This window comes from Phaseolus vulgaris, chromosome 8, assembly GCF_000499845.2.
Source record: "Phaseolus vulgaris cultivar G19833 chromosome 8, P. vulgaris v2.0, whole genome shotgun sequence".
Classification (NCBI taxonomy): Eukaryota; Viridiplantae; Streptophyta; class Magnoliopsida; order Fabales; family Fabaceae; genus Phaseolus; species Phaseolus vulgaris.
In genome coordinates, this window is record NC_023752.2 from 3,621,434 (window position 1) to 3,739,564 (window position 118,131).

At 31.0% G+C, this 118,131-nt stretch overlaps 18 protein-coding genes and 1 non-coding gene across 19 annotated transcripts in view; 11 read left to right on the plus strand and 8 right to left on the minus strand.

Moving 5' to 3' along the window:
• LOC137827032 (wax ester synthase/diacylglycerol acyltransferase 4-like) overlaps positions 1–550 on the plus strand; it is a 2,885-nt gene extending 2,335 nt beyond the window's left edge. The window contains exon 5 of the mRNA XM_068633227.1: positions 166–550. Within this exon, the coding sequence (XP_068489328.1) occupies positions 166–312 (147 nt within the window). The 3' untranslated portion in view covers positions 313–550. The remainder of the gene's footprint in view (positions 1–165) is intronic.
• A 1,167-nt stretch (positions 551–1,717) lies between these two features.
• LOC137826978 (phenolic glucoside malonyltransferase 1-like) lies at positions 1,718–3,498 on the plus strand. Its single transcript, XM_068633148.1, has one exon. The coding sequence runs from the start codon at positions 1,824–1,826 to the stop codon at positions 3,246–3,248; it is 1,425 nt and encodes a 474-aa protein (XP_068489249.1). The 5' UTR covers positions 1,718–1,823; the 3' UTR covers positions 3,249–3,498.
• Positions 3,499–9,647: 6,149 nt separating this feature from the next.
• Positions 9,648–11,463, plus strand: LOC137826797 (phenolic glucoside malonyltransferase 1-like). The gene has a single exon (XM_068632933.1). It carries the CDS (start codon positions 9,875–9,877, stop codon positions 11,294–11,296), a length of 1,422 nt encoding a protein of 473 aa, XP_068489034.1. The 5' UTR covers positions 9,648–9,874; the 3' UTR covers positions 11,297–11,463.
• Positions 11,464–15,373: 3,910 nt separating this feature from the next.
• LOC137827021 (wax ester synthase/diacylglycerol acyltransferase 4-like) lies at positions 15,374–18,151 on the plus strand. The gene is made up of 5 exons (XM_068633209.1): positions 15,374–15,587; positions 15,831–16,403; positions 16,838–17,191; positions 17,346–17,483; positions 17,673–18,151. The coding sequence occupies exons 1-5, from the start codon at positions 15,402–15,404 to the stop codon at positions 17,832–17,834; spliced, it is 1,413 nt and encodes a 470-aa protein (XP_068489310.1). The 5' UTR covers positions 15,374–15,401; the 3' UTR covers positions 17,835–18,151.
• Positions 18,152–19,236: 1,085 nt separating this feature from the next.
• LOC137824393 (uncharacterized) lies at positions 19,237–22,576 on the minus strand. Its single transcript, XM_068630027.1, has 5 exons — positions 22,259–22,576; positions 22,132–22,181; positions 20,505–20,628; positions 20,287–20,394; positions 19,237–20,014 (listed from the first exon to the last, which is right to left on the minus strand). Exons 1-5 carry the CDS (start codon positions 22,434–22,436, stop codon positions 19,380–19,382), a joined length of 1,095 nt encoding a protein of 364 aa, XP_068486128.1. The 5' UTR covers positions 22,437–22,576; the 3' UTR covers positions 19,237–19,379.
• A 2,094-nt stretch (positions 22,577–24,670) lies between these two features.
• Positions 24,671–28,803, minus strand: LOC137824394 (uncharacterized). The gene is made up of 4 exons (XM_068630028.1): positions 28,615–28,803; positions 28,042–28,526; positions 25,388–25,988; positions 24,671–25,301 (listed from the first exon to the last, which is right to left on the minus strand). Exons 1-4 carry the CDS (start codon positions 28,699–28,701, stop codon positions 24,846–24,848), a joined length of 1,629 nt encoding a protein of 542 aa, XP_068486129.1. The 5' UTR covers positions 28,702–28,803; the 3' UTR covers positions 24,671–24,845.
• On the plus strand, positions 26,610–26,683 carry TRNAV-AAC (transfer RNA valine (anticodon AAC)). Its single transcript has one exon. It is a non-coding gene; the product is annotated as a tRNA-Val (tRNA).
• A 6,978-nt stretch (positions 28,804–35,781) lies between the features above and the next one.
• On the plus strand, positions 35,782–38,445 carry LOC137826697 (uncharacterized). The gene is made up of 4 exons (XM_068632785.1): positions 35,782–35,926; positions 36,057–36,532; positions 36,693–37,302; positions 37,827–38,445. The coding sequence occupies exons 1-4, from the start codon at positions 35,837–35,839 to the stop codon at positions 38,277–38,279; spliced, it is 1,629 nt and encodes a 542-aa protein (XP_068488886.1). The 5' UTR covers positions 35,782–35,836; the 3' UTR covers positions 38,280–38,445.
• Positions 38,446–38,759: 314 nt separating this feature from the next.
• LOC137826696 (uncharacterized) lies at positions 38,760–42,351 on the minus strand. The gene is made up of 4 exons (XM_068632783.1): positions 42,193–42,351; positions 41,588–42,060; positions 39,543–40,146; positions 38,760–39,320 (listed from the first exon to the last, which is right to left on the minus strand). The coding sequence occupies exons 1-4, from the start codon at positions 42,292–42,294 to the stop codon at positions 38,868–38,870; spliced, it is 1,632 nt and encodes a 543-aa protein (XP_068488884.1). The 5' UTR covers positions 42,295–42,351; the 3' UTR covers positions 38,760–38,867.
• Positions 42,352–44,308: 1,957 nt separating this feature from the next.
• LOC137826607 (WRKY transcription factor 72A-like) lies at positions 44,309–47,330 on the minus strand. Its single transcript, XM_068632629.1, has 4 exons — positions 47,089–47,330; positions 46,138–46,656; positions 45,737–45,850; positions 44,309–45,506 (listed from the first exon to the last, which is right to left on the minus strand). Exons 1-4 carry the CDS (start codon positions 47,134–47,136, stop codon positions 44,568–44,570), a joined length of 1,620 nt encoding a protein of 539 aa, XP_068488730.1. The 5' UTR covers positions 47,137–47,330; the 3' UTR covers positions 44,309–44,567.
• Positions 47,331–52,398: 5,068 nt separating this feature from the next.
• On the minus strand, positions 52,399–56,592 carry LOC137826751 (plant cysteine oxidase 2-like). Its single transcript, XM_068632889.1, has 5 exons — positions 55,984–56,592; positions 54,078–54,190; positions 53,689–53,851; positions 53,022–53,243; positions 52,399–52,708 (listed from the first exon to the last, which is right to left on the minus strand). Exons 1-5 carry the CDS (start codon positions 56,198–56,200, stop codon positions 52,584–52,586), a joined length of 840 nt encoding a protein of 279 aa, XP_068488990.1. The 5' UTR covers positions 56,201–56,592; the 3' UTR covers positions 52,399–52,583.
• A 6,099-nt stretch (positions 56,593–62,691) lies between these two features.
• Positions 62,692–66,314, minus strand: LOC137826623 (uncharacterized). The gene is made up of 9 exons (XM_068632664.1): positions 66,032–66,314; positions 65,218–65,272; positions 64,930–64,965; positions 64,805–64,849; positions 63,946–64,029; positions 63,655–63,726; positions 63,490–63,528; positions 63,258–63,357; positions 62,692–62,918 (listed from the first exon to the last, which is right to left on the minus strand). Exons 1-9 carry the CDS (start codon positions 66,211–66,213, stop codon positions 62,764–62,766), a joined length of 768 nt encoding a protein of 255 aa, XP_068488765.1. The 5' UTR covers positions 66,214–66,314; the 3' UTR covers positions 62,692–62,763.
• Positions 66,315–67,495: 1,181 nt separating this feature from the next.
• LOC137826622 (V-type proton ATPase subunit d2) lies at positions 67,496–72,503 on the plus strand. Its single transcript, XM_068632663.1, has 10 exons — positions 67,496–67,928; positions 68,763–68,883; positions 69,219–69,326; positions 69,414–69,516; positions 69,945–70,025; positions 70,128–70,213; positions 70,303–70,362; positions 70,505–70,553; positions 71,189–71,323; positions 72,086–72,503. Exons 1-10 carry the CDS (start codon positions 67,748–67,750, stop codon positions 72,215–72,217), a joined length of 1,056 nt encoding a protein of 351 aa, XP_068488764.1. The 5' UTR covers positions 67,496–67,747; the 3' UTR covers positions 72,218–72,503.
• A 617-nt stretch (positions 72,504–73,120) lies between these two features.
• On the plus strand, positions 73,121–76,221 carry LOC137826621 (receptor-like protein Cf-9). The gene has a single exon (XM_068632662.1). It carries the CDS (start codon positions 73,243–73,245, stop codon positions 76,069–76,071), a length of 2,829 nt encoding a protein of 942 aa, XP_068488763.1. The 5' UTR covers positions 73,121–73,242; the 3' UTR covers positions 76,072–76,221.
• A 2,117-nt stretch (positions 76,222–78,338) lies between these two features.
• Positions 78,339–80,822, minus strand: LOC137825470 (AP2-like ethylene-responsive transcription factor At1g16060). Its single transcript, XM_068631137.1, has 7 exons — positions 80,442–80,822; positions 80,255–80,337; positions 79,908–79,996; positions 79,742–79,815; positions 79,471–79,521; positions 79,309–79,385; positions 78,339–79,205 (listed from the first exon to the last, which is right to left on the minus strand). The coding sequence occupies exons 1-7, from the start codon at positions 80,675–80,677 to the stop codon at positions 78,643–78,645; spliced, it is 1,173 nt and encodes a 390-aa protein (XP_068487238.1). The 5' UTR covers positions 80,678–80,822; the 3' UTR covers positions 78,339–78,642.
• Positions 80,823–86,954: 6,132 nt separating this feature from the next.
• Positions 86,955–88,923, minus strand: LOC137826894 (pectate lyase-like). The gene is made up of 3 exons (XM_068633050.1): positions 88,486–88,923; positions 87,727–88,396; positions 86,955–87,663 (listed from the first exon to the last, which is right to left on the minus strand). The coding sequence occupies exons 1-3, from the start codon at positions 88,680–88,682 to the stop codon at positions 87,196–87,198; spliced, it is 1,335 nt and encodes a 444-aa protein (XP_068489151.1). The 5' UTR covers positions 88,683–88,923; the 3' UTR covers positions 86,955–87,195.
• A 3,579-nt stretch (positions 88,924–92,502) lies between these two features.
• On the plus strand, positions 92,503–93,689 carry LOC137823546 (uncharacterized). Its single transcript, XM_068628737.1, has 3 exons — positions 92,503–92,952; positions 92,997–93,548; positions 93,645–93,689. The coding sequence occupies exons 1-3, from the start codon at positions 92,503–92,505 to the stop codon at positions 93,687–93,689; spliced, it is 1,047 nt and encodes a 348-aa protein (XP_068484838.1).
• A 6,596-nt stretch (positions 93,690–100,285) lies between these two features.
• On the plus strand, positions 100,286–103,854 carry LOC137825505 (probable auxin efflux carrier component 8). Its single transcript, XM_068631185.1, has 6 exons — positions 100,286–100,887; positions 101,370–101,544; positions 101,638–101,723; positions 101,851–102,008; positions 102,104–102,180; positions 103,617–103,854. Exons 1-6 carry the CDS (start codon positions 100,371–100,373, stop codon positions 103,681–103,683), a joined length of 1,080 nt encoding a protein of 359 aa, XP_068487286.1. The 5' UTR covers positions 100,286–100,370; the 3' UTR covers positions 103,684–103,854.
• A 7,339-nt stretch (positions 103,855–111,193) lies between these two features.
• On the plus strand, positions 111,194–114,891 carry LOC137826625 (outer plastidial membrane protein porin). Its single transcript, XM_068632670.1, has 6 exons — positions 111,194–111,433; positions 111,572–111,639; positions 113,105–113,215; positions 113,675–113,761; positions 113,846–114,054; positions 114,284–114,891. Exons 1-6 carry the CDS (start codon positions 111,385–111,387, stop codon positions 114,588–114,590), a joined length of 831 nt encoding a protein of 276 aa, XP_068488771.1. The 5' UTR covers positions 111,194–111,384; the 3' UTR covers positions 114,591–114,891.
• Positions 114,892–118,131: the final 3,240 nt, after the last annotated feature.

Sequence of the window (118,131 nt, forward strand, 5' to 3'; positions counted from 1 at the left end):
AGTTTTACATAAACTTAATTTCTTTAATTAAAAATGATAAAAAAAATTGAAAACGAAAGACATTTTTATTTGCTTTCAGGCAATTTTTACCCAGAAGATTAGATGTAGTGAAAAAATATGCATGATGAGCTCTATTTAAACATCATTTAACTATGTGCATTGCAGAGTCTTGCCATTTCGATTATGAGCTATGTGGGAGTGCTTAGAATCACCCTAAAGACAGAAAAGGACTTTATAGATGAAGAGAAATTGAAGTCATGCATACAAAATGCATTTCATACGATACTCAAAGCAGCTACAGAAAATTCCTGACAGAGCAAAATATTAGTGTGCTTGCTCCACACCATAGAAGTCAAAATTCTTATATTTATTTTGGAGAATTGGAATTGGTTGTTTTAATTTTTTGTAAAAGTATCATGTGTCATTACTTCATAGGTTTGATTAACGCCTTAATTCATTAATCAATATGTTGTCAGTATGCTATGAAACTTCATAAATGTTCAGAAAAAAATGAGAACTTCTCTTTGATTTATCGTGCAAAAATTTAAAATCAGTCATTAAATTAATTATTATTTCAATTGCAATGTATCAGTGACCGATCGGTCACTAAATTGATTACTATTTTATTTAGTTATTTAATAATTAATTTTTTTGTTTTAAGGATTTTCTTATAGTTGGTGCTGCTCACGTCAAGCAATATATTCCATCCCTCGACCACCAACAAAGCACCTTTCATTTTATAAATAAATAAAGGAAGAAGAAACACAGAATTCTCTGTTATAAGTTTGAAGAAGCAGAAGTAATGGAGAGTGCGATGAGTTTTAACTCATAGAATAATCCACGTTTGGGTTCTTTATTTCTTATGAGAATGCAGAAAATATATTAGTAATAAATAAGACACAACAAAATAAATAATAAATTAGAATGGATAAAATTAGATGCTGAAAAAGAAAATTGGATATAGAATGGTAAGAAATTGTGAGTGAGCTACACGTAAAGGGATATTTTATTTCTTCACATGCAAAACAAGTTTTGTAGTTATAAAATAAAAAGTTTCAAAACTTATATACGCGTGGAATGCATTAGTTAATCTTATAACATTCATTACATAGCAAGAGATGGCGTCAAAATCCCACACAATCTGCTCACACTAAATTTATTCTATTAGCTATTGCTTTCCGTTCCCTCTGATTAATTAGTTGTAATAAATTAAATTCGAGATTTTTTTATCCTATAAAATGAAATAATAATTTTTGTTTCACATTCTATATTAAAAAATAACTACTTTACTACCATTTTTTAAAACAAAATATTATATTATAATAAAATAATTTTTTAAAATATTAAGTGAAACTTATGGAAAGTATCATTGTCGTAAATTTTTTTTTAAAAAAAATTTACAAATAAATAAAAGGAAAATATTACTACAACTATACAGGAAAACACACAAATTTAAAAATTATCAGGTAAGACAATACAACTTCAAGATTTTTCTATTTAAGTAAAATATTATCTCTCTATCTAATTGTAATCTGTAGAAGATTATCAACCAATCCTCACTTACATAAAATAAACATAATGTATCAGCAATCCATCTTAATATTTAGTTTTTTTATAATAAAAAATAAAATAAATTAAAATGAAACATTTAAAGGAATATTCCAATCCTTATAAATCTTATATATAAGAAGAGTATCTATAGTTACAGAATACTCCCATACCAATATAACTAGTTCCTTCTCCTAATCACGCTTGATATAAATTTTTTATCTCTGTTTATTCCTTTCTTCTTTATCTGTATTCATTCAAACGCTTCCGACAACATGAAAATCCACGAGCAATGCACTGTTGCCCCTCCTCCATCAGCAACCAAAACATCCCTCACTCTCACTTTCTTTGATTTATTTTGGCTCAGGATCCACCCCCTGGAGCTCACATTCTTCTATTCCCTTGCTTCTCAACAATCAAACCCTTCTTTTTTCTTTGCCAATGTGGTTCCAAAACTCAAAACATCTCTCTCTCACACCCTCCAACACTTCCTCCCTCTTGCTGGCAACGTCGTTTGGCCTTCCGATTCCCCAAAGCCCTTTGTCCAATTCACACCTGGCGATGCTGTTTCCGTGGTGGTTGCTGAGTCCGATGCTGAATTCGATCAGGAGATAGATTACTCACCCCGTGAAACAGCACCGACTCGTCCTTTCATTCCTCACTTGCACTCATCGGAATCTCTTGCTTCTGTGATGTCTATTCAGATCACTCTCTTTCCTAACAAAGGATTTAGCATAGGCATGAACATTCACCATGCCGTCCTCGATGGAAAATCTGCAGCCATGTTCATCAAGGCTTGGGCTTTTCTATGCCAAACCCAAACCAACGATGAAACACAAATACCATCTTTGGTGCCAGAGTTGTTGCCTTCCTTTGACAGAACCCTCGTCAAAGAACCAGCACATTTGCGACCTTTCTTCACAGAAAATTTGACGGGTTTTTTATCCAATACGTACCCTCAAGATAACAGCGACGGACGATGCTTGAAGATTCTAGATTTTCCACCCAAAGATGCGGTTCGGGCCACGTTCGTTCTCACAGGAGGGGATTTGGAGAAGATAAAGAGAAGGGTCTTGTCCAAGTGGGAAGTAGTGGAAGAATCAAATTCAACCGTTTCCTCAAAGCCACCTAATTTATCTTCCTTTGTTGTCATCTGTGCTTACGTGGCAGTCTGCATTGCAAAAGCCGTTCACGGAGTTGAAAGGGAGAAAGATAAGTTTGCATTTTTGTTGGCGGCAGATTGGAGGTTCAGGTCAGAACCTCGAATCCCTGATAACTATTTCGGGAACTGTGTGTGGAACAATGTGGTGGATTCAGACCCGTTGGACTTTATAAAGGAAGAAGGGGTGGTGCTTGTTGCTAAGCGAATTCATAGAAAAGTAAAGATGTTAGGCGAGGAAGCAGTTTTAGAAGGGTTTTCTCAATTGGTGGATTTGATGAAGCAAGGGGCACAAATAATTGGAGTATCAATGTCTAACCGATTTGGAGTTTATGATACTAATTTTGGTTTTGGAAAGCCCTCTAAGGTGGAGATAACATCCTTGGATAGAAATTCATCATCTCAAACCTTTGGTTTGGTAGAGAGCAAGGATGGGAGTGGTGGGGTTGAAGTTGAGATTGTTATGAATAAACAAGCAATGGATCTATTTGCTACTCTCTTTCGTGAAGGATTGTGTGATGATGAATCATCATCATCATGAATCTATGGCGAATCAGAGATGAAGTTTGAAATGCATTGGATAACAGTATATTGCATGTATATATTGGATTGTGTGATGATGAATTAGAGAAGAAGTTTGGAATGTATTGGATAACAGTGTATTGCATGTAAGTTTTTTCAGCATAATAAGGACCATTCCTTGTTTCAATGTTCTCTGTATCCTTGTATCAGTTATGTCAATACTCGTACTTGGCACATTATCAATATATACTTATGTATTTGTATTATATGTGATGTAAGTCTTGGGAAGTTAATGCCATTTTTCAGTTCTTATTTCACTTTTATGATCTATTTTTTTATCCAAATGATTTTCTCTTCCTCCTTCTGAATCCAAAATTAATATACCGATTATATGAATCACACAAATAGATTGGTTGAAATTTTATTTAAAAATTTAAATTATTATTTTATTTACATATACTTTGTAGTTTATCTATACAATAACGTAAAATTTTAGAAATAAATAAATAAATTAATGAAATTTGAAGAAAAATTTATAATGGAATTATTCAAGTTTTTTTTTTGTTAAGCAAAGGGGATGATTTTTGGTAGTTGTCTAGTATTTACATTTAATACACAAATATTTCAAATAAACTTCTTCATAAAAAATTTAATTGTTGTACACGGCTTAGACACCTTTTATATCTGATTACTGTATAATTTTTTTTATTGTTAACAAAAAATATTAAAGAATCATTAAAATCGGAGTTTAAACTGTTGTTAAAACTCATGTTATGATTTTTAACAGGTACATTATCCCTATTTATTTATGATACAAAATTATAATTACTTATTTAACAATTCACTTACCTAATCATCGGTAAAAAAAAATTGAGTCACGAGATGTGTTTTGGATTGGAATGGGAAGGTATTAGAATTTGAGAAAGTAAATATACGAGGATTTGAGAGAAAATAATAAAAATAATGAGGTTATTTGGATCTATGTATGTTAAAATAGATGTGTGAAAAAAAAATGTTGAAATTTGTGAATGATATCATGGAAGAATTTTTAATTTTTTTAAATATTAAAAACGCAAGTTTATAAATTTATTTTTATTTTTAAATATGATTAAAATAAAATAAAGAATATTTTTATCTAAATTTTAGTTAATTATATATTTTTATAAACTTACAAAATAAATTTCATATCCTAACAGTTACTTATTTTTTTATCTCGTTTCATTTTAAAATACATGTATTAATATAGTGTCTAAAAAATAAGTTTATGAGAAACAAGTAGAAAAAAATTAGATTATTTCAATAATTAACTATATGGGTAATTGATTATATATATACTTGTTATAATTTATTATAAGTGGGGTTAAATGTTCTTATAAAATTTTTATTGAAAATAATTTTAAGATAATTAATTTTATTTGGATGTTTACATATGAGAAAAAAACATGCATGATGTTGATAGAATAAAAATTATTAAAAAATTACAATTTTTTTATTTAAAAAATGATATTTTAAAAAATGATTAAATTTAAGTTGAAGTTCATCTAACTTATTTTATTAAAAATAATGTCAAGAAAATAAGTTTTTCTAAACATTAATAAAGTACATATATATGTATTATATTAACAGCATAATGTATTGATGTTATATATTAAAATAAGTATTTATCAAATTAATCTATCATGATAAACTTAGCACTATAATTTTATTGAAAATAAATAATATTAAATATATAAACTTATAATCATAAATTTGAAAAATTATTTTAATATAAATAAATGAATAAATTTTATGTTAATAAAAAAAGTTATGGTGTCAAATTAATACATGTTCACCCACACAAAATACATAACAAACAAGGATAGTGTACAAAAAAAAGTAAAGAGAATTAGGTAAAATCCACTTATCTATGTGGCTTTCATCTTCTTTCTTTGCATGTGAGAGAGGAAGTCATTCAAGAAGGTCATCTCTCTTCCACACTTTCACTCTTCCTCAAACACCCTAATCCAAATAGCTTCCACACATCCTAAATATTATCTAAGGATATAAAAATGTTCCGTTATATTTATTTATATATTTTGAAAGCTTTTTCTATTTATTGAATTAAATTGTATGTAGATACATAAACATGTATATATTTTAGAGGACATTTTATAATGAAAAATGTATTGTACAACAAATTTATTTATAAAAGAGAAAAAAATATACAGAACAAAGTATGAAATATCATACAATATAATAGAAAAATAATAGAAATAAAATGTAGTATTATATATATTATTGCATGAATCACACATATGTATTTTATAATAATCATTCTTTTAAGTTGTTGTTAATCCCAACCTAACATATTATTATATTAGTTATTAATAATTAATACAAATTTTTTATCCTTCTAATTACTTAGAACATTTTCTTCTCAAACATCAAATGGTCACCACTCCCTCTCATCCAACGACTCAAAATCACCAAGACCCAAATTTAGTCCCTAAACTTGTTTCTTGTAGAGCAAAAAATAAGGGCAAAATACGAAAACATCATCATCCTATATGATTTCTCTCTCTAATTTTTGCATGTGAGGGAGAGAGAAGTTATTGTTCACGCAGATCCACTCACCCTCTTATCTTGCACATCCCTTAATTCAGATCATGAATATCCTCTCACATCTTTTCTCTTATGTACTGTTTGTTTTAGGACTGAGAAATGCAAAGATTTACTATATACACAGCAAACGTGAAAATCAAGAGAATAAAAAATGAAAAACAACAAAACGAGAAGCATTTTGACTTTCAGACTTTCTTTGCTTCTTAGGAGAGATTTAGGAAGAAAGTAGTAAATATATATATATATATATATATATATATAATAAATTAATTGTAGTTTACCATTTTACCCTTATTTTATTTTAAACTCAAATAATTACTAATTTTATTTAAAATAAAATTACATAATTAAATATAATATATTAAAAATATATAATATGATAAAATAAAATTTAAAAATTAAAACATTCAATGTTAAATAAACTTATGTTAGACAAATACATAATAATTATTAATTATAATAATTATTATAAAATTATAATTAAAAATAATATTAAATAATAAATTTATATAATAATTATATTAATTATAAAAAAAATTAAAGATAAAAATAATAGTGTTATTTAGTATAAAAATTAGTTTTTTTTTATCAAATATTTAAAAAAATTTATCAAATTTTATATATGTTGTATTTTTTTAAAGTTAATATTTCACTAGAAATAATATTTTAATTAAAAATAATTATAATTTATAGATAAATCAACTAAACTAATTCTTTAACAATTTTTAAATATAAGGGTCATTTTGTAAACTTACTTTTTTATTAATTAAAAAAATAATTTTAATTATATCCATCACATCATTCACAAACTTTTACAAATTTTCTCTACACTTTTTACTCTATTTATCTTAATCCAAAGAACCCCGTTTTCTTCACACTTTCTCCACAAATAATCTCAAATCCACTCCCTAATCCAAACAAAATAAAGAGTGAAGTCCTTACATCTTTAAGTTAACTTTTACAATATTCATTATTTGAATGTTCATTACTTATGAGTAGTAATATTCAAACTTCAATTCAATGTGAAAGAGTTGGGAGCATGACATTTAGGATGAAAATTTCGACTTTAAAAAAAATCTTTAATACAAGAATGAGTATGAGAAATATTTTATTTTCAAATTGAGTATGAGAATTTTCAAATTGATAATGAGAATATGGATGGATATGTTCTCATTACTTTTAAATTACTAAACTACTCATAATTTATAATGACTAAACTACTCATAATTTACTCAAAAATAGAACTCCTCTTTGGTTTAGATACAAAATGAGTAATTGCGGAATTAATAAACACAGAAATGAAAATAGAGAAAAATAAAATATTGAATCAAAAAATTTTAACATGAGAAAAAATCTATGGAATCTAATTCATAAATGTCTTCATTGTGAGAGTAGGATTACAATATTTATTTATCTCACTTTGAGAGTAACACTTAATCTCACCTAACGAGATGAAATACAATATCTCTCTAACATTTCACTAGAATTTCTAATTTTACACGATTTTGTAGATATTTATTCTCTATGTTGCTTTTCTCCTTTTTTGTTAGGATTTTTCTTTCTTAGAAGTTTCCTTTATATAGAGGAGGAGAGAAAGACTTTCTCATAAAAAGATAATGAATAAGTAATGCTTGCTATTTCCAAGATACATTGAAAAAATGATCTTCAACTTTCTAAGTTGAATTTAATAAACTTTGAGAGAGATATAATTCCAAAACTTTGAAATGACCATCATTCAATATATTCAAATGATCAATTATCAAGATTAACTGATTAGATCACCTATTAAATTAACAACAACAAGAGAATCCCAATCATAAATAAGGTCCACTCATCCATACGGAGAATGTTTTTTCTGCTATTAGCCATGCCTCGTAGAATGAATGCAAATTTCTCATTAGTGGCAAAATCGGTGTTTGTGATATTTATTAATTAATTTGCAGGAATTCAATAAGAAGCGTAATGGTGGTTTAGTGGAAATAATGTCCACTGCATTAAAATAGTGTCGTTTAAAAAATTTGGCAAACTTCAAATTCCAATCAGAATTTTTCAACTTCATATTATTTTAAATTAATTATAAATATTTGATTTTAAATTTAAATTTAAATTTTTTTAAAACTTATTAAGTTTTAAATAGCTTTCTACTAAAAAAAAAGTTGTTCTATTAAATATTTAAAAATATTTTGAGCATTCAATAAATTTTTAGTAGAGACTCAATTGAAAATATCTAAATTTATAAGGTACTTAAAACTCAATTATTACTTTTTAAATCTATATATCTGAATTTTAAATTCAATTAAGTTAATGACATGTACACATGTCTATGTATGCTTTAGTTGGGCTAGGTCTAGTTCAAGTTGAGTTGGTTCGACCCCACCTCAAATTGAGTCGAGTTGGATTGATGCAGGTCAAGTCATGATGGCTCAAGTTAACTTCGATTAAGTTCGAGTCCATGTTAAGTTAGTTGAGTATGGCTCACATAAAAATGATCTGGTCAAGCCCACATTGGCCACCAAACTAGTTATAAAATTGGTCCTAGAAAATCAATCACAAAATTAATAATTATATTAAGTTTTTATTCTCCAACAATTTATTCTTCCAATTTTCACGTTGAGCTCAACTCCCCCTTCCCCCAACAAAATTAATTTTATTATTAACATTAATTATATCAATAAATATTATAATAATAATATTAACATTAATAATTAAGATAATATTAATTATAATAATAACATTATCAATGATATTATTATTAATATTATAAACAATAATATTAAGAATAATAATAATCATAAGTCGTTAATCTAATGATTATAAACTATTATATTTGGTGGATATACAATAAAACATTAATTATAACTTTAATAGTTTTAATAATATTATATTATCAATATAATAGTAGAAAAATAAAGTTATTAATAATAAATATTTTTTTAAATTATTAATAATAATAAAATTAGTTTTTTTTATCGTGCAAATTTTTTAAATCAGTCATTAGATTAATTATTATTTCAATTGCAATGTATCAGTGACCGATCGGTCACTAAATTGATTACTATTTTATTTAGTTATTTAATAATTAATTTTTTTGTTTTAAGGATTTTCTTATAGTTGGTGCTGCTCACGTCAAGCAATATATTCCATCCCTCGACCACCAACAAAGCACCTTTCATTTTATAAATAAATAAAGGAAGAAGAAACACAGAATTCTCTGTTATAAGTTTGAAGAAGCAGAAGTAATGGAGAGTGCGATGAGTTTGAACTCATAGAATAATCCACGTTTGGGTTCTTTATTTCTTATGAGAATGCAGAAAATATATTAGTAATAAAGAAGACACAACAAAATAAATAATAAATTAGAATGGATAAAATAAGATGCTGAAAAAGAAAATTGGATATAGAATGGTAAGAAATTGTGAGTGAGCTACACGTAAAGGGATATTTTATTTCTTCACATGCAAAACAAGTTTTGTTATAAAATAAAAAGTTTCAAAACTTATATACACGTCGAATGCATTAATTAATCTTATAACATTCATTACATAGCAAGAGATGGCGTCAAAATCCCACACAATCTGCTCACACTAAATTTATTCTATTAGTTACTGCTTTCCGTTCCCTCTGATTAATTAGTTGTGATAAATTAAATTCGAGATTTTTTTATCCTATAAAATGAAATAATAATTTTTGTTTCACATTCTATATTAAAAAATAACTACTTTACTACCATTTTTTAAAACAAAATATTATATTATAATAAAATAATTTTTTAAAATATTAAGTGAAACTAATGGAAAGTATCATTGTCGTAAAATTTTGTATCAGCAGTGCATCTGTGTATTTAGTTTTTTTTTATAATAAAGAATAAAATAAATTAAAATGAAGCATTTAGATGTTACAACCTTATATAAGAGTACCAATAGTTACAGAGTACTCATACCATTCTATATCTAGTTCCTTCTCCTAATCACGCTTCATATAAATTTGTTATCTGTGTTTATTGCTTTCTTCTTTATCTGTATTCATTCAAACGCTTCCGACAACATGAAAATCCACGAGCAATGCATGGTTGCCCCTCCTCCATCAGCACCCAAAACATCCCTTACTCTCACTTTCTTTGATTTGTTTTGGCTCAGGATCCATCCCCTGGAGCTCGCATTCTTCTATTCCCTTCCTTCTCAACAATCAAACCCTTCTTTTTTCTTTGCCAATGTGGTTCCAAAACTCAAAACATCTCTCTCTCACACCCTCCAACACTTCCTCCCTCTCGCTGGCAACGTCGTTTGGCCTTCCGATTCCCCAAAGCCCTTTGTCCAATTCACACCTGGCGATGCTGTTTCCGTGGTGGTTACTGAGTCCGATGCTGAATTCGACCAGGAGATAGATTACTCACCCCGTGAAACAGCACCGACTCGTCCTTTCATTCCTCACTTGCACTCATCGGAATCTCTTGCTTCTGTTATGTCTATTCAGATCACTCTCTTTCCTAACAAAGGATTCAGCATAGGCACGAGCACCCACCATGCCGTCCTCGATGGAAAATCTGCAGCCATGTTCATCAAGGCTTGGGCTTCTCTATGCCGAACCCAAACCAACGATGAAACACAAATACCATCTTTGGTGCCAGAGTTGTTGCCTTCCTTTGACAGAACCCTCGTCAAAGAACCAGCACATTTGCGACCTTTCTTCACAGAAAATTTGACGGGCTTTTTATCCAATATATACCCTCAAGATAACAGCGACGGACGATGCTTGAAGATTCTAGCTTTCCCACCCAAAGATGCGGTTCGGGCCACGTTCGTTCTCACAGGAGAGGATTTGGAGAAGATAAAGAGAAGGGTCTTGTCCAAGTGGGAAGTAGTGGAAGAATCAAATTCAACCGTTTCCTCAAAGCTACCGAATTTATCTTCCTTTGTTGTCACCTGTGCTTACGTGGCAGTCTGCATTGCAAAAGCCATTCACGGAGTTGAAAGAGAGAAAGATAAGTTTGCTTTTGGGTTTGCGGCGGATTGGAGGTTCAGGTCAGAACCTCGAATCCCTGATAACTATTTCGGGAACTGTGTGTGGAACAATTTGGTGGATGCAGACCCGTTGGACTTTTTAGAGGAAGAAGGAGTGGTGCTTGTTGCTAAGCGAATTCATAGAAAAGTAAAGATGTTAGGCCAGGAAACAGTTCTTTTAGAAGGGTTTTCTCAATTCGTGGATTTGATGAAGCAAGGGGTACAAATAATTGGAGTAACAATGTCTAACCGATTTGGAGTTTATGATACTAATTTTGGTTTTGGAAAGCCCTCTAAGGTGGAGATAACATCCTTGGATAGAAATTCATCTCAAACCTTTGGTTTGGTAGAGAGCAAGGATGGTGGGGTTGAAGTTGGGATGGTTATGAATAAACATGCCATGGATCTATTTGCTACTCTCTTTCGTCAAGGATTGTGCCATGATGATCATGAATCATCATCATGAATCTATGGCGAATCAGAGATGAATTGAAATGTATTGGATAATAGTATATTGCATGAATTGGATTGTGTGATTATGATAATGAATCATCATGAATCTATGGCCAATGAAGTTTGAAATGTATTGGATAACAGTTGTTTCGGCATAATAAGGACCATTCCTTGTTTCAATGTTCTCTGTATACTTATGTCACTTATTTCAATACTCGTTATAAAAAAGGAAAAATGTTTTCAAACTCTATCCTATATCCTAATATTTTAATTATTTATAATTTTTTAATTTTAAAAATTATTTTAACTTTATATTTTTATTAAAAAGACTTTTTTTTTCTATTTTTTTATTATAAATATTATTAATATTTTGTTATAAGTGGAAGGTGGAAATTTTTTAAAAGTTAATGTCATTTTTCAGTTTTATTTCATATTTATGTTCTATTTTTCTATCCAAATGATGTTGTCAATCCAAAATTAATATATGTATCACACAAAATAAATTAGTTGAATTTTATTTAAAAATTAAAATTATTATTTTATTTACATATACTTTGTAGTTTATCTATACAGTAACGTAAAATTTTAGAAATAAATTAATTAAATTTGAAGAAAAAATTATAATGGAATTATTCAAGTTTTTGTTAAGCAAAGGGGATGACTTTTGGTAGTTGTCTCATATTTACATTTAATACACAAATATATCAAATCCACTTTTTCTTACCAATTTTAATGGTTGTACACGGATTAGACACCTTTTATTACAATATTATTATAGATTCGACATATTTTTCGTTTCTGTATTAATTATAACACAAAATTAATTTTCTTTTAATTTTATATTTGTATTATGAAAATAATTGGAATGAATATTTTATGTAATTGATTCAATTTGAGGTTTCACTTATTGGAAAAATAGAATGATTCTGCGATTAAAACAATAATAATTTTTTTTAAAAAAATTATTAATCTTTGAAAGAAAACTAACCATCATTTTCAAATACATAAAAATTTATTTCAATTATTTTCACATTAGAAGTGTCAGAATAAGAATAGTATAAAGTTAGGAGAAAAATGAAAATCAATTTCGTATAATAGTGAAGGAAAAAAAACCATATTTAACTTTTTTTATTGTTAATAAAAATATTATAAAGAATCATTAAAGTAGGAGTTTCAACCGATGTTAAAACTATGTTATGATTTTTTAAGCTGCTTTTTTCTCCACCCCCCATATGTATATGTATAACCTCCACAATAAATACCAAAATACGTTTTTGTCCTTAAATAAACTGAAATCCTAAACTCCCAAACAATTTTTTCACCTTCTTCCTCCTTTCTATCTTTCTCAGTGCGCAGCCACATGCATCCCAATACCCAAAGGCACTCTGACACCCTTTTGAGTTCATTGAAGGTTTTTTTAGGTGATTCTTTATGCATTTTGGAAGGATTTCATAGTTCCTTTTGTGATTCTGTAGTGAAAAAATTATTTTTTGAGTTGTATTTTACTATTCTCATCCACTGGTTTCTCATTGTCTCTTTCACTTTTGCTTATATATCCCGAAAGTTATTTCCTAATCTGAAATTATTTCTCGAAAATTTGGATAATTTAGAAGTAATTTTTCAAAAAAATATATTATGGATTACATAAATCGAAAACCACTTTAGGATATGATATTAGCTTCTGATTTATGTAATATGAAATATATTTTGTTGAAAATTTCCTTAATTTCTAATTTGAAATATATTTTCATGTAATCTAAAATATACTTTTGTCTTACAAATTGTCTAATCCAAAAAATTCTTTTAAATTCGATTATGAGTTTTAGATGATTCAATCCATAAGGTCCAACACCCTTTCAATTAATTTTGGATTATATAATTTGTAGATTTAGGGATTAGGGATTTAGATTTATATATTACACAATTTGAAATACACACAAATTCACACCTCCATCAAATATTTACCTCATTTATAGAAGGATATTTTTGGAATTATAAAAGTTATGGGGTGATATGAAGGTGCAGAAAGAAACAGCCTGATTTTTAACAGGTCCATCATTTCTATTTATAATACAAAATTATAATTATGGCAATTGCTTCCTGCACCATATCACTGCACCCGATCTCAGCGGAAAAGACGAAACTGTCCTTAAATTTTTTTTCCAAAATATGTGTTCTGGATTTTTTTTTTTCAGAACGAAATTTTATATTATGAATTTTTTTATCCATAATTTTTCATTTTTGTTTCTGGATTTTCATTTCCGAAACACAATAATTTCTTTTCCGGATTTTTTTTCCAGAATGTATTATTTTTCAACTCTGGATTTTTCTGTCCGAAATAGAATTTTAATTTTTGTTTCCGGATTTTTATTTTCGGAACTCAATAATCACTTCCAGATTTATTTTTCCGGTATATATTATTTTCAATTCTGAATTTTTATTTCTGGAATTAAGGGCATTTTTGGAAATTAAAAAATATGTTGGGTGCAGTTAAAAATGATTGGGTGTAGGAAGCATTTGCCTATAATTATTTGTTTAACAATTGACTTACCGAATTATCGGCCCAAATAAATTGAGTCGACAAACCCATAACACACTTGAGGTATGAAACTAACAAGAGCCTTTAAGTTGACTTTTTCAGTGTTAATGAGTAATGATGTTCAAACTTCAAATTTAATGTAAAAGTATTGGGAGCATGACATTTAGGATGGAAATTTCGACTTTGACAAAAAAAATCTTTAATATGAGTACCAGGAATATTTTAGTTTTAAATTGAATATGAAGATGTGAATGGATATGTGCACATGTATACTCTGTAATCTCTTCCATACTATTTTTTTTATACTTTTAAACTACCAAACTACTCTGTAACTTTTTTCTTATCAATAATTAATAAATTAAATTAAACAAATAAACTTGATGAATCTGTTTTAGTCACAAGCATACTTAACCATATTCTCATCATATGTAACTAAGTTGGTCTCTTAAATCATTCGAAAAATTGTGTGCAACAAGGTGTTCTAGTAAGTAAATTAAGTGAAAAAAAACGTAAGAGTTATCATAAACTTCTTATATAGCTGTGCCTATTAAAACAAATACATGTTCTCGTGCAATATCCTCTTTGAAATAACATAAGTTTAATTAATTTTGAATTTTGCTAAGACATGAAAGTATATAAAAATCTACGGTATGAAATGATTGAATCTATAATAATCTTTGTCGTATTCCACAATAAATGCTAAGGTCAGCTTATTTATTTAATTTTCGGTGATATGCAGTTACCAGTTAGCCAGCAATATTCGGTGCCGTTTGGTGAACCTAATTGAATGTGTAAATGTTTGGACAAACACAGTTCTTAAAAGAATTTTTTTTAATACTTTTAAAATTAGATTTAAGAGAATTTTCATATATAGAAGAAATTGCAAGTGCAAACCCTACTACGTGCATGGATATTCTGAAAATATATATGAAATGACACAAGCTGCTTTTTCGGCATGTATGAAAACAAAGAGCTATATTTTGACTTAATTTGAAAGTGCCGCTGGATATGTTTAATTATTGTTTAAAAAGAAAAAAAAAACATCACAATGGTCAAACAAACAAAAATAAACTTAATTTTTAATTTATATTTAAGAAAATATTTTTTGTACGGTTTCTTTTAAAGGAAAAGAAAAACAATGTAGGAAAAATATTATTACTACTTTTATTATAATAAAAAGTAATGCGCCTAGTGTAATATAAAACATAATTGAAAACCATCTTCACAATACAAATATACAAAGTATTTGAACAGGCTTTAAACGTATTCAATAAACTATCTAATTATGTAAAAAAGGGAATGCTGCACCATTTAAATGGATTATTTTTTGTCATTAACATTAAATGTTTGGAATATGATACTTGTTTACATAATAATAATTTGTTGGGTCTTGTGTCATTCTCTATGCCTTTTGTTCTTATCAAAGTAAAACTTACTCAATTTTAATGGTAACTTACAACAATCTAAGGTCACTCTGGCACGCTTTATCGCTTGCTTTTCGTCCTCACCTTCGTTCTGTGTACTATATATATGGTTTCATTTCCCCATTGAAGTTGTCAAATTTCATAAAAAATATACTATGGAACACCAAAAGGAGGAGCTAGCAGAACCAGTTAGTCCTGTGGGACAATACTTCAACAGCTCTGTGCTATGCATATACATTATTGGAGTTTTAGAATTCGATGTTCCAATAGATGACTTGCAAACATATGCTCTTCTCCGAGATGTTTTCCTTCCCATCAATCCACGCTTCTCCTCCATCATGGTTCTCTCTTTTGCTTCCTTATTATACTGTTTCACTTATTTTCATATGCGTGTGATGTTTAAGAACATTAGAATATATATACAGTTTTGTATATTATCATTTTGCTTTCTATATCATGTGGCATATTTGGCTAGTTAATGTCATGATCTCGTTATTAAGTGCATATCATCAAGTCTGAAATTTGCATTGATCATATGGTTTATCTTGACTCTCATTAATTGTTCAAATATGCCATGAAACCAGGTCCAAGATAAAGAGGGAGAAAAACAATGGAAGCAAGTTGATGTGAACTTGAAAGACCACGTTAACATCCCCATATTCCCCGAAGGCAAAACAGTGGAAGTGCATGACAAATATTTCCATGACTATTTATCGAGCATATCAATGGAGCAATTACCACAAAGCAGACCTTTATGGGAAATTCACATGATCAACTACCCTACAAGTGCTGCATGTAGCACTATAATATTTAAGCTTCACCATGCACTTGGTGATGGCTATTCTCTCATGGGTGCACTTCTTTCTTGTCTACACCGAGCTGATAACCCTCTTCTTCCATTGTCCTTTCCTTCTCTCAAACAATCTAATCCAGAACCTTCCACGAAAAGTTTGTCCAGAAAATTCTCTTGGATGTTGTCCTCTGCGTTCAATACTGTCTCAGATTTTGGATGGAGTGTATTGAAGAGTAGCATCATCAGTGATGATAAAACACCAATAAGGTTTGGAGATGACGGAGCCGATTTTCAACCAATTTCCATATCAAGCATGACATTCTCCATTGACCATATCAAGGACATCAAATCCAGACTTGGAGTGGTATGAAAACAATTTCTGGTTGTTGAATTTTATCTTTGACTTTAGCCATTCATGTCGTCTTTATCAGATCGCCTACTTGTCAGAGTAGACAGATATATCCAATGTTACGCAATATTCAACTTGTGGCGGTAGAACTTTTGGATCTTATAATTTGTCTTTTGCCATGTGTGTGTCAATCAAAATGTTACACCTTTATACAACTAAATTTACTTCTTAGTTTTGCTATTTTAAAAATATGATCAGCTCGTAGCTTTTGACTTCTGTTCTTTTTCCCTAAAAGTTTACATTCTATAATGTTTCCATCAATGCAATGAAACAACTTTACCATGTAACCACTATGGATTTGGTCCATCATTATCTTCAAATCATTGACATTGTATCATTATTTGCTTTTTTTAAGAAAATTGCATTACCATGATTCTATCTAATTGCAGACTATAAACGATGTTATCACTGGAATTGTCTTCTATGGGACTCGATTATATATGCAAGATATGGATTCCAAATCAAAGAGCTCACACTCCACGGCATTGGTATTACTGAATACGAGAAACATTGAAGGTTATCAGTCTATCAATGATATGCTCAATACTAAAGCCAAGGGTCCATGGGGGAACAAAATTACCTTCTTGCATGTTCCAATACCAAAATTAAACGAGACCAGAATTTCTACCCCTCTTGAATTCATTCGGGATTCACATAATATTATAAAGAGGAAGAAACAATCTTTTGGTGTTGTTCTCACCGGGACACTTTTGGACATGGAGGGCAAATTGAGAGGACAAGAGGTAGGTAGAATATTGGTTACTGATAACTTGAATTTGATCATGATGTTGTTAATTACATTTTTCCTACCAATAATTTGTGACTGCTTCTTATGTAACGAATATAAGCACTTCAACAAGAATGCTACAATTGTTAAGTTAGTTCCTGTTGTTGCAGGCAGTAGCCAAACGCATTCGTGGCACATTGACAAAATCAAGTGCAGTGATTTCAAACTTGGTTGGACCAGTACAGCAGATGGCTTTAGTTAACCATCCTGTGAAAGGCTTGTACTTCACATTGGCTGGTGGACCTGAGGTATCCTCAATCTCTTTCATTTTTCAACTAATAATCGAATCAGTATGTGAGAATCTATAGCAAAACTAAATTTTCTAATGTTTTCTCATTAATTTTTCGCTTAAGAAGGAAAGTTGTTATCACTTTGTTCCTTCACTTGATTCCAGTGATACAAAAGCACTGTTTAAACACCATTTAATGGTATTGCAGAGTCTAGTCATTTCAATCATGAGCTATATGGGAGTGATAAGAGTAACCCTCAAAACGGAAAAAGATTTCATAGACGAACAGAAATTAATGGCATGCATACAAAGTGCATTTGAGATGATTCTCCGAGCAGCTATGGAAATTCCAATCGAAACCAAACGTTAGTGTGCTCCCTCACCAACGCTGAAGGTCAAAATTCTATTAATTGGTTTGGATCGTTGTAAACAACTTGGAACTACTTGATACGAAATCAGAGAGAAAGAAATTTACATATTATTTCTCAGGAACTTTCAATTGCTTTTCTAGAATATTTGTCAGTGTGTATGTTATGGAAATTAATCCACGAAGCCCACATTTGAATCTGTATATTTTCTTGTTGTATCTGTCAGCAGTGATTGTTAAAACTACCATTCCATGGTAGTTTAGCTGAACAAAAAAAAAATCTCACCTACGTAATCGTAAACTCTTCTTATAATTTTTTTTATATAATTAATATGTAATCACTATTATCATCGTCTACAACATGAATTAATTACAAAGCTTTTGACTGTTTTTTACATGTCTATACATGGATAGAAATATAAATTGTCATACATCTTCCATAACTTTTTTTTTATGCTTTAGATAAAACTTTTTCTGAAAAATATTCATTTATCATATATATAAAAGAAATTAAATTATACTATATATAACGTTCATAGTTCATTGAATCTTGATCAATAGTATAGAATGTTAGCATTTATTTTTCTATAAAATTGTATATTCAATTTCAAATATTTAATTCTCTATTGATAAATATGAAAATAGATGTAATGTATATATTAGTGTGAGAAATATTGTGATAGGTTGCATGGATAACAAGTCACAATTATAATCAATTCTTCAATTCTCCTGTGAAATAATATATGTTGATACATATGTGTATTTGATGTTGATACATATGTGTATTTGATGTTGATACATCCATTATAACTATACTATAAAGCAATAAAAATCATAATTAAATATGATTTTTTAAAATAATTATAGTAAAATTAATAATTTCATAAATCTTAAAATTTATACTTTATAACGCATCAAATCCTTCCGGATATTTTATTATTTTAAATGAATTTGAGAGTTAATTTTAAGAGAGAGAAAAACTTGATCCAATAATTGTGTTCCTCTAAGGACTAAATCCTCGTAAGATGGTGTGTTTCGCCACCAACTTTGACTGTCATCGGAACAGCTGTTTCATTATTCATTACAGCGACAAATATCACGAAAATAATTTTTTTTAAGAAATTAGAAACAAAAAGTCATTGGTATTGGATTGGGGTCTTCTTCCACATTCTAAAGAAAAGGAAAATAAGAGTAATTCATAGGAAAAAAAATTCCCTTAATTTATCAAGATATTTATTTATTTTTGTATAAAACTCTTACAAGATGTCAAGTATTAAAATATTACTTTGGACTCCCACTACTTTTTAAAGCTAAAAAGTATATCTTTTCATTCTATAAGATGTTTTTATCTTTTTTATTTCTAGTTAAAGGCGAGATGTTAGATTCTCATAGACCACCATTCCAATTATGAGAGACAAGAAAGGTACTGTAAATTATTCATTGTGATGGCCCCAAGTTTGGATGAAATCCAGATTTATAAGTGCTACATTGATTTATGGTGATAATAGAAAATTGGGAGAAACCTCACTCCTGTTGTGTCTCTGCAGACTAATATTGAGTTTTGGTGGAAAACTTGTAAAGCATATAGTGCTTGTAAGGCTTTTCTGGGGTGACAATTGTTGAAGGGAAATTAGGACGATTCACTGAATCAGGGAAGGCTTGAGTCTCCAAACATAGTCCTGCATGAGCATTGTATACATACCCACCTTTCCCCTTCACATGCTTGACATAGTTACCAGTGTAAAACTGCAGACCGGGAGCATTCGTGTACAGCTCCATCACTCTTCCAGATTTCTTATCCTGCACTATAGCCGCTAGCTTCCTCTTTTTCCCCTTCTCAACATCCAGCACATAGTTGATGTCATAACCTTTGGTTTCAGCCAGCTGATTGATCCTGCTTCCAATAGTGTGTGGCTTAAGGAAATCATAAGCTGTTCCTTTTACATAACCAAATTTTCCAGTAGGAATGAGTTTGCTGTCAACAACTGTGATTTTGGAACCGAAGATCTGTACAACCTCATTCAGAATGTTGCCACTGTTTTGGCCTCCTAGGTTCCAGTAAGCATGGTTTGCCAAGTTCACTGGAGTTGGCTTGTTCAGAGCTTTTCCTTTCATAAGTATAACCAATTGGTTTTTCCCAGTTAAAATGTAGCTCACAGTCACAATCAAATCACCAGGGAATCCTGAAACACAAATATCAGTACTCCCATCTCTTTGTCAGAAATTATTTAGCTATCAAAGTGTACCGATTTGACTCAATCACCAAAAATAAGCTCATTCAAGTTGTTGATGAGAAATTCAACTGCTGTTATTCCAACAAAGCAATGATCTATTGTACGTGTACAAGTAATTTCAATCGTAAATTTTCTCATCAACCAAGAATAAATGGTTCACTTTACTGATCTTTTATTTTAATCATTTAGAAGCAATGAAAATAATGGTAGCTATGAAGTACCTTCTTCACCATCAACGCTGTGGTAACTGAAAGTAATACTAGGACTCGGACCTTCCTTTTGATACCTCTCCACTTTCCAAAGAACATCACTAAATCCTCTGGATCCACCTGATACATAGGACAGGCAAAGCACTCTGAGGTGTAGTGCTGAATGGAGTATACAACAACTATGGTATAAATTCTTTGCTAAGGTCTTTTTTCACTTATGTTAAACATACCATGAAGTGTATTGTTTCCTTCATTAGCAACCAATTTGTAATGTGTTCCATTTAGAGTAAACTGAGCTCCTCCAATTCTGTTAGCAACCCGGCCAACAGTAGCACCAAAATATGTTGAATCACTCTGCAAACAGTTTGGCATGCAATAACTTGGTCACAATTTATCCACTATATATGAGAGATCTTAGGAGGAAACAAAAAGAACAAACTTTGTTCTATATCAATCATGTGTTTGGTAGGGTTAAGAGGAAAGCAAAATGAAAATTGAATTGAAAAGAAAGTACAAATGTTTGTAGTTCTTCACAACTCTAACTTCAACCAAGTAACTTCTATAGATTTAGTACCCTGAGCCTCAAATGGCGTGAGATGTTTAAGGCCACACGTGCATCACGTGACTTGTGGCCATGTTTTTCCCAACTCTATAGATAAGGGCCACTTCACCCACTACCCGTGTAGTGCGTCCTTTTTCTACGTTATCAGAAGAATAATTACTTTTGGAAACTTCCAACGTGCTTCACTGCCTTTCTATTTACCCTTTGATGATTTTCTATGAAATTGTTTGTAACCAATACTAATATGTATTCAAATATATTCTCCGTCTTAAATTATTATAATTTTACTCAATAATAATATTAAACATAACTGCAATCATTATATTATTTAACCAAAAGAACAAGGTAGTATTATTTTAGTTATGTTTGGCCATTAGTGCAACCAATGATTATACGTGAACATCATTGCAACACAATATTTCAGGGGATCGCACAAGGCCTTCATCATTTCGTGAGTTCCAACCTACACCTCTTCAATGCAACACTCAACACACCTTTCTAAACTTGTCATTACTTGTATGCTACTTTTCTTCAGCACATGCAGGAGAAGCTTCACTTCTAGAATTTTAATTTTTAATATTAAAATTTTATCTACAATCTTAAAACAACAAATAATTTAAAAGGAATAAAAAATTAAATAATATAAGCTAAAACTTTTTAGGTGCAGCGGATCAAGGTAAATATTATGTATATATAGATATATATAAGTATGTATGTAGAAATGTCAAAGTAGAAACAAGTAGAAAAGGGTCATTGAAAATTATAAAACGCAACCCTTTTCTTTATTCAAGAATTGACTTACACGTGGACCCTTAATTCAATGAGCTGACACACACTTCAAAGCTATCTTGATATTAGAAATTTCTTAATAGGTCTTCAAACCAAAATAATAATATTATTCTTTAAATTATTTAAAAAAGAAAAATATTTTCTGATAGTTTTAAATTATCTTAATTTAATATCAGGAATTTTTTATTAAAGTGGTCCAATAAAAAAAATTAATTGTTGCTTTAAATATTTTAAAATAGTTCAATATATTACTAAAAAGTTAAACCTAAAAATAACAGGTTAATATTTGGTGAATAATGGAGTGGAGACAGCGACAGAGTATACTCCAAATCTTAGCCAGCCAAGCATTTTTGTGAAACCTAAATATTCATAGCTATCACATGTTTTGAATAAATCCAAGTTGTTGAACACGAGAATATTGTAGCTTTGCAGAAGAAAAGAAACCACATGAGGTAAGAAAGTCTGAAATCACAATAATCAACAAACACAGCAGAGAGGAGACTCACAGTGTAATCCTTAACAGAATCGTATCCAAGAACAACATCACCCAACTTTCCTGAACACAGAGACAGACAAATAAGGAAATTGAAGAAGGAAAAACCATGATTTGAAGTTTTGAGCAGTGAATTATACCATTCCTATCAGGAAGCAGGAGGGACACAATTGATGCACCCCAGTTGGTGACCTTCAAAGAAAGTTCACCTTTCTTGAGCTGAAAGATTCTTATGTTTTCCTTCTCAACAACAGAGCAATTGGCAAAGCCAGAAGCTGCTAAGATGAGACACAGCAGCAAGACAAAGATCTTGGTCATTTTTCTTGCACAGGAATTTGGTATGAAGCAAGGATGAGAAGAAGAGATTATAATGTGTTAAGAAGAAGAGAAAGGAAGAACGAAGGAGTGAATAGGAGAAATGAAAGACAGTGGGTGAGAGTGTCACAAACCACTTTACTGTTTTCAGCTTAAGAGCAGAGTTTATGTGATACTCTGACTAGGCTTGTTGTTGGGCCCAGTGGACCCGTAGCTATTAATTTCTCCTCGCCCCAAGTCAATGAATTTATATCTTTCTCTTTTAAGGTTATCTTTTCAACATCTAAACATTATTTAATTAAACTTTGGATTAAATTAAAATTATATTATCTTAAATATAAAATCATAAAAATGGAAAACCCAAAATAAAGAATTACAAATTAAAATAGGATTTCAATTTAATCCTTTTTACATGATAACACAATTTAAAAGAATACAATGATATCCTACACTATCACAAGAAAAAATAAATTCATAGAAGATGTCTAGAAAAAAAATTCATAATCAGAGTACATAGAGTTAAAACTCAACATTTTTCCAAAAAAAAAAACTAGTTAACAGATGAATTTATATTTACATTTTGTCGCAAAAAGAATAAAATAAATTAAAAACAATACTTCAAAAATTATTTTAACCCGTATACAAAACTTATATTTATAGATTTGGGGTTTTGTTAAGTTTAACTTTGAATGCAAACAAAACTTGAATCAAATGAACTTTAATGTTGTATATAATTAAATTAAATATATTTTATAAATATTATTCTGTTTTTATAGGTAGGAATGGAACATATATTAAAAATATTAGAACAACGTGTCTTGCTTAATTAATCGAGTTAGATTCCTTGTTTTTATCAAGGTTTGAAAACTTTTGGTTTTTACTTCAATAATTAATTGTCTATAAAGCTAAATAAGAATGTTTTTTGGGTCCATGCTAAATTTGAACAGGCCTAAAACTTTTGACCAAGGAAGAAAAGAGAAGAAAAAGAAAGGGCTAAAACCTGCTTCCAAATTTAGAATATGATTGTTTCTGGACTGTTTCTTCCTGCACCTCCATACCTTCTTCTCTTACCTCCATAAATTTTTGAATTTTTAAAAATACCCCTTTATAATATTCTAAATTACATAATTTAGAAATTATTTTTCAAATTTATAATTAGCTTCTGGATTATATAATCTGAAAGTTTTTTTTCATATGCATGATTACTTTCTGAATTACATAATCCAGAAGTTTTATTTAGCTTTCAGATTATGGAATCTGGAAGTCTTTTTTCAAATGAGTTTCCGGATTACATAATCCAGAAACTACTCTATGGGAGTGACACAAGAAGTATAAAAATGTATTTTCATATTTTGTTTGGAGGTGGCAGAAGAAGATATGGAGGTGCAGGAAGAAAGAGTCTTGTTTCTGGTATGAAACCTTTGAGCTGCTACGCCCACTGTTTTAAAAAATGTATCAGAATTTCCGAATGACTATTTTTCCCTGCACCCACATAATTTCTTGGCGCACCCCCATAATTTTCAAAATAACCATTTTACCTTTTTTTTTCAGAATGTGTTATTGTGAATGAGTTTTCCAGAATAAATTTTCTGGAATAATATTTTTCCACAACCATTTTTTATCTTCTTCTCCTCTGTAGTGTTTTTCCTTTTTTGCAATGGTGATGGTGCAGCAACGGCGGCATCCGTGGAGTGCAGGTTGAAAAAGGGTGTTACAGGAAGCAAAATCCTTTATAAGTTAGACTTCGGTCCAAATGTCAAATATTGGGCTACACACAAACATCTACATGTTGATGTAGGGCTGCTTCTTCCTGCACCTCCATACCTTCTTCTCTCACCTCCATATATTTTCGTAATTCCAAAAATGCCCCTCTGTAATATTCCGGATTACATAATCCGAAAATCATTTTTCAAATTTGTAATTAGCTTCCGGATTATATAATCCGGAAGTCTTTTTTCATATGCATGATTACTTTCCGGATTACATAATCTGGAAGTCTTTTTTAACTTCCGGATTATGTAATCCGGAAGTCTTTTTTCAAATGCGTTTTCAGATTACATAATCCGGAAGCTATTCTATGGGGGTGGCACAAGAAGGATAAAATTGTATTTTCATGTTGGGTATGGAGGTACCAGAAGAAGATATGGAGGAAGAAACAGTCTTGATGTAGATATCAAAATCTATATATATTTACACAGTTACAAAAACCTATTCACACACTATTGCGAATTTAAAGATAAGCAATAATGGTAGCATATAATAGGTGTGATTTAACATCCAAATTAACATAAGGGCATTTCAATATAAGATTGAGAAAATAGCATTACAAAGTATAGTTTCTTGTTGTTGTGCCCATCTTATTCACAGATAAACACCATAAAACATGATATCAAATGGCCACAGAATTTTTACTTAGACACAAAAGGCAAGAAGCGAAGTTCCAGCAGTAAAATTTCCAAGATTCAATCCAATGCCTACCTTGTATCCATTTCCAACATATATGCACCCATCACTCACAGACATGCCACCATACACTGTTGATCCAGTCTCATATGACCATACAATATTGCCACTCTCAGCGTTCATTGCATAAATAGCTCCTTTTGAATCTACGGATCCTGCAAACACAATGCCATTAGCTACAGTAACAGGACCATAAGCATTCGCATTACTAGGGTTTTCTGTGGACCACAAGATCTTCCCACTCTTTCCCTCCATTGCAACCCACCCTCCTGTTCTCGTAGTCTTGTTCGATGGTCTAAGAGTGAAGTTCTTGCCATCCGAATTAACAATGTTAGTATATACTCTTTCTTCATCAGTGGCTGCTCCCCATGTTCCACCTCCTGCAACTCCTCCGGGTCCAGCTTCCTACACAGATCAATGTTTTCAATGTTATAATCATGCATAAATAAATACTAAGGTTTTGAATATTCTTAATGGTTTAAGATCCTAACCGTAGACCAAATCAGCTTGCCGTCATGACGGTGCAAAGCCCAAGTAAAACCACTCTTTTGAACAGCAACAACAACATCTTGTTTTGTTTTGTTGACATGAATTGTGAGCATCATTGGTGCCTCTCCAAAATCAGCATCTGGGTTAGGACCAGGTGGACAATTAGGTGTTGACAAATTGCGGCATGAAAGGAGCCACACATCATACCCTCCCAATTGGTGGTACCATTTGATTTTTCCATCATCCAAGTCAAGTGCAAGGAAGGAATCAGAGTGATTGTCTGGCTCAACACACTGATCAGGATGAGTGGGTTGTGTTGCATTGTTTTCTCTTTCTTGACATTCAAGTATGTTCAAAGGGGCAGAATACAAGTTTCCAGTGGCAATATATATATGGTTCCTTGATGCATCAATGGAAGGGCTACTTCCCCATATAGCTGCTCCAGCATATTCTCCTTTTTTTCCATTATTATCAGGTAGCATGAAGGTTTGCCACAAAATCACACCAGATTTAATATCTAGCTTTGAGAAGCTTCCTCGAAAGGTGCAACATTCTTCAGATGTGATAATTTCTTCTAGTGAAGATGTCCCGACATAGTAAGCCCTGTATAGATGAACAACTTCACTGCAATCACTACTTGTACATTGAATTTTTTTAAGGTGGTTTTATGTGTCTGTTTGTCATCATTTTCTTTATATAAATGACACTTCAAAGTTACTTGTCTGTATCCTTTCATTATTCCTGGAAGTAAATCTAGCTCTTTTCCAACAAAATTCATATATAGGATAGGCATTTTTTTTCCATTCAGGATTACCCTAAATATCTTATTAAGAATTATGAAATGAAGTATAATAATAATTATTGATTGAAAACAATATAACAATTGAAATTATAATTAATTTTAATTCAGTCTTCACGTATATATCTTTAATTTATCATGACTTTTATTTATTGACTGAGTATTTTTTTTCTATTAAATTTTTATACTCGCCTTTCATATATAAATGCAAAACATTTTTACTAGTATTGTTTCATGTAGAGTATTTTTGCTTGGATTAAGATGCCATCTTCTTTCTCTAATCTACTAAATATTTTAAAAATCTTGATGTACAATTATAATCATGTACATCACACTTTTAATTATTGCATATTATTTTTAATTTTAAAATCTAAAATATATACTTAAATAAGTATTTAATATTATAAAATGTTTTGATAAATAAAGGTATCGTGGTGTAGTTGGTTATCACGTCAGTCTAACACACTGAAGGTCTCCGGTTCGAGTCCGGGCGACGCCAATTTTGTTTTCTTTTAGACATATAAAAAATAATAATTGAAAATGAGATTTTTTTTAAAAATGTTTTGATAAGTAATTCAAGCAAAATTTTAAAATTATAAAAAAAAATTGTGTATGTCAAACAAAAATTTAAATTACTTCCAAATTAAAATTTTTAAAATAGAGATCCAGAATTTCATGTGACATATGGAATAGTAAACCAAAATTGGAAATATTCGCTTTATGAATTGGATTTATTCAGAGAAAAGCTATAAGTTAATTGATTCAATCTCAGAAATGTTATTATTTTAGAAATCACTCAATCAATTTGAAATTTAAATGAAGATTCTATTCTAACATATATTAAATAGTTTAATAATTCACTCTAAAACATATTAAATAGTTTAATAATTAGTTGCAACAATATTTAATATCTCTATATATATAAGAAAAACATTTTTTCCTCACGTGAAAAGGACTTTAATCTACTTACTTTTCACTTACAAATTAAGCCTGGTTTAATATGCAAAGTTAAACTCTAAAACGGTAAAACCTTGCTTAATATGATTACAATGGTTGTAAAATGTCAACCTATGAAATAAGATAGTGGACTTTGATATATTTTTTGGAAAGACAATAATAGACTCAAATTATATCAAGGTCGACGACTTGTAAATACTTTACATATAAATCAATTTAATAATACTACAGTTACTATTACTATTATTGTTATAATAATAATAGTTATATTATAAATTATTTTATTATTATTATTTTATTATAGATTGATAAACTAAATCTTAAATATTCCTCAAATTTCCTTAAAGTCAACATTTCTAACTAAATAGGTTTTGAAAATGAGTTGACTTCACTTATTCATATAATATGATTGATATATGCTGAAGTCATACAAGCTTTGAGCAGGTCTATGTATTATTTTTATATGCTAAGATGAAAAGGCTAAGGCTGAAAAGAAGAGAATTGTTATGGTATTCACATAAATTTAACGGTTTTGGTATTTTAGGTAAATGTAGAAATGAAGATAAAAGAAATTTGGAGATCCACGTCGACTAGAGATTAAGACATTTCATTGTATATAAGTGGATGCAATGGGGTTGAGTTAGGCTTAAAGTCCATTTTGTAATATGTAATATGGTATCAGAGCCATTTCGAAGCCATTTTGAGTCTATCCTAGCGAGTGTTTGTTAGACTTATCAGACCACCCGCTATCGGACCGTTATAGGACGGTGCAAACCTCAACCCATGAACCCAATTTTATGGGGTTGAGTTAGGCTTAAAGTTCAGTTTGTAATAAGTTAATTTGTGAAACAAAACCACTTGAATTAGGTTATAGAATTTGGGTGAAAAGAAAGAACTGACCCTTTGTAGTAGGTTCCAGACATGGTGATAATACTTGAGTTATGGCTGTCCAAACGTGTCTTCCAAACTAATTCTCCTGTTGATCTTTTCACAGCAATAACAACTGCAGGACCATATATTCCAACCACCAGAAGATCATCTTCTGCTATAGTTGGTGTTGCTCTTGCCACTGTCCAGTTAACACCTGCCACAAACCCTGTTGCACTTAGCTTCGTTAGATTCTGCAAGTTCTGCCTCCACACCAGAGATCCATCTTGTGTTCTCACCGCAAAAATGTCTCCATTCCACGATGGAAAGTAGAGTATGCCATCAAAAATAGCTGGAGTTGCAGTTATGTCTTTGCCTGCGTTGAACTTCCACTTCAAACTTAAGTTGGAAACAGTTTCAACGCTGATCTTGTGCTCCATGCTGGCATATCTTCTGTTGAATATATCCCCACCATGGTTTAACCAGTTTTCTGTGTTTTCTGTTGAGCTGAATATGTCCTAAAACCAATCAACAATAGCCTAAGTAGTTAGTGATTAAAATCAATATAGCAGGAAACAAAATTAAAGTTAGTATGGCAGCTCTTACATCAGAACCTTCGGATAATGAACATGTTAGCAGACATATTAGAAGCATGGAAATTATAAAACAGGTGATTTGCTCGAATTGTGCCATGATGTTATGAAGTTGGAGATGCACTGTATAAGTGTGTAATTGTAACCTTCAGGACTTTCCAACAGCATTTGGATATATGAATGTATGAATGAATGTGTAGTTATTATTTTATTATGATATGACAGGGAGAATAATTTAGTTTTGTTTTACCTTGTCAATGGGGCGGCTTTTATTTGAGTTTAAGGAAATGTTTTTAAGTTTAAGAAAATGTTACTTTATAATAAAATACACCTCTCATCTCTAATCAGGGGACATGTTGGTGCTGTAGGAGAGGTTCCTAGGGAGAGCTCCTTGTTGGCACTCATGCTAGACTGTGACAAAGAGGTGCCTATGCAGAAGGAAGTTTTGTAGCAGTTATAACAGCTCACAAAGTGCTACAGCGGTGGGGTAGAATCACGCCATTATATGAAGATGTATCAGTGCTGTGTAGAGGCTTGAGATGGGGAGAAATATGGCAGAGTTTAATTAGGGAAAAGTGCTGTTCTGTTTTTATCTGCTGCAAAATGAATCTGCAAGGAAATTGTTAATGTTGGTCCTGCTCTAAGGACTTCATGTTTAATCTGCATTGGGAACAACTTTATCTATGTAAAGGTTGAACATCAATGAAATGTTTCCTTAATTTTATTTATTTTTTCTGATAAAAAAAACAACTCTCATCTTTTTATTATGACTCTACATTCCAGCAACCAAACAATAATAATTTTTTCAGTTATAATCTGATATTTGTCAACTGATCAACTCTTTATGTTATAGGAGGCCTTTTGGTGCATATTGCTCTGGTTTATTCACTTATCCTCAATAAAAACCAGGTAAAATATCCTTATAAAAGTGACTAATACAATTCTCCTAATCCCTTTAAGATAAATACTTTGTAGATATTGATTCTTTAAAGTCATTTATTTAAAATAACCATCCATTTAAACACTTTTTTAAAAGACTACATGGATTAGAGAAACAACAAGGTTTGAGTTCTGAAGTAGTATGATAGTTATTATTTTGATATTTTAGACGAGTAATTCTTATATAATCATCTATTTATAATTTTGATTTGTATATGAATTAGAACATTATTGATAGTGTTTCTTATTTATATATAGTTAATATTATTATAAGAAAAAAATTGTTTGAATCGGTAGGATAATTAAGAAAAACAAAATACTTTTTCTATTTAAAATTGCTTCAAATATATTAATTAAGGACCTAAATTCTAAATTAAGATAGAATATTTGTCTGAGTCAATCTAGATATTTATTGGTCTCTGACTCATTCATTGTTTTTTCCGAAAATAAAGGATTAATACGTTATTAGTGCTTAATTTTATATGCATTGCTTTGTCTTTTCACGCTAAAACACAAACTTCTATGAAGTCAGGGCTTACTCTATATGGTGATGTTTGCGGTGAAGTCACCTTAAGATCATGCTATTTTGTATAAAATTCAGAGTTTGTTGAACTAAACAAAGAAAGTTTAAACATCTTTTAAAACTATCATATTCAACTTTTAACCTGTGTGATGGTAATGCAGAATAGTCTATGCAGTTTTGATGTTGAAAAGTGCTGCTCTGGGGGCAGCAGAACTAGTTTGGTGTGAAGGTGTTGAATCTTTAGATTTTACTAGCCAAGGTTTCCAGCAGATAAAAAAGAGGGAGTTTTTGAAGGGGTCCAAACAAGGGAGAAGGTAGCAGAGGTTGCTAGCAGAATGAAGGTAATGTTGTAGGCATTGTAGAAAGGACTTTGGTGCATAGATGGTCTTGAGCTGCAACTTTGTTCTTTCCCTGGGAAGGTTGCAAAGGAAGATCAGGCAGAAGCAATCGTATCTATTTGGAGCAGGAGTATAAGGAAGTTGTAATCTATGCTTATGAGAAGGATTGCAGTAAGAATTTCCTGGGAGAAAACTTGTTTTAGTAATATGGAAAGTGGAAGCTGTTAATCACGGTTTATGCAAGATAAGTTTAATAATGGTGGTGAGCAGAAAGTGGCAGCTGTTACTCACGGTCATAATCTTGATGACTGACTTTTTACTATAAGTGCACCACTTTTGTCAGAAATAATAATTGTTTTTAAGGACGGATCCAAGGAACAATAAATTATCAAGTACAATATTCACTAAATATAACAACATACCAATAAAAAGAGTTTAGAAGCAATTGTTTTAGCACTGATCAATAAGAAAACAAACAAAGAATTAGTTGCTTCAATTGAAAAAATAGGGATTAGGTTTCATCTCTCTCACTCTCACGTATTTATTTTGATTAGCATGTTAATATTGAGTTCTTTGATTGAAATTGATGCCCGTATAAAAATCATCTATATCGATTCCTCGCATATAAAATCCTTAAGAATGTCCCCTAACTATCAATCCCTCGCATAATTATAAGAACAACTTAGAACGAAAAACTTAGACCTTTAATGGCAATTAACATTTCAAGTTTATTCTTAGCACTCAATATGTTAAGTATTATTGTTTAGTTCCGAACCCTAAAAATACCTCTCGGTGAGATTTAAGATTATCAATTTGTCACGGAAAATTAAAAGTAAAACAACAATACCAATAATCAATCAAGAACTGAATATTAATATATAAAATATCATCTCAATACATAAGAGTTTGAGCAGATTACTCCCAATCTCAAAGGGTAGAATTAGCCACGCATACTTCTATCACCTTTCATTCTTCCAATTGGGTTACAATTCACACTCTATGGTGTTTTCCTCTCAATCTGGCACACTAGGGTTGAGCCTCTAACCCTCTATTTATCCTAGTTTTCTAGGGTTAGGTTGCTTCCTGTGTCGCGCTAATGGACTAAATGATAAAACATAAAAAAAGCTCAATCTTTCTTTGCATATTTTTCCATTCTGGGACCTTCCAGCTTTATCTTTTTAGCTCATTATTCTCCTTTATCCCAAATATTCAATCTTCCATAGAAATCTGCAATTAACACCCAATTTGGGAATAAAATGCTTTTATTCAAACAAAACTCATAAAAATGTAAAAAGGTATAAATTCATAAATTATGGATTATTTTATATATAAATTAACAATAAATCCTCATAAATGTCTAGATTTTAATATGAAATATTACTGAAATTAACACTTATATCAGTTTTATAAGAGAAAAGAGAATCTGAAGTGGTGTTAAAGTAGTAGGGACTAAGGAGGAATCATGATCTATGAGCAGTGTCAATGCTAATCTGCAATTGGTCTCACAACCACAGCAGTTCCAATGAATGATGATGTGATGGAAGTGTTCTTATGCAGATATGCAGTGCTGCATAATTATGTGTGTTTATGCTTTTGGCTGCTGCAAAAGCAACTTTTTTTGGAGCTGGAGTAGAAGGAAGAGGAAAAGCTAATGTGAAGGATTACAGTGATTTTCATGGGAGAAATTTGGTGCAGTGATGATGAATGAGGTAGCTGTTTTTCACGGTCAATGCAAAACCTTGGTATGATTACCTGTAGCCAAATTCTCAGATAAATGCTTAGTCACTTCAGCCGCACCTTCTTTTCTGCCACCCCACCAATTTATGAATGAAGGTGTTGATTTTGATATGGTTGAAGGAGCTAAGACTGCTAATAATCCAGCTAAGGGTGCTTTGAGTAAAGTAATATAACACACTGATGAGAACAAAGAAATCCGCCAATGCTGCTTTCAAAAAATTCACCACCATTCATTTGGCAAAAAAAACAAAGTATCATCTTAATATTGAAGCATATTTACTATAACCTTCTTACGTCCAATCTTCAAACTATCAATCATACCAAGTTCGTCAGCGTTCTTAGAGACTTCTGCTAGACCTTCCGCCACAATAAGAAACAAGAAAGGAGCGAGATGATCTCCTTGTCTCAATCCCTTCATTGGAGAAAATTTCTTGGTCGGGGCTCCCATTAATAAGAACAGATACCAAAACTTATTCCATACAAGAGTTAATCCAAAGGACCCACTTATCGCAGAATCCAAGTCTTCCAAGCATATAGTAGATAAAATCTCACTTCACTGAATCGTATGTCTTCTCGTAATCAACCTTGAAGAAAACACAACTCTTCTTCATCCTCTTAGCCTCCTCAAGAACTTTATTAGCGACTAGAACACTGTCCATTAAACCCCTTCCTTCAAGAAAAGTCAATTGTCTAGAATAAATGACCTTTCGTAACACCCTTTTCAACCTTATGGAAAGAAGCTTAGATATAATCTTGTACATGCATCCAACCAGAGAGATGCGTCTGAATTCACTAAGCGTTTGGAGATTCTCTGACTTAGGAACCAAGCAAATAAAGGAAGTGTTTGACCCCCTAGGCCAAGAACCAGATAAAGCAAAGTCCTATACCGCCAGAAAAATATCTTGGTTAACCAAATCCCAATTTTGTTTAATGAAATTGAAATTAAAATCATCCGGACCTGGACTCTTCGAACTATCTCAACTCCAAACTGCATTCTTAATTTCCTCTTCAGAAAAAGAGTCAACCAACATCTCGTTATCTGATTCAGATATAGATTTAAAAAATACATTGTCCAACCAAACATGTGGCCCATGAGCTTCATAGAATCTAATCTTGAAAAATTCTTTGACTTTATCCTTGACCACAATCTTTATCCTCACACCAACGATCATTAATGAACATACCATTAAAACTATTTCTTACTCTTCTACACACAACAACTGAATGAAAAAATTTAGTATTTAAATCACTTGAAGTATATGATTGTCGTGGATTCTATCACATTAATTATCACAATTTTTTTTTTCAATATTTTGTGATGTATATTTTGTTGACCTTACAAATATTTATTTCTAATTCACTTTTGTGACAAAGTTTTAAAAATAACATGTTTTTGTTATAAAGTTTGTAACAAATATATCATTTTCAACTTTTTATCACTAAATATATCAATATTTATAAGGAACTAATTATAGTCACAAATAGTAGTAAATAATTGATTTTCTTTAATGTCATTTTTAACACTTTTCATAACTCAGATGTGAAAACTTATAGTAAATTTCTTTCCCATGGAACCATGTAGACCACAAGTGCAAATCCAAGGAAGCTGCCAAACACACATTAATTTTAGTATTGACATTCATCAATTTAGGCATGCATATTGAGTAAATCAATTTTGGGTACTCACATCAATTTTAGCACATATCATCAACTGGCACATTATTGAGTTAGGCATGGATTGACTCAAGATGTTTCACGTTAATTTTAGTATCATGGAAATTGATAATAAATTAATAGCTTTTTTTGTAAGATATCTTATCATTTTTATGAAATGTTAAATATTTGTTATTTTTCCTTAATAAATATTATGAATATGTGTTTTTTTATTATTAAATAATGATTTATATAAAATAATTAACAATAAAAGTAAATTTGGTACTTTCTCAGTTTTAAATAATTAATAACCACGAGTTGCATAAATAAACAAAGATGCATAAATTAGTGTACGTTATATGGGTAGTATTTACCTTTGTTTCAACATAAAAGTATAATAAAATGAGGAAGCAAATGAAAAATTGAAGATCGATTTAGGCTTCGGTTGTATACAAAATTAGAAGAGCTTTTTGTATAATAAGTTGTAATTTTTATGAAAAGAGGTTCATGCGTGAAGTCGTGCTTAATTACAAGTTTGATATGGCCTTGCTTCTATGGCTGACACCGTCACCCACCTTTTAACTAACCATCATACTAAATTGGCTAAATTTATACCTTAGGTTTTTTTATTTTTTTTATCTTTTGGTTTAAATTTAATTTACACTAAAAAAATATATTAAATAACAATTAAATTAGATAAAAATAATTAGTCATTATATTAATTAAAATAATACTATTTTAGAAATTAAAATATTATTTGTATCTAGAGTGTTTCCTATTTTTAATAACTTTTTATAAAATAATATTTAAATCGTTTAGTTATTAATATTTTATGTAATAAATAGTAAGTATGGTAGTTAATGGATAGATAACAATTTAAAAACTATTTTATAAATTTTTATTAACAATAGAAACTTCTCTGGATACCAATATTTCTTTAATTTATAAAATGATCTCTAATGTAGTGAAATAGTACTAATTATTTTTTTTAGTGTTAGTTGTTTTGAAAATTTATTAGGGGTAGATTAAAATAAGTTATTAATTTATTATGATATAAAAGATACAATTTATTCACTATCCATTTAACAAAATTCACAAAATGTCATCTGTTAACTTTTTTTTTAAGAATCGATATTCAATCCATCCAAGTTTTTTCTTAAAAAGTTAAATATTTTTCGCCATCAGTCAAATACATTTTCTCCATTTAAACGTGGTTTTTTAAATTTTTTTTTTTTTCGTTTAACTCAATCTAAGGATTTTATGCTTTTATTCAAGTTATAATGAATAGATTAAAATAATTTATTAATTTTTTTATGATCTATTAAAAACCATCACGGCGTCCATTTAATAAAATTCACACAAATCACCTGTTAACCTTTTCTTATAAATTGACATTCACTCCATCCATAATTTTTTTAATAAAATAAATAATTTTCACCATATTCAAATATTTTCTCCTCATATTTCCGTAATTTTTAAAAATTAACTATTTTGTTTAATTCACATTAAGGAAATGATTATTTGATATATTGACTTTTTAAATATATTTAAAAAATATATATATATTTTAAAAAGATTATATACTCTTTTTGTGTATGTCATAAATTGTAGAACTTTTTAAGAAATTAAAAAAATATGAACAATCCATTTTAATAATATATATTAGAATTTTAAATTAAAAAATAAAGTAAATATTGTTAGAATATTATTATTCAGAGATTTCAGTATTCAGAGATTTCAAGTAAGTGTTTTTTATTTGGTGAATATTAAAGTTTCGTCACCCTATAAATTGAAATAGACTTTCCGTGGATAGATTAGATAGATCATGGAAAAAATTGCATGCTTTCATTAATCTATTAATATACCAAGTCAATTTTTCTATATACTAGCAATTATTTAGATAACATTAATATGAAAGAGTTTATTTTCACAGTAAAAATAAATAAATAAAAACGCATCAATGGCACACCATCTGAAAAGATATCTTGGAAACAAGTTTCTGAAAGATATATCTTGGAAATTGACACACCATCTGCAGGTTCATCATGGCACAACCTAAAGACAGCATGCACTTGAATCTTTGTTTAATGTTATTATATGTCCATGCAGTAGTGGTCTTTGCAGCAAACTCTGATGTATGATATACAGTAACTCTCATTCTATAGCTCGTGTATATATATAGTTTTAAGGATTACTCTCATGAATTCAAATTTATCCAAATATTGGTTCCTATATATATTTCATTTTGCTTTCCTTTGCTTTTAGGGAGCAAGGCACCAATCACAAGACTGGTTAAACCATGGTGGAGATTTGTTCAACAGAAGATATGCTTACAAGGAGCGTAAGATCAGCACCAAAACTGCACCAGACCTACGCTTGAAGTGGAAATTCTATGCTGGCAGAGACATTACTGCAACACCAGCCATATATGATGGCACCCTTTATTTTCCAAGCTGGAATGGTAACATCTATGCGGTTAAAGAAGCTGATGGATCGCTGGTTTGGAAGCAGAACCTGGAGAAAATGACAGGTCTGAAAGCAACTGATGGCCTTGTTGAGAATGTAAATTGGACAGTGTCACGGTCAACTCCCACAGTGGCTGGGGATTTACTTATGATTGGAGTCTATAGTCCTGCTGCTGTTGTTGCTGTCAAAAGAACAACAGGTAAACTTGTGTGGAAGACCACTTTGGATTACCATCCTGAAGCACTCATCACCATGTCTGGAACATACTACAACAGGTCACTATTTGCACATCTATTAGCCTTATTTTCTTAAGAATTAATGGAAAAATTCATGTTACAAAATTTGTTTATATTATCCTTATAGAATATTGTTAAATACATATATATGCATATGTTTTTTTTTATCTTTCTGCCTCCCCTATGCTGAACTTCACAGAGGTTACTATGTTGGAACATCTTCCCTGGAGTCACTTGTTGACCTTGAGAAGTGCTGCACGTTTCGTGGAAGTTTTGTAAAACTTAATGCTCAATCCGGTGGCATCTTGTGGAGGACCTATATGATACCAGATAACAATAACAAAAAAGGAGAATATGCAGGAGCTGCCATTTGGGGAAGCAGTCCTTCCATTGATGAGAAAAGAAAGCATGTCTATATTGGCACAGGGAACCTCTATTCTGCCCCATCACACATAAGCCTGTGTCGAGAGAGACAAATTAATAGAACTCAGCATACTCAACCAGACGAATGTGTTGAACCAGACAACCACTCCAACTCAATCTTAGCCCTTGATTTGGATTCTGGGAAGATCAGATGGTACCGCCAGTTTGGCGGCTACGATGTATCTGTCATAGTATGTACCGGTTCTCCCACACCTAGTCCTAATTGTCCTCCTCAAGCAGACAAACCAGATGTTGATTTTGGGGAGGCACCAATGATGTTGACCGTATATATAAATCGAATCAAGAAAGATATTGTTGTTGCAGTCCAGAAAAGTGGTATTGCATGGGCTTTGGATCGCAATAATGGTCACCTTGTTTGGTATACGGTAAAATACATAATTTATAGTATGATAGTTTTCTATTTTTTCCCACCCCTTTTCAATGAACAATTGGTGGATATCTCTATCAGAATGATGTCTTTCATTTACCCTTGACAAACTTAGCTGATTTATACTGATAATGCAAAGGAGAAGAGAAACAGGCAAGAGGAAAAGCTGTAATTGATTCTTGCTCAAAAGTACAAAAGCAAAGAGGAATATATACATATATACACACACACAAAAGAAACTGATATACAGAAAAAACTGTCATATCAGTTTTTCTTTTCCCACTTTTTCTTCTATCCTGCAGAAAAAAGCTAATTAGGTACTCTAGAGTATTGATTTGGATCAAAAGATGATATGACACAATAAGTTGAGTTAATTTATGAGTGATGATATATCATATTAATTAACATCTGCACAAAACACTCATCAATATCTATTTTTGTACCTATCTTTCTCTTATAATTGAGAAGTTGAAAATTTATTCATTTTCTATGCTCATTTTCTTCTATATTTTTCTTCTGTAGGAAGCTGGGCCATACGGGCTGGCAGGAGGTGGATCATGGGGTGCAGCAACTGATGAAAAGAGGGTTTACACGAACATTGTGAATTCTGATGCCAACAATTTCACTCTCGCACCCTCAAATGAGATCACAACTGCTGGTGGGTGGGTGGCAATGGATGCTCACAATGGTAGAGTTCTATGGTCAACAGCAAACCCTAGTAACAGCACTGCATATGGTCCTGTTAGTGTTGCAAATGATGTTGTCTTTGCTGGATCCGCTGATAGAATGGGATACATATATGCAATTGATGGCAAGAGTGGAAAAATTTTATGGTCCTACAAAACTGGAGCCAGTGTCTATGGAGGCATGTCAATCTCCAGAGGATGCATATACGTGGGCCATGGATACAATGTTGCTTATGGACATACCTTGAACTTAACAGATGGAACCTTTCTCTTTGCCTTCTGTGTCTAAGAATTTCCGTGTTTGTATTACTTTTATTTTGAACAAATAATTCATTTCGTTGATTAGCTTTTGTAAAAAAGCTATTAAACGTTATTTCTTTTAGGGTTTTTCAAAGTTATGTCATAATCAAACACGGACAAATATAAATGGATTAATAAAACAGAAACTAGTATATCTTTTCCTCTCTTAATTAATTTCTCTCTATATTTAGCATGATTTTAAACATTTATTTATAAATAGTTAATTTTGTTTTCTTACTCAAAATTGAATGTTTTTTTGGTTGAATTCCAAGTTAAAGTCTGGCATATAGTAAATTATAACGAGTATGAATATAACATTAAATGAAGGTTCATTTACTCATTATTTTCTCAAAATTTATGTATAGTTTCTCGAGACTTATATTGTGTTGAGATAATTCCACGTTAATTTGTCTATTTGCTCAATGATTAATATAATAATTTAAAATTATAATAGCTCTATCATCAGTCATTAAAAAATAGGATTGACAATCCTAATTTTTTATATAGTATTATTATTTTTTTGGGTACAGATATAGTTTATTCATCCATTACAATACTGACCGTAAAATTAATCATTTCAGACACAGAACGCAAAGAGTGAAGTTCCACCTGTCAAGTTTACGGAAAACCCTAGATTTACATTATATCCATGACCAACATATATGCAACCGTTGCTAATTGACATGCCTCCATAGACACTTCCTCCTGTTTTGTAGGACCACAAAATCTTCCCACTCTTTGCATTAATTGCATAAATGAATCCCATTCTATCAGTTGATCCAGCAAACACAACTTCATTTGCAACACTAACAGGACCATTAGCAGTGCTATTACTAGGGTTTGCTGTGGACCATAGAATGTGGCCTTTGTTTGAATCCATTGCCACCCACCCACCAGTGGTTGTGCTTATATTTAATGGTGCAAGAGTAAAATTTTTGGCCCCAGAATTTGCAATGTTGGTGTAAACTCTCCTTTCATCAGTTGCTGCACCCCATGTTCCACCTCCTGCAAACCCACCGGGTCCAGCTTCCTAAATAGTATGAGTTTTTTCCTTATATCAGCTAAAGAGATATAACAAAACTTTATAAATTTTGTTACGAATTCCATATCTTGTTGTAAACTTATGTGTCAAATTTGTTTTGATTGAAGATTTTACTACTACTTTAGAGTATATGAAAGAATTTAAGAAATTAATATGAAATAACTTTTATATTAATGGAGATTATTTGATCAGAAATTATCTACTGTGTACCGTAAACCAAATGAGACTGCCATTGTTGCGATCTAAAGCCCAAGCAAAGCCACTTTTCTGGACCGCAACAACCATATCCTTTTTGTTGCCATTTACATATGTTGTCAGCATCATTGGTGCCTCTCCAAAATCAGCATCTGGGGTAGGACCTGAAGGAGGACAATTAAGAGTTGAAGCATTGGTGCATGCAAAAAACCACACATCATAGCCTCCTAATTGGCGGTACCATGTAATGTTCCCAGAGTTCAAATCAAGGGCCAAGATTGAATTGGAGTGATTTTCTGGTTCAACACACTCATCTGGTTGAGCAGGCTTAGTTTGATTATCTTGTTTTTCTTGACATTGAAGTATTTCTAATGGGGCAGAATAGAGGTTTCCAGTAGCAATATAGACATGGTTTCTATGAACATCAATGGAGGGGCTGCTTCCCCAAATGGCAGCGCCTGCATATTTTCCTCTTGTGTTATTGTTATCTGGTAACACAAAGGTCTTCCACAAGATGGCGCCAGATTGAGCATCAAGTTTTGTGAAACTTCCACGAAATATACAGCATTGTTCAATGGTTGCGCCTTCTTCAAGTGAAGATGTTCCAACATAGAAACTTCTGTGGAGAGTTCAGAACAGGTGCACAATACACAGAGCGTGAAGGTCAAAACAAGTAATTCAGAGGACTACTGAAAAATTCACTATAATAGGTGTGGATTTGAGTAATATGCATGGAGGTGAGGATTTGAGTAATATGCCTGAGTTTTATGTTCGAAACTCTTTGATGTTATTTTATGATCGAGTAGTTTTGTTGATCAAATAGATGAGCACATATTGTACAAACAAATACTCAGAAAAGAGAAATATAAGATTTAATAAAGAGAAAATATAAGATTGAGCAGTGCGGAAGACTGGGGAATGGGTTGAGTAAACTCCCCTATTCATAACGTGGAAACAGAAAAAGATATGAAAAATAAATCTATGTTAAGAAAAAAATAATTTTAAATTTTATTTATCTTGAACTATCATAAAAAGTTTCTATAATAAACCCAATGAAACCCAAATGTATCAGGATAAACCCTTAGCACTGCCATATTTTCCTAGTTTAGAAATATTATAAAGCCGTAAGAGTACTACAATAAGGATAAACACAATAGACTATATTTATTTATTCTCCACTTGTATAAACTCAATGTAGCTTTGCTGACTTTGCTTTTATTCACAAGAAGTGGTGGATAAACTCAATATATCTTTGTTTCAGATTTAGTCTTGTTGTTTGATGTTTGGTGTATGATGTATGATGTTGACTTAGTAACAGCTGTGTTGGGTGTTTTTGTGTGTCTTGGGTCTGGGTGCTTTGAGGTCGTATTGCAATTTATGTTTGTTGGGAGTGAAGTGTATGTTTTCTTACGGTGGTAGTCGGTTCCTGTTTTTCTCGTCTCTGATGTTGTTCTGGTTTGGAAGCGGCAGTAGATCGTTGTTTCCAGTTGAGTTGAGGTATGGGGAACTAGTCGGGGCTTGTTGGGTGTCTCTCTTATTGAGTGTGCTTTGCTCTGCAACTGGTCGCACCTTGTGGCCTTATCTTGTTTATGGTCCTATTCGTGTTGTGGCAATTTCTGTGTTTTAATGTCTTTGATAGGAACTAATTCTGCTATGTTTGAGCCTTATTCACTTGTTAAGTTGCTATCATTTTAATGTGTTTAGGAGCTTCTATCTCTCACTGTATCTTGAGTTCTGGTATGATTAATTATTATGTTGTGTATTCTTTGTTATGGAGATTAATTGCAGTATCATATGTAATAGGCTGTTCAAGGATGGAACAGGGTTGTATATTTGGTTTAAGCATGAAGCAGGAGTTAAATTGTATAGATTTTGTACCAACAGTTAATCCAAGTGTATTATCCCTGAATAAGATTTTTGAATTAGAGTATTGTAAGTGACCAGAAAAGTGGAGAGTCAAACACTCCTTAATCAAGCTTGTCATGATATTGAATAGAATAAGTGAGAGTTTGAACAGAGAAATATTAGTAAAGCTTCTAAGGAAAGAAGGCTAGACTGACCCGTTGTAAAATGTCCCTGACATGGTGATGAGTGCTGCAGGATGGTGATCCAAAGTGGTCTTCCACACAAGTTCACCACTTGTTCTTTTGAGACCAATAACAACGGCAGGGCCATAGATTCCAACAATCAATAAATCCCCAGCAACAGTGGGAGTTGACCTTGACACTGTCCAATTTACATTCTGAACAAAGCCCGTTGCTTTCAGACCTGTCAGAATCTGCAAGTTCTGCTTCCAAACAAGAGATCCATCGGCTTCTTTAACTGCATAGATGTTACCGTTCCAGCTTGGAAAATAAAGGGTACCATCGTATATAGCTGGTGTTGCAGTAATATCTTTGCCTGCATAGAATTTCCACTTCAAACGTAGGTTCGGTGCTGTTTCGGGGCTGATCTTACGCTCTTTGTAAGCATATCTCCTGTTGAACAAATCTCCACCATGGTTTAACCACTCCTGTGATTCTTGTCCTTGCCACTGAAAACAAAAACCCAATAATAAGAACTATATATGTCTTGTGATCAATTTTAATTCATGAGTAATCCTTAAACCTATATATGCAACTGCTATATATTATAGAGATAACGATAGTGGTAAAGTGTATTATACATCTGAGCTTGCTGCAAACACTGCTACTGCATAAGCACAAACCAACGATAAACAAAGAACTGAGTGCATGCTGCAATTAGCAAAATATGTTGGGAAAACCATAGAAAGAGACTGAATTATATGGAAAAGAAAAATGGCCCAACTGTGACAGTCTGATCTAATAATCGTTGACTATCAATTTAATGCATGTTAAAATAATGATAACATTTATCTTACCATATATAAAACTCTATTTCATAACTATTTCCATTATTAAAACAGAGACAAGAAGAAAACGAGAAATATTATCAGTACTTGTATCTTTATCTCTTGAGTTGAGAATTACACCGACAATGTTTCCTTTTGCTTCACGTAAAGCTTTATGATGATGACATGCTCATGTCAACCCAAAGATAAATAAAAAAAATGAGAAAGACCGAAGTTTCAAGAGAACACATCACCATTGTTATGTTCTTTAATATCTTGCCGTATAAGAATGTAACATCTCTACCTTTATAAGCCTAAAATTGCAGACTGTATTAAGAAAACAATTTGCATATTTAGCCTTAAGTAATTCGGTTACTAATAGATTAAATCGTAAAACTAACGTAAATCACTTGTGCCAAAAGATTGAAATAGAATTTTAAAGGGGGTCAAAGAAACACTACAAGAAACCTGCCAAACTTTGCATTGGTCATGACACTGTTGCAGATTTGAGGGGCTTCATTTCAGAATTTCTGCTTCATTTAGGATCATTTCTGCTTCGTTTAGGACGTCATCGGGCCACGCAGCTATGTATATTGGCGTATCACTTTAAATCCTCCTGACAGAAGTTCCACAAGTTAACATCATTTAGCATCTGAAGATGGCATCTGATTGGTGGATCAGACATACAGCAGAAACATATTGCAGGAATCTCTCTGCAGCATTTGAACATTGATCAACTTTGTTTTATTGAAGGTGTACATATTTTGTGCCAAATTGTATAGTACCATACGTATATCCTCAATCATGGTTTTATTTGCTGAATTACAGATTATACAAGGTCTAGGAGTTGCTAAGAAAGGAAGATTTTTTTTATATTCTGATTGTCAACTGAGAACATTATGTATCCTATTTAACATCCTTATACTCCACTTAATTTATTTATCCTTCACTTATAAAAATATATAACTTATCGGTCTAGCATAGTTAATTATACATCACTAAAAAAAATTCTATTAAAATTCAAACGATAGTTGGAAATTGTTCAAAATAAAAATTTAATTTTCTTTTTATGAAAGCAACTACCAAGTCATCCCTTACTTTTCTTTATCTTGGGTGTCAAAGCACATAATATTTCTGCTTTATCCCCGCTTATTCATTTTAAATTCATGAAATTTACACACTAATATATAAATGCCAGCACTTTCTTTCTTGTTCTTTCTCTTCCTTTCATTTCGCAGATGAACATTGACAGGGCAAAAATAAGGACATTTTGCAAGTATGGTCTTTATCTTTCTTGCTTTTCTCTTTCTCTCTTTCTCTTCTGCCGGTAACTCTCATTCTTCTGTATTCTGTCTTCTTTTATGGAGGTGACAGAGGTTCAATGACAATTCATTGGCATTGGCTGCAGGTGGCATGCTTGGATTTTGTTGGATTTATTCTGATTTTCCTTTTGGGCTCAACCTTCATCCATAGTCCCTGTCATATCATATAAAGGATGATATGTAGAAAAATAAAAGACAAAGAATCCATGCATTCGAAGTATTTTCAAAGTATAGAGATTTTCACTTTTCTTATTATCACATCATTTATTATTCAGATAGTCTCAAAAATTTTGTCTGCGGTTTTTACAGCAAAGTAAAATTTATTTATTAAAAAGGGCACAAAGATGTGTTGTAACCTTATACACAAGAATACCATACACAAATATACCAGAATTAACTATTTCTCAAGTTAATCAGGCTGTCCTATTACAAAAAAGTTAGTCAGTTCATATTAAAAAAGTCAAATTTACTTATGGACCACTGATACCGATTATTAAAATAGTTAAATCATTTACTATATTAAAAGATAAAAATTAAAAGTAAGCATCGCCAACACGAACACAATGTGGGTGCTTACAAGATATGGTGTAGTAATTTCTGTACTAGGCTTTTGTAGTAATTTCTGCAGTAGGTTGCTTATAGATTATGAGCAGTTGCTCGAGTATTACAAAAATAGCACCAAATTTGTTTGTGATAAGACAAATATATATTGATGAAATGACATCGAATAACTAGATTGTAGGGAGACAACATTCATTTCTACCCGTTCTTTTTGTTCTAATAAACTTAATCCCTTGTTAGTGGGGTCCTATTTTGACGTGAAATAATAGGATCTTGAACCTTGGCCACGTCAAAGAGGAAACAAAGCTAGTGATGCGTGTTCATTTCTGGAACATAGCGATTGATCTGATTTGTGACACTCTTGGAGAAAGAAAACGGCAATGGTGGTTGGAGAAGAAGGACGTTTCCAGACTCAGAACTCTTGGAGGATAAACTTTTGAAGTAGCCTGTTAAGCATCCTTTCCCGTTCTGGTTCAAGGGGTTTGGTGAAGCCGATTGATGATGCTCCCCAAGTTTCAAGTTCAACCCTGAACCAAGAATATCCTCTGATACCTCTTGTTTACCACTGTTTGATCCATGTTCCACTATTGATGAAACTGCAGCAGCTATTACTGAACGAAAACTCGGGTCTGTGCTGATTGCTTTGGTTATTGTTTCTGCCAAAGCTTCTCTGGAGGGAGTTTGGCTTGTTATGCGTTGTTGGTAGAAATGTTGTAGGAAATTATTTGGCTGCATAATTGGCCTTGTGGGGACTCTGTCAACTGGTGTTGTGGTTGTGCCATTGTCATGGAACCCCTTACCCCAAATGGATGGTATGAAGTTATGCTCCGGTGAACAAAAGCTGAGACTAGCTGAGGATCTTGGGTTTGAAATTGAAGCCATGGTTGAAGGTAAGCCATGGTGGAACTGAGTTGATGAGGAGGAAGGAGCTGAAGAAGTCAGGTCTAGAGTGATTGTTGAGAACGTATGTGATGAGGCATGGTTTGGTGGTGAGAAGATTTGTTTGGCTCTTGATTCATGAAACTGGTCACTGAAACTTAGACCATTTAGTAGTGTGGTAGGAGCATTTCCAAAAGATGCAGAAATGTGGCTTGGAAGGTGTGATGTTGAAGAACCTGACAATAGCATGGAAGCAGCAGCAGAAGTAGTTGAAGCCATGGCTGTGGCTGAGACTGGAAGTTTGTGGTTGTGGGTCCCTTCATAGGTTGTGATTAAGATGGACAGGTCCTCGGAACACCTTTGCACCTGAAGTCATTTATGCATTAAATTTGGATCTGAGACAAATTCAATTATTATACAACAATACTAATGCACATGTATACATGAGCTTGTATATTTTTACAAAGATATTCGATAAGGATGCACTATTTTCGTATTATCTTTTTCATTAATGTATGACCATGGACTGAATTCTTAACTGATGTTTATATAAAAATATTTTAAATTTACAATGCATTCACGTTTAAACTATATACCTGCTTCCTAACTGGGCATGTTGGTGCAACTGTGCAACGATAGTATGCCCTCGGACATGGATTTCCCTTTGCTATCTTCTGTCCATATTTCCTCCATTGACACCCATCATTCATCTGTTTGAATACCAAAAGTACAAGGATAGCTATTAGACAAGAAGAATAACAAAAGTATACCATTAAAAGCAATTAGTTTACAAGAATGAAAATAAAAGTGCAGGCATGTTTGATTGTTTTCACAAATACTAAGAAAAAGATCACTTTTCATTTTTCTTTCTCACTGTTCTAAAAAAAACTATTGTTTTTAACGTTTCTTACACAAGATTTTGAAAACAATTAAAAACAAAGCAATATTTTTATGATTATTAATAAAAGATGTGCCATTATTCTTCTCTGACACTAACCGTGGGAGTATCACATCTAGCTCTCACAGATACCCTTGCTCTCTTGGCTGGCATTTGATCTGAAATGTCAGTATTTACATTTATCACTTTTGCTGATTGATTTGTTGACAATGTTCCCTCTGTTTGCGTTTCCTTTGGTTCTTCTGAGCTGTTCATTGGACTTAAATCAGACACAACTTCCATCTCCAACAGGTGTTTGGAGTCTAATCCAAGAGTAAGGTTGGGTCCAACCTCTTTTTCTGTTGGTTTGTTGGAGTTTCCAATTATTGCCTCCTTCTTAGGCTCCGTTGGAGTCCTTCCAAGGCAAAGTGAGACAAACTCGGGCTCTTCACTTTGATCTTCATGGGAAGTAGATGAATCAACCACACCCTTCTTTGAAACATCTTTGTGAAGGATGTCAAAGAAACGGAGTTGAAGGGAGTGGTAATCCTTTTCTACTCTTTCCAGCGTCTTCTTCAATCTCTCATTTTCTTCCTTCACCTCACCCATCTCAGTTTTAGCAGATTTGACTTTATCTTCCTAGATTTCAAAACACCACAGTAATTACAATAATCAGCTATTTGATTCCTCAATTTATCACCAGCACAGACTCAATAGCACAAGACAAAATTATGTTTCAAAGCCAATAAATTTAAAATTAGATCAAGATAGGATTTTGATTTATTTTCATCATCAAACTACTGGGTGGTATTTTCATACAATGGTATAATTGCTTGCTCTATTTAAGGTCTACATTAAAAGAACAGAAATCTTTCTAAAGTTTCATATAATTCTGTGTTAAGAGTTAATTTATTGATTCACAAGATGTATAGAAACATCCTGAGACTGAAAAGTATATACAATTAAAGTTAAAAGGATATTCATGAGTACAAGATACAGAAAAATTGTTCAGAAATAGTACAGTTTTCACAAGAAGAAAGAATTGGGAAGGAAAAGGAGTAGCACATGTACCTTTGTAATTATCTTCTCTTCTATCTTTGGACTACCAGGGCTAGACATTTTTTGCTTCAATATTACTATTTCTCTAAGTAGAACACCCTCAATCTCACACACATATAAATCCCATAAATATACAACAATACCCTATTACAAACCAATCGACTATAAGGTAGACACGGTATAAATATAATTAAACAATAGAAATCCCAGAGCTCTACACCATTACGAAGCCACCCCCTTCAAATGTCAACACCGAATTGCTAAGATAATTTGTGGGAGTTTTATATTACTTATTGAAAGGTTAAATTAATTAATTAGTCTCCAAATCTGAGTCATAAATAATGTTGGCACACAAATTGTGCATTGATTAATATTATGGTTGAAGCTTGGTACTGATGAGAGGACGTCACATGGGTGTGTGGTCAAAGTTGTAACATGTAACCAGTTATTAGCCATGGCGGCGAGTGAGACCTCTGAATATTTGTCAATGGTGTAGCCTTATTACGCGGTCCATACGCTGCATGGTTCTAAACTATTCCTCCACTGTCCACTGCCATTGACTGGCTTTCCATCAATGCATTGTCTCAACACAATGAACAATTCCAATACAGTAATATGCTTTTTTAAATCATTTATGTTCAAGTTGATTAAACTATTAATCTATGAGGTTCGGATACGTCTATTAAATAGTGTGTCTGTGTCGGATATACATATCGAATACCGACACTCGCTGAACACGTATCGTATCGGTGAAATATACAATTTAAAAAATATTTACACTATGAGAAAATTATCAAATAAAAACCAATTTTTAAAGACCAAAATAATTAGTTGCAATAGTAACTAAATTAGGGACCATTTTAGAAACTAAACAAAAAAAAAATAGTTTCTAAATTAGTTTTTATTATTGTTCAATAGTTTCCAAATTGGTATTTAATTAGCTACCAAGGTTTTAACTATCAATTATTTAGTTTCTAAATTTGGTAGCAAAAACTTTGATTGTTAATTAGATACCAATTTAGAAACCATTTAACAATAATAGAAACTAGTTTAGAAAACAAAAATTTATTTAATCCTTAAAATGGTTTCTAATTTAGTCAATAACAACTAATTATTTTTTGTCTCTAAAATTGATTTCTATTTCATGATTTTCTTGCAGTGTTATTAGATTTTTGACAATTCTAACACAGTTTTAATATAATTTTAAAAAATATGAAATACATTAATTTTCAGTATTTCAAGTTATATTACTTTCATATAAAACCAAAAATTTACTGAAAATTTGTAATTTATTGAACATAAAATCAGATGTTCATATGAAGAAATAACTGAAGCAGGTTTTCAAAGGTTGGAAACAAGGGTCACAGTAGAATTGCAAAAGAACAATTTAGTTTTCGGTCGTTGATTACTGTCACTGTTACATATGTTCAAGTTGTTCTTCCCAATCAAACATTGTATGTCTATCGGTGCATTACAAAGAAGCTACTTATTTACATTATTTTTTAAATAACGTCAATGTTTGGTTAACTACATGCTTTTAAAATTGCGAGTAACCCCAAAATGTATGTCTCGGGATCTGATCAACTTTCAATTGTTTTAGATACAGTCAACGTCAAAAAAAATGATAGATGTGTATTTTATACAAAAAGAAATATTATAGGTCATGTAATATAATAACAGAAGAAAAATAAACAAAAGAAAAATGGGGTGAAGGAAAGATAAAGTTGTGGTGTGTGTATATGAATATCAATATTAGAAGTGTCGTTTGAAACATATTAAAAAATAATTTGGATATGTTATAAAAACTCATAATGGTGTCAACGTGATAATTAATAAGTTTATAGTGTGAATGCATACAAGTATATGCATGAGTTAACCGTTAAGTAACTCCATGCGTTTTTAAGGCTTAATTATATTAAATAACTATGAAAGAGTCACATTTTAACCCTTAAATAAATATTTCAAGCATATGGGCATAGGATATTAATAAAGATATATGCCTCTTCAAAATATTCCATTTTTATGTACCAACTGTTTTACCCTTTCCATTATGCAGTTTTAATTTATTTGATTGGTTCAAACCCAATGGTGAACCAGTATTAGTTGTCAAGGGTTAACGTGTCCTATTTCACCTTTTTCACTGGTCTAAGTTATTACTAATTATTATCTTCATTACCCTGCCCCTCTTTTCCAGGACTTATTCCATGTTTGAATATTGTCCCAGAATTATTTGGTCTTTCAATTCCAAAATACAAAACCTTTTAAGGTTCATCTAACACGCTAACGTCTTAGTGTCATTGCATGCATGGGAAAAGACACCACACGTAATGAGTCCATTAGTATTTTTTAATGAGAGATTGTGATGTCATAAATTAATATGCATAGTCATTTTCCAATAAACAAATTAGAAACACTCAATCACAAACTATAAACCTTAAAACTCCTAGAGAAAATGTCGAAGAGGAATTTGCACAATCGTTAATGTTTTTACATGAACAGAACTTTCTTATTTGCCGGTAATTGTTCTTTAGTTTTGTTTTGGTTGTCTTGGTCTAATGTTTTTTAGTATTATGGAAGGAATCCTGACGCTGAAGTCAATTATGGATCAAAGAGAAATGATATTTTGGGTACGATATTTATTACTTTAGACATGATGGGGGCTTGTCTATCTGTAGTCAAAGGTTTGGGTCTCAAGTTGTATAAACGTGTATGGATATGGTCCAATGATGCTCAATCATTTCTTGATCGTGATTTTCGCATAATTATCACGTAATGGTTACTAAAGGATGTCACTAGTTGTTTTGGAATGCACGATGTGGAATAGGCTGAGAGGCCGAATGGCCACATGTTTACATGTACATATCAAAGGATAATCTCATTTCTTTATAAATAGGTTAGATGCTCGTAGCACACTTCGTGCTTTTTTTATTCTAACAAATTTATATACTTCTAATTTTCCCTACTTTATACTCAATTTGTTAATGTACCTAAGTGAGTGAAATTGTTGGTTAAATGTAATTATAATAATATTAAGAAACATAAATGGAAATATGAGTTATGTTGTCCAAAGTTGTATGACCGAAATGTTTAACATGAAAGTTTCCTCGATAATTTTTAATATGTGTGGTAGGAAAATGTATAGATGAACAAAAAAAGTATTCATTCCAAAAACGTTGATGCCTTGGAATAGTTACAAGGATTTCCTCTTCAACTTTGGTAATATAGTCAAAAGTTGAATTATAGGATCATCTACAACTTTTGTCATCTTGTTGTCATCATCATCGTCATCATCGTCATCAATATCAAGTTGTTTGCTAACTTGTTCACCGTCATCAATATCAAGTTGTTTGCTAACTTGTTCATTGTCATACAACATATTTTCTCATGCATAATAAGGAAGCACATTGTAAATGACCAACAAAATTGTCATGAATTATGTTTACTACATAATTTCCCATAAGAATTTATCAATTCTTTTCCATTTTATAGAATCAACTAAATGTTGAAGAAGACCATCACATTTCCTATTATTTGCACATATTGTTAGGCTTTTTTCATTCTTTCGTATGACAAACAATCTTTTAAATCTAGATATTATTGGCAAATACCATAACAACTTAGCAAGGGAGACCCTATATTTCTTCCTTAGCACTCTGTCAATTTTTTTTAATCATTATAACCCACATATTGAACACACATTCAATGTTGCAAACATTTTTTTATATAATACACAATCATTAAGGCATGTGTGTATCTTCCTATATTCATACTCATCAAACATGATATCATCTTAGTTTCATAGTTACAATTAGATAATAACACATCTCCTTGTGGAAATATCTACTTCAACAACTCCGACAATGATGTGAAACTTATATTTGTCCATTCATTTCTTACTATTAGACTAAATAATCTTGAAATCATTGACAATCTCGTAAAAGTAGTGTAACTTGAATACAATGGTTGCTCCCAATGAGACTTTAAAGAATCATACATTGCAAAATGTTCTTCTTCGACATCATGTATCATCTCCTTTGAACAATCGTTCATCTTTTCATCAAAAATTTTTGTTTGAAACACAATTGACATGTCTAATACTTCTCCATGTCCTGTCTATATTGTGTAACTTTTAACAATATCAAATATAAATAATTGGTCACATCTCTCTCCAAGTTTCTGATCAATTGATTCAAACAATAAAAACATAAACAGTAACATGTTCCTTTAATAGGTCTTTCATTTTGCCAAACAAATTGTAAAAAATCATCAATTACGTTTTCATATTCTCGATTAATGCAACATGCATTCATCCATGTGTAATTCAAGACCATTTTACCAAATAAATTGTAAAAGTTCATCAACTTCGTTCTTATATTCTTAGTTAAAGTCATACTCACTCTTAGTTAATGTCATATACTCATCCATATGTAATTCATAATTATACTATCAAACGTTTATTATCATTCTTCCTAATGTGATTTGATTTTTGTTTTTGTAATTTTTTTTAATTGAGTATAAGATTCTAGGTATTTGGAAAAAAAATCATAATTTATTAATATGTATAAATTATTTGTCAATTTTCACAAGCACCTCATTGCGAGATAAATTATTTATCAATGCGAACCTTAATTTGTCAAATTTATAAAATTTATTTATGGATAATATATATAAATATTTGAACCCAATTCATACTTCACTATAAAAATAGAAGAACTGAAATATGGTGTACATTTCTTGTCTCAGTTAAGGAAACAAGTTTACTGAATCTAATAAATATATAAGATTAGTAATGAACAAGTAATTTATAAGATAACTAATTTACTCAAATTTATGCGCACTAAGATTAAAAATAATTAAGATATACAAGATAAATATAAAAAATATTTAGAATATAGTTTCTTTATGTAATATTAAACTACAAAAGAATATAAATTAAAATATAAAAAAAAACAAATATTAGATCAAAAGTAATAAAGTTTAAATGTTTATTTTATTATTATTTAATTGAAAAATCATTATAGAGAAAAAATGATAGATTTAAAAGTATAAATAAATATAAATTATTCTTAATATTAACATTGAACTTCTTTTTATTCTTAATCTCATCCCAAATTGGAATATAAGATTCTCTTCTTTTCTTTATCCCGTAGTTTTCATTATATGTTAAAAAAGTTTATTGATAATTGTGTTGACTTTCATACCCTTTTTCTGAGCTTTGGTATTGCTACGGCCTTCTTAGTGATACTATTTCCCAATCTAAGCATCCCATTCTGTCCTTTCCTGATTTTTTTCTATGTACATGACCATAATTAAATGAACAAATGAACCAAAAACAAAATCTAGGGTCTCGTATTGCATAAAGAACAAAAAAATACTAAAAATGTAGTAACAAGATAGAGAGAGTTTGACTAGAGGACAAAAGGGTGACATAAATAGATAGAATAAGACAAATGATCTACAGCAACATTTGCCACTACAACAGGAAAATGTTGGGTGACAAGACAACATTAGTTCTCCACAATCTTTGGGCCGCTGTACATCTTTACAACTACTTTAAGATTTTCAGGTTTCTCTTTCTCTTGAAGCCATTCATATGTTTTTCTTTCCTCCTCTGGTATGGATATTCCATCCACTGAAACCATTGAAAAAATTCAAATCATTCTATGCAAATGAAAGTACACTTATAATAAAGTAAAGTATAATGTCAATAAAGGACTATATACAGTAGAGGAAAATATCATCAACATCAGTTCTATAAATTTCAAACCACCTTTGTGTACAATTCAAAAACAGTTCTAATCCAAAATTATCTGACGGCTATTGATAACTCATTGATGCAACATGTAAAGCTATAACAGGACACCCATAATTTGTAACAGCCTATAAAATTCTAGAACCTTTAAATTACAGTATTTACAGTATTTGCAGAAAGAATATGAAGATACCTGAATAGTTGGAGAAGGGGAAATTCTGGTAATACGTGCAGTCTCTGCCATCAGGATCAGAGTATGGCGGACCAAGAACATCTAGAACCGCGCATGCTGTAACTGCTGTGAACCAATGCATGTTGCCTCCATCGTTAGGATAAAGAACAGAAGGGTCACAAGGAGCATCAAATTCCGCATCAACCTTAACTTTGGCCAACCTCATATCTGAAGTCTGGGATGCTGCAATCACAATATGCAAATTATTATACATTTATTAACCAAACAACTAGAAATTATGTATATCAAAAGAGGAGATAAGAACATTAATTATTTGCATCTGCATTCAAACAATGACTGTGATTCATTCATTCTTGTTTCACAGTGCAATCATTGTTTAACTGTTTAAAATGGAAAAAAGAGGGAAGGAGACAAGGAGAAAGAACAATTATATAGTGTAGATGTGTAATATATTATTATTTTAATCCAATCATATATAAAATATTGTATTCATATATACTATATATGGGTATTTTTTTTCCTTAAATAGCAAACCTCGTAAAGGAAACACTGTGGAATGAGGTTGTGTGTTCTGTTCAATTGTGAAAGAATTTGTACAAATCTTCTATAATATATATGTGTATATATAGTGTTGTAAAACATAGATATAAAACAATAAAACACTCACTTTCTGATGGTTTGACCATGGTAGACATGTGAGGAGGCAAGTCAGTTACCCAATCATAAGATTTGATATGCATGGTTCCAAAAAGAAGCTTGCTGAAAACAGTCATTCCAGGGTGATTGTGGAGAGGGATAACTCCAGAAGGTGGTAAGCAGAATATTCCCATCTGAAGTAATGAGAAATTAAAAATAAATAGATAACCTAACACACCAACAAAATAGCACTGTGACAAAACAATTCTCCAATAAACACTTGCAAGAAAAGAAAAGATAAAAGAGACAAAATGATATCATTTCAATGATAAAATGTTCTGTTAAACAAAACAATAACTTAGTTCTTTTTTTGTATCAATATTCAAAGAAGTTTTTCTGAATGATGAATAGCTAAATTACCGAGAATTGTTCACATTCATAAATGTGCAGGTATGTAATTTTTGGGGTCCTTTTGTTGGTATTGAAACATGGCATGTCAGGTCTCAAGCCAACGTCTTCATGACTTATTCCATCTGCACCCACAACACAGTCAGTAACTAAGTATGCTTATCTTAATGTATAAAGTTAATTAAGAAAAATGAAAAAAGAAATGGAATTAAATATTGGTAGAATTATTTGAATGATTAAATATTTGAATGTATAAAAGAGTATTTGATTATGCTTTGGTGTTTTAGTTATTTTAGTTTTTTAAAATTAATCATAAAAACTATTTTTTAAAGATAAATACGAGACAATAAATAAATAAATAAATTGAAACTAGAGAGATATATTAAAAGATTACATAATTTTTCAATTGAAATGTTAATTAATATTTTTTTATAGCTTAATTTAGGTATTTGCCCAAAGATAAAGGTGACGGCTATTTATATAACATATTATATATATATATATATATATAAATTATTTTTTTATTATTTTCTTTATAGAAGGGTAACTTTCTAGTAGGAAGTATGATTGATTATTCTCTGGGTATATAGTCACTAAATTAATCTCGCAATGACAACTCACAACAAGAAGAGAGAAACTGACATCTATACCATTAAAGAGAAATATCATTTTTATCATTTCACATTTTAAATAACCATTTTTTAAATTAAAACTACACATAATAAAAAAATGTGCAAAATAAATAAAATTCACCTAAAATAAAATTATAAAAATTATTTATGATTATTTTTATGAAATTTTTTTAATTTAATAATATTTTTATTTTAATAATTGTCTATATTATTATATAAAAATACAATATTTGTGTCATCATTAATGGAACAATTTTATCTTCTAATAAATAAAAAATTATTTAATTATTTAATAAAATAAATAATTTAATATTTTTTATTCTAAAATATTTTAAAAAATAATGCATTATATATATTATATTATATTATTTTTAATTAATTATTCATAAAATAATAGAATTATATATTTTAATATAATAAATTCATACCATATGTATGTTTAGTCATAATTAAAAAAAATACCTTAATGACAATGATTGAATTTATAATACTATGTTTATGGTCTTCTTAGTCCTTGAAATTGGACTTATAATTTAAAAAACTTCACACCATAAAATCTTGATAGACAAAACTAACTAAAACAATGACCCTTTTTTCTTATATTTAGAGAGATAAATTGTCTTCTTTTTTTTTAAGTAGCTTTTAAATCCTAATGTGAAAAGGTACTACCATGTGGAATGATACTCAATTAAGATGGTATAAAATATCTTAACAAAGTAAAAAAAACATAAATAAATAAACCCCAATTAAATGTTTTAATTAATAAGATGAATACTTCATTGTTCTACTTCATAAAAAAAAAATATATATATATATATATATATCTAAAAGTATTGTTATTGCCATGTGATATAATTAAAGGTAAAAAAAAAAAATTATAGTAAGAGAAATCTAAGAAAAATATTATAAAAAAAAGTTAAATTTGTTTATATTTAAAAGTTTTCTTTTTTATATACAAATGAGATGAGGAGGAAAAAAAGAATGGTTAAATAATGATAAAAAATGCAAAATTCAATCAAATTGAGACAAAAATCACCAAAATGATTCTTCTTTTTTCTGATTCCTTGTTAAAAATGCTAAATGTGTTTTTCCTATAATTTTATGAAAGTTTTGAATTGTGATCACATTGAATGTATCAGCAATTACAATCAAACCAAAAAAAAAATTGTTAGAATTGAAATTTTATGTTTAACCCAGACACAAACTTTCATCATGGCAATTACCAAAATGAAATCCCAATGAAAAGAATGCAGAATTTGCAGATATAGTGGGAACACTCCACATACCTAAAACAGAGAGAAGCATTTCAATGTGTTGAGGAGAAGGAACAATCCCAGGACTGGTCGAAGCAAACACTTGATTACAAGTCTGAAACAATCTCTGCCCGATGGACATCTTCCTCAGCCGTTGTCTCCTGTTCTTCCTCGATTTGTTGGTGTTGTTATTCGTTTCTTCACGCAACTCCCTCCCCTTTCTCTCAGACAAATTCCTCCCAATCCCCATTTTTATTGAATGCAGAGCATACACCTTAAAAATAAAAACTTTGGCTCGGGATCAAGTCTGATCTCAGAACTATTGATATAATCGGGAATGAAATAGAATTATGGAAAATGGGTACGAGAAAAGAGTGAGAGAGTTTGCAGAAAAGGGCACCATGAAGAAGAAAAACATGGAAAAGAAAACAGAGAAAAAACAGAGAAAAAATGGAAAGTGTACTGTGAGTTAAGTCAGTGACTTCTTTATGGAAGGTTTAAGAAGTTGAATGAAAAAGAGCATTAGGGAGAAGAAGAAGAGAGAGTGGGAAGAATGACACACATTTGAATGATGAAACAATGTTGCATGTTTGATATAAAGGAGCAGGGGAATGAATGGATAAGACAGAGGAAGGTGAGATTGAGAGAGAGAGAAAGAGAGTGGTTTGGAAAGTAAAACTGAAAACCAGGGGCTATGTTCAGATTTTCAGTGGGCTACAGAAACAGTGGATTCTAATCAATACATATCTAAATATCTATTACTATGGAATTCACTTCTTTTACATTCTCACACCTCTTTTACTTTATTTGTTGCTCATGCTGCACTTTTACACTCTTGCTTTTTTCAATTTTCTTTTTGTAAAATTAGTGAAAGAATAAATGAATTCACCCTATATAGATATTAGTTTTGTTATTTGAGAAAGTTTTTTTGATTGTTATTGTAATGGAAAAGGCATTTCAGATGTGTTTTTTAAAATATTTCTTATAAGAATGAATGATTTTTTTTATACATTGACTATTTATTTACTGTTTATATTTATTTTATAATTATACTTTTTTTTTAAGTTGACTATTTATCTATGATTGAATAATATAACATCAAGAAAACATTTATAGTAGTAATTGCTTGTAATTAAATTATGTAACTTATCCCACAGTTTTATTATTAAATAAATGTGCATTCAATGCAGATTAAGTTTGGTTTGGAAGGTGCAATTTACCTTTAATTTTAACTTCTTTTTGCAACTAAAAAAGTGTTTTCTTTCATAAAATCATTAATATCTTCTGAATTTACCGTTAGGAATAATTAATATAGTAACTTACTCAAATTTAGATTTTCGAGATCCATATATCAAAACACTCACTGTAGATACACTGGACGATGATTTCTTAAATTTTTGTAATCTACATATTTTATTTATTTATTCAAGAACATAGTATATTTTAATTTCACTTATAAGAAAAGAAATTAAATAAATAATGATTAATTACAAGTAAATTAAATATTATTTTAGAAACTATAAAAATTATTAATTTTTAAAATAATTTATATCATTAATAAAAAATAAATTAATTTTTAAATTAATATCTTATTAACTACTAAAATTTAAAATTAATTTATAAATTTTATTAATAATAAAAAATATTTTAAATACTAATAAATTTATAATCTCTAAAGTCTAATTTAATTAATATATTAATTAGTTATTTTTTTGTTTTAATTTTTTTTTTTTTTAGTATTTATTGACCGAATGAATAGTTCAATAATTATAATTCATCTTCTTAATATAAGTATCCCATTATACTAATTTAAGAAATTAATAATAGAACTAATGGATTTGGATTTACTTAAAATATTAAGACTTGAATAAAGTTGTAGGTTGATGATCGCATAAATTTAATCCTATAGGAACAAAATAATTATGGTAGGTAAATAACTTCAAAAGTTAAACCTTATAGATTTCATTTATTTGATTTACACCATGATTTTTTCCACACGTAAGATATTTGATAAATCTTCAAAACAAAATATTTCTTACCTTTGTACGTACTTATTTTTTAAATTTAGTTAAGTTTACTTCTCAATATTATAAATTATATTACTAATTACTCAATTATCATACAAATATATGTGGAAAGGACTATTCTTGCTAGTTTCTTTGGAATATTTCATGATTCAAAAAGGATTTTTCATCATTTTAGAATGTACTTGTTGGAATGTTCAAAATGATCACATTAAAAATTTAAATAATGAACGGATTTCAATTATCTTAGTTATACTTCTTCAACTATTCTTGATTGATATTTTAAAAATTCATTATTATTCATTTATAGTAATGCTAACTAGATTAGTTGTTTCATAGTAGTTTTCTTCTTATAGGAATATATTTGATCATGTGTCTTATCCTTATCCAAGGAAAGAATTATCCACTTTCAACTTTTTTTATTTGGCCACCAAGAAATAAAATAAAGTTATAGAGTCATGGGGTGTTTAACCCAAACATAGTGATAAAAACTTGAATATAACTAAAATGGTTATGCTGTAATTATATTTGGACACAACACTGAATAATCACTATATTTCTACTTCAAAAAAATTCTAACCCATATACTCATATATCTTCCTACTTGACAATAATATTTATAAGTCTTCTTATGTTATTTCTTAGAATTCGTATGTATTTAATATATTTTTTAAAAAATTTATGTGTCAATGAAATTTTCTCTCTTAAAACAATTATTAAAAAAATATATTTTAGAAATAAAAAAATAATTAATTATTATTTTTTAAATTATAAAATTATTAGTATTTAATTTAAATTTAATAGTGAATTTACATCTGCTGATTGATTTAATATTTACTCTTCCAAAAGAGGTTTTTTGACCATGATGGGGTTATTTTTTTGGTTTTTACCAAAATGGGGTCCGTTTAAAAAAAAATACAAATTTAGACAAGTCGTGCCAATTCGGCACGACTTCATATGCAGAAGTCTTCCCAATTAGGCACGACTTCATATGCAGAAGTCGTCCCAATTAGGCACGACTTCTGCCATGTCATACTGAAGTCGTGCCAACTTGACACGACTTCTGCCACGTCATAATTTTTATATATATTTTTTAATTTTATTGTTTATATATTGGGTAGTAAGTTATGTAATGTTAAAAATTAATTTGATACATAATTTTCTAAGAATGTTAGTTTTAAGGAACAAAAAATGGATAATTGTGTATGGATAATGTTTGAATTGAATGAATAAATACATAGATAAAGAAAATGAATGTTCTAAGAGTGTTATGAATGAATAAATACATAGATAAAGAAAATGAGGAAATTAATAATCAAACTTGAATTGAATTTTATTATTAAGCTTGTCTGTGCGGACAATTATGACGTGGCAGAAGTCGTGCCAAGTTGGCACGACTTTTGTATGACGGGGCAGAAGTCGTGACAAGTTGGCACGACTTCAGTATGACATGGCAGAAGTCGTGCCTAATTAGGACAACTTTTGCATATGAAGTCGTACCGAATTTGCATGAGTTGCCTAAATTTGTAATTTTTTTTAAACGAACCCCATTTTAGTAAAAACAAAAAAAAATAACCCTATCATAGTCAAAAGAATTGTTAATTTTATTAAAAAATTGTGTCACGTCATTAAATTAAAACTTGTGAAAAATTGTATGTGATAAAATCTTAATAAATACAAAGTGAAAAAGGAAGGTGTGACAACTTTTGATCTATATGCCCATTTTCACTTAGCCAACAATCAACCATTATATTGAGAGATATTATGATTATGTTAATTAAGGAGATATAACATACTTTTGTGATGTTTTAAATAAAAAATTGTTGAACATAATTGTTATTATCATTAAAATACAATCACTACTAACATTTTAATGCTCCTTTTGTTTTCAAACAGAGAAAGTTTGAAAGGCAGATAAAATGTGAATATGAAAAATTTTAAAACTAAAAAAATACAGAAAATGACAATTTTTGTAACTTGAACTTTCCATGCATATGTGAGGTGATTTGCAAATTGTACACTTCAAAAGATAATATATTTTATATAATCGATTATCATTTTAATATATATTTTATTTAAAATAAATAAATAAAAATAAAAAATATTAAAATAATACATTAAAAAATTAAATTATTCAAAAATAATTTAAAATTTGTCTTAAAAATTTAGTTTGCAAAGTAATTTTTAAATTTATTAATATATTAAAAATTATTATATTATATCAATCAAATATATTTTTATCTTAAAACACAATTTTATTTATATGATAAATTTTATATAGTTATATTCTTTTATATTATTTTATATTACCATCTAATTTATCAATTAGTTTTATCAAATTATAATTTATTTATTTAAATATTATAAGTTAAGAAATTATAAACTAAGAACTAATTTATTACCTGAAAGCTAGCTAAATCTAGTTTTACGATGAGAAAATAATTCAATAAGGTTTGTTAATTATGAACAAGGATTGACTATACATTCTATAATATGACTCCTGGTAATATTGAATCAATACTATATTTTACGTCTGAAAAAAATTAGTTTTTTTTTTAATATTTGACTCTTCAAAATAAAATTATACTTTTGGATTTGGATAGGATTAACGTGTGGGTGGTTATCCAAACCTTGAGTTAAGGTAAAAAAAATAATTACTTTAACTTTGGTTTGGTTGAAAAAAAAAATAGTTTACTTTGCTGATGTAGAAATTTTCTTTTCATTAACCAATTAAAAATAAATAAGAATTAACAATTCCAAAATCAATAATATTGTTATAAGATAATTTATGATTAATTATGAATGTATTTTTTTTTTTTACCAAAAGTTATTATGTTAGGTATTTTTATGAAACTTAACATCTCCCTAAATATAATGTGAAAAATTTTAAATTTGGTTTTCTCGCTGTAATTAAGACAATGTTCTACCTATTACGAAACATACCATGAATATTAGTTTTAACTGTAAATGCAGCACAAATCAAGACAAAATCACATTAAAGTAATAAATGAGTAAGACTCGTCTTTTAAGCTTTTTCAGTAGCATGTATAACTCCATACAATTCAGTAACCAAAACCATCTGAACATTAAGGAAAGTAGATAAACCACCAATAAACTCACACATATTCTCACAAAAAATACCTAACAAAATGTTGAAGAATAGTTTAATAAAATTGTTTAATCACAAGTCAAATAGAGGAGGATCTATAAGCCATACTTTTGAGTAAATTAAAAACAATTGTGCAATCATTTTTATTTTAAGTAACTATTTCTAATATATTAAAATATAACTATTAAATTTGTTATTAAATACAATTGTCTAACTTTTTTTACTTAAAATAATACAAATATACATTTTTTTTAATTTTTAAAATTATTTATTTAGAATTATATTTTGTAAATTTTACTATTTAAATTTAAAAATGCAGGCACACAAACAGGTTACTACATGTATTTCCGTTAGTGAATGAATAATAACTTGGAAATAGAAAAAGTTAAACACAAATAAACTTGATCTTTTAAGGTCCCCAGGAAATAACTGCAATTAAAATAATGCAAATTTCATGATAGAGGAGAAGTGTAGTTCTAGACTTTTAAATATTTAATTATTTCATTTTTAACTCTTTATTGCTCTTAATTTTCGTATAATAGCCACTAACTACTATATATTATCAATTAAAAATTATCTAAATATATTACCCTTTGTAGAAACCTATGAACTAATAAAAATATAAAAAGTCTTTACAGTATTAGCACATTTGAATTAAACTAATATTTTAATTTGTACATTGTATAAGTATGTTTACAATATTATTATAATTCTAGTTCACCATAAATAATAAATTTAATTTCGTAAATCACATCTCATAACTAAAATTCATAGTAGATGAATATTTTAAATCTCTAAAATAATATTTTTAATTTATAATAAAATTAAATTATGATACAAGATTATTTTTTATTGAAATAAACGTAAAATAAAATCAAATATACCATAGAAGATAGAAAGAGTAGTTTGAGAAAATCAAGAGAGACATTTTTAACTCTGATTGATTTTGAAATATAACATGATGTTTTAATGTTTTCTTTTCTTTAATGAAGATATATAGTATGTTTCTAACACACTAGCTTAATAGTTAGATGCTTCTTCTTTCTAAAGTAAATGTACTTTTATGTTTTTCAAATGTCAAATTGAGCAATGTTTTTAACTACTTTCATTGAAGCATTAATTTTTTAAATTTATCTATACATTAAAAATTCTCTTTATCTCAATAAAATAAAATAAAATTCATATAAATTTATTGTGTCAAAAAACCTTAAACAACATACTACTCTATTAAATCCTAAAAAAGGTTTTTCTTCTCTCTCCCCATCATTACTAACTGCACCACCATTGTTGCCATTGCAGAAGAAGAGAAGAAGAATGATACAAAGGAAGAAGAAGAGAGATAATGTATTGCAAAAAAACCTCCTTTCAGAAAGCCATTTTATGTGTTTTTGAAAAACTTGTTTCGGAAAACTCATTCCAGAAAATAGATTCCAGAAGGTATTATGTGTTACAAAAAATTTGTTCCAAAATATGTATATTTCATGCATTACATACATTCCGTTCTAAGAATCTTGTTATGGAAATCCGTTCCAAAAATCATGTTCTGGAATCCCGATCCTAAAGTTCTAGAAAGCGTGTGTTCTGGACAAAATAACTAAAAATATAAGCTATGTCAAACAACCATTATGGCTAAATGTAGGAGAAAACAACAGCATTGGATGCTTAAAAATGTACAAATTGTTATCTATTCACAGCTTTGTTACCCAGTAAGGTAGCAGAATGTGCAAGTTTTTGTATCTTATCAAAATTAAGTTGCTCAATTGCCTCTTTATCAAATATAGCGTCTGACAAAACAACTGAGGATGCTCCACGCAAAATATATTCACCAATAGCATCTGCAAAAAAGAGTTGAACTCATTCACTTTGAATGGTTATGCCAATGGTCTTAACTTGATCTACTAAATAAAATGCATTCTTGTGTCCACTAGGCATACATGGATGAGATTAGTAGTGAACACATTTGTTAAAAGCTGTTATAGAATAATTCTTCTAAAGCTTGTTCCATAGGCTGATATAAACAGTTCTTCAAAAGGAGTGTTTGTAAAAAAAAAATCTAAGTGCATAACCAAATAGGATATTAGTTTTCTTATATGCAAATACATTAACTTCACCATTGGTAAGTTCTAAACTTCATATCACTCAATTATAACCCAGTAGGAAAACTTCAAAACTACCTATTGTTATTCCCTGAGAAGCAACCATAGAGACGTGAGGAAAGGTCTTCTTGAGTGCTGATATGTACTGAAATCCTCCAAGTGCAGAAACTGGATATATCTATCACAAAGGTAAAAACTAAGTAAAAGAAATTATGATGTGAATTATAACCCTTAAAAAGAAAAATAAATTGACATGGGGCAGCTCTAAATATAAAGATATGAATGTTAAAAAGAAGATGGAAAGGCATACCTTAACCATTTTAGCCCCAGCATCACATGCAGACAATATCTGCATGGCACAATGATCACTAAGGAGTGGTCAATGAAAGCTAGAAAAAATTGCATTCACTAAAATATTAATGAAGAATTAATCATGAGATCTGCAAAAGACTTGAATCTAAAAGTTGACTCTTACTTCAGTTGGAGTCATTGTACCGGGAATATATAAAACTTTACCACTCTGAACGTAATCCATTACCATTATGTCCTGATAACAAATAAACAATTTTTAAGAAAATGCACATGGTTAGACATCCTAGTGTGTCCGCAAATAGTGAACATGTAAGTATTATGTGACAAGAATCTCTCAAGCTAATTCAAATAAGAAAGAGAAAAGAAGAAAAACAAAATAATAATAGTAAACACCGAAATTTGCCACACGCAGGTACTATGTGACATGCAGGTATATATAAATATAATTGCAAACCTTAACAGTAGCAGGACTCAATAGAAATTTGGCTCCGGCATCGATTGCATTTTTAGCATCCTCAATCCTGAGTACAGTTCCAACCTAAGGGCAATGACTGTTCAGTTCAGACAACTCTTGAAGAGATATGTGTTTTCATGGAATAATACATGATAAGAGTCTTGTTCATCATGTTAAAACAAAATCATAAGAATGCAATAGGATACCTTTACAAGCTAGTGATATCCTGCAAGAATGCAACTAAAAGAATTTTCCAATTTTATAAGAATTTTTTGTGTGCAATTCCAATAGAGATAAATTTATTAGTGTTCTAGACAAGACTAAATCAGAATAAAGTAAGAGATTTCGGGTAATTTTGGCGATATTACTTAGAATTTAGAAGAAATGTGGAAAGATAAGTTGGACATTACTCTTAACTGATTATGGGGCTAACACAGAGAGGTAGTTATCCACAACAATCAACAACACATTTAACACTAGAACAATTTCAAATGTATCAACTTTATATTTTTTTCCAAGATTCTACGGGACATTGTGGTTTTGTTAGAAATAATCCACAGAATAAATAATTATTCTCTGTTTGATAGCTAAGTAAAATTAAGAGAGAAGAAAAAAGTCCTAGAGTGAGGATTAGCAGTTCTTGGTGATAATCGTCATTTACATGTCAACCAGCATGTCCATTAGGTGATGATGCCATACACCCCACAATCTTAAAATTCAATGAACTGAGAGAATGCAATGACAATGACATGTTCTCCGGATTCCTTAACTCTGGGCAGGTTCACACGATGTACACCCAAACAAAGAACATTGATGCCATCTGAGAAACTGGATATAAACTTTAAGGATGAAAGCATACCCCAAGGGCCATTGTAGGATGCTCCTTCACAAGCTGCTGCAGAACCTACACAGACCAGAAAAGCGTATGAATTCTAAATCTAAGAACAAAACAAGTGAGGCAGTAAAAAAATTAAGGTAGACAACCTCAAACACACCTGGAGTCGATACCACAATCTCCAACTACATATTAAAAGAAATAGATGATGAGAAACACATCATGAACAAAAATAGTCGAGTACATCATATATTGTCAGATGTCACAAGGCTTGCATAACTCTAGCTCTGTATGGCCCAAAAGCCTTTAAACTGATTCAACTAGTAGGATCAATTTCAAAACTAAGATAAAACGGATCCATGTAAATGTCCTCTGAGTTTTCTTTATTAAGATTAAATTGATAATACAGAATAAAAGAACGTCAAAAGTAAACTTACAACTGAAACTCCACCTGCTATTGCAGCATTTGCAGCTTTCATGGCCACTTCTGCGCTGTACATAGGTGAAAAATAAAGGTCAGCCAGCATAAACAGGCACACAATGCAATTCATTATGGTCATGCCTTGGGAGAATTTGCCTAGTACAAAAATTGCACATCAAAAATTGAATTCAGCCAAAAAGAACATAAGACATTCAGTAAAATTAACCCCACTAAGCAAAAAAAGTGCGAAAGAAAAAGGAAGTGAAAAATAATACTCTTTTATCCTCTATATTTAGTAACATAAAATACAAAACAAAAACAAAAAAAATTAGGCTGAGTAATCCTCTTTCAACTTTGGCACTTAATCGTTCAACTTTGTGTATGCTGTCACTTTTTATCCTAACAAGCTACTATTCATAGACACCATATGCCCAAACTTCATCTACAACAAGTACGCCATCCCTGCCTCATGTTTTACACAACAAAAATTAAAACCACTCATCCCTATCCTTTAAATCTAAACCAAGGTTTTCACCTTTTTCAACATTTAACAAAGTTCTCTTCTGAGAACCAACATTCCCAACAAAAAAAATTAGAGTGGCAAGCCACTTCTACTTGGAAGCATCTAAAAATAATTTCTTTTATTGCAATTCGCTAACTCCCAGAAGAAGTTGCCTGAGTAATCCCCACCAAAGACAAAGCCATAGAGAAGCTGGATAAGAAAAATAAAAATACCCAATATTGATTATAAAAACTAGACCACATACATTTTTTTTATAACTGTTCCATCTTTTTTAATAAAAAGACTGAAGCAGAGAAGAAAAAAGGACCTGTTAGCCCTGAGACAAGCTATGATACCAGAATTGTTGATCTGGCTGAGGGTTTTGTCAACTGCGGATGCTGAAAGGTGAGGGATTCTGGATGAAACTCTCACATGCATACGCAAAGAAGGAAGAGAAGAAGAAAAAATATGGCATGGGCACATAGATAAGGTTGCAGTAGCAGCGTCCATTGTACCTGTACTTCCGCTTCACTATGCTTTTCTTTTCAGACAAACACAAGAAAACGAGTGTGTTCTGTTTCATCAATTAAAAGTTCATTCTCACAAATGCAACATGTGATGTAATGTAAGGGGTGTTTATTTTATCTTATGTTTTTTACTTTTAAATCGTTACTTTAGTTTTAGTTTATTTCTTGTTTTCAAATGTTTGTTTCTTTTGGAATATTACTATTTTTTTTTCATAGATTGTAACTTTCTTATTCAAGTTATTTTGTAAAAATATTTCTAACATAAAAATGCAACCGAACATGGTTCTATGCATTTCTTGAAAAAAAAATAGTAGAGTTGACCTAGTTCATGTTTTCGTTTCTCAATTTAAATAATCAAATTAATTTTATACACTTAGTATTGTTAATTATACCCATGAAAAATATTGCAAACATACTTTTAGAAAATAATCATCATGAAATCTAGTTTAAAACTATGTACATTCAGTATAAATTTATTTTCATTATCATTTAATTATAAATTATTAGTGATATACGTTTTATGACATTTTTGTAAAAAGTAACAAATTCGCTAAACAATTCAATACTTATTTATTACTACTACTATCAAAATAAATTTATTTTTTATCTATTCTTAATATAATGTTTTATTGCATAAACCAAATAAAATTTATGTTAAATAATTTTTTTATATATTATATACGGTTTTAAAACTCTATTTTGACTCATCATATCATATTATTTAAATTAAATTAAAAAAAATCAATTTTAAAAAATGAGTTTTAATATTAACATTTTGAATTAATTCAATTTCTTTAAACTTTTTATCATACTTGTCAAAACATAATATAAGGAAATGGTGATTCAATTAATTAAATCGGAATTGATCCTCAGTCTCATCTAAATCTTTTTAAATAATTGCATTTAATCAAACTAGATAGAACCGATCATATAAATTATCATAAGAAAAAAATAGAATGACTGACAATTTAACCAATATAATATTAACAAAAAATATGTATATTGTTTATAATTGATTTTTTTAAAGAGAATTATAATTTGTTCAACTCAAATACAATTTATTTATTTTTATAATTAAGTTACTTTTTTCGTATATTATGATTTATGGCTTTTGAAGTAAAAATAAAATAAAATTATAAATTACGTATATTATTTTAATTTTTTACGAATGCTACTTAGGATTATAATATATTAAAAGAATTAAAAGAAATAGTTTACTGAAATTAGTTGAATCCCGTTTCTACCTTTAAAACCATGATTTTACCGTTTATTGTTCGTTTGTGACATACGAATATATTTTTTCACGATCTATTTTTTCAACGATAGTAAAAGTGCGAAACACACTGCTCAAACCATAAGAGAGAATACACTTTGTTTGTATTTCTCAGAATTATTATTCATTCATTTATCTCCGTGCAGAAATTCCCCGAAGGAGGAGCTTCTCATCCTTTTTCTGCTTCCCTTTCCTTCAACCAATTCAAGATCCGCGACCCGCATTAGATTCGATCCGATCCGAAATGTACGGATTCGAAGCTCTCACTTTCAACATCCACGGCGGCTTCCTCGAGGCCATCGTCCGCGGCCATCGCGCCGGTCTCCTCACCACCTCCGATTACAACAATCTCTGCCAATGCGAAACCCTCGACGATATCAAGATGCACCTCTCCGCCACCGAGTACGGCCCTTACCTCCAAAACGGTGCGTTTTCTCCAATTCACGCCCTCTCCCTCATCCATAACCAATCTCAATTTATCATCTACTATTTATTTATGTGATATTAGTGTGTTTGTGATTATTTTGTTTCCGTTTTGAACCCTCATCTCTGTTTTCATGAAATTGAATGCTGAAACGATATCGCGATAACTTTGTTCGACACGTGTGTGGATTTGAAGTGGATATGTGATAAGGAACGTTTCTCAAAATTTTCAGGAGATGTTATGTAGTGTAACCGAATCAAGTACTTGGAGATTCGTAGAAGTTTGTGATCTAGGTTTTTCGTTTAATTTTTCATTGGTGTTACTTCATCATTATATATTCGTGTAGTGGACCTCGGTGTGATCCTCCAATGAGGTTGGGCTTAGCAGAGAGGCTAATCGTCATAACAGGGCAAACGGAGGTTCAAATTCTTGTTTGGAGAGATGTCTCGATGGTGTCTGAAACAGGATATCTCGAATAAAAATTCGAGAGGTGTTCATATAGTGCCCGATTGTGAGTAGGATTTCCTTATATGGAAGGAAGATATTTGCGGGAAACAAAAAATAATCGTTGTCTTGTTTATTTCTTGTGTTATATTTTTCGCTGTAGTTAACAGTTCTTTAAAGTTGACTCGTATGGGTTATGTTCAATTTTTCTGTTGGAATTGAATTTGAATGAAGCTTTCAAAAAATTATTTTTCTTACTCTGTTACTTCCTGTGTAAATAAATTATTTTATTAATTAGTTAAAAGATGTGTAGATTCTGTTGTTTTTGTATTAGCGGAATGGTGTTTTTGATTATTGGTCTATGCTGATGGCTGATGAGAAACTATTGCAGAACCTTCTCCACTGCATACCACCACGATTGTGGAGAAGTGTACTCTTAAGCTGGTTGATGATTACAAGAACATGCTATGCCAAGCCACAGAACCCTTGTCAACCTTTTTAGAGTATATCACGTATGTGATCTTTTGCCTTTTCTGTTTGGTATCTTTTTGTATTCATGGATTTACTCTGTCAATGTCATCTTTATATTGATAACATTATGTAGGTTGAGCTAGAGGAGGCTAAAATTTTAACATTCAAGTAGTTTTAGGTGCTGTAATTGTAACTTGTTAGCAACTCAGCTAACTAGTATGGGCATTAGCTCTGCCTCCTTGTGTAAAAGTTGAATTCAAATCAGCATTTGCTCTGGCTGATGAGTCTTTTGCAGCTCTTTTATTTTCATCCAAATTTATGTTATCATTCCACCAAAAAAGCTGAAACTGATGTTCTTTCTGTTTTCTTCCTGCAGTTACGGTCACATGATAGACAATGTTGTTTTGATTGTTACTGGCACTTTGCATGAGAGAGATGTTCAAGAATTACTAGAAAAATGTCATCCACTCGGCATGTTTGACAGGTAAGTAAATTCTATGTAGTTTTCAATACGTTGACTGTAAGCACTTACATTTTTAATTTTTCTCTGCTTTCTGTTGGCCCTCTGCAGTATTGCTACTCTGGCTGTTGCTCAGAATATGCGGGAGCTTTACAGGTTGGTTCTTGTTGACACTCCTCTAGCTCCGTACTTCTCTGAGTGCATTACATCAGAGGTAAACCATCTTTCCAATTTTCTCCTTTTATTTTTTTTAATTCATGTATTTAATACCGTGCTAAAGATTTTAGTAGTTAGTTGGTACTATTGCAGAAACTGCAAATAATCTATATCTGCATCTCGTAATGTATAGATTGTGATAATAAAGAGTTTGAAGAGTCTGCGATACAATCATACAAAATTATTGGAAATTTAAAAGAAACAAGGTGTTGGTTCCCTAATGAGGACTGCTTTCCTACGCTACCTCTTTTTGGGTTATATGTTGGATGGAATATTGGGATCTATACTTTGTTGTGTTATAGTTTATGTAACTTTTACATGTTTCTGTAGTACTAGTTTATTTGTTTGATATATGCTCATGATAGTCGGATGAAATTGGACTTCTATTGATATGATATGTTGTTGTTATATTCTTTATATCTCTAGGACTTGGATGATATGAACATTGAAATAATGAGAAACACTCTTTACAAGGCATACCTTGAAGACTTCTACAGATTTTGTCAGGTGAAGGGTCTGAGGCACTTTGTTATCCACTAGATATATGTACTCTCCTGTCACAATTTTTTCTTCTCTGATTTTCATCATTTTAATGTTATTCCTAAGCAGAAACTTGGTGGTGCCACAGCTGAGATAATGTCTGACCTTCTAGCTTTTGAGGCTGATAGAAGGGCTGTGAATATTACCATAAATAGGTATATGAAAAGTAAAATGGTTTTCTATTGCCTTTTAGTTAATCTGGATACTTGTAATAACTGGCATCCATGGCTTTTACTCTGTGCAGCATTGGTACTGAGCTTACCAGAGATGACCGTAGAAAATTGTACTCTAATTTTGGTTTGCTGTAAGCTCTTAACCCTCAGCTCCCCCTCTCTCTCTCTCTCCCTCCGCGCACACACACACACAGCCATATATATTTAGAATTAGCGATGTTTGTTAATGCTTTGGCATGATTCTTTTGGTAATGACCGACTTATTTTAAACAGATACCCATATGGTCATGAGGAACTTGCTATCTGTGAAGACATTGATCAGGTAAGTATGATTTACATATAAGACATGGCGTTTTAGGTATGTATGATTTACATGTATGACATGATGTTTTAGGTTGGTAAGTTGGTAGCTACAGGTGTTTTGCTTCATTCAATTTGTACTTTTCTTAGGCCATGATAGATTGTGTTTCTCGGGGTAGTTGATTCGTGTTTATTGATAGCCAAGTTAGTGAAATGTACTGCTAGTTTTGATATGGTTTTTACCAAAAGATATATTGGTATTTGATATTTTTGGTGATATTTGTTGTCTTTGGTTTAAACATTGTTGTATGGATTTAGCAACACAAGCACGTTGGGAAATTGTCCCATGAGTCTTTGATTGATCCCTGCAGATGTTTTCTAAGATGTCACTTTGAAGCTTTCCTTTTTTGAGCGCCTTCTATTATTCAGGCGTAAATGATATGCTTGTTTCTTATTCCATTTGTAATTTGTAATTGCCTACTTGGTTTTGGCTACCAATTTCCAGAGGGTCTTGTGTATGAGTTATTTATCCCTCTCTGTTGGAATCTATCCTGAAATGGTCAACCATCAAAGCATCAGTAGTGTCTGCATATTTCTGTCCGATTTCTTTTAATAATGCTTTTTGGGCCCTAAATTTTTATCTGGTTGCTCATGTAGGTTCGTGCTGTCATGGAAAAATATCCCCCCTATCAATCTATTTTTGCTAAGCTATCATATGGTGAAAGTCAGATGCTTGACAAGGCATTCTATGAGGAGGAGGTGAAAAGGCTTTGCCTGGCGTTTGAACAACAGGTTTGTTTACAATTCTGAGTATCACAATGTTTTCGCCCATGCACATGATGTTTGGTTGGGGGTAAATGTGGAGGGAAGGGTTTATATAAACTTTTGTTGTTTGATTTAATTTTTAAAAGGGGAAGGGAACAAAATCCCTCATTTTTCTCTCCGCCAACATAGGCTTTAGAGTGGAGGGGAGGATATTTGAAACATTTCAAGTATAATTGCTAAAATATCTCTACTTATTTTTTGAAATTCAAAATCATAAGATACAAATGGATTTGTTTGCAGAAACTTATGTGTAAGGAATTTTAGGAGAGAAAATAAGAAGAAAATGAAATTAGAATCTCAGTACTTTAAAATTAAGTTATGCGTAAGCTAATTTGTAGGAACTCTCTCACATAACTTGTGCATAAGTTTATATTAGTTTTTAAAGTTCATTGTTTTTAAAAAATTTCTTCTAGAAGTTCTTATGAAGAAGTTTCTCCAAACATGCTCAAAATAAATTAATTTTTTTAAATTCATTCTCTATCCTAGTGAACCAAACAAGAAAAAGCTACCTCCCTTCTCTACAAAAATCCCCCTGCCTACTCTTTTCTCTACCAAACAAATCAAAATCCACCTTTCCTTCCCCTTTCTTTTCCGTTAAAAATCTCTCCCTTCCTCTCTCTCTTCCTTTTGAACCAGACAGTTTTGTATTGGATTAGTTTAATATTTTAATGATAGCTAAATTGTTTTTTTTTCGGGTTAGTAAGCTGCACTATTTTGTCAATACTGCAGTTTCATTATGCTGTGTTCTTCGCATATATGAGGTTAAGGGAACAGGAGATCAGGAATTTAATGTGGATTTCAGAATGTGTTGCTCAGAATCAGAAGTCCAGAGTTCATGACAGTGTTGTCTTCATATTTTAGTCGGATTGCTCCTTATAGTTTGTATGTTCGTTGGGATAATTTGTTGACTTTCTGCATTCTCCATCTGAGTTGTCATTTGTAGTAGACACTAGACAGCCACTGTTCAGAAGATTGAGATAAAAATAATTAATCTTATGCTGATAAGATCTTCTGTAATACGGAAGGAAGATTTTTATAGTCGAATTTGATTGAAATATGTTCAGTTTTAAAGATCTTAAGATTCAATTTGTATGTTGTGAATTTTACAGTAAATATTCATGTGCAATAAACCTGCTAGCTGGATCTACGTGCCTCTGTCTTAATCTCTTTCTTTTGTTTCTACTCGAATTTGGCTTAAGATTACACTCTTTTTTTTTTGTATTTTTGACTCTATTTTTTATTATACTGTTAATCTACTTATTTTTAGTTTAAAATTTGTGAACTTAATTCTGCGTGATGGAAAATACTTTGTGGACTTTCTAGGCGACTTTTCAGCTTTTACTGTAAAACTTGTGTGTTCATTATTATATATGGTTAAGACAAATATTTTAAGAAGTGCTTAAATAATTGCAATACATTTTAGTGTGGATGTTATAGGACTGTTGTAGGATTAAGTTTTAACCCTTAATGCAGAACTGACTTTAATATAACTTGGTATTTTCGAACTTCTTTCTAATTTTATCAATTTTGATCATTCATGACTTCAAAATATAATCACAAATATAATTAGTAGCAGTAGCGGGGTTAATAAGATTGATGAAGTAAAGTCATGGCAAATAAAAATTTTCTCTTGTGGAAACAACGCCGTGTGGCATCAAAATTTCCAAGAAAATAAATTCTCTTGTGGAAACAATTGCCACGTAGCCCACTGTGCATCACTCCTGTTGTCACCCATAGCTTTTTGTTCAACTCACGGCGTTGTCTCTCATTGAACATTTTCAGTTTTGAATACAGCACGTGATTAGATATTTTTTGCGTACACAGTAGATTAATTGAGTATATAAAGCACCTACTTCATCTCATCTTATAAATTAGTAAAAGGTACAATGGATTGGACTTTTGCTGGCTCAAAATACTTTCTCTTCCTTTATTCACTGTTTTCATTCGCAGCTACTAACTGTCTTCTTTCCGTTCCTCCTACCAAATGCCATGAACATGAAAGTCGTGCCTTGTTGCAATTTAAGAAAAGTTTTGTTATCAGTAAGTCTTCTTATAATCCTTTCAGTTATCCTAAAATGGCATCTTGGAATGCAACCACTGATTGCTGCTCATGGGATGGAATTGAATGTGATGAACACACAAATCATGTCATTAGCATTGATCTTAGTAGCAGCCACATCTATGGTACAATGGATGCAAACAGTACCCTCTTTCACCTTAAACATCTTCAAAGCCTTGATCTTGCTGATAATCACTTCAATTACTCTCAAATTCCATCTCGAATTGGTGAAATTTCACAGTTAAGGTATCTGAACCTTTCTCAAACCTATTTTTCTGGTGAAATCCCACAACAAGTTTCACATTTGTCTAAGTTACTTTCTCTTGATCTATGTGGTGCATTTGATTCTCTAGTTCCAGTCAATCTTTTGAGTTTGAAAATATCTACTCTGAGAAGCTTAATTCAAAACTCAACTAATCTTGAAGTTTTTCGTGTTAATTATGTAACCATTTCCTCATCTGTACCCCATACATTCACAAATCTTACATATTTGGAACAAGTCTCTCTTTATCATTGTGAACTATATGGGGAATTTCCACCAGGAATATTCCATCTTCCAAACTTGAGATATCTAAATTTGGGAAATAATCAAAACCTCACTGGCAAATTTCCTGATTTTCATACAAGTGCACAAATTACAACATTAGAACTTGATTCCACAAGTTTCTACGGTACACTTCCTGCATCCATTGGAAATCTCAATTCTTTGAATTGGTTATCAATATCATATTCCAATTTTTCTGGGTCAATTCCTTCTTCATTTAGAAACCTTACTCAGCTTACGTTTCTAGATATTGGAGGCAACAAATTCAAAGGTGATCTTTCTTCGTTCCTGCTAAATCTTAACAAATTACGCACCCTGAGAGTTGGTTTTAATGAATTTACTACTGAAACCATCTCATGGATATGTAAGTTGTCGGGAATGAATGATTTGCGCCTGGAATTTGTAAATATTGGCCTGGAGATTCCATTTTGTTTTACAAATCTCACCCAATTATCTATATTATCCTTATATCACTGCAATTTAAGTGGACAAATTCCATCTTGGATAATGAACCTAACCAATTTAGCTTCCCTGGATCTTGGACGAAATAATCTTCGGGGTGAAATTCCAAACTCTCTATTCAAACTTGAGAACCTTGAAACTCTTTCTCTGATGAGTAATCTGTTGGAGGGAGAATTAGAGATGGATAAATTTCTAAAGCTAAGAAGGCTCGTTTTGGTTGAATTATGTTTCAATAAATTGTCGTTAATTAGTGGGAAAAACCCATCTAATGCAAGTTTCTCACAAATTCAAGGGTTAGGTTTGGGATTAAGCAATTTGAATGAGTTCCCACATTTTCTACGGGACTTGGCTGAGCTATCATATATTTACATGCCATACAATAATGTCAGTTCATTCCCCAGCTGGATGTGGAGAAAATCAAGTCTTCGGAGCTTAATTGTTTCCTACAACTCATTAACAGGGAAAATAGATCCACAAATATGCAATTTGAAATCTCTTATGCTTCTTGACTTGTCATTTAACAACTTAAGTGGCACAGTTCCCTCGTGTTTGGGAAGTTCTAGTCAACTTCTGCAGATTTTGGTGCTAAAAGGAAACAAATTGACTGGCCCCTTTCCTGGGACATATACGAAGACAAGTGATCTAAGAATGATAGATTTAAGCAATAACAAACTGCAGGGTCAATTGCCAAGAGCACTGCTAAACATTAGAATGCTAGAGTATATTGATGTTAGCCATAACCAAATCAATGATTCATTTCCCTGTTGGCTGGGAACTCTTCCGGAGCTGAAAGTTGTTGCTTTACATCATAATCATTTGTCCGGATCCATAGGGTGCCCTGCAGCATGCACATTTCCCAAACTGCATATCATTTATCTTTCACACAATCAGTTGTCTGGAAGTTTGCCTTCTAAAACAATCCAGAATTGGAAATCAATGGAAGCTTCAAACGAGAGTCAATTACAGTATCAATATTATTCGGCATATGATTATCACATGTTGGCAAGCTTTAGCGTGTTGAAGGATGGCTCTTACAGGTATTCATTTTCTCTGTGTAACAAAGGGAGGACCCTGGTTTATGAAAATCTCCAAGAGTTTTACAACTTGATAGTCATTGATCTTTCAAGTAATAAATTCTCTGGGGAGATTCCAAATGTTATAGGAGACTTAACTGGTCTTGTTTTGTTGAACCTTTCAAACAACATGCTTAGTGGCAACATTCCTTCTTCCTTAGGGAAGCTTTCGAACCTTGAAACTTTGGATCTTTCTGTCAATACTTTATCAGGGAAGATTCCCCTACAGTTGCAAGAACTGACCTTTCTTTCGCACTTTAATGTGTCCTTTAACAATCTTTCGGGTCATATACCTCAAAATATGCAGTTTGCTACATTCCAAGATAGTTCATTTGAGGGTAACCAAGAACTGTGTGTTAATCCATCAGTCAATAAATGTGAGGAAGATGGAGGGCTGCCATTTGTTCCACCTTCCACATCTGATGACGATCAAGACTCGGGAATTTTTATTGAATTTGACTGGAAAGTGGTTCTGATTGGGTATGGAGGTGGACTTCTTGTGGGATTGGCACTGGGAAACTCTTTCAATCGTGAGATATTTGCTTGGCTTAAAAGGATTTGTCGAGTGGGAAACTAAATTTGTGATGATGTGCAACTCTTTCCATTGTATTTGTTGTGCCTTTCATTTTTGTACTTTTCTTATTATAATTGCATTTAGGTAGCAACACTGTGCTTATTGTTTTATGCAGTTTAGCAAGAGTTGTTTATTGCTTCATTGACTACATTGTACCTACCGATATTATATTAGAAAAGTTTACAAACATAAAAGCTACTTCATGACTTAAGCAGAACATGTAAATACGCTCCAGAGATAGTAAATTAAATCATAGCTTATGAGAATTTCCTTGTTCATATAATCCCCAGAACACAGCTCACGGTAATGTTCTGCAATTGATTGGATATGCAGGACAGAAACTTTTTTTTTGTGTGCAAGTCCATTGTTACTTCATTGTCATTAACTATTGTTCCTGTTTCTAATGTGACACTTCACTTTATACAATTTTTTATTTACTCTCTAAAAGTATTCCACTAAGGTTTATGAGATTAGAATTTCAAAAGATCTTACAATATTTTCTTATAACTTTTTATTCAATTAAGATTTTTAATTAATACAAAAGAATTAATAGTAACTAATACTATAATATTCAGATTAATTGAGTTTCAAAACCTTAAACCCTCTTTACATTCTTTTTACAATTACTGACTGTAGTTCATTCATATTTTCTACCATTGTATCATCAAACCACTAAGAAACTATGAAAAAATTTGATCTAGATAAATTCATAGTTTTCCTATAATGAATCTTATCTCTTTTCTTCTTTTTTTTATAGTATGTGGGAGTTTTATTATCTATCTGTTTGAATCAGTTGAGATTTTGGTGGTCTAAATAAAGGGAGGTGTTGGAATTAATGACTCATCTTTATTAAACTATTTTGGTTCAGATGTGTTGGAAATTTGTTGAACATTTTAGAGTTGAATTGGTATTTTTAGGAATTTGAAATACTAGATTTGATTAGTTTGTAACTTCTCACTTGGTTTTATACTAGTTTTGGTTGAATTTGAGTGTTGAATAGTGAAAACCATAATAGTTTGGTATATGTGAATGTTGGAATGGAAAATAGGTCAATTATGATGTTTAAAACTTGCAAGATGATTATAATGACTTTTTTTTTAGATGGTTTATAACTTGTAGTCTTTTTTCTGAATAGTATATTTTTTTTTTTAAATACTAAGTTGGTCATCCAAACAATAGTCATGCAAACGTAGACAAAGCATTATTGTTCAAGTGTTTAGGGTTTAGGTTTTTTTTTCGTTTAAGTTGTGGCTTAATGCTTGAGCAAGAGGAATATCGAAACAAATATCTCTCTTCTACTAAGTGATGAAAAGTCAGAGTTTTAAGGTAAGTTTATGGCAAGTGCTATTATGATACTTAGCAAGAAGAGTTAGTATTGAATATTTCTCAAATAGGATATGAGTGCTCAAATGAAGAAGAAACCAAACCAATTATTTCTCTTTTGAAACTATTATCACTCATGCAATGTAACCAACATAATGAAAATTTCTCTTAAAATGTCCGATTTCGCACAATACTCATTTTGAATCACACCTGTGATCATGACAAAGTAAAATCGTCTAAATTGTCAAGAAAGATCTTTGAATAATTTGAATCATCATTTTTTCGCGTCTCCTCTATTCCACATCCAAATGTTGCTTCAACTTCTCAAGTAAATGACTATTGGGTTAAAACTCAAGCCCAATTAAAAAAAGCGTAATGTTCTCGCACACAATCTTCCACAAGTAACTATGTAATGTTATGTTTCTTCTCATTTTTGCAAGTGTTTCTTCTCCTTTTTTTTAACTTGTTTGCTAAGAAATTTATAAATCACTTGATCTCACAGAACCAACATGGTTTTGCTTTCACATCTCCTTGCTCGTTATAAATTTCTCACAATCACAACTAAGTCACAGTTGGTTTCGCTTTTCCATCTCCTTCGTGTTCATAACAATGTAACTAGTAAAGTAAATAACTTGGGATTTTGATAAACAATTATTATATCAATAGGATAATAGGTGAAAGTGTTTATAAATTATTTTTAATCTTAATTTCTAAGTATGTGAAATTTTTAGACATCCTAAACAAAATATGTAACTATGTATAGATTAAAGATATTGAAATATTTTCCTCTCTGTGATTGCTATAAATCACCGTCAAAATACATTGATAATTCACTACTTAAAACAAAAGAAAATAGCAAGAGTTTAACTAAGTAGACAGACAAATTAATGTAAAAAGCATGAATATAAGACTCTCCTTTCCCTTCAGTGTTACAAGTAGCTTCAGTATTTACACAAGATAATGAAAATCATGTATTAATGCAATATAATTATTTACAATAGACCTTCATAATGTACTGCAGCAACACAATTGGCCCTTATGCAATATTAACAATCAAAACCATAATTTAAAACCTTTTTGAAACATATCATGGGAGGATTTCTTCTTGCTATGGATCTTGTTAACTATGGCTTCCATGTACATATTCCCTCTATCAAACCTGTTCTTTTCAAAATTATATTATTCTCATGTCCAAAATTGGAAGTAACTGAGATCAAGACAAACTGAGATCAAAATCTAGACAATCTATGTTCAAAATATTGATTGCAGGTCTCTTTCTTGCAATTCCAAGTTGTATCTAATGGGATCACAGACAAATGGGATATCACCAATGCTGTCAAAGAAGATTCCACCAAGATCATCATCACTAGCTATCTGTGGCTGTTCACCCTTTCTAACTTCCCCATCAGCTTCATCTCCAGATACATTTGAATTTTTTTCAACTAATTCTCTGAACAACGAAGAGCGGAGAAGAAGGCCAAGTGCAGTGGGAGAAGATGACTTGCTGCTTGAGAATGAGTAGGTTTTATTTCCAAAATTTTCTTGTCCTACTGGGGAATCCAGAGAATCTAGACTGAAAAAACTGTTGTGAATGGCCGAAGATTTTGAGTCTTCTGTTAGAGCATAATTAGATGGGGATGCCACCTTTTGACCCTCTGCTACTGCATGTGCTTCAAGTTTTGCTTCTGGGGTGCTTCCTACTCCAGGCTTTAACCATTTTATGTAAGTGCTCAAATCAAAGTTTGTTACAGCATTAATCCCTCTGTACTCAATGGCTGCTAAGTCATAAGCTCGTGCCGCTTCCTCTTGTGTGCCTTTGTTCGTCAACAAAATATGCTATTCAGAGGCTAATGAATGAAAGAAGCTTAACTCTATCTTTGCTTTGTGTGTGTTTGTGCTTGTGGAGATTTAACTTACCGTAGGTGCCAAGATAGAGATATTTGTTTCCAAAAACCCTTCCTATTCTTGCTTCCCATCTACCATTGTGGTGGTGCCTGCAAAACATTCACCACTCATCATTAGTGATTCATCTTCAACAATTCAAAACTCAATTTGTGTGTATTGGTCAGAAAAATCCACCTTGCAACACCCCTATACTTTGACACACCTCTTGAAAAGCCACTGCTCTTTCTGTAAAATCAATTTTAAAATAATCAGAGTCAAGAAGTCGTTTTTTCATATGACTAAGTAACCAAGGAAGTGTACCCAAAACTTATATGTACAATATTAAGCCTATATAACTTTATCTGCTGCAACTTAAATACTATACTATTTCTATCTCTTATAAAACTGCAGCTAATTCCCTCCACCTTCTCAAGGTGTGCTAGAGAACAAAATTACAAGTACTTACCTCCTTAAAGTGGCCAAATACTCCTCTTTGGTCATAGTCTGCATTATTTCCATATCTTTCCCGTAATCAGATATCTGTTTTGAAAGTATAAGTAAGGAGCATTAGACGAATCATTTGCACCTAAATGAAGTATAATCTGTTATATAGGTAACTACTATCATCTTACTGGAAAATTGGTGAAAGTTGAAGTTCCCCAGTACTTAAGTGCGGCTAAATCATATGCTCTGGCAGCGGATTCTTCTTCATCATAAGCCCCTATGATATTTGAAAGATAAATTCTTGTCAACTTATTATACTTGATTGACAGAATAATTAAACCAAAATCTTGGCTCTCATCATTAAATGACTCACCAAGGTAAACTGTTAATCAATCGCAATTCCAGTTGAAGTTTCAAATGAAAAGGATGGATATGAAAACATGTTAGTATGTTAGCAAGGAAAAGCAAGTGAATGAGGAAAGGTAAGAAATATATAGAGCAGCAGTTATGCTAAAACCAAAAGGAGGAACTTTACCTTGTTTCCCTTTTTTCTTCTGTGTTATGTTCCAAGAGAGTTTGTCCCACAAGTGAGCTTCATACCGACCAGTCCACCTATGTCTGTTTACAGTTAATTTTGGATTAGCAAATTAGACACAAGACCATAGTGGTTTTTGCTCTCTTCGAAACTATAGAACAAGGAAGTTCTTTCTTATATATATCACCTGCTAACACCACGAAATTTTGAGCTTCTCTTTGTTGTGTTGATTGTAGAATTTTCACCAGCATGTTGTTTTGATAACTGCTGCTGGTTGTTATCGTCACCACTGCTGCTGACTGCTGCACCAACCTCTCTTCTTCGTCTCTTGACAGATCGTGTTGCTTGCAGCTCACCTTCTGCCATGGAGGTTTGGCTCTTCCCAACGCTCACCTCTATAATGTTATCATTCATCATTTCCATTTTGTATATTGTGATGTTCTAATTGTTTGGTATTTCCTTTTCAACTGTGCTTAACTTGATGAGATGTGTGAGTTATGCATTGTTCTTATAATTTGCATGCGTATTTTGGTCTTATTATGCTTTTGTATTTATTGTTAGATACAAAGTTGAAGTTACAAGGAGGACGATAATAACGGGGAAAGTAGAGGTCGGTCTGTGTTGTCCTGTTGCCAGCTCAAAGTCCATGAGTCTTGAACTTGTTTCATGAGAATTCTTACCATCCCAACCCTATATAATAAATAACCACTCCTCTTCCAAACTCATTTCATATTCACGCCCACATTTTCATTCATGCTAACCATAACCATGGGAAAATCAAAACTAATTATTCCTCCTTAGTGGAGATATAAAATGCTTTAAAATGGGAAAATTTTTTCAACTTGAAAAGTAAAATCCAGTCCAGTAAATATTTTCACTATGAAAATATGATTAGAGCATTGGTTTCTCCCACTCTCTTAAGGATGACACTTAATCTCACCCAATAAGGATGAAATATAATGTCTCATCTAACTAAGATTTCTAATGTTACATTATGGTGAATATTTATTCTCTCATTTTTCTCTATGTTGTTCTTTCATTTGTTTGTTCTTCTCTTCTTCACACTTTCCCTTCATATAAAGAATGAGAGGAAGACTTCTTCATAAAGAGATAATTAATAATTAATGTTTGACGCATTGAACATACTATCTTCAACTTTCTAGGTGGAGTTTTAAAGTTTTCAAGAGAGATATAATTTCAAGATTTTGGAATGTCCATCATCTAATATAATCAATAGAGCTATTATCAATATTCATTGGTCATGGTGTTTCATTAAATTAAGAAGGGATCTCAACCGTTATGAGGTGGAAAGTTTGTATATAGTTTATTATTAACCCTCTGGTTGGTTAATCATTCACTAATATTTTCAGCTTTCGCAAACCTAAATTGCTTAATATTTTTCTTTAATTTGACCAGGATTTACCAAATAGTAGGGTTAGGTTGACAAATCTTATGGTCTTTGTTCCCGGAAGAAACTATAACACCTGCTAGTGAAAGATTTTTTTAATCTTTTGTAATTTGGCAGGATGAAAGTCCTCATTCAACTCATTTCAATACTCATTTAAATATTTTTGTTATATAGTAACTTTTATATTTTTTTTCTTTCATGTCCAATCTACTTCATAGTTCAAAATTCACTAAATTTATTATAATTCTTAAGGTATTTTTTCTCTTATCACAATCTTTTACATACCTTTTACGTGTTTCATTTTTATCTTTGTAAGCTTTTTCTTCCAAATGATGTATTACTTTCCAATAAACATAAACCTCAATTTTATTGAATGAAATTATTTTTAATGTTTATACTTTTTTTAATATTTTTATTCATTATTTATTTTTCTTTTCACATGAGAATATTGGAATCTCAAATGATCCATTTGACTTTTATTTAATGCTTATAATAATTTAATTTGATATATATTTACATAATTATAATTTCTTTAGTTATAATATATTTTTTACTTTGTTGATGTTTGTCTTTTTTTAAAACCCTTTCCTAAACTAATTAACTTTAGTTTTGCTTTTGGAAAAGAAAAAATTGTCCTAGAAGATGTAGAATGTATAAGGAAGGCAGAGAATTAGATAATTAAAGAATGCAAGTTTGACTTGTGGCTGGCAGGATAGAAGAGGAATGTGTGTTTCTTCAATTATATATATATATATATATATATATATATATATATATGTTGTGAGCAAAACAGCTTAATATGGAAAACAATGGTGCAGTGTTGTTTAACAGTAAAAAGACAGTATGAACAGTTTATGAATATAAAAGGTTTATGCTTTGGTGCATAAGCATAATACTATTATCCTTGGATTCATCACTGTTCAATTGGAATCTTTCTTAAGGCAGCAGAGAATTTGTTTACAGCACGTTATCTCAAATTTCCGGTGCTACCTATGACTCAAAGCTCATAAAAAATTCAGCTGTCATTTATTTATTTATTATTATTATTATAATTTTGTGCGTATATTATTTTAATACTTGTTGGTACAAAATTTCTTGTATTATTATTGATAATGTGTAGTTTATAATTTAATAAATTCGATCATTTGTTATAATTATAATTATACTGTTAACATACAACCATGCTGACAATATATTTATATATTAAATAGTTGTTAAGAGCTGAAAACTTGGCATCTTTATATATGTATTTTAATTGCATTTGGGTTATGATACGGATTAGTTTAATTGATTATGTAAAAGAAAAGCAAATTTGGCTTTCAACGCATACTTCAAGACGTGCTTTTTAGTTTATAAATGGAGAATAACTGTTTAAGCCATATCGATGTGACAAAATGTCATTGTCATCCTAAAATTAAAAGGGTTCGGAAAATCTCTATTTTTGTGATTTTAATTAATGTTCAATTGGCTTTCGCATGATTACTTTAAGATTTAACATGTCGTTTGATGAAACTGATTAGCATTGATGTTGTCTTCCTCACGCACAACTACTAGTTTACATGTATGACTGAAAATAAAGGTTTTCCAAGTTTATAAGATAGCTGAAACCTCAAAGCTTGCAATAGAAAGACACAATGAGAATACTTTACGGGGATACACGGATTAAGTTTGATAAATAAATATTGAAACTACATAATTAGTAATTAAAATTTGGATATAATTTTATATACAAATTTAGAAATTATTTTATAATTTTTTATTAATAATAAAAATTACTTTAAATATCAATTAGTTAATATAGTAATTAATTATTTTTTATTACAAGTAAATAATAAAATAGAGTCGGTTGAAAACGAATGCAGAGAGAAGTGAAAAATTTACACTTATGTGTGGGTAATGTGTCGGTCTAAAAGCATGGAAGGTACTAAGTTTAGTGTCAAAGCGAAAAGACGCACATAGTGGTGGTCTAGACTACTCAAAACGGATATTAAATATTAAAATGGATTTGGTCCACGTATAAGTAAATACTTAAAAAAATAAATAGAAATACGAAATTAGTGGACATCTTAATTTGTGAAACATTAATAGCATACAAATTTCAATTTCCAACCCATCAAATTTCAATTTCAATTTCAATGAATTCAATCCCCCATCAAAATTCAATTGAATTTAAAATCTTAATTATAATACAAAATATAACAAATATTAATCATATTTAAGCTAACCATTTCGAGTAACTACATAAAATAGAAGTTTCTTAATCAACAAAGTAACTCGAGGAATTAATGTTCTACTCAACATTTGGTAGCACATTTCAATCCCAAAACAACACAAAAATTAAAATCACTTTTGGAGACAAAAACTAACCCAAATAAAACCCCCTCAACTCCTTAACTCATTGCAAAAAAATAATTTTTGTCGAAACCCAACTTTGGGAATGAATGGAACTATAAGTTGGAAATATCAATGTATTTCTTTTTTTATTTTATTTTTCTAGCTAACATTCGCTTAGAGTGTGTTTGGCTCACACTACTTATTTTGCATCCCTCTAACGTCTGTTTAATCCACTCTATTTATGTCTCATTCTTAGCTGATGACATCTAACTTCGTATTACTTGTAGTGTTGTCTTCTAAAATAATTGTTATTGGTAGTGGAATGAGTCTTTAAAATTTAAAAGTAAAAGAAATGTTCAAAGAAGACTTATTAATATTTTATCTCTTAAGTCATTTATTTATTTATTTTATACTAATATGATAGATAAATTGCACTCATGTAGAAATATTTATATTTTAGAAACTAAAATAATTATTTATTTAAAAAATCTCTAAAATTAAAAGAACAACGATATTATTATTTTTTTATCTAACAAAAATAAATAAATTAAAATGTTGAGAGATGTCGCAAATACAAGTATCTCCATCTCTCTTTATAATTTTCAAACACATCACAATAAAGACCTACAAAATACACGTTGCTACATTCACAACAATTCCTGTTGGTCTTTGTGTAAGAGAGCTTAAGCACCTAAATTCCCTGCACTGCTATTCTTCAAATTCAGCTTAATTATGCAGTATTTCCCTGCATATCAGAACTGCATAATAATGCAGTAAACATGAAAGAGGTGGTCCGTGTGGCACCTGCAGCCAAAACTACTTTATGATCCCCTTCTTCTTAGCTTAAAATACTTTCTGCAATTAGTTCTCCAATAAAGAGCTTGCAGAACCTGCATAAAACCACCCCTGCACCTACAGCCTCCTCCTCCAATTCTTTTTTCCAGGTCCCTTCCTCTTAGCTGCCCTTTGGAAAAAACCTGCACCTATTTAACTGTCGAAGGCAGCACCAACAAAAGAGAAGTGGTGTTGGCATCAAAATCCTCTCACGTTACTAAGCAGCGGTCATACCTAAGTCCTTGTTTCACACCATTACTCATGTTGTGCACGATATTCCAGCCTCACACTTGTGCCAAAGTCCGAATAATACAAACTATAGCACCATAGATTCGAAAATGATTATCCACCACTGCACCCTCTGACCCTGCTTAGCTTTTTGGCAGTGATCCGTTGTGTACTGCCAAAGCTATGTTTCCACCTTTTCTTGTGTGTTGCCTAAACCAGTACTATTCTTCATCCAGTCCTTCTACCTTGCTGCTACCTTCATGTACCACCATATTGAGCTAAAAGCAAACTGGGGGTCCGTTGGGCTATCAGCAGCATTTACAAAGATATTATTGGCATCCACTACTGCAAGAATATACCTCCTATAGAGAGACATGTACAATGTAGCACACTTTCATTGGTGAAATTCTACTACTCAGCATTCTACTACTCAGCATTCTACTTCTTTTTTCCAGCACAAACCCAAAGCATGACATGCCATGCAGAGTGATGGCTAAGAAACTGCAGAGGTCCTCATACACCAGTTTGCTGGTTTAGTACAATTAGACCATCCCTACCTTATAGCTCCCACAGACCTCTACTCAGATTCTCTTTACTGTGAACCCCTTCCTCAACCCCTGATCAATTACCTAAAGCTTCTAATGCATGGAAGGGGATTCAGAACCCAATCCACAAAGGAGTGGTTATATGAGGGTACCCTATGTTTCAACCACAACCAGGATATGAGTTATGTCATCTGAAAAATCTCTTCAATATCAACTACCCCTTGCTTGAAAACCAAGTTTGCTCACTATTGCTGCACAAATACCTTTACAGACCAAGTTTTGTTTGTTACTCACCTGAACTAGATGAAAATTCTCAAAGTGACACTTAGTCATTGTCTTGGACACTAGGATGCCAATCCATCTGAAACACATAAACCAAACACTCTGAGCATGTTTGCATTCTAAAAATAGATGTTGGCTTGACTCATCCATGACACATACCACATATTGTTGTGTTTACCAACACCCTCCCCTACTCAAACACATTCTTGCTCCAAGTTATAATCAACACATTTGGATAGAGATTTAACCTTCCACAGACACTTTAATAAATCATTGTAAGATCCCTGACACTTTAATAAATCATTGTAAGGTCCCCTGACATGATTAACAAGTAATTCATACGTTGATTTTACCGACAACAATCCTGAGTCATTACTCCCCGAATATCCTTCACCTCCTTATTCAGAATGGTCCAAAACAAGTATGTATACAATTCTTCCTCCGGTAGGGATTCCCACTTTGTAACTATAAATAGCTAGGTCCACATAAGACTTGGCCTATTTATTTAAAAATGTTGGATGTAGTTATATATATTCTTTTTAAAAAAAACTTATTTATGTCAAAAGTTCATATTTTAAGCTTTAAAAATATTACACTTTTTTTTTATAGAAAAAAGTGAAATAAAGTGAAGCTTTAAAGAAAAATACTATACTAAATCTTATAGAATAGTTTACTTATATACTATACATGTCTTTTATATATATATATATATATATATAATTTCACTATGGGTAAATTAATTAATGAACATGCGTCAAGGTTTTAGAATTAAGAAAATGATGGCGTTGACTTTATATATACGTTGTTTTGGTAGAATAATCCAAAAAATAATTCAGTGGTTAATATTCAATATTATTCTAACATAAGTTAGCAAAATAAAGAGGGTGATTTAAGGAATTGAAGGCAAAGCAATGAATGAGTTAACAGAAAGAAAAATGTTTTCCAAATGATTGGGATCTTTGCCAACCTTTTCCTCTCCCTAACCCATGCATGCAACAACCTTCTAAAGTAACAAAAAAAAATGCATTAAGACTGCAAAGAATTCCCTTTGTTCCGGGTACGTAAGGGATAAAATAAAAGAAAGTTAATGTATTTGTGTAAGTAGTGATATTTATACAAATAAAAATTGTTGAGGAAAAGACATATCCTCTAATAAACTGCTCTAAAGCAAAAAACTGGTCTCTGTCTAAAGCAGAAGTGGTAGCGGTCACAGTAGACCCTAGAGGATTTCCTATTTATTATTTACTTTGTGGTTGTTTGCTTAATTAATGATTAATTAAGCATGAGAGAGGAAGAATTAATGGACTAATCTAGCAAGGGCTATTTGCCTTGCAATTGAGGGCTCCAGCAAAGCGTGTTAGCCTGTTGGCCTGTGAGCCATGTCTAGGTTTCATGAGGAACCCTTTGTTGAATGGAAGCTTCCCAAGAGGTGGCCCTGACTGAACAAAGTTAGCCCCATTCATGAACACATCGTTCTCTGATCTCCATTGCCATTTTTCCCACACAGAAGGTTCTGCATAGTCCCTGTGCGTCACTTCCTTCGCAGCGTTGTTGTTTGGTGCAATGAACCGGTTTCCTTGGCTCAGAATCGTCGGCGCTGAGCTCCCACCAATTGCATACATCAGCCAGTGAGTGTAATCGTTATTCAACACGTGGAAGAACCCCCATCTGCATCTGGGCATTCTCTGAATCAGACCCTGCCCGAAATGGTTGAATGCCACCGTCACCTGCATTATCTTGTCCCCTGTGAAGGTGTCGCTGGCTCCAAATAACATCACCTGCAACACACTCATTCATTCATTCATTCAAAACAATAATGAAGAAGAATATAAAGCAATTACATCGTTATGTTTTGTCATGTGACAATTTGAGATGGTGATTCCAGTGGAACCCTGGATAATGTCCACGAGACCATCCTCACAATCAGAGAGTGAAAGATGATCGATCCAAATGTTTGAAGAGCCAAAGATGGAGATGGCATCCCCATCAGCCTTGGTTCTTATTCCTACATGGTTCCAAGAGTCCCTAATCGTGCCACCTGGCGTGGACTTGATATTTTGTAATCTAAGCCCATGGATAATAACGTTGTTCACAAACTGCATGGTAAGGCCTGAACCATCCTTGATCATCACATTCGCCCCGCGACCGTCGATGGTTTTGTCAGAAGAAATCAACAACTCGTAGTTCAACTTGATGATCATGCTTCGTGCAAATATGATCCACAGAGGCTCCTTTTGGAGTACACCGAACCTTAGGGTTCCGGGCTTAGGGTTTATAGGATCATCGTCGGATGGATCGTTGACAATGTACATTTTGCCTTCGAGTCCTCCGGTGGCCTTTCTTCCAAAACCCTTGGCGCAATGGGCTAACTTAAAACGGTTTTTGGCCCAGCCTTTCTTGCACCTCCAACAACGATCGATTGGGTTTAGGGCCAAGCATGGTCCACCGTATTTCTGCTTGAGTTCCCTCCTTGTGTGGTTTGATTCCTCCTTGAACACCTCCGTCAAAGCCCTGCATGAAAGTATGAAGTGTTTGTGAAAATGAAGACGAAATGAAAGTGTGATGAAGATGAACTATGAAGTGACAGTGGAAGTAGTTACCCGTGAACATTTATATTAAGGTCGTCTGTCATGTTTACAGGGTCAGGGACGTAGGATTCGAGAGCGATTTCATGGGCCTCGAGAGCTTGTCCTTTGAGAAAGTCGTCAAACTCACCAATGCCACCCTCAAGGCATGGAATAGTAATGGCAAAAGCGACCAAGATAATAATGCTAACCTTGCTTGAACTTCCTACCATTATGTTTCCCACTGCCTCTTGTATTTTTTTCGATTTTCTTTTCTTTTCTATTTGGACTTTTTTGTTTTTTTGTTTTGCTTCAGAATCTAAAACTTTTTTTTCTTCTTTGTTTAGAAGGCAAGGACCAAGCCGTTCGGTCTATTTGAGCCTTTTAGATCTACAAATTAGACCTTAGCAAGCCAATACCAATTAGAAACCAAACAATTTATTAGGTCCAAAGCATGGTGCTCGATTGAGCTATTCAGAGAACCAAAATCTGCGTTCTTAAATAATTATGCCATTCCTTCAAGATTCAAACCTTCACTTCTAAATTTAGGACCTTAAAGAGTGGTAACCCCGGAAAATTTCTGAGGTATTTTCAATTTCATTCAGAAACTTAGCCTACACATTCTCATCACTCTTAAAACTTATCACTATTTCTTTGCTTCTATATATTGCCCAATTCAACAGCCATCACTCAAATTTCCTATATTTGTGTGAAAATTCATGTTGTGAAAGTATCATTTCTCATTTGTATAACCTTACATTAATTGGTCTTAGCAGTTACTATGTATCAGCGTTATATAAATTATATGATGCCTTTTTCAATTTGCTTCACCATATATTTGGGATCATGTGTTTTTTTAAACACCTGCAAGCCCTATTTTTCTGACGTCCTTCGTCCACACTTTTTCTGTATATATCTCTGTCAAATTCATCTTAATTTACTTATAAAGTCTATATCAATTTTTTTATATTATTAGGTAATATATGTATTCTCTGTATCTATTATATATAATTATTTGTATATAATATATAATAAATAATTTATTTAAAAATCCATTTTCTAACAAAATTCTTAAATATATACAAGATTGTATATTAATGTTCTCATTCTTTTGTTGATAAAAAAACTATCATGGTCTGGTGAGACCATGATACCGTCTACCCCATACAAAACCTGCATAAAACAGAGTCTCAGGGCTGTATAATCTCACATGGTCTGGTGTCTAACTGTGCGTCTAGTGAACAGTGTTCTGTGTAGACATCATGCCATAGCACAATGGAATATTTCTGCAGCACCGTTTTCCATTGCAGAAATTTTGAAAATCTTGTAATCACCAAAAAAAACGCCTACCGCAGTGCTGAACTCTGCAAACCAGCCTGGAACCATTATTTTCGTCCATACATGTGAATAAAAAAAAACTCCAACATGTTCTGTATTTAGTCACTATAACTACAGTGGCAAATTTGGTCACTAAACGGCCATCACAACAACCAAACCCAGAATAGTATATGTAACACATTTGTTGAATAATTAACTTACCAGTTAATTTTTCTATTTTAAAGAACGCGATCAACTAAGGGATAGTAGATGCCGAGGACATTTTCCATATGGTTCAGTGAAGTCTTGGTTATTGTTGAAAAGTAAACATTCTACTATATATTTTCCTTTTCTGATTCCTTTTCTGATTGGTCCACGAACCTTATCCAATGCTTAAAATCAATCACCTAGCCTAGATTTTCTTCTTATCTGGTTTTATTTGTTTTGCTTTCCCTGTCTTGTCAGCATAGCTTGGTTTTTAAGTTCATGCACTTATATGAGTATACTAAGTATAACTAAGATGTAGCTGAATTTAGCTTGGAAAGGTAGTTGGGTTTGATGTTGCAGGATAAATGGGAACAGCAAATGGAATTTCTTTAGTGCAGTTAATAGCCTGCTGTGAACAACCAATTGACCCTGTAAGCAGCTGAGACCATACAGGATGAAAGCAGGGAATACCAAAGAAGGCTTTAAACAAGGTTGAAGCTGGAGTTCAAGCCAATGCAGGAAACAACTATTCTTTGTTCTGCAGATTCCCCTGCTTTTCCTCTGTCTTGTATGTTTTGCGGATTGATTTTCTGCTAAGGGCTGCATGTGTTGAAGTTTCTGGTGCTGGTTCACAGGACCAGGTTTTGCGTTGCTGCTGATTACATAAATAAATATAATAGAATACTACCTATTTTATTGATTTTTAATTTAGCTTTCGTCTAAAATATAAAAAAAATACATTAGATTAGGAGGATAACTTTTCACAATAAAATTAACAAGTCATATCTTGTCGACTAGGTATGCAATTAATTACAATGAAATTTATAATATCATAAAAAGGAAACTTAGGAAGAAAGTATATGTTCACAATTATGCATCAAATTATAAATAAATAAATAAAAATTATTTTTTAAACAATTTTAAAATTATATTTATGAAAATCACAGTTTATAAAATGGTGTTATAATTTATAGTTGTCAAATTGTAATTGTTAAAATAATATTTTTCTTAATAATCTTGTTTTTTTGAGAAATTTGAAGTGAATGCATATCATACAAGAAAAAAGATTTTATTTAAAGAATGGATAATGGATATGTAGAAAATTCTATTTAAATATGTAGGTGGAAAGATATTTTTGTTTATTATTATTTTATGAAGATTGAGACCGATTTAATTTAATTATTTCTTGCTAATAAAATAAAAAATGATACCTAGTTAATATAGTTAGGAAAAAGAGTAATTTTAACATTAAGAATAATGTAAGTGGTAGGGTTGGTCAAAAGCTTCCACTGTTTATTATTAACTTAAAACTAGCTAACTTTAACTTTAGCAGAAAGAAGAGCTTATGTTTATTAACACCTTCAAGGAATTTACATTTATATAAAATAAACATTCCTTCCTTCAAACATCAGAACACAGAGAGGCTTAAGAGTCAAGATTTTTATATATATGAGTGCCAATGTTCAAAAGTAAACTTTTTTATATTTTTCATTCTTTTAGCTTCGAGTAACCGAAATTAACTTCTAATAAATTTTTATTTTTTATTGTATATGCTAAATAGACGTTATAATAAAGTAAGTAATTAATCTTTGTTTATATAACGTTGTTAAATTAATTAATTATTTGATAAATGTTTCTCTTAAAATAGTTTTAAAAGCTATTTATTATAAATGATCAACTGTACAATACATGTTTTCTACTACAACATTTTTACGATACATGTTTTCTAGCTTACCTCTATCACACTACAAGAAATTTGCCTAAGATCTACAAGCAAGGTAAATTGAAATAGGATTGCAATTAATGGTTTTTTTAAGGGTAGTACAATTTTGAATGTGGACTTGCTAGATTTGATTTTTTTGTTTTTCTAATCAATTGAGGACTACAATTTCAGAGATGGAATAACTATTTGTGAAGTTTAGGTAAATTCTGGTAAGAATCACTCTTGTCTGATTATTATTCATATATGGATTAAAACACTCCTTTTATGTTTCATATTTATTATTATTTTTTATTAAAAAACTAGATATAACATAAATAACTTTGAAGTAAAAAGCAAGTAAATTGTTTTTTTATCAGCAAGAAAAAAAAAATATGAACCACTTTAGAGGTGGTCCAACTTTTATACAGAACACAATAAGTTCCCTCATCCCTTCTTACCAACCTAACTTTCTAAAACTTAGAACAACAACCTAACCAAATAAGTAACTCTTACAAAAGCTTGAAAACATCAATGCACCACTCAGAATAAGTAAAACTAGCTATTACCGGACAAAATCATTATTAGACTTAATTAGACTTAATTACAGGAATATAATCATCACTATTAATGAGTTGTCTATAATTAGACTTAATTATAGGAATATAATCACTATTAATGGGTCTATAATTAGTCTTAATTACAGATGTTATGTTAGAAAAAGAATATGTACGGTTCTGTACGGTTCTAATGCTATGGTTATATATATATATATATGTATCATTGCTATAGATGAAAGACAGATTGAATAAAACAGAAAATATTCTTTCATGGTATCAGAGCACACAACTCTGATACCCGACAAACACAAAGCAAAGAGGCAACGGTGCACAACCATGGCAGATGCACCAGAAAAGAATAATGCCAACAAAGCAGAGCACGAAGGAGGAGGTGCTAAGAAGACCTACTCGCCATATGATCTCAACACGAGTGACAATCCCGGAAACATAATCACGCAAGTCCAATTGCGCGGAGAAAATTACGACGAATGGGCAAGAGCAGTAAAGATCTCGCTTCGTGCCCGGAGAAAATGGGGCTTCATTGATGGAACACATATCCAACCAGAGGATAAGGCACCCGACCTTGAAGATTGGTGGACCGTGCAGTCCATAATTGTCTCTTGGATTCTAAACACCATTGAACCAAGCTTACGATCCACAATAGCATATGCTGAGACTGCACATAACTTGTGGGAAGACATTAAAGAAAGATTCTCAGTCGTGAATGGACCTAGAATTCAACAACTAAGGTCGGACTTGTCAAGATGCAAGCAGTAGGGAATGGTGGTGGCAAGTGTGGGATTGGTGCTCAGTTGGAAAAACGAAGGGAGGAGGAGAAGGTTCATCAACTCCTTATGGGGTTGGATGACGCAAGCTACGGGACAGTAAGATCAAACATTCTGGCCTCAGACCCATTGCCGTCTCTGAACCGCGTATATGTTATGTTGGTACAAGAAGAAAGAGTGAGAATGATGGCCAAATCAACGGAAGAAAGGGGGTTGGTCGTGGGTCTCGCGATGCAGGCCAACTACAAAGAAAAAGGGCGTGGAGATATGGTAGAAAAATTAATGACGTGCAGTCATTGCGGTAAAAATGGTCACGACATGAAGGGATGCTTCCAATTGATCGGATATCCCGAATGGTGGGGTGACAGACCAAAAAGTGAAGGCAAATGGAACGGCAGGGGACGCCAAGGGATGCGAAATAAAGGTAACCCGACACGTGCAAATGTGGCACACGCTAGTGGAAGCAACAGTCAAGCCAACAATGACGACAAGAAACTTGAGATGGCAGGTCTGACCAATGAACAATGGAAGGTACTGGTTGATATGATCAGCAAACAAAAATCAAATGAATAAGAGAAAATGACAAATGACTGGTAAGAGCATTTGGGATTTGTGGATTATTGACAGTGGGGCATCAAACCATATGACCGGGTCACTGGAAAATTTGAGTGAAAAGGAAACTATACAAGGGTGCCCCGTAGGGTTACCCGATGGTGAACGTGTTCTAGCTTGCGAACAGGGAACAGTGACTCTTGAAGAAGGACTTGAATTGAAAAATGTCCTTTATGTTCCCAAATTAAAATGCAATTTACTTTCAGTACCTCAATTGACGGATGAAGAAAATTGTGTTGTAACATTCACTGATAAATTGTGTATTATACAGGACCGCACTTCGAGGACGCTGATTGGAGCAGGTGAACAGAAAGATGGGCTTTATTGGTATCGTGGGGTACGGAAGACTTAAGCATGTCATGTCAAGATGGAAAATCAACTAGCACTTTGGCACCAAAGATTAGGACATCCGTCATTTAAGATTGTGCAAATGCTTCCTGATATAAGTGGGAAATGTACTCGTGATGAGTTGAATAAAGTTTGTGAAGTTTGTGAAAAATCGAAACAAACGAGAGATATTTTTGATTTAATTCATTGTGACTTATGGGGTCCTTATAAAATTCCTTCATCCTGTGGTGCTTCATATTTTTTGACAATTGTGGATGATTGTTCACGGGCAGTTTGGATCTATTTGTTAAAAGAAAAAACAGAGGTATCAGTGACTTTGAAAAAAAAATTTCACACTCGTTGAGAGGCAATACAACAAATGTGTTAAAATGGTTCCCTCTGACAATGGAACCGAATTCATGTGTCTAAAACAATATTTCATTCAACAAGGTATCCTTCACCAAACTTCCTGTGTCGGGACCCCGCAACAAAATGGACGCGTCGAACGCAAGCATCGGCATATTCTGAATGTTGCTCGGTCATTACGGTTTCAAGGCAATCTTCCCATTAAATTTTGGGGGGAATGCGTTTTGACTGCAGGCTACTTAATCAATCTCACACCATCCTCCATTCTAAAAGGAAAAACCCCTTATGAAGTGATCCATGGATGTGTACCCAGTTACGCGCACTTACGAGTATTTGGTTCATTATGTTATGCTCATAATCAACATAGACAGCGGGATAAATTTGATAGTCGTAGCCGAAAATGTGTGTTTGTCGGGTATCCATATGGCCAAAAAGGATGGAAATTATTTGATTTGGAAACAGAAACTTTCTTTGTCTCTCGTGATGTACATTTTTTCGAAAATAAATTTTCATATTTTGAAGCCAAAAAGATGGACACTGCACCACCATTGCAAAACCCAATTATTGCCAACTCTTTAGAAACTGGAACGGACCCACATTTTCTTCATGAAGTTGCCTCCTCAAACCTAGATGAATGCATCGTCAACCAACCCATTGCATCTCCCATCCCAGCCAAGGAGGATGCTACCCTGACAGATGACTTCGACCACACTATCAACGACTCTGATCCGTGTATAGAAGCCTCGACGCTACCCGCGGATCCACCGCCGCGTCCGACGGAGACGGCGCCGTCGGTTTCTTCACCACCGCTGACGGTCGCGGTTCCCCTTGGGCGAGGGCATCGCGCGAAGCTGCCTTCCGTACGGTTACGCGATTTTGTCGCAGCCACCACGATACCGTCAAGCCCCTCTGTTCCGTCACCTCCTTCAACAGAATCCTCAGGTGTTTCGTATCCTATACATGATTTTGTGAATTGTGATTCCTTTTCTAAACATCATCAAAGTTTTCTTGCCTCTTTACACACCGAGCAGGAACCCCTGTTCTTTTCTCAAGCGGCCCGAGAACCCCGGTGGCGTGATGCTATGGCACAGGAGATTCATGCTCTCGAACTCAATGACACCTGGAAACTCACCGCTCTCCCTCCTGGAAAGAAGGCACTTGGGTGTAAATGGATCTACAAAATCAAATACAACTCGGATGGAACAATTGAAAGATTCAAGGCTCGATTGGTAATTCTTGGCAATCATCAAGTGGAGGGTTTGGATTACAACGAGACGTTTTCTCCTGTCGTAAAGACGGTAACCATTCGCACAACTCTAGCAGTAGCAGCCGCAAAAGATTGGGAGCTTCATCAGATGGACGTTCACAATGCGTTTCTCCATGGTGATCTTGATGATGAGGTTTATATGAAACTCCCTCCTGGCTTCCAAGAATCTCAACCAGGGGCAGTGTGCAAGCTTCAAAAGTCTCTATATGGCCTCCGACAGGCCCCCAGGTGTTGGTTTGCTAAACTATCTTCTTCTCTCACTCGTTACGGCTTCCAACAATCCCCGAAGGATCATTCCCTGTTTACTCTCAATAATAATGACATACAGTTGGTTGTGCTAGTCTACGTTGATGATCTTGTGATTGCAGGGAATAATGGTACTGACATCCAATGTTTTAAAGGCTACTTAAATCAATGCTTTCATATGAAAGATTTAGGCCGCCTCAAGTACTTCCTGGGGTTGAAGTTGCTCGCTCCCCCAACGGAATCTTCCTTTGTCAGAAGAAATATGCCTTAGATATCATTACTGAAGTCGGATTGTTGGGTGCGAAGCCCGCCACTACACCATGTGAAGAAAATCACAAATTGAGCTCCGCTATTGGTTCTTTTCTTTCTGACCCGGCTACTTATCGTAGACTTGTTGGAAGGTTAATTTATCTGTGTTTCACTCGACCTGACCTTGCCTACAGTGTCCAAGCTTTATCTCAATTTATGCAAAATCCATGCTCCGAGCATTGGCAAGCTGCTCTTCGTGTTGTTCGATATTTAAAGGGGCATCCTGGACAAGGAATACTCCTACCTCGAGAGAACAACTTACAACTCTTTGGGTGGTGTGATTCTGATTGGGCAAGTTGTCCACTGACACAGAAATCTCTCACCGGATGGTTTATTCAACTCGGCACTTCCCCAATCTCTTGGAAAACCCAGAAACAACAAACGGTTTCTGCCTCCTCTGCTGAGGCTGAATATCGATCAATGGCTAAGACCACCCGAGAATTAAAGTGGATTAAAGACATTCTCGCTTCTCTACATGTTCCTCATCCTGACCCAATTCGTCTTTATTGTGATAGTCAAGCAGCACTTCACATTGCTAAAAACCCGGTCTTCCACGAACACACCAAACACATTGAAGTTGACTGCCAACCTTGTTCGAGATGAAATCATTCACAAGCGCCTTCTTCCATCCTATGTGCCCACACATACACAACTAGCTTACCTTTTCACCAAAGCTCTCGGTGCTAAAAAGTATGGAGCCATCTTGGTCAAGTTGGGCATTCAAGACTTACATGCTCCAACTTGAGGGGATATTACCGGACAAAATCATTATTAGACTTAATTAGACTTAATTACAGGAATATAATCACTATTAATGAGTCTATAATTAGACTTAATTATAGGAATATAATCACTATTAATGGGTCTATAATTAGTCTTAATTACAGATGTTATGTTAGAAAAAGAATCTGTACGGTTCTAATGCTATGGTTATATATATATATATATATATATATGTATTGCTATAGAGGAAAGACAGATTGAATAAAACAGAAAATATTCTTTCACTACCAGAAACAGTTTTAGATGTTACTCAAGACCAAACATTTAATTGTGTCAAAGTGAACACTTCCGAAAGGTCGATCACCCCTCCTTAGAAATTATATTTATTCATATGCTTCCATAATTCACTAACTACAGCAATCCAAACACAATTCCAAACAACAGGATAGGAGCATTTAGAAAATTAAAATGTAAGAAGTGAGCAGTTGGATCAACATGATCAACCGATGCTATCTCTAACCATGTATAACACTGTTTCCTAACTAACCAAGCAATCCTGCATTCAAAAAACATGTGTTTCGTCGACTCCACTATCCTGCAAAAACTACATAGATTGGTATCAACCAAAATCTCACACCTTTCCAAGTTAGCTTTTATGACAAGCGAATTGATGAACATCCTCCGAGTGGTAACCTGTGCTGAAAAGCAGGTAAAATGTGTTATAGGCAGAAATTGTATGTGACTTTTTACCTCGAGTAATTTAAAGCATCCTTAGTACTATAAGTTATATTATTTTAATTAAATCGTTTTAATTATGATTGCAAGAAAATTCTTTGTTACTTTATTCAGTATTGATATTTATTTGGTATATATATATATATATATATATATATATATATATATATATATATATATATATATATATATATATTAATTAAGTCAAATTTCTGTGGCAGCATTAACGGACCTGCAACTTGGGGATTGTGTAGCTATTATGCTAAGGAACATTTTTTGTCGGAAACTTTGTATGGACAATAAATTTTCTGGTCTCCTACAAATATCTCTTTGGTTTTGTTAGTGGGAATCACATAAAAATAAGTGGTATATTTTACAATGAGTTATTCAGGATTGAAATTACTATGTGAGAGTGATATATCAACATAATTTGCTTTATATCAGAAAATTTAAATTCCCCTCTCTCACATTAGTTATATAACTCTTATTTAAATGAAAATGTTTTTCTACCTTTTTGATATATATAAAAAGTTAATAAAATTAAGTATTTAAGAACTGTTTCAATACGATAATACTAGAACAACAAAATTTTACATAATATAACATTTTTTTTACTCAAATCCTTCCATGTTTTTTTACTTAAATCCTTCAAAGAAGATGGTGTAGCTTGCTTTTTTGAATTACAATCTCTATTTTAGTGAATTTTAAGAAGGTTAATTCGCCACAATTACTTTGATCAACACTACAAGAAAATCATGATATAGAAATCAATTTTAGAGACAAAAAATAATTAGTTATTATAGTAACTAAATTAGAAACAATTTTAGAGACTAAAAAATTTTTTGATTTCTAAATTAGTTTCTATTATTGTTAAATGGTTTCTAAATTGATATCTAATAGTAACTAAGGTTTTTGCTACCAATTTTAGAATCTAAATAATTAGTAGTTAAAATTTTGGTTGTTCATTATATACTAATTTAGAAATTATTTAACAATAATAGAAACTAATTTAGAAACTAATTTTTTTTTAATTTCTAAAATTATCTCTAAAATTAATTTTTATTTCATATTTTTTTTTTATTACAACACACATCTAACCATAATTCGTTCATCCATGATAAAATCTAGCCAGTTCTTCCAATTATCAAAACAATAAAACAAATTCATGAATAATCAATCATCCAACATGTATCAATTATAGGGTAAAAGTCTTCAAATGGTTACATAATTATTTATGTAGTGTTGAGCATTATGATATACTTGCTTTAATAAATAGAGTGAATATCCATTTATTAAAAAATAGCTAATATATGGATTGAATATTTGTTATTAAATAAACACTCTTAAAATAACCTAAATATTTTAAATACACTTTTAGTGGACAAAAAGAAACAAAAGAATATTTATGTTTCTACCCATCCATTAGAATTTAGTATAAAATCTTTCTACTCTATCTCAGTTTAGCATCGTCCCTCCATGAAAATACAATTTAATGACCTTGGTGGATTGAGTTTTATATTCTCTTACAAAGACAACATGAAGAAAGAGATGATGGGTCTTTTATGGCAAAAAACTCACGTTTTTGGAAAGTAAATTCCCTGCTGCAGCACTTTTGACCAAAATTGGAAAGTATTCTTCTTCACACAGTTCTTAACAGTCCTTAGTTACTTAACTTCCAATTAACTTCTTTATTCTTCCTTCCTAGCATTGAAAAGTTTTAAATAAATATTTTATAGAAAAAGGAAGTCTCAAGATCAATATAGAAAATTTTAAGCTAAAATTTTGGTTACGTAATGACAGTAGTGTAAACCCAAGATTAATTTTTGCATGTTTCTGAGTGAAGATTAACATAACAGACAAAGGCTGAACACAAACTGAAACGAAAAATAGGGCACTTGAATTTATGTTCTTTTACATTAAAAAATAATTGAACTATATCATGATTTTGTCTTCTGATAGTGATTTGCGTATTTGTCAGCATACACTGTCTAGGTCTGCTTTGTTAAAGAACCTATGAACCGAAAGACTATGCCAAGAAGAAAATTGGAATCTAATTATTATATATTTCAAGAGGACTTAAATGCCCTCACTTTCTTCATCATTAAGCTCTTTTTCTAACCATAATTGTGATGAAATCAGGCACCAAAAAACCCATCAGATTCATGATATCTATCCGTGGAGGCGTTAACAGACATGCAGTATATAACAGTTTAAAAGAAGAATAAACGAAGTTGGGAACTCCAAATTGATGATAACCAAGTTTAACAAAAGAAGAAAAAACAAGAAAGAATTATCCAACAGACGACACACCTAAGATGATAATTATATGCTGTCTTACTCAAAGTAAACATGTTGTTTTCAATACTTAACTATATTGTGACTTAAAGTTCATAAAGCAGCAACCTTACTATTACGCTAAGGTTCATTTTCGGGAAAAGGGGAAGAAGAAAGAAGCTGCTAAAATTAGCAATTCAATCCCAAGCTTTTCATTTTAGATACAAAAACACTGATGTAGTTCCTTGTAAGAATTGAATGTTGATATTATTTTTCAATTAAAATTAGAATTACACTGCTATTATCATAATAAATGTTTACATTATTGTTGAAACACAGCAATAAAAATATCTGAATCTTGTCTTTTTGAATATGTAGAAGAAAGCCTCCGAAGAAGTTTCTTAAGCCAATATTGATGGACAAAATAGCCTAAAAAGCACGTAAGGCAGCTTAATAAGGTGTAGGTGATCCTAAATCTTCCTACACTAGCCATCATGATTTCCCTAGCAGATGCCTATCATGTGGTAGCAGCCACTCTTCCACTATATGTGACCATGATACTGGCCTACGTTTCTGTGAAATGGTGGAAGATCTTCACACCAGATCAATGTTCAGGCATAAACAAATTTGTGGCAAAGTTCTCCATCCCCCTTTTGTCATTTCAAATCATTTCCTCTAACAACATCTATGACATGAGCCTCAAACTCGTATATGCGGATTTTGTTCAGAAATCGCTTGCATTTCTAGTCTTAATAGCAATCACTAAGATCAGTGGCCGAGGAGGTTTAAAGTGGATCATAACGGGTTTGTCATTAACAACACTCCCCAACACTTTGATTCTTGGAATCCCTCTGATGAAAGCTATGTATAAGGGTGAAGCAGTTGTTCTCCTGGCACAGATTATTTTCTTGCAGAGCATGATCTGGTACAATTTGTTGTTGTTTCTTTATGAACTTGATGCTGTCAACACCAGGCCCGTTGCAGCTGCACCACCACCACAAGGCTCGGCTGGTAGGTGTTTATAGTTGGTTAATTTTCATTGTAAGGAATGAGATTTAGAGTGATTAATTTACGTAAAACAAATAGTGATTAACTTAGCAAAACATAAATTTAATATCTCAAATATTTCATTAATGCTTATTATAAATTACATTTTAATATCTTTCAATATATTTCTCTTTCTTTTCTTTTATATTAAAGCGTCTACAAATCTTTTTTTTTTTATATTTTAAATGTCTCCATGTTTCTATGCTGTCCTTTCTTTCTCTCCCTCCTCATTAGGTGCCATTTGAATATTTAAGTACAATTTTGTTAGGAAATTTATATCTCAGTAGCAACATATAAATCAAACTAACACATATGTCAGATCATGTTGATTGCGATTCAAAATAGCATATGCCATATGATGTGAAACTTAAGTACAGATATTTCCATAAAACTGAACCAGAAATGAAAATGGTGTAATATTTTTGTTTCCTTTAAATGTCTTTAAGGAGAAACAGACAGAGATCGTGAGGTACAATCAAAAGGAGAAGAAGACGCAGACCCTAGAACAAAAAGGAAGCTGAAGGTCTTGCCCATTCTTGCCAAAGTGGGAAAGAAGCTAATAAAAAATCCTAATACCTATGCAACTTTAGTGGGTTTTATTTGGTCAAGCATACATTTCAGGTAATTATAACATGTCTGTTCATGCCATTCAATTCAGACCAAGATCATTGTATTTGATTTCCTTAAGGTGGCAAATAAGGTTAACTTGTGCAGGTGGGGATTACACATGCCTGAAGTTGTTACTCAGTCAATAGAAATATTGTCCAATGGAGGTCTTGGCATGGCAATGTTCAGCTTAGGTAAGCAAAATCCATGGTTTCGTGATATGAAGTACTAATTAATTAACTGACACAATCGAACATGCAAATCTAAAATTGCATTTAAAGGGTATAATTTTTTTACATTTATTGATGGAGATTGGTATAGGTTTGTTTATGGCATCACAGTCCAGCATCATAGCATGTGGGCCAAGGATGACAATGGTGGCAATAGGACTGAAAGTTGTGGTTGGACCTGGTCTGATGACAGTGGCTTCTCTTCTGATAGGACTAAGAAACACATTGTTTAAAGTGACAATTGTTCAGGTGATGATTTTTCCTTTAATTTTGTTTTTCTACTTTTCAGGTAATTTAAAAGTAAATAGTTTGCATGATCATGATCATGATCTTGTATGTGGCAGGCAGCTCTACCTCAAGGAATTGTTCCTTTTGTTTTTGCCAAAGAATATAATGTTCATCCAGCCGTTTTAAGCACAGCGTAAGTATTCAAATATCTCTTAATATATAAACATAAATATACTTATTTGCATAAATTTATTTGTAAATACTAGACTAAATGGTTGAAAATTAACTTTAACTCGTGTATATGTTTATTTTCATTTTTTTCTTAAAAATATCTATCAAAAAGTTTGTTCAGAAAAATTAATTTATATATACTTGACTTATCACTAAAAAAAAATCATGAAATAGAAACCAATTTCTAAAAATCAAAATAATTAGTTGCAATAGTAACTAAATTATAGACCATTTTAGAAACTAAAAAGAAATTTTGTTTCTAAATTAGTTTCTATTATTTTCTATTATAGTTAAATAGTTTCTAAATTGGTATCTAATTAGCAACCAAGGTTTTAGAGACTAAATTTAGAAACTAAATAATTGGTATCTAAAACCTTAGTTGCTAATTAGATACCAATTTAGAAACTATTTAAAGAAACTAATTTAGAAACCAATTTTTTTTTTAATTTCTAAAATGGTCTCTATTTTAGTTTTGTAACTAATTATTTTGGTATCTAAAAATTGGTTTTTATTTCATGATTTTCTTGTAGTGTATATATAATGATTTGAAATTTACAAATCTGACTATATATATATATGAATTGTTAAAATTAAAAATTATGGCTGTTAGTTGTATAATCATTTAATGTATATTTTAATATGATCAAATGTTATAATTTTCATTTGGAAAAGTTTATTATATATATATATATATATAATATTATAAGTGTCAAACTTTTACGAGTATACCACTTAATATATTTTTGTATAAAATATAAATTTAAGCAATTAAATTATAGAATATTTTCATATTTTATCTCTCTCATGTATAAATTTCACATGATTTGAAAACATTTTCTGGCAAGTTATTTAGTAATAGACATTTATATTTTAATATATATATATATATATATATATATTATATCACTAAAAAAAATCATTAAATATAAACCAATTTTTAGACACCAAAATAATTAGTTGTAATAGTAAAAATCTTGCTAATTAGATATCAATTTAGAAACTATTTAACAATAATAGAAATTAATTTAGAAATCAATTTTTTTTAGTTTTTAAAATGGTTTCTAATGCAACTAATTATTTTGATTTCTAAAAATTGGTTTTTATTTCATAATTTTCTTGTAGTGTATTTATCTAAGTGAAATAAGACAGTATAGTACTAATTAATATTTTCCAAAACATTTTATAAATTCAGTTATTTCGTAAAAATTTCAATTCAAGATTAGTTTTACATTCAAAAGAAATATTAAATGGTGTAAATATAAAACTTTAACACGGTCAAAATAAAAAGTTAGTTAATATTGACATTTTTTTTTCTCTTCCTTTATTTTTTTATTTTTATTTAAAAAAACGTAGAGAGGCGTAGACATTTGATGTTTTTGTTATTGTTTTTGGTGACAGGATCTTGTTAGGAATGCTCATTGCCTTGCCAGTGGAATTAGCCTTCTACTTCCTCTTAGCAATTTGAATTATGCTATGAACAAGAATAAAGCAGCATTAGATTGCTGTTAAAACAATTTTAAAATATACTTCTAAATTTACTACAATATTGATTCATTGTAATTACAAAACATGCGAGATCACCAAAGGCTAATTAATATTCGGTTGCTTATAAATAAATAAATATACTCTATATATCATTACATGAATGTTTGACGTACAAAAATAAGGGTTGTTAGTTCCTTCAAACAAACAAAAAAACAAGGAGTTGTTATATTAGTCTTTTTTTAATACCAAAATTCAAGTCAATGTAATATAATGAGTAAACCAAATTATTATTCTGCAAAAGTTCGATAAACTTTTAGCTGGAATATTTTAATGAAAATCGAAAATATTATTTATTTTTTATCTATATTTTAATGTTTATATAAAAAATATAAAATAATTTTTGTTTATCCTAATAAAGTGTGTAGTTAAAATAGAACACATATTTTATCATTTTATTTTTATTTCACAATAAATATATAAATAAAAATTAATTAAAGACAAAAAAAAATTACTTCAGGTAAATAATTAGTGTTATCTTCAACTTTTAAAAAATAAATAGAAACGAGGAAGGGGTATTATAATTAAGAATAAATATATTCATGCTAAAATAAATGCACACACTTATATTAGATTGGGGTTTTGTTTTTGTTTTTGTTTTTTTTATCAGTAAAAAATGAATATACGAGAGTAGTGAGCTTTCATTTGTTTGTTATTGTTATGAGTTTTGTTGTGTGGGGTTATGAGATATGTTATGTTTGTAGGTATGAGGTAAGTTGTTGTACTAGCCAAACTATGTACAGGGAGTATAACATATTAATAGTTGTACTCTTGTGTTGTTATGTTGGTGGTCATTTTTTATTTCACTCTTGTTTTTAGCCTTTTTTTTGTATAAGGGTTAAAGTATCCCTCAAATGCTCCATTTAATTTTGTTCATTTTTTATCGATAAAGAAAAGTATGAAAATGGCTTCAGGTTTTGGTAATTCTATTAAAACATTTTTCTCTGGATGTTGATAATTGCATATTATCATTCAAGCGTTTGTTAGTCGCTTAAACAAAAGTGTCATTACTCAAGAAATAGTCTATTTTCAGTGACAATCTATCATGTGAACAAGTACAATGTTATATCTACTATTTCTTCAACTTAAGAATATCAATCAAGCGATGACATTTCACTTAAGCGATTCTCTTAATCTTAATCTTAACCTTCATTTTCATTATTTTAATTTGTCTTTAAAGGATACATAATTTTTTTTTTTAATTTATTGTATTAAAATAAAGTTATATGATGAAATGTGGTTGATTTTGATGAGTTGATTGTAGTATTATGTAAAAACTAATAGTTAGTCGGGAGGCACCATTAATTTGGGAAAGTATAATGTGATTACCAAGTTGGAGAATTAGATATGAGATATTCAAATTCTACTTATAACCTTAAATCATATAAGCTAAGATATAAGGAGGTGAAAGTTGATGAAAGTTTTTTGTCATCTAGTTGGAAATTAGAAAGTGATCATTTGTTACTCTATACACCTTATTGCTTAAGTGGTCATCCCGTTGCTCAAGCAATAGTGAAAGGTGTTGGGTCTTTTGAAGGGGATTCGCCAAGGAGATTCAATATCAATGTGTCATAAGGCAACCCATATAAGAGACTTTATGTCACCTCCTACCCAAAACCTTAAGGCAATGTGAGACTCAGACTCACATTTGGATTCCTAACAATATTTATCCCCCCTCAAAAAACCAATAGTGATTTCAGAGCCGATGGTTCATCTTGGTGATCGACTTAGAGAATGAGTGAAGAATCTTAGGCTTGTGGATTCCTTGTATCGAAAGCCTTCCTGATAGGTGTTTCAAACAAGCATGTCCCATTAAAATAAATGACGATACAGGTAAAGGTTAGGCTTAAACAATGTGGAAGGAATTCAGATACTTGAGGGACATATTGTTAAGAATTCAAGGGTAAGTTTAAGTCTCACATTGAGTAGAAATGAGAATGTTGAGAAACATATGAGGAAGAAAACTCACAAAAATATTGTATTAATGTTTTGGATAAAAGGTGATGTTAGGTCTCTTATATAGATTGATTTATAGCTCGTTGGTACTAAATTTCCCTTATGAATCCCCCTTGAAAAACCCAACAAAGGGGCAAGAAATTATTGAATATCGTTTAGACATTACTTAATAATATATTAGTGTTTAAGTAATATCACATTCAAGATCAACATTTCTCAAACATAAAATTTAACTACAATTTTAACTTCCAAATTATACATAAACCCTTTCAAAAAAACACAAATTATATAATTAACCATCTCCAAATAAATCACAATATCAACATTACTCCAAGAATCAAATGCAAATATATACCTATCAACTTTAACATACATGACAATCTAACTACCAAATTCTTCTCACATCTAAATAATTATGCATTCATTACATGTTAATATTAACTCATTTTACATATTAATATTAACTCATTTTACATATAGCAGATTGCCAATCAACAAAATATTTTTTTGGTATTTCCATAAATCCTATCCAACTACTGACATATTTCTAAATATCAAATCATACACCAACAACATTTTCTCTTACAAAGCATCCTAAAGAAGAGAAGAAAAGTGAAATAAGGATTGAACTACAACCCAAATCTAGAAAGATTGAATATAAAACGAGTTTTGGAAAAATATTTTTTTAATAAAAAAAAATCTATATTTTATTTATAAACTTTCTATTTTTTATTTAAAAATTATCTTTATTAAACTGAGGTCTAAATCATTGAGTTACTCTCTTAATTAATCATTTTTAATATTTCTGTTTTTAATTTCAATTCTAATAGTTATTAATATATATATATATATATATGTCAGCGTGATAAATCTAAAATATAATTTGTGTTTAAAATATTCACTTATTATTAAATTTAATTATACAAAATAAATAATGATTCTGTGTAATGCATAAGATAAAATACTAGTTATACATTAATTACTTTTCTTTTAATTACTAATGCTCATGAAACATATTTGAAAGTGGTATATTTATGTGTGTAATAAACTATATTTAATATCATTAATGTAGCTTTTATGTAATAATTTCATATATTAAATATAATGTGTAGTCAACTCTTATAATATTATTAAATGTTAGTATACGTTAAAAAAAATCATGAAATAGAGACCCATTTTAGAAATTAAAAAAAAATTGATTTCTAAATTAGTTTCTATTATTTTCTATTATTGTTAAATAGTTTCTAAATTAGTATCTAATTAGCAACTAAGTTTTAACTACCAATTATTTAGTTTCTAAATTTGGTAGCAAAATATTTGGTTGCTAATTAGATACCAATTTAGAAACTATTTAACAATAATAGCAAATAATAGAAACTAATTTAGAAACCAAATTTCTTTTTAGTTTCTAAAATGGTCTCTAATTTAGTTACTATTGTAACTAATTATTTTGGTTTCTACAAATTGGTTTCTATTTCATGTTTTTCTTGCAGTAGTGATATTACTGATTTTATTAAATATACATGATACATACATTATTTTTTTTAAATAATCTATCATTTATGTAATAATTAAATGGTATTAAATCATTATATATATTAAATGTAATATATAATCAAATCTAATAAGATTATTAAATTTTAGTATATTATTAATTTTAATAAATATATATGATACATGCATTAAAATGTTATAATTATTATTTTTAAATGCTCTAGAATTTATGTAATCATTAAATAATATTAGACCATTGTATATATTAAAATGTACCATATCATCAATCTAATAATATTATTAAGTTTTATTATATTATTAATTTTAATATATACATAACGCAATTTTATTATTTTTTAAAAACATACATTTAAAATTAGTAAAATTCAAAACGTATACTAATATATACTAATAAAAACATGTATTTTAATAAATATATTAAATATATAACTAGTTTTTAATTTATTTAATTCATGAGATAAATATAAATTTAATATATTTGAAAACTATAATGAATAAACATTTTTATTATAAATTATATTATAACTTAAATTTTTAATAAATAAATATTTTAAAAATATATATCATATTTGATATATATGATAAAAAATAATTATTAAGATCTTTTGAATATTATTATTATTATTTTAAATGAGGCGTTGATTACACGTAAATTATTCAATAAAACCTATCTCTTGGTTTTCGTTCCATAATTCTTATTTTGCATTTGATTAAACACTAAAAATACTATTTTTTAATTAATATTGTTCCTAAAATCTATTTCTGTATATAACTATTTAAGTAAATTATCTTATTTGATATTTATTTTTCAATCACAAACTATAGTGATTGTTTATAATGAACTATGAATGTATAAAAGTTTCATCCTTGAGATTTTTCACTTATAAATGGAAATGAATAATTATATAATGGTTATTTAGCTTTGACCAAAAATTGATTTTATAAAGAAAACAAATTGTCATTCTAAATAGCATTAGATTTGTACCTTGAATAAGACATGAGTTCTAAAATCAATTCAGTGGTATTCATTTTTAAGATTGACACTAAATAAAGTCAATACTAATAATAATTTTTTTAAAATATAACTTAGTGTAATGTCCGGTGAATAATTTAAATCTATCAATGTCAATTACAAAATAAAATAATGATTTGAAAAATATCATAATTTAAAGAGATTATTTATAACTTACTTAAAATTATTTATCTAATAATTGTGAGTGACAAAATTATAATTTTGATATTGATTTTTTTATTAAATTAAGTTAGATTTATCATTATCAAATTTTAACATTTTAATTAAATTGGAATATTAAAGTTTCATTAATCATTTAATACGAAAGAAAAAAAATATTATAAGCAGCTAATAAAACTTAAAATTTAAAAGACTACAAAGACAATCTATTTAAAATATCAATATTAGAAAATGTATATGCACATTTATTATCTTTTCTTCCCAAAAAGATATGGAAGAGTTTAGAATTCATAAAGACGTAAGTATTAATATCGTTCCATTAAGGAGTAGCATTTGAATTCTCTTCTACATTTAAATATGTCAATAACAACATTGAAAGCTCCAAAAATATTAAACATCACGAAATACATCAAAGGTTATAGATTTTTTTTAAAAAAAAACTTGATATATCTCGTCAAATAAAAAAAAATAGAAAATAGTACATTAGTTTACAAATGTAATTTGGCCATGCAATTCTAAAATTGCTCAATTTCAACAATAAATTATTATTTTTTAATTGTAATCTGATGTAGGTTGTTAACATATCATTACTATACAATAATCATAATGTCAACACTATCTAGAAGCTTAATAGCATTTATAACAAAAGGGAAACAATGCTTGAGCACTCTTCTGAGAGCAGATTAAGCCCACCACAACTAAAAAAACAATGGTTTTAAAATTCTCAACAACAAGAATGTTCTTCCTTTATGGAGAAAAACAGTTATTATAGAGATAAAAAAATAAAAAATTATCCTATACAATAAAATAAACATGTAACCTACCAGTGCAACACTATATAGGCATCATGTCATATCTACTACCAACAACACAAGTCATGTTTGTGCTTAGAGGAGATATTTAAAACCATAATTATAAGAGTATTCCTAGCAAAGCAATCAAAATACCAAAACAGTTCACTAAAGGTCATGGATAACTTTTTTTTCATCATCTTTAGCAATTTTTTTAGGAGCTTTTGTTGTCTTTTTTGTAGGTTTACGATGCTTTTTTTGGTTTGAAATAGAGTGCCACCATCTTCTATATCCTCTTGCTCACTCATGGTTTCCTCTTCCTCCAACATTTTGTCATCCTAAAACTCAAAGACAATCTTGCCTTCAACTTTGAGATTAGAGGAAATACCATGAACTTTAGAGGCACATTCCGATAATTCTACATCCAATATAGGAGACTCATAATCCTATTGTTTAGGTCATTAAAACTATTATTTAGTGTTAAAGCTAATTCTTTATGAGATAGTCAATGAGAAAGTCTAACAAAAGTTTGAATGTACTTAAACTATGAATCCTTCATTCCAGTCTTATTCTATTATATCTTAGCCAAATGAGTACTAGTATTTAACTTAATAGAATGAATGTATAATTTTTTTATAGCAAAAGTAAGTTCATGGTTAACCACCCCTTATTCATCCAAACTTGTTATGGGTTCCAAGACTAGCATACTTATCAAATCACGAGAGATATTAACAATAGTCCTTAAAAAAAATCAACAAAATTATATGCATGAGGTTTAGGTTTATCCATATTGTCATTTCTCATATAAGTGATATCTTATTCATTCATAACAAGATTATTTTTCGAAGTTTATTCAGTGTGTCATTAGAATCTTTAACATTATCTCTTAGTGATTAATTTGTATCAAATATCCAACTTTTCGTACTTAGTATCAACCACAAAAGTTACAAGTGTCAATTGTTAGAATCCTAAACATATCTTGTATGAATTAAACACAAATGACTTTATGACTTTGCAAGTCCCAAAATTTTTCATATATTTCCAAATTTATTGGAAAAATGTTGGTTGGTTGAAGGATTATCTCCACTTAAGGATTCTCCCATACAAAGTGGATTTTATCATTATCAAAATTGATAATCATTTTCACCAATTTGGAACTTTGATACTAGTAGTAGAAAGGACTTGAATTTAATAATAATTATAATTTTGATAAAGTTGTTGTTTGAGTTTGATAATAAAAGGCTAGCCAATTCTTTTATTAGAAATAAATATCTTATATCAAAACTAATTTTAATAATTCACTTTTTATTTTAATGTATATAATTTATTAATTTAAGTTTATTTCCTTTTTTATTTTTATTTTTTAATTTTAAAAGAGATAAAACAAGTGTTTTTAAAGTTATATACATTTTGTAATTGAATTAGAAATAATCATTTCAGTAAAAATATCATGACATGTTAATATATTTCTTACAATTAACGTTTTAACTCTAACGTAGTTTAAAATATAAATTTTGTTTTAAAAAACATTTCCAAAAAGAAAAGAAATATAATCAAACGATGACTTAATTTATTCTAGAGATTATTGATTTTGTGTTAAAATAATAATGTAATTTAGTATTGAAAATTTCCTTATTCATTTAATTATTCTATCCTTGAACTTGTTTTGTGTTTTTGCTGCCTGTCTATATGTCTATTTATTTCGATATAAATATTATTGTTATTACATACAGCAACTTTATTGCTACTTCAAATTAAGTTTTATAACATAATTTTACATAGATATGGTATCTTTGAAATATTTTTTAATTTCAAATAAATTTAATTACAAATACGAATTATTATTTATTATTTATTTATTTTTATTATTTATTTTATCATTACAATTATTTTATTATTGTTATTATTAATGTATAAAGGAATAAAAAATTTCATAATAATTTATATAAAAGAATCCACAAAGGAACGGCAACGTTTTTGAGATCAGACGGTGGAGATTAACTTTCAAAATTTCAAGAAAATAGGTATCGGAAAAGAAGGTGAAAATTAGGGTTTTGAGGTATTTATTTAATTGGCAAAAGACAGTGTTTGGGTTTCACAGACAGACAAACACTCTCCATTCTTCCTTCACCAATTTTCTCGAGATCCCCATTTTCTCCGAATCGAAGCCATGGCTAAGGGTCCCGGTCTCTACACTGATATCGGCAAGAAAGCCAGGGGTACTCTCTCCCTCTCTCTCCCTCTATCTTTTCTTGAATTCCGAATTGGGATTTGGGGGTGGGGGGAATTTTTTCCGACCGTCAAAAATTGATGCTTTTTGATGAATCTTGTAATTGGTTTTTGTTTGTTTTTTGTAGATCTGCTGTTCAAGGACTACCACAGTGACCAGAAGTTCACCGTCACCACCTACTCGCCCACTGGAGTTGTGAGTGTCCATTTCTTATAGCTTCAATTTTTGTAGCAGAAACACAATGCATGCATGGGTATTTGTTTTGCTGTTGGGTTTGTTATTGGATGTTTTTTTTAGCTTGTGTGGATGATAATGTTGGTAAAATCAAGTGGCTGGTTGGTCTTGTTGTAAGATTTGTGTTCTATCTATATTTTGACTGCAAGAAATCTTTGTGATGGATTTATTTTTCCAAAAGGATTTTTTTTGGGGTTTGTGTCATGACAACAATTTCTATCTTGGCCTTTTGGTTCTTCATTCCACTGCCAAGTGTTGAATCTTCTTAATGATAAAACAAAATGGGTTTTTAGCTGGAAGGATTTTAGCAGCATTTTGATTATAACCTATTTTGATAAAAAAAAATGGAAGAATAGATAATCCAAATAAGCATATCCTTTTATTTTAGAATGAAAAAAGTAGCTAGTTTTGTTGTGATTTTTCACTTTTTAGTGGTTTTCACAATTTTCTTCTCTACCATTTTCAATTTTTTATTGGATTATAGTTTTACATGAGCTTTTATTTTCACTGGCTGTTCCTTTGGCTTCATGATGGAAATAATCTGGATTTTCCAATTGGATTTATGTAATTTAATGTAATATGCTATCAACTAAACGTAAATTTATGTTTTAACTTTTTTTAGAATTATATTAGATATTCCTGATTTACTTCATTTTATATAAACATGTGGAGTCTGTTTGTATGTAATGTCAAGCACGTGTATACTTGTCAACAGTGGCCAGAGTGACCATTTTTGCATCAAACACACTTTTGCAGTGCATAATTAGATTTTCTACTATTTTTAGGGTTTTTATCAAAGTTTTTGGTGTAATGCAGCGAATCAGGGAACCAGCCTTCTTCATTGGCTTTTGATTTCATTCAATGACCCCACTGTTTTGCACCACTAACCAACCCCATTACACATCTACCATATTTTCCTTAAGCTGTGGGCACTCTCTGTTTTGCACTTGTGATGCATCTTCTAGCTGTTATCACTCTGCTCTTCCCTTCCAAGTCTACGCGTACTGCTTTTTTACAAATTCGAAATCACCATTTCTCGTGTTTTTTTGTGATTGATATCCCTTTTGTTTTTTGGTGATTTATGTTGCCTACCCTTTGTTTTAGTTAATTGATAAAGGTTGGCTACTTTGGGATCCAGCATGTTGCCTTAAAATTTTGTGTGCCTTGTCTCCCTGCCTTGTTTTCTCTCATAATTTATTTTTGTATACTTCGTACTGTGTTTTAATATTCATTATGGAAATTGCTGAATTATGTTCATGCATATCAATAATGAACTGTCATGTATACCTTGCAATGTGGATGCCTTAGATGAGGTGGATGGATGTTGATACACAGTAGTATATCTGATAAATTTGTGATATTCACATTATGTCAGTATCATTTTAACCTCTATTTGCAATATGTTGATTTGTTTCTTCTGCTTCAGGCTATTACCTCATCAGGAACCAGGAAAGGTGAACTGTTTGTGGCTGATGTCAACACCCAGTTGAAGAACAAAAACATCACTACTGATATCAAAGTTGATACAGATTCTAATGTAAGCTCAGTATTCTTGTGTGGATATTTGTTGATTCTTTTCTATTTTTAATTGATGTCTGGTCTCCTGTGTTTCTGATTTATATGCCATGGAGAGAATTATCAATCCAAGTTTTGGTATTGATATTTCATGTTGGTCCACTACCCTTGGTGGGTGGGTTTCCAGAAAATTCAATTTGTTGTTATATTATATTTTAGGATACTTTGTATAGTTTTTTCTCTTGATCAATATTTTTTTTTCTTCTGAGAACACCTTTTCAAAATTGTTTTAAAATCTCTCTTCCTCAACTTTCTCAATAAGTTTAGTCAAACTATTATTTTACTACTCACATACATTAATTTAAGGTAAAAGATTCGTCATTCATGAACCATGTTGAATGGAAGTTCACACATTCATCGATTAATGATTTCTATATTCTTATGACCATTTTGCTAATGTTGATTAATGTGTGCATTCCAGCTCTTCACAACTATCACTGTCAATGAACCTGCTCCTGGTCTTAAGGCTATCTTTAACTTCAAAGTTCCTGACCAGAGGTCTGGAAAGGTAAGATAGTCAAGCATTTTTTGCATAACAAGCTTTCAAAAACCTTGAACTCATGCTGGAATTTTCATTGTCTTAATGTAACAGGTGGAACTTCAGTACTTGCATGACTATGCTGGAATAAGCACCAGTGTTGGGTTGACGGCAAACCCAATTGTTAACTTCTCTGGTGTTGTAGGAACCAATATTCTTGCTCTTGGTGCTGATCTTTCTTTTGACACCAAAATTGGGGAGTTAACAAAATCCAATGCTGGACTGAGCTTCACTAAGGATGACTTGATTGCCTCGTTGACTCTGTAAGTAATAGTTGCTGCTCAAAATGTTAACAGTCTGCACCTAGAAAAAAATGCATTGTCCACATTATAGATGTATTTTTTGTTGTTTTCAGTTTTCTACTTCCCCCTTTTCCGAGCTGTGCCTGAGATTGCATATATTTGTCCAAACTATTCCCTGGGCCTGTGCCTGTAGCATACTCTACTGATTTTGAATGAGTTTTTTGGTGATGTGGTGAGTTCTTGTGTGCAGGAATGACAAAGGTGATGCTCTGAATGCTGCATATTATCATGTAGTTAACCCCTTGACCAACACTGCTGTTGGTGCTGAGGTCACTCATCGATTCTCAACTAATGAGAACACTCTCATCCTTGGTACCCAACATGCATTGGATCCATTGACCACATTGAAGGCACGTGTCACCAACTTTGGTAAGACAAGTGCTCTCATCCAGCATGAGTGGCGTCCCAAATCATTTTTTACAATTTCTGGTGAGGTAGACACCAAGGCCATTGAGAAGAGTGCCAAGGTTGGATTGAGTTTGGTTCTCAAACCCTAAGAATTTTTATCCATCCTGGCAAGAGAATTGAAGTAGGTGTTAGGAAGCTTATAGTCTGTCAGACTAAATCATTTTCTTGAAGTTGGTTCTCTTCTTGGGTAAGAAGTGTTCATGGTGTTTTCGTTGCATCTGAGCAATTCAACTTTGTAAAAATAAAATAGGTTTTCTATAAACCAACTGTGACTCTTGAATGCCCCAAGCTCAGCAAGCCTCTTTTGTTGCATGAGGATTGGTACTCTCTTTATTGAGGTTTTGACATGCGAAATTTTATATCTTCTGATTTGATGGATATTTTCTGCAATATTCCCTTGCATTTTCATCGTATGTTTTTAAATGTTTGTTTTTTTTTCCTTCATTTGCTTTGTTGCAATGTTGCATCTTTGGATGAAATACATATGGTAGGGATAGATCGCTCATTATGCTTTATTCCTGTCTAATCTGCCTTCAACTATGAATTCCTTTTTAGCCGTGAGACTTCTAATAATGTTTGTTTTCAAATTATATTTTTCCTTAACGAATGCAAACTCATTAATTTATTTCAAAATATGATTTTAATACTACTTTTGAGCCCTTGAAATTACAGCTCAATGATTTTGATTGAAACCGGGTACGGCTTCAGAAAATGAGTCTGTTGTGTGTTGTTGCAATGACACTGGCTTTCTTTCCAGAACATCTACCTAGGAGTAAATGAGGGTTTTCATAACACAAAAATTAGTCTGTGACGTCCAAAGCAATGGGACCACGTTGGAATTTTCTTGGGATTTCGCAATAAGCTAACTTTCTAGGTTCTTGGTTTGGCATGAAAATCTACCCTTGCAGATTGAATTCATTGTTTTGCATTGAAATAAATACTTTTTTTTATAAAGAATGGGAAAATATAATAGAGTAGTTTTTTTAATGAAGTCTGAAAAGGAAAAATTATATTTTCAAATTACTTGGTGTGTTTTAGGTTTTCATTGAAACAACTGTGGGCAACGATTTCCTAATGATTAGTCAAATAACCATTAAGTTGGAATGGATTGTCAGAAGTTATTGAGATACTTGAAGTAATGTTTGTATCTCTTTCAGTATACCGAATTACTCTCCTCTCCCAGTAGTCCTAGTTCGTAAATGAATAAATAATTTATTTCGTGCTGTTTATGCTAGAGCTGTATTAGAAATTACAACGTGTGTTGAAGATAATTTTTGATTAAAGGAACTTCATATTTTGATGCTTCGACTAAAAACTAGTATTAGCCCAAAACATCCTATGTAGAAAATGTTAGGGTCAGAAAGTGTTACTAAAATTTTTGTAGTAAGATTTTAATTTAGAACCAAAACAATTGAAACTAACACTTGATTTTATTTGATATTTTATTCAAAACACTTCTAGTTCTAGGAATTCTTACTTTTTGAGACCCAACATGCCACAGACTATCCTCAGAGCAATAAAATTTGTTGATAAACAACTAGAATATATATCTTGAAATTATGCTACTCATCTCCAAGGTAAAGAAATGAATTTTCAAGGAGTAATATTTTTTCATGCTTTAATGATATTATAGAGACAATATTTTACATAAAAGAATGATAAACACAAAGAAAAGAGCTAATAGACCTAGATAGCACCTTTGCGAGCTTCTCTTCTATATAGCCTTTGTTATCTCATTTCTCTGCTTAAAAGCACCATCATCAATTTTAGAACACAAACTAGCTCCAATAATAGAACACATGCAAAATACTATCAGCTTTTAAAGCAGCACACCAATCAATGATCATTAATGTTAAACACAAAAAAAAGGATGTAGCCTTTTTGTAACAGAATTTATGCACATTGAAGAGCAATCATTCTACATGACCGAAGATTCACATCAATTAAAAATTATGATATTTTATTTTTTATAGGTGGTTGCAAACTTTATCTTATAAATCGATTTTATAAGGTTCAGTTAGACTTAAAGTTTACTCCTTAATACAAAATCAGAACTATTTAAAATCTATTATACCAAAAATTTGTTGACCCTATTGTATCACCTGCTATCAGACTATTATCGAACCCCCCAAAAAGTTGAGTTAGAGTTAAAAGACTACTTTTAAAAGTAAGCAAGATCAAAATCTATATTTGGATTCGTTACCTTGTGGTGATGAGCCTATAGAAGGCATCACTGCTTTATCAGCCATGGCATTGTACAGATGCAACCACCGTCACAAATACATTATCCTAAAAAGTTGAAGAGGGTGAGAGCCAAAACTATGCGTGTGTAGTGAAGATTTTTTTACAATTTTCTTTTATAATGTAATAGTTCTTTTACATGACTTTTAATTTAAATGGTGCAATCCGTTTTACATTTATAATTCGTAGTAATACATGTCTCATGGATAATTGTTTTAAACATTTATAGTTAAGTAAATTTATGAGTATATAGTTTATTTAACTTTAATATTCAAATTCTAATACCTTTGTAGGTATTTTATAAAAAAATACCCAAAAAAATAGTTTTATCATATGAAATTTAAATGTATTATTAATTAAACATGTAAAGTTATAAATTAAATTAATACTATTCAATATTCATGTTTAAAATTTATAATGACGAGGTTAAAGATAATATAAATACTATAGTGCAATAAATATTTATCAATTATTTAAGGAATTCTGTGATATATTTTAAAACATTCATCATGTGATATCTATGTATTATTATTTTATTTATTTTTCCAAAAGTTATTGCTAAAAATTGAAAACAAAACGAATACATTAAATGAAGATAAAAAACAATTATTAATTTCTTTTATGTGCAGAAAATTCATTTCAATGTAGGGTAAATATCTTATTAAATTATATTTTTAATCATTGAAATGTATAAACTTTTCTAATATAAGACAATCAAAATTCATTTGACAAAACATAAAAATCCATTCGATAAAAATACAGTATTTTTTTTATATAAGTATGTCAATAATTATATATATATTAGTATCTTTGCTAATATGAGAAAGCAAGAAAGAACAAACAAAGCTAACATTTTGTTTTTGTCTCTTTCGAACAAAACAAAAAGTAAAGAAAAAGAAGCGTCTAGCCAAAGGAAGAAAAAGATTGAGACTTTGTAATTAATGCGAGAGAGATGAAGTACTTTGAACTGATTTAATAAATATGTAATTTTGAACCTTTATTAAAAAAATCTTACTACATTTAGACAAATATTTTCATAAAATTATATTTGAAGAAAATATGAAAAAATAGAATTATTTTTTCTATGAATTAAAATCAATTTATATACAAATTAACAAATTATACGAAGGAGTTTCTAAAATTTAATTATATAAATTAATTTTATTTTATCAAGAAGTTAATTTTATTTATAGTTTTCTCTTTTTCAAAGTCGTTATGTCATCCAAACATGCTCTTAATTTGGTAGAGATAACTGTGTTTTTTTATATCCGTTCATTGGTCTACACGTAAATTCATATTTATTATCAATCTTAAGTTAGTGATTAATTTTGGCAAGAATTACCTTCTTTTGTAAATTGCATGCTTTTTCAAGTGATTGCGTGATATTAA

What these genes read in the sequence shown, in the direction of transcription:
- LOC137826697 (XM_068632785.1), top strand. Translation starts at nt 35,837, where the DNA reads ATGGCACAACCTAAAGACAGCATGCACTTGAATCTTTGTTTAATGTTA. An exon ending in TCTTTGCAGCAAACTCTGAT is followed by an intron (nt 35,927 to 36,056) that starts GTATGATATACA and finishes CTTTGCTTTTAG; the next exon opens with GGAGCAAGGCACCAATCACA. An exon ending in GTCACCTTGTTTGGTATACG is followed by an intron (nt 37,303 to 37,826) that starts GTAAAATACATA and finishes TTTCTTCTGTAG; the next exon opens with GAAGCTGGGCCATACGGGCT.
- LOC137825470 (XM_068631137.1), bottom strand. Translation starts at nt 80,677, where the DNA reads ATGGAAATGATGAATGATAACATTATAGAGGTGAGCGTTGGGAAGAGC. An exon ending in TATTTGGCCACTTTAAGGAG is followed by an intron (nt 79,522 to 79,741) that starts GTAAGTACTTGT and finishes TTGATTTTACAG; the next exon opens with AAAGAGCAGTGGCTTTTCAA. An exon ending in AAGTATAGGGGTGTTGCAAG is followed by an intron (nt 79,386 to 79,470) that starts GTGGATTTTTCT and finishes AATGTTTTGCAG; the next exon opens with GCACCACCACAATGGTAGAT.
- LOC137826621 (XM_068632662.1), top strand. Translation starts at nt 73,243, where the DNA reads ATGGATTGGACTTTTGCTGGCTCAAAATACTTTCTCTTCCTTTATTCA.
- LOC137826797 (XM_068632933.1), top strand. Translation starts at nt 9,875, where the DNA reads ATGAAAATCCACGAGCAATGCATGGTTGCCCCTCCTCCATCAGCACCC.
- LOC137826623 (XM_068632664.1), bottom strand. Translation starts at nt 66,213, where the DNA reads ATGGACGCTGCTACTGCAACCTTATCTATGTGCCCATGCCATATTTTT. An exon ending in CGACTCCAGGTGTGTTTGAG is followed by an intron (nt 64,850 to 64,929) that starts GTTGTCTACCTT and finishes TGGTCTGTGTAG; the next exon opens with GTTCTGCAGCAGCTTGTGAA. An exon ending in TTCTCAGGGAATAACAATAG is followed by an intron (nt 62,919 to 63,257) that starts GTAGTTTTGAAG and finishes TCTTTTTTGCAG; the next exon opens with ATGCTATTGGTGAATATATT.
- LOC137826622 (XM_068632663.1), top strand. Translation starts at nt 67,748, where the DNA reads ATGTACGGATTCGAAGCTCTCACTTTCAACATCCACGGCGGCTTCCTC. An exon ending in CTGAGTGCATTACATCAGAG is followed by an intron (nt 69,517 to 69,944) that starts GTAAACCATCTT and finishes TTATATCTCTAG; the next exon opens with GACTTGGATGATATGAACAT. An exon ending in TACTCTAATTTTGGTTTGCT is followed by an intron (nt 70,363 to 70,504) that starts GTAAGCTCTTAA and finishes TATTTTAAACAG; the next exon opens with ATACCCATATGGTCATGAGG.
- LOC137827021 (XM_068633209.1), top strand. Translation starts at nt 15,402, where the DNA reads ATGGAACACCAAAAGGAGGAGCTAGCAGAACCAGTTAGTCCTGTGGGA. An exon ending in TCAAATCCAGACTTGGAGTG is followed by an intron (nt 16,404 to 16,837) that starts GTATGAAAACAA and finishes ATCTAATTGCAG; the next exon opens with ACTATAAACGATGTTATCAC. An exon ending in CATTGGCTGGTGGACCTGAG is followed by an intron (nt 17,484 to 17,672) that starts GTATCCTCAATC and finishes ATGGTATTGCAG; the next exon opens with AGTCTAGTCATTTCAATCAT.
- LOC137826607 (XM_068632629.1), bottom strand. Translation starts at nt 47,136, where the DNA reads ATGTCTAGCCCTGGTAGTCCAAAGATAGAAGAGAAGATAATTACAAAG. An exon ending in AAGAGAAGATAATTACAAAG is followed by an intron (nt 46,657 to 47,088) that starts GTACATGTGCTA and finishes TTTGAAATCTAG; the next exon opens with GAAGATAAAGTCAAATCTGC. An exon ending in CTAGATGTGATACTCCCACG is followed by an intron (nt 45,851 to 46,137) that starts GTTAGTGTCAGA and finishes GTATTCAAACAG; the next exon opens with ATGAATGATGGGTGTCAATG.
- LOC137825505 (XM_068631185.1), top strand. Translation starts at nt 100,371, where the DNA reads ATGATTTCCCTAGCAGATGCCTATCATGTGGTAGCAGCCACTCTTCCA. An exon ending in CATGGCAATGTTCAGCTTAG is followed by an intron (nt 101,724 to 101,850) that starts GTAAGCAAAATC and finishes AGATTGGTATAG; the next exon opens with GTTTGTTTATGGCATCACAG. An exon ending in TTAAAGTGACAATTGTTCAG is followed by an intron (nt 102,009 to 102,103) that starts GTGATGATTTTT and finishes TGTATGTGGCAG; the next exon opens with GCAGCTCTACCTCAAGGAAT.
- LOC137826978 (XM_068633148.1), top strand. Translation starts at nt 1,824, where the DNA reads ATGAAAATCCACGAGCAATGCACTGTTGCCCCTCCTCCATCAGCAACC.
- LOC137824393 (XM_068630027.1), bottom strand. Translation starts at nt 22,436, where the DNA reads ATGACCAAGATCTTTGTCTTGCTGCTGTGTCTCATCTTAGCAGCTTCT. An exon ending in ATTCTGTTAAGGATTACACT is followed by an intron (nt 20,629 to 22,131) that starts GTGAGTCTCCTC and finishes AACTGTTTGCAG; the next exon opens with AGTGATTCAACATATTTTGG. An exon ending in AGGAAACAATACACTTCATG is followed by an intron (nt 20,395 to 20,504) that starts GTATGTTTAACA and finishes CCTATGTATCAG; the next exon opens with GTGGATCCAGAGGATTTAGT.
- LOC137826894 (XM_068633050.1), bottom strand. Translation starts at nt 88,682, where the DNA reads ATGGTAGGAAGTTCAAGCAAGGTTAGCATTATTATCTTGGTCGCTTTT. An exon ending in CTTAATATAAATGTTCACGG is followed by an intron (nt 88,397 to 88,485) that starts GTAACTACTTCC and finishes ACTTTCATGCAG; the next exon opens with GGCTTTGACGGAGGTGTTCA. An exon ending in ACATGACAAAACATAACGAT is followed by an intron (nt 87,664 to 87,726) that starts GTAATTGCTTTA and finishes AGTGTGTTGCAG; the next exon opens with GTGATGTTATTTGGAGCCAG.
- LOC137824394 (XM_068630028.1), bottom strand. Translation starts at nt 28,701, where the DNA reads ATGGCACAATTCGAGCAAATCACCTGTTTTATAATTTCCATGCTTCTA. An exon ending in CATTATCCGAAGGTTCTGAT is followed by an intron (nt 28,527 to 28,614) that starts GTAAGAGCTGCC and finishes GATTGGTTTTAG; the next exon opens with GACATATTCAGCTCAACAGA. An exon ending in TCTGGAACCTACTACAAAGG is followed by an intron (nt 25,989 to 28,041) that starts GTCAGTTCTTTC and finishes TCATCTATACAG; the next exon opens with GGCTTACTATGTCGGGACAT.
- LOC137823546 (XM_068628737.1), top strand. Translation starts at nt 92,503, where the DNA reads ATGGTATCAGAGCACACAACTCTGATACCCGACAAACACAAAGCAAAG. An exon ending in TTAAAGAAAGATTCTCAGTC is followed by an intron (nt 92,953 to 92,996) that starts GTGAATGGACCT and finishes GGACTTGTCAAG; the next exon opens with ATGCAAGCAGTAGGGAATGG. An exon ending in TGACCAATGAACAATGGAAG is followed by an intron (nt 93,549 to 93,644) that starts GTACTGGTTGAT and finishes GATTATTGACAG; the next exon opens with TGGGGCATCAAACCATATGA.
- LOC137826751 (XM_068632889.1), bottom strand. Translation starts at nt 56,200, where the DNA reads ATGGGGATTGGGAGGAATTTGTCTGAGAGAAAGGGGAGGGAGTTGCGT. An exon ending in ATGAATGTGAACAATTCTCG is followed by an intron (nt 53,852 to 54,077) that starts GTAATTTAGCTA and finishes TCATTACTTCAG; the next exon opens with ATGGGAATATTCTGCTTACC. An exon ending in CATGGTCAAACCATCAGAAA is followed by an intron (nt 53,244 to 53,688) that starts GTGAGTGTTTTA and finishes TTGTGATTGCAG; the next exon opens with CATCCCAGACTTCAGATATG.
- LOC137826696 (XM_068632783.1), bottom strand. Translation starts at nt 42,294, where the DNA reads ATGGTTTTCCCAACATATTTTGCTAATTGCAGCATGCACTCAGTTCTT. An exon ending in TGTTTGCAGCAAGCTCAGAT is followed by an intron (nt 42,061 to 42,192) that starts GTATAATACACT and finishes TTTTGTTTTCAG; the next exon opens with TGGCAAGGACAAGAATCACA. An exon ending in TCAGGGACATTTTACAACGG is followed by an intron (nt 40,147 to 41,587) that starts GTCAGTCTAGCC and finishes AACTCTCCACAG; the next exon opens with AAGTTTCTATGTTGGAACAT.
- LOC137826625 (XM_068632670.1), top strand. Translation starts at nt 111,385, where the DNA reads ATGGCTAAGGGTCCCGGTCTCTACACTGATATCGGCAAGAAAGCCAGG. An exon ending in CCTACTCGCCCACTGGAGTT is followed by an intron (nt 111,640 to 113,104) that starts GTGAGTGTCCAT and finishes CTTCTGCTTCAG; the next exon opens with GCTATTACCTCATCAGGAAC. An exon ending in CTGACCAGAGGTCTGGAAAG is followed by an intron (nt 113,762 to 113,845) that starts GTAAGATAGTCA and finishes TTAATGTAACAG; the next exon opens with GTGGAACTTCAGTACTTGCA.